The sequence below is a fragment of the Melospiza georgiana genome, chromosome 7 (genome assembly GCF_028018845.1).
Source record: "Melospiza georgiana isolate bMelGeo1 chromosome 7, bMelGeo1.pri, whole genome shotgun sequence".
Taxonomy (NCBI): Eukaryota; Metazoa; Chordata; class Aves; order Passeriformes; family Passerellidae; genus Melospiza; species Melospiza georgiana.
In genome coordinates, this window is record NC_080436.1 from 32,478,629 (window position 1) to 32,622,807 (window position 144,179).

General features: G+C 40.5%; 3 protein-coding genes and 1 long non-coding RNA gene across 4 annotated transcripts; 1 reads left to right on the forward strand and 3 right to left on the reverse strand.

The window, feature by feature from the left end:
- Nucleotides 1–27,151: 27,151 nt before the first annotated feature.
- On the forward strand, nucleotides 27,152–59,199 carry CCDC93 (coiled-coil domain containing 93). The gene is made up of 23 exons (XM_058028543.1): nucleotides 27,152–27,236; nucleotides 28,246–28,359; nucleotides 30,034–30,128; nucleotides 32,625–32,736; nucleotides 35,166–35,264; nucleotides 36,297–36,353; nucleotides 37,953–38,053; nucleotides 38,934–38,973; nucleotides 40,347–40,439; nucleotides 40,927–40,977; nucleotides 41,944–42,030; nucleotides 45,109–45,225; nucleotides 46,642–46,704; nucleotides 46,886–46,959; nucleotides 47,514–47,595; nucleotides 47,960–48,031; nucleotides 49,164–49,235; nucleotides 49,509–49,617; nucleotides 52,117–52,199; nucleotides 55,182–55,219; nucleotides 56,030–56,114; nucleotides 56,772–56,885; nucleotides 58,053–59,199. The coding sequence occupies exons 1-23, from the start codon at nucleotides 27,195–27,197 to the stop codon at nucleotides 58,104–58,106; spliced, it is 1,854 nt and encodes a 617-aa protein (XP_057884526.1). The 5' UTR covers nucleotides 27,152–27,194; the 3' UTR covers nucleotides 58,107–59,199.
- On the reverse strand, nucleotides 57,747–62,507 carry LOC131085952 (uncharacterized). The gene is made up of 2 exons (XR_009114695.1): nucleotides 58,670–62,507; nucleotides 57,747–58,116 (listed from the first exon to the last, which is right to left on the reverse strand). It is a non-coding gene; the product is annotated as an uncharacterized LOC131085952 (long non-coding RNA).
- A 735-nt stretch (nucleotides 62,508–63,242) lies between these two features.
- LOC131085951 (5-hydroxytryptamine receptor 5B-like) lies at nucleotides 63,243–71,466 on the reverse strand. Its single transcript, XM_058028544.1, has 2 exons — nucleotides 70,555–71,466; nucleotides 63,243–63,695 (listed from the first exon to the last, which is right to left on the reverse strand). Exons 1-2 carry the CDS (start codon nucleotides 71,326–71,328, stop codon nucleotides 63,363–63,365), a joined length of 1,107 nt encoding a protein of 368 aa, XP_057884527.1. The 5' UTR covers nucleotides 71,329–71,466; the 3' UTR covers nucleotides 63,243–63,362.
- A 5,555-nt stretch (nucleotides 71,467–77,021) lies between these two features.
- On the reverse strand, nucleotides 77,022–86,375 carry DDX18 (DEAD-box helicase 18). The gene is made up of 14 exons (XM_058027851.1): nucleotides 86,201–86,375; nucleotides 85,894–86,085; nucleotides 84,783–84,917; nucleotides 84,148–84,283; nucleotides 83,738–83,838; nucleotides 83,441–83,640; nucleotides 83,239–83,353; nucleotides 82,251–82,390; nucleotides 81,894–82,055; nucleotides 80,831–80,983; nucleotides 80,062–80,175; nucleotides 79,520–79,576; nucleotides 78,337–78,514; nucleotides 77,022–77,721 (listed from the first exon to the last, which is right to left on the reverse strand). Exons 1-14 carry the CDS (start codon nucleotides 86,316–86,318, stop codon nucleotides 77,579–77,581), a joined length of 1,944 nt encoding a protein of 647 aa, XP_057883834.1. The 5' UTR covers nucleotides 86,319–86,375; the 3' UTR covers nucleotides 77,022–77,578.
- Nucleotides 86,376–144,179: the final 57,804 nt, after the last annotated feature.

A 144,179-nucleotide genomic window follows, 5' to 3' on the forward strand; every position in this document is an offset into this window, starting at 1 on the left:
TGGATTGTTCTTAGTGGGGTTTTTTTGGTAAGTTGTTTTCTTCTTTTTGCTCGAGTGATTCATTTATGAAACAAGATGATGAGATTCAGGTTTCTGATGGTCTTTCCATTACCCAGGAATTGAAGTACTCTGAGCAGGCCAGGACTTGCATAAAGATAAACACACATGCTCAAAGGGAACACAAACACTTTAAATACAGCTTGTGCCCTGTGCTATTTACCCTGCTGATCTTCTGCTGGGGATTTATGGCTGTTGTCACAGTACTTTCTTTTCTGGCCTTTCTTGGAAAAAAGCTTTCTCAAGAACTAAATTAATTAAACTCACAGAGTGGTAAACTAAAAATATTGTCCATGCAGATGCACATATATACATGCATATACCTACAATTAGAAACCAGTTCTTCTGGAGATTTGATCTAAACCTGGCAGATTAGAATATCTGATAATTTTAGTTTATTTTGAGTTTAGATTTGTAGGGCAGATGCTGGACTCCAGATAACATAATTACTTTGGGAAAGAGCACCAGCTTCTCCAATATGCATCCTTAGAGTCTTATGAAGATCCATTCCAAATAAATTCAAAGCCATGTGTCAGTTGCCAAATGTATTATTTTTAAAAGGGGAATTTCATGCACCAGTCTTTTTGAGAGTAAGCTGCTTATACAATTTCTGGACTCTTACCTCATTTTCCAGCATTTCTGGTGCAGCAGAATAAAGATCATGTTTTATTCCAGTTATGAGATTTTAGCTATATATTATTAGAGGCTTTAAAAGTAGTTTTACGTGCTTGTAACCAGAACATGGGCCAAAATAAGTAATGTTTTGCCATTTCTGCTGCTTCAGAAAAAGTGGTCTTAACTTCAGAACCAGCAGTGCTGTTACATCTTATATCTTCAAATGGAACTTGGTCTCATGTGGCTGTGCTGGAAAACTGATACATTTTCTGTTTGCTCTGTAGGCAGCATTTCAGTCATCCTGGCTTTCTCTTTTTCTGCATAATAAATAATGCCTGTCATTCAAGGTTTTTTTTCCTTATTCATAAATAAGAAATCTCATCTTCATTTGAGCCACTTCAGATGCTTTACTAACATTTTATTGTCTGCCTCACTAACAAATGCATTGTCTGCCCAGAAACATTGTGGCTTCCTTTAGATTGTTCTATTTATTTGGTTCAGGTGGACAATAAAACATGCTGAATGACAGAGTGTCACTGATGACTAGAGAGCTTTAAAGGAAAACCATTCTGCCTCCTGCCTTTTCATCAGTTTTCATGTATCTGAATGTACCTTGCACACACACATTGTATTTTAATGACCTTGTGAAAAAATTTCTGTGCATTTTTAGTGATTAAAAAAAGGTACCCAGATGTTGAAGATTATAAACAACCTGCTACTGAGAAATGTTGGTTACATGTATTTTTGGTAAATTATTCTGCAGTAATTGGAGAAATTGGAAAACTGAGGGAGGCCCTTTAAAAGCACAAAAGGATATATATATGTCCATCTGCTCTGGGCATATGAAAGAGATAACTGAGAAATTCCAGTCTGTGACTTGTGTCAGGGGTGTGAGTTGGTGGAATACCTGGATTGGTAACAAAAGACATTTCTTCCTCTCAGGCTGGAGTTTGCCACGTTGCAGAGCCTGGTACAAAGCCAGCACCTCTCGTGTTCCCTTTTGGCTCACACAGTGCACAGGTCTCATGTGCTGCACAGGGATAAGGTGTTATTCACATTTCTTTTTCTTTTTTCACTCTTCCTAGTCAAGCAGAGGTGTAAGTGACTGTAATCCCTCTCTCCATTAACTAGATGTGACACTTCAGCAACTTTTGCCTGACATACATCTGGTTTTCTGGAGCCCCTTATCCTGGGGGATCTCTTGGACCTTCAGATGCCCTTCAGGTGTTAGATACCCACTGTGTGTGATTTTCAAGGTAACCAGGAGATATTTCTTTATTTCTGAAATGCAGGTAGGGGTTTTTTTCCTGTTTATCACATATTCAGGCACTATGAGATGGATATGGTGTAAAATAGAGATGCATTGGGAAGCAGCAATGATGGCAGCACAGGCGAGGTAATTAAATGAACCATCTTGGACAGAGCTGATACTGGATGCTCAGGATGTTACAGCTTTTAAAATTGCATACACTCTTCACAAGACCTCTTGGTTGAGTTATGTATTTATTTAGATTTTATTTAGTTATTTATTTATTTAGAGTTTATTTATGTGGCTGCATGTGCAGCTGAATGTGAACTCTGACATCCTGCAGTGCTGCTCTGTCTCTGGGTGAAGGTGTGAGTGCAGAGATGAACAGAACTTCCTTCTGTGACATTCCCATCTGCAGATGCACATGAGCTGATAGAAATAACCTCTCGTAATGCCCACAATTTTCTGTGCTTCTAATTTTTATTGTGCCTGCTGCCTGAAAGATGGTAAGACTTATTCATAAATTCACACTCCAGTGGTTTGATAAATATATAACAGTCTGAAAAGGAGTTTCTTGGTGCAGTGCATGTTATTTATCAGGTCTCAGTTTTCCTTGGGTTTGGCCCTAAGGTTTGTTGTTGGTTTTTTGTGTGGTTTCTTTTTTTTTGTTTTATTTTGACATTTTTGGCTGACTTCTCTGATCCTCTTCCTGTAAGAGCCACAAGGAAAAATAGCACTTGGGACAACTAAAACTAAATTCATCGTGACAAAAAATATGTTTATATACCTTTATTATATTATCTCTTCCTCTCTATCTGATAAATGAGGAGGCCAGAATATTGTAAAGTGATATTCTATAGCAGGCACAACGCTTATCAGTTACTTTCCTTTGACCTTCTGCCTTAGAAAATTAATTCACTTGAGCTGTTCCTACACTAGAACATTAGGAAAAAAATAATGTTAGCACTGGTGAATATAATCTCTGCAGGAAAGCTGGGCAATTATTCAATGGTCTAATCTTATCTCTTGTTTCATTTTTATATGGCAAGCCTACATTTAAAGTATTAGATATACTGTGCTTCTGCTCAGTGCCATCAAACCCCAGTAAATAAACGCTGCTAAGTGCCACCATGAGTGAAGGAGCTTATAATGAGAAGTGTGAGCAGCCCTGTGCACCATTCATCATCCTGTTCAGGCCCATATTGGGGCTCTTTTTATCAGCACTATTCGAGCAGTGTCATCACCTCTGGAATAAATCTTCTGTCAGTGTCTGTCGTCCCCGTGCCCTATTAAACTCATGCTCTCACATAATCACCAAATGTCCTTTGGATGTCTTTCATTAACCTCTGACCTGAACCCTGCTGCCTTCCTGTTGGTAGGTAAATCTATAACATGACATTTGCTTATGACTCAACCTTTATCCTTGCTTAATAGTTGTGCCTTTCAATTTTTATTTATTTAATTTTTTTTTTGTTCTGGAGCAAAAAGATAGTTACAATCTTAAGGCACAGCTTGGATTTTAAAGGTTGGAAAACAATATTCACCTAAGTGTCTCCTAATAGATTTTCTAATATTTTTCCACAACTGCATATTGAATCTTATCAGTTGTAAACTGTGGCATTCACATTCTCTGAAAAATCCCTTTGCCCATGTTTTTTCTCTGAGGCTTCTCAGCTTCCCAGGAGAAAAATCCTGGGCAAAGGGATTTTTCAGATAATGTGAATGCCACAGTAAACTGATGCAGGATGTTGGCCTCTCAAGTAATGATTTCATTCCTGATAGAAATTTTCTTTCCCTCAGATATATTCTTGCTGTGTTTACCCAATCAGAGATTAAAGATTAATTAATCCAAATTTGATTGTGTAGCTGTGTCACAGCTTAGCCGAAAATTTCTGATCCTGGCTACTACACAGGAATAATGATAATAAAAATAAAGCAAGATTTTGTTCCCATGAGGACCAAGTGGGCTGGAAAGTAGTTCCTGCAGTGCTCTCCCTGTGTTGCCAATATCTTACTGCAAGGCCTTGGTCAAGCTACTTGCTTTTTCTATGACTCATTTACCTCACTTGTAAAAGGGGCCATGGTGAAACTGTGCCTGCAGAATAAAACATGAAAAATGGCTTCTATTTACCTCTTGTGTGCTCAGGAACCAGGCTGATGCTCTTATTAACCCTGCTCAGCTAAGTGTGTGTACAGAGTTGAAAGCATACTGAATTATATTTCTCTCCCTTCAGCCCTCCCTCCCCCCTGTGAATGAGCCTCTAGTTACTCTTAACTGTAATTAGTACCAATTAACTAAAATCCTTAGCAATTGTAGTGCTGCAAACCCATTGATGGGAGGGATTCCTGGCAGTGAAGAGGAAAGGAAGCAATGGGCTTTGTGCAGGCACTGGAATGAGGGGTTTGTGGAAAAGGCAGGAGTGGCTGCTGTTCCTGGAGAGGCTTGGAGGATTGGGCTCAGCCTCTGATGGGAAATGGGAGACAGGGAATGGCTGTGGCACCAGAGCAGCTCAGGGACACAAAATTCAGTTTGAAGGGTGAGTGAGGCTGTGGGGAGAGAGGTGGTGGGGGTCTGTCTGCAAGGTGCTGTGGTGCTGGTTCAGTCTTTGGAGTGACCACAGAAAAGAGCATGCGGGAAAATCAGGGTAAAAATATGACTGAATGTACATGGATGGTTTTTGTAATTCTCTGCTAAACTGCTGTAAATCACCCTGAAGCCGTGGTTAAGTAAGAAGAGATTAGATGCCTTTACATTCTCCTGAATTTTACATGCACCTTTAATAAGAATATTTTAGCAGAATAGTGTTCATATAAAAAATTCAGCTAATTTATGTAATGGTGACAGTGCTTCCTGCTCCATATAATGCACACACACTCATTAAATCTGTCTTGATTTTGCTGTGCAGGAAGCTAAAGCAAAATGCCAGCAGTTTGTTCCTGAAATTGTCTTTTACTGTATTCAGGAATGGCAAGTAGGTTATGCTTCTCTTTCCTGTTCTGGTGTGAGGCTGTCTCCTCACAGCTGGAAGGCCCGTCTCCTCTCAGCTTGTGATCAAGCACCATCAAAATGGAGACAATTTCAGGGAATTGGGAATGAACAGATAAGCCATTTGTCTCTTTTTTAACCTACAGTGTTTCGATCTAGCATTTCTCCCTGGTTTTATCAGTGTTGCCCTCATTTCTCCTTTTTCTCTCTCATTTTCTTCTATGCTTGGGTTTGTGTTTTTTGATATCAAAGGCAAAAAACCCCAGTGTTGATATTTTTCACTTCATAAAATACCTGGGAGAGGTTACAGGGGTGGCAAAGGAAGCTGTAACAAAGCCCAGCTGTCAGCAGATGCCCATCCCTGGTGTTGGCTGACAGCTGTAAATCCTCTGCCTCTCTGGAGAGGTTGTTGGCAAATAAAACCAAGAGCTGGTGAGATGGCAGCTCCAAAACAGGGGCACACAAATGTCTGACAAGAGGCTGTTGCCAGGTCAATCTGCTCTCAAAGGGAAAAAAACCTGGGCAACATATTGTGTGACACCATCCCTGGGCCATCAGGGCCTATTAATTTGGACACTCACCCAGAGCCCTGCAGTGGCAGGGAGGCAGGGACAGGAGCAGGGAGCTACAGAAAATGTGATGGGAAGGTCATTTCCCTCATATGAGCCTAGTGCCAGCCTTCAGTTGGGCCCAGCATCCCTGGTGGTGCCCAAGATGTGACCTGGTACCTGGGCACAGGTTCCCTGGACAGGGATCTGTTGTGTCAGGTGTCATTGGAGCTGTTATAATTCCAAATAATGGCAACACTAGTGACAATAGTCATAAGGTACAACAGTGGTCTGGAGCTCTAGCTCTGGATCAGAATTATATTGTGCCAGGCCCAGCAAAGCCCTTTCCATCACCACTGGAGAGTGGGATTGATAAAATCACAAAAGCATGGGAATAGAATTAGAAAATGAAGGACTGTCTCTCTCTACTTTTTATTTGGATTTACAAATACATTTGGAAATGGTTGTCAGGGTTGAATTTGGCAAAATGCAGTTGAGAACCTCTGGGAAAAAATGTATTTTGAGGAGAAATGTATAAAGCAAGTCTCTTAGATGGCTCCAGTCCCACAAACCTGAGTGTGCTTTTGATCTGGCCATGGCAAAGCAGAAGATTTTCAACGGATGACAACAACTAAGAGGATTTTGGATGATGGCAGCAAAGAAACACAAAGGGGTGGTTAATTGTGTGACCCACAGGGAGCACTGGAAGACATTAATGGGTATAAAGAGGCCATATTTCCATAAGTGACCATTAGTCTTCTGCAAATGTTCCTTGAAATATAAAGGGATGATTTTCTCTCTCCAATTAATCATCCTAGAAATCCTCCTTCGTGTAATCTTGAAAACACGGGAGAGGACTTAGTATCAGTAAATGTTGCCAGATGTACAAAATGGCAGAGTAATGTGTTGTATAAAATGATTTTGGGTGGCAGAAACTGGATAGAAAGCCAAGAATACTGCACCAACATTTGAGCTTTTCAGCGAGAGGCGTTGCCAGCCTCGGGAGGGAGCACTGGATAATTTATAGGTTAACATTTTCTTTTTATGTGAATAGCATTTTTTCTCATTTATAGTTAATTAGGTTAAGCATGCATGGGGAGTGAGGGAGGAAAGACTTTCAGAGAGAATCTAAAAGATTAGTAATTTGACTGAAGTAAAAGAATCTGCTAAAGGATGTAGCTCTGGAATTAAATATGTTGCTATAACAAGTGTAAGTATCAGATAGGAATTTTAAAGGTTCTTACATTAATTATAGCTGCAGCATAAAAAGAGGTAGAGCATATTTACAGATTTGGCACATGGATTCTTTTCCCAAGTAGCTGGTGTTTCATTTTAGTAGAGGAGGAGAAACTATTTGTCCCACCATTTCACAGGTTTATATCTTTTGCACACATTTCTTGTCTCAGGAGTTTTGGTTCACATACAGGATCAGTTAAGGTGAATTACAAAGTAAAATGAACATTTCCTTAACCACTGAATTTCTTCAAATCTTCTTTCCTGTATAAAATCCTCTTGACACTTTCTGGTTGGATGAATATTTTTTTGGCAGATTCTGTGTGTCCGTCTCTGCTCAGGGACTGGAACAGTTTCATGTAGGTCCCTCTAAAAACTTGGCACCGTATCTAGTCTGGGACAGACTTAAGCAGACGCTCAAAGGCTCAGGGTACTGAAATCACCTGGGCTGCAGGTTGTTTACTGGTGCACAGACCTGTCAAACCCAGCGTGGCGATGGTGAGGGTCACACTGTGGGCTGGCATCTCCCACCACGAGGGTGGTGCAGTTCTCCTTTGCAGGGCTGCATCACAGGCTCTGTCCCATCCTGATCTCCCATTTCCCTGGAACAACTGGCTGGTGTCAACCTCAAGCCTGGCTTTTTCACTCTCTGCCTCTGCTGAGTGATCCAGAGCATAGGTGCTATGGCCAGAGACAGGATTTTGTGTCCAGGATATCTGTGATGAGCATTTTTACCTGCAACGCCTTCCACTGTGTAATTTTTGGAAATGGTCAAAACAGCTTTTAACTAATTTTCAGTACTCTTAAATGTTGGCTGGAGTTTTTAAATGTAAGCATGTAAGTTCAAATTTAAGCACTTTTATCCAAAGGATGTGATGTACAGATTCTCCCTGCTGAAGAGTGTGCAGCACTTCAGACGACCTGGCAGGACTTTGAGTTAGATACTAAATATAGATTTAACAGTTTATCCCTTGACACCCAAATGATTCTAAAGGTGAATGATTTATGATTTCAAGATATGAGTGATTATTTGTACTGGAAAACACTGCCATTTTTATTGCATATGAGCAGTTCCACATGGAGAGTTATTCAAAGTAGTTTAATATTTGTGCTGTGCCCATAAATGCCAGTTTCTTTTTCTAGACAAGGATCTTTAAAATATCCTAAAGGAATTGAATGCTGAGCCCAGTGAAAGTCAGGGAGAGATAAGCACTGAATTCCCTAATTTTAAAAGATCCCAGTGTTTATTGGCTTAGCCCCAGCTGAGACAACAACATTTTAGGATAAATTTGGGGGTTTTCTAACATGACAAATGTGGTGCCATGAGTTTAAATGCCCTGCCTTGGGTCACCCAGGGAAGCAGAAGCAGACACAGTAGAACAGAGGCACCTGACTCAGAGCCCATTCACCTCCTCAGCCACAGGCCTTCTCTCAAAGCCAAGGGGATTCTTTCACAGTGGTAAAAATGGCAATATCCAAGGAGAGGGATCAAGGAGGGATAAAAGAAGGACTGGTGTGGCATCTCTTCAAGACCTGGATCACACCACTGGCAGGTGAAATGCTTCTCCTTGGACCAGTTGGTTTTCCCATCTTTGGGAATGGCTCCTTCCCTTGCACCTGGGCTTTGCCTCTTCTCCACTTCCACACTTGATCATCAGGGCAGTGGGAGGTGCTGGATGCACTAACAGTGCCTGGAGAGCTCATAGCTCTGAATGGCTCTTGCTGTTTCCTTGTGGAATCTATCCTGGAGCCTGTGCCAGTGGATGTTCCAAGGCCTGGCTCATAGTAACATTCCTCTGAGAAATAATGGTTTCACTGGGAGAAGTTGCCAGGACATTAAAAATGTAAGAGGGACAGCATTTTTCACACAAACCCTTGCTGTCAATATAGATAATGAGGTATGTGCTGCTGGTTTCCTTCTTGGGGTGGGAGACAAAGGAGAACTGGACTGTGTGCTGAATGGATGCTTGTGAGAAGCTGGTGCTGTTCAGTGATTCATGAGCAGCTTGCAGACATCAGGAGTAAAGGTTCGTTACATCTCTAATTTTTTTCTTCCTTTGGGCAGGTGGCCTAACAGCCCAACAGCTGATCCTACGTTTTAAATTTAATTTTAATTGAATGCACTGTTAGAGATGCCTTAAATTGACTCTTTTTGTTTGAATTTCCTAAGGGAATTTGCCCCAAGACCTCTATCCTAGTGATAACTTATTCTGGCCAATGGAGCCAGTGTGTATTTATTGTACAGCTCTCTGTCCCCTCTCTGGCTCCTGCTCCCATGAACACTGCAGTTGCTGATGACTAGAAAATTACTCAAGTGTGAACTGTTTCACTGTCTGTCACTTTGCTCATTAGGCTAGTGAGAAAATGTATCTATGGCTCTGTCACACACAGCCCTCATTAGGTTAGCAGCACATTGAGATCATTGCCTGTTTTAAAGATGGCTGCAGGAAAATGGCTGGGTACTTTGATGCTCCTCAGTAATCAGTGGAAGTAGGAAAACCAGGGCTTGCCCCATTCCCTTCTGAGATAATTGCATTGTTTGCAGAGCCTGATCAATGGAATGAAGGGATACTGGGCAAGGCAGCATAATCCCACTTCTTACTCTGAGTGGAAAGGGCAGAAGGTGCTCAAGATAATTCAGTGTTGAGGACAAGGACACTCCATTTTTTGCATGGGCTTCTCCTCCTTGTGCCTGTTAAACTGGAGCCCCACGGAGGGTGGTGTGCTATTGTTTGTGTCAGCATGAGCAGAGTTTAGGTCTGTCACCTGTGGCTCTAACTGGCAATGAGAACCACCAGGGGTTTCTAGTTCCTACCTCCAGCAGCTGGCCAAAGTTGCACTAGTCAATACAGAACCCTTTTAGCCATCCTAGAAGGCTGCATTTACACACTCTCACTGGCAAATGTCTGTGCTGTGCTTCTGCTAGAAAAGATGTGCTAAATGACCACATGCCTTCTCTCTAATTAGTGCTGTCTTTCTAGTTTTCTTCTTTTCCTAGGCAAAGAGTGCCACTGCCTTCCACACTGGCATTTCCCCTGAAGTGGATCCATTAACTGTTATGTGGTCTGGAAAGACAGGTTGTTGTTTATTCCAACCACCAGAGCAGTGGGGCTTGCAGTAGGACCAGAGTGTAGGATGGGACCACTGCATTGATGGGAAGTGCTGCTTGCTTTGCTGCCAAGGGTGATTCTGGGAGCTGCAGCACAGCCCTTTCTGCCAGGGCTTTGGTGTGGACAAAGTCTAGCTCAGCATCTCTCTAGATGCTGTTAGCTTTGGTAGGTGATGGTTTGCACGTCACTACAATTGCTCAGAAAAGTAATTTTACATGAGGAATTTCTTCCGTGCTTTCATTGTAAAGTATTTCTACTGGTGATTTGTTTATGTGTGGTGATCCCCAAGACCTGAAAACAGTTTGCACACAAACTTTTGCACCAAGTGAATCTTTGTAGAAGTGTGTGGGGCAGTGTCTGGTTGCCCCACTGAACCTGCAGTGCTGATGATCCATCTCTATTCCACCACAGGATGTTCATTAGAGGATCTGTGGTGTTCTGTAGCTGATTAGGTTCATAGCAGATATGTATCCCCAAGGGATAAGATGATGAAAAAAACTTAAGGCCTTTTTGCTTATTTAAACTTGATATCTAACTCCAAGTTAAATTGGATATCAAGTACTTGACTTGCTCTGCATATATTCTTTTCAATTCCATATACATAGGATTCTTCTCATTATCTGCATTTACAAATTCAAAGGCAATTAGCCCTGAAATAGCTAGAAATGTAGAGAAAGAAATGTTTGAATTTTTATTTCTCATAAAGTTCACATTTTATTTTTTATTTAAGTGGAACTTTAATTTCTTTTGAAGCACATAAGACAAGTGTAAAAAAAAAAAAAGAAAGTCCCTCATGGGACAGGAGGCTGAAAAGGACAATTATCATGAAATAGAATATTTGCTTCCTGGGCTGGTGATTCAAACACTCTTTGAGAGGCTGAGTCTATATCCACATGTTGAGAGTTCTGGGAGCAATGCTGGGTGTTTCTAGGGTGTGTGTGCTCAGTCCCAGCCTACAAGGTCACCACAAAGCACAGCCAAAGCTGCAGCACCACACCATCTGCTGTGTCCAGCCTGTCCCTGCCATGGGCTGGTGCTCAGCTGGCTCCACAGTCCCCAGCAGGAACTCAAATTTTTATCCAGGCCAAGCTTTGGAGATACCTGTGCAGGAATAGCTGTGTCCAGCCAGAGGCTGGGTGGGTGCTAAGGAATGTGGAGCAGAAGAAAGGGCTCAAACTCTCATTTGAGACATAATCCTGGTGTATCCTGTGTGAAATAGCCACCCCAGTTCCAAAGGAATTGGTGTCTCCATATGAGCAGACAGAGAGAGCTTGGCTCTCATGAACTCAGGCCCTGAGCAGCCACAGGACAGGAGCAAATTTCTTGGATTTTCCCTCTGTGTCAGAATGGAAGCAGTCTGGAACAGGAAAGCTGAGCTGTGGCTGCAGTGGGGGCAGGTCAGGGACCTGTCCCCAGCTCTGTGCCATCACTACATCCCTGCAGAGCAGGCTCTCCATCCCTGGGCTTGTCCCACCTGGCCACTGGGAATGACAGGTTCATGCCCTGTGTGGATTTGGCACTTGGCTGCAGTTTTATATTAGTATTTAAGTTTCCTTCTCATACATAACTTGTCTTCAGACACAGCAGCTTTTCATGGAAGTAATTAATTTACAGCAATATCACTTAGTTCATCCAGCTGGCTGGTTGTGCCTTATTAGTGCTTAGGAACAAGACTGGGTTTTTTCTTCTTTCTGACAGGGATTCTTGGAGCCTCAATGAGCAATTAGTTTAAAAAAGCTGTCCTGGGGAGACAGAATTAGTACTAAAAAGGCCCAAGACCTAACTTGAAAATCTTTGAGATGTCTGCAATTTTGTTATTATTTTATTTATCAAAGGATCCATTATTAACTAACAATCTTCCTCAAGGACATATCACCTATTTAAAAAACAGCTTTTTTAGGGTGTACAAGTTAATTTTAATAATTTTAATTTTAATAAAAAATACAACATCATATTCCAAGAGATGAATGAGTGTCCTTCTGAAGAGGTGATGCATCAAGTGTTGTTTGGGGTTTTTTTAAGAATTACATTTTTATAAAGAAACTTCTCAAAGCAGAATTACTTCAAGAGTTGACTTTCAACGGACAGTTGGTGGCATCAACTTCTTCTTTTTATTGGAGCTGGTGGGACCCAAGACTAGACCATAGACTTTTTAACTTCCGTAAACTCTGCAATATCTGCTGCAGTAGGAGAACAAATAACCAACAGCAATACATAAAGACATTACAGGTAACATGGCCTGAACTAGTACCTCACTAATGTGTACATAACCTGCTTTATAAAACCATATCTTATCCAGGCTAAGCACTTAATTATTATTGATTAGTTCTGCCCACTCTTCCAATATCAGTCATTATTGAAATAATCTCCGTATCCCTCATTAAACATGCATCTGTTTCCATGGGAATGCATTTTTAAATAAGAAGTGCTATTTGAATATTATTGGTTTCACTGGTTGTTCAGGCACTTGGTACTGTGGTTGCCCAATCTGTCATAGTTAATCAACTTTCATCTCTTAACACTGGCTGCAGTTATCAATGAGTTGAGGATTAATATTCTGGGCGAAGCAGATGATAAATCATTTGTATATAATTAGTGTACAGCAAGGTTACAGCTGACATGAATTTTTATCTTAATTATGAGAGAAATTTGTTCCATTAATTTAATTTAGTTTGCATGAGTGGCTAGACACCTAACAAAGTTAATCTTACACCTGTCATTACAGCAGTAAGGAGAGGCTCATTTTCAAGCTGTAGACACAGAAACTCTGGTATATAAGGATAATGTTGCTCATTCTGATGTGAAAATAGATGATCGTAGACAGAAGATACAGAACCTGCTCTCTTTAAAGGCTTCCCAAAGGATTTATGTGTGAATATTACAGGGACTCAAATCTGGTTGCTTCTGTACCAAGCAGACTAATTTTCCTTCATTCTCCTTCTGTACTTCTTCACGAGAGAAGCATGCAGTGCCTACAAACAAAGGCAAAGATTTTCCCTTTATTTTCATTTTAATTACTTGGACTGTGTACATATAGTTAACATGTGACAATACCATAGCCCTTGTGTGACATAATATCTGCATTAATAGCTATGGGTGAGGAAATTGTGCTGCCTGCAATCCAGCCTTCATATTTATGTGAAAAAGAATTATTCATAACTTCATCTACTACACAAATGGCAATTATGCAGGCATTCCTGAGGTTTCAGCAGACTGAATAAACCTAAATTCTGTGTTAATTATCCAAGCAATTATCAAGTCTGATAAATCATACATGATTGATAGATAAGGTGGGGCTGTTTGGGTAAGAGGATATGGTGTTAGTTATTTTGCTGATAATTAACCAAGCACCGAAATGAAAGAAGACTATTTGTGGCATCTCTTATAAAAATGTTTATCTTTATAGATTTGTTGATTATAGTTATTTTATTCCAGTAGGATGACATGGAAAAAGAAAAGCCAATACCTGAGTCTTTTTACAGCTAATGAGATGAGACTGAATACAGTGGAGAGAGAAATAGAAGTGAAAATTGCATTCTGCACTAGCTCAAGTCCAAATACATATTTGTAATACAAGCCACAGTCTCCTTCACATTTGCAGCATAAAAATAGCCCTCAAACAGAAACATTAATTGAACAGTAACTCAGATTAATGTTTTGTAATATTAGTTCACAATTATTACTCTCAGCTAAGGTCAAGAAGTATATAGTTGGATATTCACAAAGAAATGACTGATTTAAAAACAAAGAGCTCTAATGGAATTCAATAGTGCTTTTCAGTCATTCCAGTTGGCATCTCTATTACCTGAAATGATTCACAGTCCATTATGGGAGCTTCCATGCTAATAGAATGTCTATCTTCTGTAATACAGACACATCAGGGCACTAACTGAGAATCTGTCACAATGAATTTCATCTAGATTTCACTTCATCTCTTCATGGACTGTAAAATTTGCTCTTGTACAATGCCTAAATTTACTGTGGGTAATTGAGAGAGATCTATAGATGCAGCACACAGTAAAAAGCAGTTTTCCAAGATCTATTGTAAATTGTGCAGATTTGGTTCAGCTGGGAAAAGATTATGAAATGCTGGACACCACTGGCTACTAATTAAATGTTTTTGGTGAGCTCTGAAAATATTTTTAATAGATCACGATGAATAGAAAAGTGAAAACAGCAGCCTGGGTAAAATATCTCTCTTGCAGCTAGAAAGGCAATGAAAAAGCTTTTGAAATCTAAGAAACCCAAAAAAAGAGATAGGCAAATGAGTAAAAGCAAGCTCCATTACCCCTTGTAAGACTTATGGATCATATCAAGTAGACCTATGATATTTTTTATCTCTCTTGTGTTTACACAGTGCAAAGTGGGATATTATCCACTTAATCTGACTTCTTCTAGTTCTTCAGAAAATCCTTCTTACATAGGCAGGCAACTCCATTTTATTTTAGCAACTGAGAATATCCATCCTATCTGAAAATGTTGATGTTAAGTTCTATGCATGGATTCTTGATAAAAAATTAAAATAACGTTTAATGCGTGGTTCATTTTTTTTCCCAGATGAATTCTTGCTCCTCTGCTCATGAAACAGATATTCTGAGCATTTTCAACCATTTTTGTCTATTTCTTTTTAATTTTACTTGTTTCCATTAATAGCTAAACAAAGTTATTGGTATCCTTACTGATCACAGGCTTTAATATTTGTTAGCCAATTGCAATTGTGATATATTCTATACCTTTTTTCCTCAGCCACAAACAGAATAATAGCATCACGCTTCACTGCAAGTGAAGTGATCTCAGCCTTTACATTAGGAGAAAATCAGAATGGTATGACTGCAGTTCATTACTGAAATAGGTAACTGATGAACTGAAAAGACAAAGGGCATTGTTAAATGAAATGTCATTATTAGAGCTGCTCATGTTTAACAAATGTACTGTAAGTTAATTCAGTGGTGTTTTCTCCAAAGTTCTCTGTAGGACATTCACCATTCATGCTTATGTCTTCACATGTTCAAAGTATTTTTATTTTCTTTATGGAAATAAGCATAAACTAAATCTTAAGTAAACACCAGTTAAACTGTTGTAAAAAATGCTACATCAATTTTTGTCCAAGGTTTGCTTCCAGAGCTATGGCTCACCCAGTGAGCTCTGAAAGATGAGCATTTTTGAATATTTTTGAATGTTTATGTATATTACGTTTGAATAAATGCCTTGTTTTCCTTGAAGGAAAACAGAAGGTAAATCCAGAATTTCATGGGAAATAGGTTTAGTCTTTAGGCTTCCATTCAGCAATTTGTGACTATGCAACAAAGCACTTTGGCACGTGTATGATGTCAGGACCTGAAGCATCTGTTTTAATATGTTGCTGAATTGGGGCCTTAAAGCATAAGCAGAATCTTGGACCTTGTATTTTAAGAGCTGTGTAAAAGTGGTGTTCTGATATCAAATAAAAAACATATCATACTTTCAGCATCTGTGGGAAGCTGTTAGCATTGCCCCAGAGGTGATAAAAATAATTTATGGACTCGGTATTTTTCACAACAAGGAAATTACCTCAGCTTTGGCAATCTGAGGTAGTTAGTGAAGCTTTTCTGCTACATTTATAGATTTACTTGAGCTACATATTCTTTGACCTGTATTTGAGATTTATTGGCAGATACAGAAGTCACAGTGAATAACCTAAAAAGAAATTGATGCTCTGTGCATTTTGTGCATGGATTGACTGACAGATTATGAAGGGCTGCTTCTTCACAAGTGATTGAGGCCTGTGCCCTTGCTTGTTATAAATATGTCTGCTGGGGTGTCATGTGGATTTTTTAACTAGAAGTTTTAATACAACAGGAAGATTAAAAGCATATTGAGACTATTGGATGTGTGAATATGAGCTTGAAAAGAGAATATATGCTATGGATGCCACAATAAGGCATCAAACCATCCAACTCCTGGGAGCAGCCCTCTCTTCTCTGAGCAGTCCCACGGGCCTGGCACCTCTTTAAGAACAGGACTGCACAATCCAAGACTGTGTGGCAGAACATTATTGGTCCAAAAGAGCAGGGCAAGAAGGGTTCCTCTGGTTCCTCTGCTCCTGCTGTCCCAGTGGTGACACTCAGGTCAGCACTGAGAACAGCCAAGGCTTCACCCAGAGCTGGCTTGGTCTTGAAGGGGTTTGGAAATGAATTCTGGGCCTTTGAGGTACATATTCATGGCTCTCCTCATGCACTGCATGATCCTACAGGATTGAGTGGTTACCTTGGTCTGTGAGGGAGGGAGAGTCCTCCTGGGTTTCCTCAGGTGGATTGAGCACTGAGCAGTAAATAAGGGAAGTAGATGCTCTATTTATTTGGTGGTCTAGCATCTGACTGGAAATCACAGACCACACAAGCACCTTTTTTCATGACACTGCCATGGAACTAAGCTATTAATGACATTATGTAGATATCCATAATATCTTTTCATCCCTTTTTCACTTTAGGCAAGGAACTTGAAGCTGCAATCAAATATCTGGACTGGCAGTTCCATCACTTGCCTGATGGAGATTGGAAAACAAACAGCCCCCTCTCCCATCCTGCCACCAGAAGTGAGAATAATTTAAGTCAAGACTAATTTAAGGCAAGACTGTAAAAGTTTACTCTCAATTTCTGTTCTTGTGGCCTTAATAACCCTTTCACACAGTTTTTCAGCAGCAAAAAATAATTGGCAATATAAAAGTTTTAAAGCAACCCATGGTGCTGTATCTTCCTTGTGTCAAAGGAAGCACAAGACATAATAAAGAGTAGAAATTCACTCACTTGAAGCTGAGCTTCATCCTCATAAGTTCAGCTATGCATAGATTTTAAATGTATGAAAGAAGGATGTAAGAAAGAAACTTTAACAGACTCTCTCTGTTCTACAGTCACCAAAGACATCACAAACAAAATAAACTACTTGGACTACAAACAGCTATGGATGAATTAATATTTTCTGCCTCCTGAATGTGTTACAGGAGATCTCTGCATTGGAAATCAGCCTTGCACTGTCTGAATATGTCCAGAGCTCTCTGAGCTATCTGCAGCAACACCAGCCACCAGGAAAAACATATTTTCTCGATTTATTTCCACTCATTTGTTTAACTTCACTGCCATCTGCTGTTGAGGAAGAGAACCTGGCCTGCAGGCCTAGGAAATAGGTGTGATGTGCCCAGGTTTGGCTTGCCAAAGCACTTCCACTTCTTACCCAATTTTACTGTGTTGTAAAGGACAGGAAGGAAATTGTTGTTCTATGGTTTGTGTCCTGTGCATCCTTACCTCATCCCAGGGAATGTTTTATCCCTGTCACACCTTGTGAATACTCCAGCAGCACCAAGCTAAGTCATGCCACCATTCTTTGGGCATGTTTTCCTTCTGCATCTTCCTACCACTTTTGCTCATGTTCTTTTTGACAGCACTATTGCCCTATGTTCCTTCTAGCAGATCCTGTAAAATCCCATCTTTTCCACCCAGCATAAAAGTACACAGAATAAGGGCTTGAAAAGTAATCAGTAATTATGCCATCTCTCATTTTGTGCAGTGGAAGAACCATCAGTTTATCAGGCAGAGAGTGCTGGAGCAGATGGATCATCAGCTTCTGTCACTCTGTATGTCTAGAAGTTCCTTCCAGAATAGTTACTTCATCCTGGCATTTTCACTGCATCTAAAAAATAACACTTAGTGTGGATAATGGGTTGCATCCAGGAAAAAAAAAAAATACACTCAACCAAGTGAACAGCATCCACTCAAAAAACCCCAGAAATATATATGTATATTTAGGCTATGAATTGAAAAAATAGTCTGCTTATGGAAAAAGATGTCAAAAGTGGAATATATTCTGCTACTGATGGGTGCAGCTAGAGACAGGAAGTCTGTAAAAGCATGACATTTTCTATTCCTTCCTATGTACATGTTTCCAGCTCTGACTCAATGACTTAATTCTTTGGCCTGATTCAATAGGAAACAACAAAACTTTCCTTTGACCACAGCAGGCTTTGGCTGAGACTGCTAGCAAAATTACAGTGATATTTGAAGATTAACATAAATGTTGTGTTCAGATAGTTAACTTAATGGCCTTGAAAGGTAAATGATATTACAGCTATACACATTTATTACAAACAGTAAGTTTTTATTCTGCAATGTCAACAATAGGCTCTTGTCAGTGGCAGTTTACTACTCTGATATTAAATCTTTCCTCATGGCAATGCTTTCAATCTCCTTGCTTTTCTGATTTTCTTTTTTTAATTATTAAAAGGGTTGATGATCAGTACAGATGTAGAAAAAGCAAGATATAGTCTATGTCCTCTTAAGTCCAAAAAATAAAATTGCATTTCAGATATTCAACAGAATATCTGTTGCTATCAAAGCTAAGTTTTGAACTGAAAAAATGTAGCTCAATTTTCAGATGCTGTGTTAAGTGCAGACCAGGCAGTTAGAAAATTTTATTCTGCTTTATAAATGGGGTGAATTTGATATGGAGTTCAGTGAAGAAGCATCAGAATGGAACACCAACGTGCTGGTTCCTTAGTAGAACAACATCCCTCAGGGCAGCAAGATGTGTGTGAAAAAGTCTTGTCCAGCATCTGGTAACTGTTAGCACAGGAGTAGGTTCTGGTGGGCAGAATGCAGTGACATACTCATGTCCAGATCTTCTGAAAAACCTCAGTATGAGACGTGGAACAAAAGACTGAAAATGAAAGGGTTATATAAAACACTGCAAAAAAAGTTGAGCTAGGGTTCACCATGGTCTAAGGCCTGAGATTTTGCTTTTTTTTTCCTTTATGCTCTATTTCTCCATAAATAATTTTAAATACTTGTTCTGAATCTAACCCTTTCCCATGCATTTCTTTGTTTCCTCAGTTTCTCCTATGAAACAAATGGATGCTGTACTAGAACATCCATTCTTCTGCACAACCACCCAGCATATGTGGAGGCAGAATTCATGAGCTAGACCTCTTCAGATCTGGCTCAACATCTGAAATTCTGTGTGTTTGCAAGTTTGTGGTACTTGGTAGTTCTGACTCACTGCATGGCACGGGAGCCACCTCTGTCCTTCTCACTTTGGAGCTCCCAGTTCACTTTGTCTCCCTGAAAGCAGCCTTGGCTGTTCTGTCTCTCACAGACCAGCACAGACCTGTTTTTCTGAGCCACTGTGAAACATGCTGCTTCACTTCATACACACTTCCAGAAATAAAGGCAGGAGAATCCTGATGTGATGTTCTGATAGAGCATATGCACTCGATTCATCCTACTTCTTAAATCAAAAAATTGCAGGATTTTTTTTTTTTTTTTTGCTATACAAAGGGAAGAGTATAGTCAAATGGATTGACTAGATGACAGCCAGTTAGGGCAGCAAAGACAGACAAAAAAGAAAATGCACTGTCAGATTTTTCTTTAAATCTGCATTAAAAAGGGAACTTTTTTAGAGGTTTCAGCAGAAGAGATGAAGACAGAGAAATGGCTTTAAGCTCAGTATAACAGTAGGCAAGGTAAAAGGTTAATTATTCCTTTGGTGGAAGTGATAGTCCTGAATTAATGGGAGTGACTTCATCTCCTCCCTAGAAGCAGTTCCTGGATTCATTTCTGCTCCCCATGGCTCCAGTTACAGCACTTCTCTGTGCTCTCTGCTCAGCTTCCCACCAGCCCCAGGCTTCCCAAAGTGGAAGGAAGTCATTTCTGCTGAGCCCATCAGTAGGAAATGAAGAGTTTGGCATGGCTTTTTAGTTTACAATAAGTCTGAGTAAGAGAAGCAACACATCTCTACAACCACAGGACGTCACAGCCTGGAGTATGGTAAGCTGTCAGAGCAAGGCCAAGGGATGGGAAGCTGGAAGAGGTTATATTCCCTCTCAGAGACAGATTTAGGAACCAGGAGGTAGCTGCATATCTATTTCTCACAGTGAGTAAAACTAACATGGATCCCAAGAAGGAAGGCAGCAGCAGTGGGCAGCAGAGCTTGCAGGAGTTTGTAACCTTTGCCTTGTGACTGAGCTGTGGCTTTAGCAGCCATTCCAAACAAACTGTGCTGGGCAGCACTTGGTGCTGTGTCCAGGTGTGCCTCAGGTGTGTGTGTACCTGTAGGAACTTTCCTCCTAATTTCAAAAAGTCATGGAAATGACAAAGCATCCTTTTCCACCTTGTTTCTAGAAGGCATAGTTCCTGATAAGAGGGCATGCTTTGGAGATAAGCAGTGTAACTCCAAATGTGTTACTCCCAGCCTTTCAAAATCATGAGGATATGAACTACTGGAGACAGTGGAGGAATTGCTAGGAGAATTCTACAACAAAAGACTTCATTAGTCTTGAATTGTAAAAAAATCCAACATAGTCACTGGAGTCAGCCATGCTGCTGCTTTTGAGGTGACTGATAAGAAAAATGCTGACAATCTTAGAGGCAAATCTTTCTCCTGAGTGGCCCTGCGTAAAGGATGTGAAGTTCCATAATAAGGCATTGACAATTCTTATTTTCATTATAAGCCTTGCAATATTTGATGTTTGTTTATAGCCCAGCTCCCAGAATCAAGGGATTAGATGAAGGTCTCTGTTTTAATTAAGAAACAAAGGTTTTCTTCAATTTTTCCACCCACAGTTGTGAGATGCTGGGAGGAAGCACAACATACCACTTTTCTTTCGTGTTAATCATGAGATGCTCTGTGCTGACTTATTCAGACATGCTATTCAGTTTTATGCTAGGTGACATTCTGAGGACAATCTTTACACTTTGGAGATGTAACTCTGTATTATCTTACTAAATAAAATATTAAATCAATATTATGTGGACCAGATTCATATGATAAATTATAAAATAATTTGGTAATTACATTACCATTTTTCATGAATTACATACTGAATTACAATCAAGAACTTCAATGGTTTCAATATTTTTTACCTTTACCTAGTTTTTGGCAAGGTTCCCTGATGTTTAGGGGCTTTGCACAGCTTTTGAAGTGTGAGAGATACAGTCTGCACAAAGTCCAGCCTTAGAAAATCAGTTCTTTGCAGACTAAAATTCCAGAAAGTGTTTCCTAAAGTTATTATAAACACTAACTGCTTTTATTAACTCCTGATGAAGCTCATATTAGCTTGCCCTTGGATTTTAATGAAATGGGTGCCATCAGCATTGAGATGAAGAATCCATTCAGAAAAATCATGTATTTTATTTGTTAGCATATTTGGCTTCTATTTGTGCTGAAATGAGCTATGATTTGCAAATAATAATTAGGTTAAGATCCATCCTTTTTCCTTCTGAATAGCTAAAACAGCAAAAGGTAATTCATTTTTCTTAATAATTGCTTCTGTGGAAAATCTTTGAAAAGACAGTTCAGCCAAGTTTCTTGAACACTGTAAGAAAACACTTGGATCACACTCTGAAAAGCCTTGAACTGTCCAGCGCAATAAAACTTGGGACTGCATTTCATGGTGCCCATAAAACCTGCTCCAAAGCCTCCTAAAAAATGTCTCAGAACAATTCAGAAAATGTTTGATTCAAATTACAAGAACTGGGTGATTTAAGAGGCAGAAGTAAGGTCACTGTCATCCCTGATGACATATACCCTATGTACTCGAATATTGAATTAAAAGCTACCAAATGAAGCCCCTCCAGGCGGCTTTCCGGAGCACGGCCCGTGCTGGGGAATGCATTCCCCGCTGGCCGCGGAGCTCAGCCCGTGCCTGCTGGCACCAGAGGGTGCTCTCCCACCATTTGTCAGTGCCTGCCCGAGTGCGAGCAAGGTTTGACTCTTAAATAAAAGACGCGTGGTTCCACTGGCAGTTCTGGATTCCGCCAGAATGCCCTGTTTAAAAGCAGTCTGAAGATGGAGGGAGTGGTAGTCAATGGCAGAAAAGTTTGCTCTTCATTTAGGGTTAAGTTGCAGTCAGGCTAAAATTCCTAAAAAACATTGCTTGGTGGGGCTGTTTCATTTCAAAATGCACACATGTAAAAATTACCGATGTTAAACTGGATGTCTATCTCTCAGAATCTCTGCTGGTCAGAGTGACTCTGAGAATACGTACAAGCTTTTTTCCCCAGCCCAGCAGTCGAAGAAGGAGTCAGAATTTTTCTGTTCTCGTTCTCAAGGTTGTTTATTATTTCTTAAATATAACATTCTTTCTCTGACCCGATGGAGGTCTGTCTGGCAGGTCGGGTTGAGGCACACTCTTGTCTTTGGGGCAGTGTTGTCTTTTTCTACTAAAAACTACACGTACACTATTTACAGTAACTTCTCAATACTTACCACCTATGTTAGACTTCTACTAAGCTTCTATTTTAAACTAATCTAAAAATGCTAACATCACTTAGAAGATGGAGGCTAGGAAGAAGAAGGAAAAAGGACAAGGCACGCTCAAATTCTTCTGTCTTGGGACTTTGAGCCTCCATGCTAAAAACTTCAAAAATCCATTTTTCACATTGTGACAAACAAACTAACTATTATTCTACTTAAACTTTCTTGACTTGCAATTCTTCATAAAAGGTTGGTAATTGTTTTTTCTAAGGGCTAAATCACAGGCACAGGGGTCTTGGGCTCTAAGGTCTCTGAGCCCCCTGGCAGGGTTTCAAGTCTTCTAGGGCAGCCAGAGGAATTTCTTGGGTTCTGACATCTATCCAGATGGTACACAGCCTTTTTTTTTCCTGCAGGCTATTTTCCTTTTTGCTTAACTCTGTCCAAGGTTACACTTCCAGTGCTCACCTCAGATCTCTACAGTTCTGTCTTTTTTATCTCTACATCACTGATATTTTTATCTTGCTTCTCTTACCACTCATCTGCCTTTTCAATTCTCTTTTGAAAAATCAACATGGAAGAAGAAAAGCTAAAAAACTCCTCCATCTTAGATCATCATTCTCTTGGGAGTGAGGTGTACCTGTGAGAAGTCTGTTACTGTTTCAGACTCTCTCACTCCATTGGGAAATTAACTGTTTATTCTTACAACTTTATTTTAAGTGAAGGATGTGTCATAGTATTATGGCATGTGGTAGGTAAAGTCTAAATCTATATATTTTGCCTAAGAATGCCACAGTGAAAATATACACCTCTGTGCCTGTTTGTAAGCATTTGTAAATCAGTAATCCAACAACCTGTAGTCTCTTATTCTTTGAACTTCAAGTAAAACTTACAAGTGATTCTGTTTGGAGAAGTTTTACCTTTCACAAATTATTATAAGTTCCTGGGCACTTGGTTTTCCAACAATTCCGTATCAGATTTGCTCAGTCTAAATATAAAACTGAAGGATAACATTTCTTCACAGAGCTGTGATCTGAAATTTAATATCCTGGCTCGAATCAAGGAGCCTGTGATGCACTTACAGTGCAAAGGTTCTCATTTTGTTTGTTCCTTCTCAGGCCGAGGCTCAGTGAATCAGATTTAATTAGTTGTTCCATGGATGATATGTGAGTTGGAAAGACCCACTTCATTCTCCTGGAGATTAATTTATTTTGAGCACAACAGCTACAGATGACTTGAGACTTTCAGAAAAGATGTGCAAAGGCACTGTCCCAAACAAACCTCTCTGTGGGTGACTGCTCTGTGTCAAGGTGTGCTCTGCCTGTCCTTGCCTGGATTTTTTTATGCACACTCACGTAGAAACTGAGAAACTCCTCAGCAGCCTGGTTTTCAAAGAGAGCACAGTAGCTCTGAAAATCCAGCCTCTCAAAAACTGAAATACCCAAAATGATTGGCTACTTGCATATGGTGACTGCAGTCTTTGAGTCATGCGATCAAAATCATGACACTAGAAAAGAAGTCTGGTAAAAACTTTATATTCATCACATACTTAGTTAGAATATTTTCATTACACTCCAGGCAAACTTCTAGATCTGGAACATGAAATTGTAGAGAGGACCGGCCACCAGTTCTGTCAAGTTCTGTCATGAGGGAGCTGTGATTTTTTTTTTTTTCTTACTAGAATCTCAATATTTCCACTATCAGATTACCTTTTCCTCTACAAATTCCACAGGCCACAAAGTCTTTCCTCTTTCAAGTAAGTGAGCTAAAAATGTTTGTGTTCATATTGCCAATCTTACAAAACAATATTAAAAATTACACCAACATAATTTTCAAGAAAAAGATGTCTGCCTGTATGTTTTAAACTATTAAGTGCTGAGAATAGGAATTGTTCAGAGACTGAAGAGGCGGGACTGGACCTTCCAAATGTCACCCACAGGTACAAGAGTGAACATGTTTAAAACTCCACTATTTCCTGTTATATGTGAGTGCTGAAAGGGCACAATACCTTGTAAAGAATATCAGCTGGTCTGATGGGATGCAATGGTCTGCTGCAGCCCCTTACACAGTGGCCACTGTAACAGCTCTGTGACTTTTTCATTTCACAGTGCACAGTCTCACTGTCACTGAGGATAATTGGGAATTTGCAGTTGCCCACTGAATGGCTCTCCATGCCTACATCTCAGGAAAGAGAAGAAGGGGAACTGAGCAACTGTAAGGAGGGGGGACACAACCAAGAAACAAATTAAAAGAGCAAATGCATGCAGAGGAAGATACTTGTGCTGTAGCCAACAGCACTGCTGATTCTAGAAACCTGGATGAAAATCTTTATCACAGGAATCATTTCATTAGGGAGCCGGATGATCTCTGTGCTGGGGCTGCCAGGCAACTAAATGGGTTGAAAAAAGAGCCCACCCAAGATATGAGCCCCAGAAAACAATGCAAAATCTGACACTGAGTTTGGAAGGCTTGGGCTTAGTTTCCTACAAGTGGCTCCAGCTTCTCCTGTAAGCAGGAATCCAACTGGGAAGATGCAGCCATGGCAGTACCAAGGTGCATGGCCTGATGCAACCACTGAGATCCTTTCCATTTACTCCAAGGTCTGTCCATGACACTTTGTTTTATGGTATCCTTAAAAAAACATTGCACCTAACAAGAAATGCTGTACAAAGGAGTATTGCACAGGAAGTTATACATACTTTATTTTATCTATCATGCAAAATGGAAATAAATCTCTTTTAGGCCTTCTCAGAATAGAGAACATTGGAAAGTTACTTAAATTACTTCATCTAACTGTGTCTGCTTGACAAACAGTGGAGCCCTTGCTGTTGCTGTTACAACTCCATCTCATGTTTTTATTTTTATTACAAGAAGAAACAAATATGTGCTGAAAGTGAGATCTGCTACATTTTCAGCGGTGACTGAGTTTAATGTTGTCACAAGTCCAGGCTGAGCAGCAAAATGAATCACATGGCTGTACAAAAAATGAGGAAGCTTTCTAGCTCAGCTTTGTGGGATCAAGATTAATGAAATAGAAAAATCAAGACAGGATTGCTGAAAGCAACTGCACCAAGAACCAGAGCTCACCTTCACAGATCAAAATAAAGTAGGGAAAGGGAAAACTAAGCCTAAATTGAAACTGCTAGAGATTTGCAAGCACAAAATCTAAAAATCTAAAGGAAAGGAGGTTTTTCTTTTTTAGATGGTACCCCTCTTGGGACTCCTTTTAAAACTAATTGATATTTAGAAGATTGATTATCCAGATGTCATAGGGGACAGCAGCTCTGTCTGGGTAACTGAGTGAATTTGCATCACAATTAGGTGTTGGGAAGCAGTGCTTTTGCAAAGTATTTTATTGAGGTTTAAGTGATCCAAGTTGCAATGACCATAGATTGTTGTATTTTCATGCCTTACTCTTTTCTTTCCTAACTACGTACCAGATGAAGGAAAATTCCAGCCTATAAAGGAGAAAAATGTTTCCAGTCTTTATTGTCTCATAGACATAAAGCAAATTAAAAGAACGTATTACATTTCTGTAAGTACATCATTTCAAGCCAGCTTTGTGATTTTGGGGGCCAGCTGCATGAGTTATAAAGTTCGTTCATAGCAGTTAATTACCCCCATCTCCCTCCTTTGCCTTACTGTGCTTTAAAAAGCCAGACAAACAGTTCCATTTCCCATGGTAGGTTAGTTCCCTCCCTTGTCTGATACTCACTTACTACTTAAGCCCCTAGTTTATAATACCTTTGGCTTTTTATTTCTCATTTTTGTTAATTTCTGCACTTGCTGCTGCATCTGAAGGTCATCCACATCCCTCCCTAACACTCTCCTGTTTCAACCCTTGTCTTTGCTTTTTGTGGGCTTCAGTCTTCCTCACCATGGCAGTCAAATTAGAGACATACAGTTCTCTGTGAGGAGAAGACAGACAAAACACAGAAAGCCCATATTGCTGTGGTGACCACATTAACCTCTGGGGCTGTGGAACAAAGTTCTGAAACTCTGTTAACAATGTGACCTGTGGTTACACCACTACATGGCTTGAGCTGGTCTGGCCTATTTTTGCTATTATTAATTATTATTAGTATGGCCTAATTTTGCTTTTTTATTATTATTATTAGTAGTAGTAGTAGTATTTATTTATTTATTTTGATCACTCTGTCAGGGAGGCAGTCATAATGGAATGGCTCATGTATGCTCTGCTGCCCTCCAAAGGATGGGAATGCTGCACTCCTGCTCCTTCACCTTATTGAGATGCTTCCAGCCACAGCTGAGTGCAAGTTGTTGTTTGTTTGGGGTTTTTTTTAAATATTCTGTCTGGAAACAAAACAAGGACACCTGTGATAGACTTGACACCCCTGTCAGGTATTTCCTAAGCCATCGCCAGCAAGAACGCTACCCAGCTTTGCTATCTGGCTGTTCAGCCCACCAAATCCCTGTGCATTGGTGTGATTTTATTCATGAATAAAGCCACCATCCCTGCAAGTGTTTAAGGAATGCCTGGAAATGTCTCTTGATGCCAAGATCCAGTTGACATGGTGGTGTTCGATATTGGACCTGCTGATCTCAGAGGTCTTTTCCAACCTAATGAATTCAGTGATTCTCTGACCTGTGTGCAGAGCAGAAAAAACAGAATGAAACCCCACTTCAGCTCTTAGGTCACCAAAGGAAACACGGCTGGCAATGAAGAAGTGTCAGCGCCCAGCGGAGCATGAGCGGCCGTGAGGCGTTTCGCAGTCACAGCACTCAGTAACTTGTCCTCCATGCTGGCGGGAGGCCGCAGGACCCCTTGCAAAAGGAAAAAAAGGAGAAGAGAGCGGCGGGCGAAGGGCAGCGCGGCGGAGGGGCAGCGCCCGGGGCCGGCGGGGAGGAGCCGCGCTCTGAGGGGCCGCGGGCACGGGGGCACCCGGGGGCGCCCCCAAGGGCGCAGCCCGCGGGCGGGGCCGCGGCCGTTGCGCTCCGCGCAGCCAGTCAGTCACATGAGCCGCCGCCCTCCTTCCCCGGCACCCCTCGGCCGCGAATGGCACGGCCCGGATGCGCTTGTACGCAAGGAGGGTGCGGGCGAACCATTGAGCGGGGGCGGGGGAACCCGGCAGCCGCCGGCCGGGAACACCCCTTCGCCGGGGCGCTGCGGCGGCGGGGAGCGGACGTGACAGCGGCGCGGCCGGCGGCGGAGCGCGATGGGGGTCCCGGGGGGACAGGAGCGCCAGGCCCCGCAGGAGGTACCGGAGCCACGTCTCTCCCAGCCCCCCGTCCCCCGGGCGCTGCCGAGGCCCCGCTGCACCGGCGTCCCCGGGATCCCCGCCCGCTCCTGCCCCGGTTCCCGGCCCTGGCCGGCAGCGCGGGGGTCGGTGTCGCTCAGCGCGCTGGGCGCGGGGGACGCGGGGAGGCCTGCGGGGCTGCCGGCAGCGCTGTGCGGTCCCCGTCGGTGCTCCATCGCCTCCCGTGTGCCCGCTGCAAGCCCGCCTGGCCGGGTTCCCGTGGCAGGCAGCGGGGAGGAGGAGGGTGCCCGGAGGGGTGGAGGCGGGCAGGGTGGGCAGGTGGGGCCGTGCAGCCCTCGGGCACACCCGGAGCCCTGTGAGCGGCTCTCCGGCCTAGGGCCGAGCTGCTGGGGAGCGCTGTGCCCCTGGGAAATCGCGTGTGTCCCCGGAGCTGGGGGGTTCCATCCTCTAAGGGGGGACAAAAGCCCTGGGACGGGCTGGCTGTGCTGGTGAGGCTTCGGAGCGCTGGGGCCGTCCGGGCTGCCCGTCGCAGTTCACTTTTGTGACTGCCGTGCTCTGAAATTGCATTGCCCAAAAAGTGGAATTCCGTGTGAGCGTCTCCTCCCGGTTTTGTAGAAGGATTAGAGAAGCGTGTCCTGGTTTCGGCTGGGACAGAGGTTAAATTGAGGTGTGTGAGTTTATGAAGCCTGAAATTAAAAGAAACGTGTGAAATGGAGAATAAGTTAAGTGGCTTATGGCAATAGGACAATCTTAGTAGTTAGGGGCAAGCAGTGGACCAGGAGTTTGAACAGCAAAAGCAGATTAAAGTATTTAACTGGGTGAAAATATTTCTAAATGGACTTAACATCACATGTGCTACCTGTTTCTTTAATGTCTTTCAAATTAACAACCAGGTTGCTAATGTAAGGTAGGTTTACCCTGATATGTGGTCTGTGCCAAGGCTCGGAAAATGCTCACTCTTCAAATGAATGAGAAAAACTGAATTAGTGTTTTGTTGTTTGTTTGTCAGGTGGAAACAAGAGAAGATGAGGAACAAAACATCAAGTTGACTGAAATCTTGGAACTGTTGGTGGCTGCTGGGTATTTTCGAGCAAGAATCAAGGGGTTATCACCCTTTGACAAGGTGAGACCATTACAATATTTTAAACCCCTCTTTTAAGTATAAGAGGCTTATATGTTTTGCTGGTTTGCTTAGCAATTCTCTATAAGACAGTTGCAATTTATGAGGCTTCTCTGTGTGAATAATTCTGCAAATGACCTAGTTTCAGACAGACAGGACCTCCTCAGTCTTGAAAGACAATTTTGTGCAGCAAGGCCTGTTTTAAAGGTGAAAATTGGATGCAAACTTACTGCTGTCTGCTTTTTTTGGGTGCTATGGCCTATGCTAGAGTTGTGTGCAGGGAATTTTCCTCTCTCCCAGCAGCAGCTGGAATAGCTAGGCTTTGGATACTTGGAGATAACATGGTAATCATTAATACAGCATTGATGAGAAATGAGGAAGTGTCTGTGTAAGAAAGGAACAGTTAGCCTGGTGAGATTATTTTTGGGCTGTTTTTACATATCTTTAGAATGTCATATTTGTTAACCTTTCATTGTTGTAGACAGGAAATGTGTGATGCTGACAGTGAGCAAAGTTCAGGTTGAAGAGAGATTTCTGAATTGCTTTAATGCTGACACTGTGAGAAATTCCTGAACCAAGGTTTGAAAACACAGAACTACAGCAGCCTTGAAATGGATTCTTCTGTTTTCTACTCTCTCTTTGATCATAGCACAGCCTCACTTTGCAATGCAATTTTATTTTATTCAAACTCCTTGGTATAGCTAACAGTCGCTGCTCGGGAGTCTGTGCTTTCAGACAGAGAAATTTCAAGGAAACTGCCTTAGGATGTAACATTGTTGCATTTGTGTGTAGAAATCACTTACAGGTACTTAAATACAATTGCAAAGTTACCATTTCATGACAGTGCCCAACCTCACCAAAATGAGCCTTGCTGCTGAAAATAATCACACTGCTAATGCAAAAGGGATATGTAGGTTATCATAGAGGGGAGTGTGAGAGGGGGAATATGGCAGAAACCTTGTTAGAAACCAAGGTTCCTAATTTGCTGTGTGATAATGGCAAGTTATTCCACATTTTAATCCCCTTTTCTTTGCCTTTGCACACATTTAGGTTATTTTTCACATGTTTATGCAAGGTTGTATTTAAATATTTATGTAAAGTTGATGAAATGGCTCAGGAGTTTAAATATGCCCATGTCAGAATAGGGCCTGAAATAGAGATTTCTGCAGAGCTGGGGATTTCCTGTGTGCTGATGCTGTGTCTAGCACTTTGTGTTGCATGTGTCAGCAAGCAAGAAATAATAATAGCAAAGATGTATATAAAAAAGTAAATATAAGACTGCAGTAATTATGATCCTTGATAAAACTTTGATATGGTCACTTTTTGGAGGTCGTGACATTTAACATACTGTTGTGTTTTATCCTTTTGATTGTTTGTTGTTTTAGTTTTCTTTTTTCAATCTGAGAGCTGTTTCAAAACTAATATCTGAAGCTAAGAGAGGAATTTAGGTTGTCAACTGCTGGGCTGGTTTTTGTCTTCTTGTACACATGCATTGTGTATAGTATTGTATGAAGTTGGGATGATTGTGTTATCTGAGTCTGTCTCAGAGCAGAGAGAATACTGAGGGTGGTGAGATTACTGAGATGCAGTTTCTAAAATAAATAAAGCCTGGAAATGTATTTGTGTTTACCTGTTCAGTTTAGAATGGTCCTGACCATGCTGTTGCTCCTTTGCCAGGTGGTGGGAGGCATGACATGGTGTATCACTACCTGCAGCTTTGACATTGACGTGGATTTGTTATTTCAGGAAAACTCTACTATTGGTCAAAAAATGTAAGTTGATTAAATGGCAAGTGGGGGATTTTTCTTCTTTTTCTTAGAAAATAAAACATGGGTGGGGAGGGGGAGGTTACCTGATGTGTTTCTAAGGAAGAGTTTTAGTTCCAATTTCCTGCTTTTGGGGACTGTCTGTTTACAAAAGGCACAGGTTTCTGGGTTTCTCAGACTGTAGTTGCACAAATTCTAAATCCAGAAAGAAGCTTATTTCAAACCAGGCAGGGCTATTCCATTTGGGCTGCCATGCTCTTATATCCCTACTAAGCACTGAAAGCATTTATGTGGCTCCACACTGAACTGAATTGGGAACTGATCCAAATTAAAACCTACCAAAAAAAACCTGAAAAACCAAAACCCAAAAGAAAAAAAAAAAAAAAAGAAAATAGTTTTAACATGAATGAATTCCTGGATCCAGTTCTCTGTGCAGCTGCACAGATGCTTGTGCTGGCACAAGGGGATGATGCAGAGGCCAAAGCAAAGGGCAGAGGGAGCCCACGCTGCTGGAAGCTGCAGTGCAACTTTAGAAGGCCTTCCCTGAGGTCCCTGTGTCTGCAGTTGTGCTGTGTCAATAACCCCTGACTCCCTTTTATGGTTCTGGGTTAGAATTGTAGCATCAGCAAACAGAATTTAAAGCATGTCACTGTTGCCAAAATAGTTACCTGCCCCATACTGAGGGGGAGGATTTCCTTCCTCAGGGTGACCCAATGAGAACATTTTGTTTTGATTCATTTCTTATGCATGGAATTTGCTCATAAGCCAGCTAATTCCTGTGCCAGGGAGCTTATAGACATTGTTTATGCTGGGAAAGGGAACACATTCTAAACTCCATTATTTCTTTATTTATGTCTGATAAAAGAGGCATAATTAAAATGTACAGGAAATAAGTTTAGCCTGATAAGTTACAGTGGTTTATTAAGAGACTTATTTACTTAGTGTAGTTATAAAGAACATCTTTCTGTGTTTTCTTGAAAATCATAGAGAATTGGCAAGGGTTTTCAAAATAAATATTTGTGGGTATTGCAATTGGAGACACTCAAAGATAACTAACTACTACTACTACTAGATAACTAACTACGTCATAGATAACTAACTACATAAAGCATTGCTGAGTGCAAAGAATTAAGTAGAGACTAGGAATGAAAATGGCAGTGGTAGTTTTTTGTCCTTGCTTTCCTTAAAAACATGGTAGGAACTGGTTAAGTCGTTCCCAAAATGTTCTGTTATTTTTCCAGCTGACTGGATGCAAAACTGGCAAAACAAAAATCAGGCTCCTCTCCCAAAACAGCAACAATGATTTATTTGTAAATCTAAAGTGTTCAGAACATAGGAGCATGGGCTGTTTTGATGTCCATGTAATGTTTGTGTTGGTAGAGGCTCACGGCTTCTGTGCTGTTTTCAAGATAAAGCAAAGTTAAACTGTGTTTTCTCAGTATTATTCCAAAGTGATGGTGTTACACCATTGTGATGGTGTCCTGTTATTTAATTGCTGGGCTCAAATAAACATGGAAGCATACATTAGGATAAATAGTTTTTTGTTTTAATTTGCTTTGATTGTGCTTCACTTCCCTTTAGGAAGTAAAATGTTTCAGGCTCTCTTTCCAGATTTTGGTCACTGTCTCATATCTCTTGATCCCCTTTTGTTCTTCCAGGACCTTAGTTGTCCATTTGGACACTGCTAAATATCAGTGAGGTCAGTACTGGAGCAGTTAATTTCTTTTCCTTTATGGAAAAATAGCTTTGGTTTTCCAAGTAAAATTCTCATCCTCAGTGGTTACACCTGCTTTAAAAATGTACTTGCCAACATTGACAGCAAAAAAAATTCTTGCCCTAAAATTAGGTATTCAGTGGAAATAGGATGAATTTCTTACAGATGGATCCCTTGTGGCAGGGTAATCCTTTCACTTAACCAGCTCTTACTGAGCTCTAGAATGAGATTGCTGCCAGCAAATTCAGTTTTAGTCACTTGAAAAGCATTTGAAGTGCACTGTGTATTTAGCTTTTAAGTGCAGTATGTATTTAAATTCAGAAAGTTTCAGGTGTAACATCAATATTTATTTTGAGAGTTCTGCTAAATAAGTTTTAAGTCCTTACATTTGTTTCTGGACTTCCTTGGAGTGTACATCTCTTAATGTAACTGCTCTTAAAGGTACTGTCATGTTGGGTGTACCCTATAACATGCAAAGGTTTGTGGTGGTATATTTTAAATGGATATTTTCTCTGTCCAGGCATGCAGATCTTGAAATTTTCTGTAGTAGTTAAATGAATTTCCAAGGTAGGAGCCTTTAAGTGGGGCTTAATCACCTCTTCACAGACTGATGATGTAAATAGTGCCTGTAAAAGCTGTTTTGGAAATGAGTTGGATTGCTTTTCATTATATATAGTGGAAGTTACTAGAGGGAATCTTTGAACTACTGTGTTTGCAAAACTAATCTGTAATTTACAAAAGAAAATTGTAGTATATATACATCTGTCTTTTTATTGTTTTTATAATAGTGCCTTAACTGAAAAAATCGTGTCAGTATTACCAAAAATGAAGTGTCCACATCGTTTGGAACCACATCAGATCCAGGGACTGGATTTCATTCATATATTTCCTGTTGTACAGGTAATAATTTTGTGGTGTATTGATACTTTGCTGAAAAAAGTCATAAAACTTGCATAAAAAATAGAACAAAGCTTTGAATTATTTGGCTCTTTATTTAACTTTGGAATAAGTAAGCACAGAGAAGTAGTTTGAATTGATGTTTTTAAAGAATGAAGTGACATTATGGAAGATGGAATTTTGAAGCATTGTTTTATCCACATTTAGAAAGTAAACAAAACAAACTCTGAATTCTTGGCAGTGGAGTCAGATTGTGCCTATTGTGGAATGCCTGCTGAAAGAAACCTGAATTTAATCTTGTTGTGGAATCTGATAGTCTGCTTTGGCAGATTAGGAAATAGAACAAATGCCTTCCAGTCTCTGTTTAACTTATGGAGTAAGTTATGCAGATAAGCCATGAATCAGAAGGATATGAATAAGGCAAAAGTCATTGGAGTCATTTCTTTAAGCATAATTTATCCTTATTTCCTATCACTTAAAACTGTGTTCTGACAAGTCATCCTCTTACTGTGTATTTGCTGAGCACCACTGACTCACCATGTGCCTCATTCTCAAGTTTATTGAGATTTAAGCTAACACTTGATGTGTTCCAGTTACATGTGGTATTTGGAGAATCCTTGGCATTTTTGATTTTGCTTTCATCTACACACAGAAAGGTATCTTTGACAGATAGGGGAAATGAAGACTGTTAAGCAAGCTTCTTTTCCAATAAATATCTCCTTACCTCATGCCTGTGAAGGAATTTAGCAAGTAAGAAGAATCTAAATTTCAATCTGTAAGAAGTGGGGAAAACTTGCTGGTGCTCTTTCCTCTTCTAGTTGCAAGCTCCTGAGGAAAACCACAGTTAACTGCGCTCCCCACAAAACATTCTGTGGTGTGCGCTGCTCTTACACAGCTTTCAGGCTCTGGAAAGTTTGTATCTTGCTAATGTGTGTTTTTGCTTCTGAACCCTTATTTCCTATACAGAAAAAAAAAATAAAATTCAGCCCAGGTGAGTTTCTTGCCCTGGTCACTGGATGGCAATGACTGGTTACATTTATCAAACACTAGGCTTCTTTCATAGGAAATAAATTCCTCCTGTAAAAACAATAGCACTAGGTGGTTTTTTCTGTCACCTGTTTTATCACAAATCCTGGTGTGGGATATTGCTTCTGGAAAGGAGAACTATTAATTCTAAACAGGGAGGAAATCTGCTTCTGTGTTTCTCTGAGGGCAGTGACTCCCAGTATTTGTAGCTGGCCAGTAGGTGGTACAGCTGACTCATACAAGTCTTTTTTGATGGGCTTAGTTTTTGGTATATAGAGGAGCTTGGTTTAAAAATTGTGGCTTTCTGTCAGCTTCCTGTGAAGTTCTGCCTGCTCCGTGTACTGCAGGTCCCTCATTTCATCCCAGCCAAGACAGACTTTCAAGAAAACTTGTTGGTGTCACCAGAATACTGTTCTGAAAAAGACCATACAAAATATGAAATGCTGACTACACCATGTAGGATTTATGTATTTGATAATGGCACTTTATTCAATGCCCTGGTAAAATCACGATTCCACTTTCTATCTGTAAATCTCAAATCAGTTTTCAAATACTACAAATGCTTGCTCTTAAGTCTGGCATTGTGTCCCATTAGCTCTTACACTGTGCAAGAATTTAGATGGATCCTTCCCTACAGGAAGAAATTAGGCTGAGTTGGCTCACTGCCATAGACTGTAGCAGAACTTTAAAAACAAATTTCAAAATCTTACAAATACTCCATTGGGCAGAAATGTCATTGTACTTCCTAATAAATTCTGCATATGATCACAGGCAAAGTATGTACACAGTCTTGTGTGGAGATGTTCTTGGTAATTAATATTCTTCATTTTCATCTCTTGTTGTCATCACGTTCCCCTCACTTTCCAGGGGTTCATCGTTATAGCACAGGAAACAGTTGTTGGTTCAAACTTGAATCCCACAACTGATCTCATCTCTTCTGTGACCTCCTGCACAGGCTGTCAACAGTCTGCAAGATTTATCTTCTCCAACATTGTTTAAAATGTACTTCAGTATTTTGTGGCTTTTTGTGTGGTCTTATAAATGTCAGAAGAAGCCTTTTTTCTTGCACGGGCATGTGGTTCTTCATGAGCACTTCATAGGCTTGAAGATCTGTCTGTTCCTGGTGGAGCTGTAGTCTTTTAAACCAGTGTGTGATCTACAGTAGGAGAATTTCATACAAGAAACATATGCACAAAAGAAAAAGAAATGTTTATAAAGTCACAAATACTGACACTTTTTGTTAGGGTTAGGCCAAAGAGTTGCCATGATTACAAATAAATCACATGCTCTTGTTTCCATGCTTAAAAATGTGCTTTTAGCTTTTATCATGTATTAAAAAATTAGGCAGCAGTTTGGTGCTTGCTGCTGTTATTGTTTTGTTTTCAGCTAATACAATTTTTTTTCAGTGGCTGGTGAAACGTGCAATAGAAACAAGGGAAGAAATGGGAGATTATGTCCGTTCTTACTCTATATCACAGTTTCAGAAAACTCACAGGCTGCCAGAGGTAAGATTGAGGCAGTTCTTGTTTCTGTTATGTCAGATGTTCAGTTGCAGTACCATCCTCACAGCTCTGAAATCTGCACACTTCACCAGAGTTGCTCTTGCCATTTTATGAATGAGTCCTAAAGAAATCCCCTACAAATTTATCTGGGAAAAAATTGAAGCATTATTGTGACAGAAATTTTGTAGATTCTGGTTAACTTTTGCCTAATGATTGCCTTAGGTTTTCTGCAGCATTTGGTATTTTTATGTCTGTGTTCAGAAGCACCCAGCATGCTATGGAGAACCTAATGTAGTTAATTGAGAATGAATATGCTGTTAATACTCTATCATTTGGGGTTTCTTCCAGAGTGCTGAAAGGCAGCTCTTGTCTTCCTGTATCCAAACCCCTAAATTTGCTTCTGAAAACTAGATTTGTAAAAAACTTCATTCAATAACTGATCTTTTCTTCAGCAATGAGATGAAGTTTCCTTCATAGAGGAGGAGAGATTGAATGAGCTTGGATATATGCCTGTAGTGCAAAGCCATCAGTTCTGTTCTCACATATAGGAAGGCAATTCCATTTTTAACATTTAGAACCTAAGTTTTGTCCCTTAGTAATAGGATTAAAGATAGATGTCTCTTGTATGGGGATAGACAGATTTAATTAACTTGGCATGCTTTTGATTTTGGTTTTTTTAAATAATTATCTTTAATGCTTAGAAACTAAACAGTAGGGGAAACTTCTCTTTTCCACATCAAGCCTATCCCAGCTTCATTTCTTAATAGTGTATTCAAGATTGGAGATCCCAGTAGTGGGCTGGGACTGCTTTTGTGTCAGGACCTGCCTGAGCAGAGAGCAGCCAGGCTGCTGATCTGGACACAGTTTTGATGACCTATCTCCCATCTGAAGGCAGAAGCAAGTGCTTTCCTTTTTACACCAAATCACTGGGCAACTCAGAAACTGTTTGACAGCTTTGTTTCACAGAATCATTAGAATGTTGGAGATTTAGTGTCCATTCCTGGTGTTTTAATTACCTCCACTAATGTCTTTCAGGATGAGGAATTCATGCAAAGAAAAGAGAAGGCACTCAAAACAGTTACTGATATCTTTGTAAGTATGTTAGATTTCTTTTTTTTTATGGCCAAGTGAGTGTTTTTAGTAATGAAATGGATGTGGTTAATTCTGGGTTAATTGGGTTTTCTCATGAGAAGATCCCAATTAAGTTACCTGTTGATCTTCATCATTGAGACAGGTCTCAAATGCCAATATATCACATTGATAGGTGAGCACTGAATGAGGAGATAAACCACATCCACTGCCTGCATGGGCTGTGTGGAATCCCACACTATCAAACAAAACTCACAGGGTAGCCTACACACTGTTAAACCCTCAGCAGATTTAAATGTGTGTTTGAAGCTATCAGCAGTTGTGCTGTTTGCCTTGAAATTGGTTAATATGGTGATGATCTCAATTATCTGCATTTCAGAACTTGACTTTTTCACTTGTAATTAGCAATGAAAGTAAACACCCTGCTTTCTTCAACTAGCAGATATTGGTTGGGAAAGGTGATCTCACCTGTGTTCTCCCTTTTCCCATGCAAATCTCCTAACTCTTGGATAAACTGTTTGTATATGTTTTTTGAAAGCTTGTTCATGAATGCACAGAGAGGTAAAATAGTAAAATACCTAAGCTCTCTCACTCTCATACCTGAATTCAGCTGTCTGGCTGCAGTTTCTGTCCTTGCTTTCTAATTTCCTCTTTCCTTGGGACCATCAATTCACCATTTCTGACTCACAGTAGTTCACTGCTGCTTTGGGTTTTTTGGACCATCTTGATAAATTCCAGGGCAGCATTTGACAAGAGAGGAGAAATCTGAGTTTTCTTTGAATGGGACATTTTCAAGGTTCTTCAACAGAAAGTGAAACCCTGCTCTCCTGAGAAAATCCCTGTTTTTTCAGACAGCTCTAGCCAGGCACCCTGAGCTCTTCATGCACAGATGGAGGTGCTCAGTGCTGGTGTAAGGAGCCACATGAGAGGTTGTGTAATGGGCCAGACAAGTCACCTTACTCTTTTGGCAGGTTTTGGAGGGAGGTAGTTGTTTTTTGTACAAATGACCTGAGTGTAATATATGTGGTTGAATTACAGATGTGTTTGTAGAATAACATTGCAATGAAAGTCTCCAGGTGATGACCAATGTATCTCCTTTGTTAATCTATTTGAATAATTGTCCTTGCTTTGGAAATTTCAATTGCAGTTTCTAAAGTGTTTTTTCCCATGTTTTGATTGAATTTTTTAATTATTAGCAGACTTACAATGAGTCTTTTACTCCAGCTAGAAGCACTTGCCTTTCCAGTGAGACATGTATTCTGTTTTACACATTAGCTTACCCTCTATCAATTTGTACTTGTTTGAAATCTCCACTTTGGGATCACATCTTTGAAAAAGATGGAAAGCCATTTCAGCAGTGTTATGGTGCAGGAATTCTTTGTTGAAAATAATAGTTTGTGTGGAATGGAAAGCCAGATTTAAAACAAAATGTTCTCCCTTCTGTTTTTAAATTGCAAGCAGCTCTATCAGTACAAAATAGTAATTGTGAATTCTGGTTTTATTTAATGGGCTGTTGTTGAACTAATGGATTACACTTGGATAGCAGGAGATTAAAGTCATTTTACTACCAAACTTCTTGAGACTTTTTTCACTGTCTTGCAGGAGGTTTACAAGCCCCAGAGAAAATACAAACGTCAGACAGGAGCTGAGGAGCTGCTGGATGAGGAATCAAAGGTTCATGCCACACTTCTGGAATATGGCAGGTGAAAGGCTTCATTTAGCTCTCTCTTGGTTTTATTGTGTTTTTTATAAAAGCAGCTTAAATACATCATCCTTCCAGATAGTGTGTCAATCAGTGTTAGGTTTTTGCAAGCAATCCACTGAAAATTTGGTGAAAAAGGACCTGCAGTTGCTGTTGCTTCTTTTTGTCATTCTGATGTGGCTGCTGCATCAGGAGGCTGAATCATGGTTGAATGTTTTGTCTTCTCACTTTGCTGCAAACTTTCATTCAGAGACAAAGCTACCCAGCCTTTCAATTTTCCATTATCTCTGAAAGTCCCTCTGGTTTACTGAGAGCTCTCCAAACACATAAAAATGAAGTTACAGAGCTTCTATTTCTAGTTTCTATTTCCAGTTTTCCTTTCACAGTTTAGTGGTAAGGACATCTTGTCTGCTGTCTGAGCTCTTAATACTTAACAAGTGCAGATTACATCTGAATTCCATTTTGTATCTTCTGGGACTTCTTTTCCCCCATAGCCATAGATTTTTTGATTTTTTTGTCTGATTGTTTTGAGTACTTTCCTTTTAACAGTAACATGAACTGTAGTGTAATAGCTCAGAATTAACTTTCAAATGGGAAGAGAGCATTGCCTTTTCCTCTCATGAGCTTTACATGATAATATTTTATGGAAAGTCAAGATTTGAAAATCTTGATGGGATATGGCATATTCAGATAATGGATCTGAAACCATTCTGTAAATATGCTCCCAGTACCTGCTTATTTGGTTTACTCAAAACATTTCAAAACTAATTTGATCCTGGCTCTTGGTGCATATCTTATGTTGAAAATTGATAAAAACTTAATGTATTTGTGGAAGTCATAAACAACAGTATTTTTCCTTCATGTTTCTATTGTTCTTTTAGGAGATATGGATTTAGCAGACAAGCAGGAAAAACAGAACAGGTAAAAATATACTAATTTAAAATCCTCAAACTGTGGGAAGAACAGCATTGTTGAAGTGTTGGTTACTGTTAAATCTTAAAATACAGCAGAATAGACAGCTATAACTTCTACTGTTAACAGATTTTAAAAATGGCTAACTGCAATTAAAAATTGTATGCCATGAAAGGTGTAATTGATTACCCTTTTTAAAGGATTTCCTTCATCTCTGCTTACAGATCACATTTTGCAAACTTATTTTTTTGTTTAAAAGAAAGAGGGTTTGGGCATTGGGTTTGTTTTGGTTTGACTTTTATTGTTAGGTAATGACATATTTTCTATTTATATTTTTCAACTGAGTGTTCCATAGTGTGATCATTAAAGAGTCTTTCTTTTTAAAGAACCATTCAGCTTGGTAAGAAATATTGTAGACATTTATTACAAAACACTTTGTTTAATGTGATCGAGAAACCTATAAATAAATAAAATTATAAATAAATCATTGTCCTTCTGGAAAATTAGCATCCTTGCTGTGCTTTTGATGGTTATGGCATCTTAAAATGTCCATAAAATGCTGGGTACCTGCAGTTTTGTGATTTCAGTGCAGATATTAATTTGGCTACAAGTCTTTATTACAGAGATAATGAAGGTAATGCATTAAACACGTCATGGACCCAGCAATACATTGAGTAGATTAAAGTTGCTCTTCTTCATTATCTCAGTATTCCACATACAAATGTCACATTTATGTTTTTATAAATGGAGATATTTCTCTATCTAGGCATGCCTTCAGAGTCACCACTAGTCATGTTTATAGAGTTCATTTTGTTTCTTCAAAAATTCTGATGCCTTTGGGATATTGTATATTAGATATTGTGGAAGCTGAGCCCCCAGTAAGGCAGAAATGGACAGTGAAATATGTTGGTGGTGTGGTAGGGTGGCCTAGAAATTGAGTCTGGCTGTCCCCAGTTCTCTTTGCTTCAGTGGTACAAATTCTTCTAACTGAACCAGGCATGTTTGCAATTTTTATGTTGTATGTTTGTTACACCAATATTAAGTTGCAAAAACGATTTATTAAAAAAAAAATCAGTCCTGTCCTGTGTAGTAGACATCATATTCTGGGTTGTCTGAGGTTGGCAGCTCTCAGAAGGCTGTGCAATAAGGAATCTTCAGGCCAGACAAGTCCATAGGAAGGCAGAGACCCAGCTGGAATACTTGTGAGAAATCAGGAAGGCTTACATTTCAGTTGGCATGATTTGGAGGGTGAGGATGTTCCAGCAGCTGAAATGTAGCTGTTCTGTTTATATGAATACATTCCAGTTTTCTCCTTGATGTCTTTCTTAACACTTTATCATACCTAGTTCCAATATTCTAACGTCTTAATTTTTCTTTAAAAGGCTGAAGATAAAAAAGCAGTGCTACCTCCAGGGCTTGCAGCAGCAGGGAAGGCTGAGCCTTCTGATGAAGATGACCTTCAGGCTGCTGAGGAGGTGAGCCCCAGACACAGCAGGCATGGGAGTTGCTAACCTGGGGGAGAGATTTCAATTTTCACTGCCCAGTCATTCTCCAAAAGAAGGAAAATCTCCATGGTTAGTTAAAGTGAAAGTTGCTTCCCACAGGAGAATACAGAGCTTGAAATTGATCCACAAAATTAATGCTTTTTGGTATTTAACACCTATAACCTCTTTATTATTTCTTGAATCTGAGCATTTTTTAAAAAGGTTGATTTTTGGTTGACAGTGGGAGTGGAATAGTCTGAATGAAAGTTTACTATTACAAGAAATTTTCCTTACATTTGGTAACTTTAGCCACCTCTTCTTTTCACAGACTTAGGGCCCTGTTGCATGTTTTAAAATTACATGATTTTATGCATGATTGCATTATATTATACTAATTTTATGTATATGTCCCTGGCAGAAAGATAACAAAATGTTAGAAGTTAAATTGTTATGTATAATTCTTCATGTTTTGCTGTAGCTTCGCATTAAAACTCTGATGACTGGCATGGCTGCAATGGCAACAGAAGAGGTCAGTAGCATTTAAAACTGATATAGTTTTCTTTAAATTATGGTTGATTGTGGTAATTATTCTTAAAATCAGGCTGCTGATTCAGGTCTGAAGTCATGGAATGACTGTGTTTAAATTTTCATAAGGAGAGTGCATAAAAATGGTTGAATTAGGAAGACAGTAAATTTTACAAGGCTAATTAGTTCATCATTTGCCTTGAAATGGTAATGACAATATAAATAAATGCCTATTCCAAATGATTTCTACAAGAATTTCAGGGGAAAGACATCACTCTGCAGCTACCCAAGATGCACTATCTTACTTCATTCATCTTGTGAAATTATTCAGAGGATTACTGGGGAGAGTGCTGGAAAACTGTGCCTTTCAAGGTTCTTTTCAAAGCACTTATAAATACAACATTAGTCTAAGACACAGAAAATACTGGATATGTATCTTCTTTTCTTAGTTTGTTGTATTTCATGACATAGTGGAACTTGTAGTATGTTCTTTGATTTCTGGGTGAAAGGACTGAAAATAATTTCAGCTGTTAAACATTGTTTCTGTTTATGGTGGAGTCATGAAAGAAAAGGTAATAATTAGTCTAGTCTCAGAGTTGACTGACCTGGTTTCTACTGAAATCCATTGTAGAATTCAGTTCTGTTTGAAAACTGGTTTTATACATGCATGCAGTTTAAAGGTGAATTCTTGCACGTGCCTGCATGCTTTAGAGGTTTGTTAAGCAAATGCAAAATTCAGTATAAAGAACAAAAGTTTGTGAAATAAGAATAATTTGCTAAAAGGATTTAAGTGGGACATTTCTGTCAGCAAGATTAGGTTTGGGGGGTGGAATTTTTCCTGGACTCTTCTTATGATAGGGATTTTTACTCATTGTGCAAATTTCTGTTTAAAATTAGAATTTATTGGAAATTATCATGTAAAAGTACAGGCACTTACAAAGCTCCAAGCATTTTCTTGATACAATTGCAGGGCAAACTGACAGCAAGCACAGTTGGCCAGATTGTTGGGCTCCAGTCAGATGAGATCAAGCAAATTGTGTCTGAATATGCTGAGAAGGTAAGTGTGTTACCTGAGTGGGTTTAACCACATGGTGTTTGATAGCATTTTAATTTAGGCTTTAAGCTGCCAACTTCATTGCCATTATTCTCTTGAAACACACTTTTTAATACATGCTGTGGGCAGCAGCACAGCCAGAGTTTAGGAAAGTACTTCAAAGAGACTTCAACATACCCAGGCTTTTGGTGTGATAGTACAAGTCCCTGAATTGCATTTGTGACTAATTTGGGTTTAAGACCTGCCTAAATCCTTTCATGGATGAAGAGGAGCCTGAGTTGTATCTATTCAAACTAGAGGCCTAAATTCTTGATATGCTTTAAAATGTTCAGTGTTAAGCACAGAAATACAGCTCTGTGGGCCTGCTCAGAGAAAAGTCTAGGCCTCCTGCACTCAGATTTCCAGATGTTTGCACTAGACTCCAGTTCTCAGTCATGCTCTGTATCTCAAGTTTTGAATCTCATCTCATCAAACCCAAAGCTTTGTTGGTTTGAGAAGTCAAAGCAATTAAATGTGTGTGTTTGCTCCAGTTGCTGTGTTCAGCTGTGATTGTTTTCTGCAGTAATGTGAAAAGAAAATCTGGCTCTTCAAGCAATTAATGCATCCAATACATCACTGCCAGATATGAGTTATAGGTCGCTCTTACTTGTCCAACAGTCTTCTCATATTTCTTCCTTTTTGTTGACACATTTGAGGTATGGAGCTTTCCCATTTTGGAGATAAACTCTATAGCTCAACAGCAAATTCTTGGCCTTTCTTTATAATAAAAGATTGGAAGAACAGAAGCCCAAGGGTCATATTTCAATGTTACATTTCTTCTGTTCTGAGAGAAGGGAGCAGGACCTTGACTATTATAGTAGAGCAATGATTAATACCCTGAAAAGTAAGAACTGATTCAAGTCAAACCAAAAATAGATCACTTTTCAAATCTATGGGATGTGATAAAAAAATAGAATTTCTGTGCATGTATGCATGCACCAGGAAAAGAATTAAGGATGTTATCAAAGAGTTTATTGAAGCATCAGCAATGTTTGGATGTAATTTTAATAGTTTGGATGTAATTTTAATAGTCTTAGATCGTGGTAACTGTACATAACATGAGAAACACAGCAGTGCTTATTAACTGTACATAACATGAGAAACACAGCAGTGCTTATTTTTTTAGCAGTTTTGTCTTACCACAAGCCCAGTAAAGATCCCTGACAAGCCAAATCCTAGGTCTGATGTTGCCATGGGCCAGGACCTTTCTTACACGAGGCATTTTTGCAGAAGGTCAATGCTTAGAATTTTCTGCATTTGCCCCTCCATTCTGCTGCCCTGTTAACCTGCTGAGTGAACTGGAGGAAGGACTGTAGTGTCATTCCTTACCCTCTGAAAATACTGGCAGAAAATTAGTAATTAATAGCAAATTGATCATCTTTAAACAGTCAGAGACATTAGTGATGGTTCTTTCCCATTTTCAAAAAGCAAGCTGTAAAGTTCACTTCTTGAAATATGATCCACTTTTTTTTAATGGCAAAGCTGTACTACATGGATTTTTACTATTTCTGCAAACATCAGTCTCAGAATAGTTTAGCTCATGTTTGTTTCTCCTGCATTTCCATTTTTCTCCATTTGTGTCTTATGCATGTGAGAGGCTAAATGTGGTGGTGAGAAGGATAAGGTTTTGGAATGCATAACATGATGAAGGAATGTGATTTGACTAAATAATGAGAGGAATAAGTAAGACTGTATATTTGTTGAGTAGTTCAGGGTCCCAGGTGTTGCTTAGAGGCATTTCTTCCTTTCCTAACAACAAAAGCAAAGAAAGCCTCTGAATTGTTGGGTTAAGCCGTCAGAATTGGGCTTTTCTTGCTGTGGATGTAGAAACATAAGATCATTAAGCTGCTGTTCAATATGAATTACATAGAAAATGTAGAGGAGGAAGACAGGCTTTGCCTCTTATTTTCATTTAAAATTAAGCTGCTTACCCATCTGCCTGGAGTGGAACCAGGAGCAGATATGAGTGAAGAATATATCACATTCCTTGTAGCATTTTAGCTGATTATGCATTGTAGCATTGGGTAATTATTCAAAAAGCACTTAGTATTGAAGTCTTTGACAGACTGTAAATTAGCACTTGAGGTACTTGAAAATGAACTGGTTTTCTAGTGAAATATTGGAAAATGGATTAAGTGAAAAAAAGTCTGAGTGCATGAAGCAAATTACAAAAACAGATGGATGTAAGTATCAAAGTGAAGACTTTCAAAAGGTACAAATAATTTTTAGGCAAATAATCCCTTAGAGATCAAGATATCACTGCTTTTTAATGATTCTTTTGTCTACTGCAAATATACAATTTCTATTCTAAATGTTATTTTTCCTAAAGAATGTTTCTGTCAGCTTTGCTTTCACAATTCAGAGAGAAGAAGAGGCTGGATCCAGATTGCTGTCTCTGTTATCATTTATGAGACACTGTTGGCAATGCATGCTGGATGGAGTAGTTCTCCAAGGCTGGTGTCAGCAGTGCACATGCACACACCAAAAAAACCAAAAAAAAAAAACCCCAAAAAAACCCCAGAGTGGTAAATGCATCTGCCACACTGAGTATGTCATTGTCATTGAGCATGGAGATGCAGCCAAGCCTCTATTTCAGAATACACTATTGTTCAAGGCTTCTGAAAATTCTGGAGCTACTTGTTGGGGTGTGGAACATCTCTGATTCAACAAGTTCAGTGAATACCATGGCTTAAGGTGTTTTTTAGTATGCTTGTATTTTTTCCATTGAAGAACTCTACTGGGTTTAACCATCATGCTGATACAAAAAAATTGTCTATCTTCTAGTACACTGTAGTATTTTCCACCTGTCCCAGGGCAACTGACTTTTTTAGCTTACTTTACTTGCAAATTTTGGAATATAATTCAGTTGTTCAGCTGCTTGCTTATTTTGATGGGAGGTAAATCAGTAAGTCATTCTTTTGAATAGACACAGTTCTTGATAAGGAATGTCACAGGTGTGTCCCACTGTGGTATTTCCTGAGTTTCTGAAGAATCAGAAAACAATGCTGTGGGGTCCAAAAGGCTGTTGTTCTTGTTTTTCAGCAATCTGAGCTTTCTGCTGAGGAGAGACCAGAAAGGCTTGGAGCTGCCCAGCAACACAGAAGGAAGGTGGCATCTCTCAACAAGCAGATCTTGCAGAAAACCAAACTCCTTGAAGAGGTAAGTATTGTGTGTGTAGTAAAGAAGAAAACATTGATAAAGAGGTTGATCACAAAGTTTTTGCCATCCAGAAAATACCTGCAAGGTATCTTCTGCACCAGCAATTTGTCATGCTGAACACTGATTCCTCTGCTTGCATTGTCCTTGGATTGTGAGAACAGGTTGTGTTCCTGGGGGCAGTTAGCTCAGCCTTAATTTTGGGAAGAGCCATGATTTACCATTTTAAATGCTGAGGGCCCTTTAATTCTGTGCAGCTTGTTTTCAGTACATAACAATCTCAGTGCTGTTTTTATATGGGGAAAAAATGTACTGACAGCTGTAAGCCAAATATAATCCTTTTATCACTTTACTAAAGTAAGAATTTCCTGGCTGAATTTCATTTACCACTTGCCAAAAGCAGCTTTTGAAATCAGTGACAGTCAAGAACCATGTCTTTTAAGAAATATTTATGGAGTTCTGGCTTCAATACTGCAGTAAGTTTTGGCAAGATTTCTCAAAACTGAAAATTCATGTCAGTTTTCATGAGATGTGGATTGGAGACTTAAAATTTTTTAGTTAGAGTAAAATTTGTTGGTGAACTATTGCTAAAAAATATGAAAAACAATTAAAAAGCTTTATGTTTATAAATTTGGAAAGGGAAGAGTAGAGCATTAAGTCACAGCTGTGTGTTGTGAACAGCACACTAAAATAGCATGAAAGGAAGTGGAACTGAGCTACATGTGCATTTTTTGTTTGCTCACTTTTGCTCCACTTTTGTAAACCATGTCCTGTTTTTGTTTTACTATTTGCAATCTTACCTTAAATCATAGGGAATTTAAAGAAGGACGTTCTTCTAAAATTAGCTTCTGTAAATTAATTGACAAGTGAAATGTCTAATATTTGTTTATAATACACATTTTGCTCACTGCCTTATTAGACTTTCCATAGTGAAACAGAAGAGAACCATAAAGCAGCTTGGTTATTTGGTGTGGCAGTGTCTGTAGTTTGGTGCCATGGTGCTTCTGTGCAAGTCTTGAATTGCCCTGACTTATTTGGAGAAGTATAAAATGGGATTCATTCTTAGCTTGGTGTGAAACTAGGCCAGTGCAGCCAGGCTAGAAAAGTTTGAGCAGTTTAGCAGAGATTCTGTCCAATTCTGTTGGCCTCTAATTTGGAAAAGCTGTTGTTTATTCTGGGACTTCATGGACCTAAAGGATCAGGTGGTAAATGTTTGCTATTAGTAATTAAATATTCAGTCAGAATTCTTGCAATCAGTTGCAAGAGTAGCTGACAAGAAAAGACAGTGTTTGTTATGCTTGGCCTGCTCTTTGACAGACAACCATTATGAACAGCTCAAATATTCTCTGTTCTCCATTACAGGTGTAATTAGTGTGAATATAGAATCCAACTCTTTTATTTTTTTCTCTTTTGTAACAGTTGCAAGCTAAATATGCTGATCTGCAGGAAAAATGTGCCAAAGCAAAAGAGGCATTAACAGAGGTAATCTTTAGTTTTTTCTGTGCTGTTTGTAGCTGAAACTTTTTTGAGAAATTCTGTTTGTGAAGGGATGTATTAAACACTGAAGGTGTTTGCAAGCTTAACTCACTGATCTCATGGTGTAGGAAAGTCAATTTATTATTAATCAATTAAGTATCAATTTATTATTAATTGTAACCCTTAGGTTAAGAGTTACAGTGAAAAGCTGGACAAGGAATTGGCAGCCTTAGAAACAATAGAATCCCAAGCAGATTCTAGGTAAGTTTCTTCCTTTGTTACCTTTGAAATTCTGAAAAATAATGGTTTTAAAATGAATCATTCAATGATTCTTGGTTTTTCAACCTTAACAAATAACTAAAATTTAAAAATTAAATTATTCTCCAGCTTGCTTTTCAGAGACAGGGAAACATTGCAATAGGATTCAGTCAGAATGAAAAGTGTCAGTCTGTAGTTCAAAATAATTGTAGGTGTTTAAAGCAGAGGAACTCTAGACACATCTGACAAGTAGATGAGGCCTTCTTGATTTATTTTGTTCATATTTGAAGCCTTCATCTCACATAAATTAAATGGAAGTCTCTCAAAACTTTCACAGTAATGAGGTTAAAACATAACAAAGCCATCAGAATATTCAATGTAACACTTCACCTTTATTTTGACCTTGGTATATCAGTGCTGATATTTGGGGTTTTAATTTACCCAGGTTTTATTGTAAATTTATTTAGAACTAAGCTTGTTTTAATGTATATTAATTCTCCATCTGTTTAAATTAGAAACTAAAAATCTAACATAGTTTACTGGATCTTCAAATTTAGCGTATTACAGAGTCTGAGAGCACTGGTGGCCATGAATGAAAACCTGAAGAGCCAGGAGCAAGAGTTCAAAGCACATTGTAGGGTAAGTTCCAGTGTCTCCTAGAAAGATTCATTTAAAACTTTGTAAATAAGCACTTTCCTGGTGTGTTGTTGTGCTGTGTGTCCTTGTCTGTGTGTCCTGTCCCACCCCCCAGGTACTGCTCACTCCAGGTTTATATTGAATATCAGCACCCCTGGAGCAGGGAGGAGTGAGGAGGAATCTGAGCTGGTGTGGCCTTCCTTGATATCCTGAAGCAGGGAATGCTGTTTATTGTTCCAAATTTAAATATTATGTGTATGGTCAGCTCTGAAATTTTGTTAGAAGTTGTGTTGTCAAGATCCTTCCCTCATCTCTCTTAAGATAAGAGGTCTCAGTTAAAAAAAATCAGCTTTTGTTTGTTTTAAAGGAAGAAATGGAGAGACTACAACAAGATATTGAGACTCTGAAAGCCGAAGCAGCGGAAGATGGGGAGGAACAGGTAAAGCAAAAGCCTAAGTTCTTATTTTCAAATTGCATTTTGGAATGTTTGTTTAAGTCTTTCTGACTTCTGGGACATTACTGTAAGCCTTACAGTATCTGCTGGAATACTTAAAAAGCTCTGTAAAGCCACTGTTCAGGCTAATAATCCTAGAATACAGGAGTGTGCAAGCAGCAACAGCATTATCTGTTCTTTTTGCAGAATCCATGGGGCTCTGCTTGTAGATGCTTTTGTGCCTTTTACTTCTTTCTCTGTAGTACCAGAGAAGAATCTCTGGGTGTTGTGCTGAAAGCTGTACATATCTCTGACAGAAACATGTCTTCCTCAGAAAGAATGTTTGGTTTGGTTGTTTTTTCTTAGAAGTGGGGTTATCTGAAGGGTGAAAGCACGAGCTTTCAGTGCCTCGGTGCACTGCATGCAGTGAGCAGCTGTCAGAAGTTAGACTTTAACACAAATGCATCCAGACTGATGGCAATGAATAATGAATGAACAGAAAAGGAAAAGCTTCAATGACTTTATTTTCAGTGGGTAAACATTTGATGCATTCATACCTCTGGAACAAGGCAGATTACAACTTCCATGATGCTGCTGTCCTCTTCAACACAGCATGAAAAAATTAAAGTGCACACTGAAATCTTAAATTTTTCAGCAAGGTAAAAAACAACTATCTAACATAGTTTACTGGATCTTCAAATTTAGAAGCCCACACTGCAGGAAGTTTAGAACACATGTCAGAGGCTTTATGTTCTGTTCAGCTGCCTTGTTTATTCTTAACCCCACCGCTGAATCAAAGTATAAACACTCAGACAAGGGGTACTGACAGTCTTTGGATTTGTATCTTCATCTAAAGTGTGACTGTTGTAAAGCAGTGCAAAAGCTATTGATAACTCTTAAAAACTGAAATATCGAAAGTTAAAAACCATTTAAATGTCCTTGTTTAGAGTAAATGATGTCAGGCTTTTAATACAGATAATGAACTGTTATTCTAAAAACCCCCAAACAATGAATGGTGGTGTTATTGTGGGAGCCTAAGATAGGCAAAACCAGAAAACAAACCAAATCTGCCCATTTTTGCACTGCAGTTCTTGTATGCTACTGTAATAGACAATTGTTTTGGGTTCTCAACTTCCAGGAGCCAAATAAGATTATAGAACAGCAATACAAAGCTGAGAAAGAGAAACTTCAAAAGATCCGCCTGCTACTGGTGAGTTACTCTTTGTGTCCTTACTTGTGTAAAATTGCTGATGTTTGTCTTATCTTGGAATTTCTAATACATTGTCTTGTTGTGCTAATTTTAACAATTGTTTCTGTCACAAATCAATTGCAAAAAGAAAAAAAAATAAATTGATCCTCAGCCAAAGCTTTTTGTTTTTAAAATCAATTATTTAATGACAAAGTATTGCTGGGGGGGCTTCATCCATTTTAAGAAGAGAACAAGAAGAGGCTTTGTTTTCTCCCCTCCTAACTTTCTATTCAGGCACGAAGAAACAGAGAAATAGCCATTTTACAGCGCAGGATTGATGAAGTACCCAGCCGAGCTGAGCTCACACAGTATCAGAAGAGATTTATTGAACTTTACAGTCAGGGTATGTATATCAAGCAGGACCATCCTGCTGAAGGCTAAAGCCCTGAAAGGAGGGCAGTTGCATTTTAAGCATATGGCATGTAACAACAGCACCTGCCAATTTGGTGGTATTTTAAAGGTTTTTGGTGTTCATGTTACACATCATATTTTTGAGGTTTTATAAGCTGGGCTTTAAGACTCCTCCTGAGGGTGAAACTTGATGCACAACATCTCTGGGCTAAATTTTGTCTGCAGCAGGTTCTGTCATTTAGGTTAATAGCCAGTATGTTCTGAAACTCCTTAATTCACCATTTACAAATGAGGTTGCTGTGAGGTTGAATTGTGTTTAATTAATTTGCCTTACCATTAGATTGCTTTTATTGTTTCCACTGACATGGCATAACTGGTTCTGAACCAAACTATGTCAAGAACTACCAAGTAAAAACAGTTTCTTGAGGGAATTGACTTCTTTCATTTTTAATTAACACAATCCTGCTATATCTTGGTAGAAGCAGAATACAAATTATCTTTAACTGTTATGATCAGAAATTATAAAATTGGAAAAGGCGCAAATGGAATAAAATTTTAAAGTTGTTCCACTAAACTGATAACAGACCAGTATGCTTACTGGTGTATATTTAACTAACTTGTGTGTTAGCATAAGAAAACCTAGCTAATGATTCAGAGATATTCAGCATTTATTAAATAAATGTGTGAAGCAAGCTCTGGAAGGGTGAGCAATTCCAAACTGGTTATCTGAGTGGGATCCAAATCCCCTGCCCTGGTGAGGCATCTCCAGTGGCACAGTTCTGTGCTGTCCTCCACAGGTATTGTGCAAATACATGGAATAGATGTGAGTACAAGTCCAGTGCTTCTTCCCCCCTTTGCTGTGCCATGCAGTTTATTTAATCCAGTCCAGCTATAAAGAGTTTTGTTGTTTTTCCTTAAATTTTCTGCCCATTCTCTGTCATGTCTGGTCAGAGCTACCTGCTCAAAAGATGGAGCTTCCTTTATATCTGAAGTACAGAGAGATTAGCATCAAAGAGACTTGGGCAGCTTTGGGGCTGGATTTAAGATGCTTTTATGGGACTTTGTTTTCTAAAGTACAAAGTGTGAGTAGTATCTCAGGATAAGACACTGCTCAGTCATGGCTGGGAACCTGGATTGCACAGGCTAAGCTTCTAGAGAAATGAGCTGGAAATCTCCAGCCAGTTTTTCTGTGCATTGTTGTATTTTTAGAGGTACTTAGAGGCTTTTCCCTTAGCCAGATTCAGGTGACCTTCAGTTGCCAAAACATGGATTTTTTGAACTTTGCTTCAAGGGGTTAGACAGGACAATCTTCAGCACTAACCTCAAACCATAGTGATTTTGTGATTTTTGCACCAGAATCCTTTTCAGCTATATTCAGTATTTTGGTTTTGACCTAACTGAGCCTCTTCCATTGAAAATGTTTAAGAGAATCAAAGAGCCAATTGGTTCCCTCTTCTTCTTCCCCTTTGTTTTACCCTGCTTGGGTTCTGGTGTGTGCCCATAAGGCTCCATAAGTTGGCACAACTTTTCAACACAGGTGAAATATTGAAAGGTTTTCTGAGTTGTTTTGTGGAATCCACTCATGAAAGACTTGTGACTACCAGAGCTGCTGCAAGAGCAGAAGGAGGTGCATGAAGGAAATAGTTTGGGAAAGGCCTCTTTCATTTGGCAGCAGTTCTGCAAATCCCAGGCTAATGAGTAAGATTTCACTGAGGTTTATCATTTTTAACCCATACATTTTTTCCAGCTTGTGCTTTCTAGCCAGAATTACTTTTGCTGCCTGTTGAACTCTTTCCTTGGGAGTCACAAATATATTGGATTTCCTCAGACATTGAAGAACTAAAGGCTAGAGTAAGACTCAGCAGATTTGAGTATCATCTTGTAGACCCAAAGGGAAGGCATGTCTGAGCCTTACCTTCCCAGCTGAGCTCTGACCAACATCTGCTGTAACCACCTAAACCAGAAAATATTATTTAATTCTATCACCACACATAGATTATGAAGAAAATAAAAAGACTTTAAAACAGCAAAAGCTTTGTTGGGCATCTTGCACATGTGTAGCTTGACATTTATAGTCTAATGCACCTTTTCCCCACACAGTCCTACCAAGATTATCTGCTCTTCCCTGCCCCTGCTGAGCCTGTGCCCCTCCAACAGCCCAGGCAAGGCCCCTGTGGGCAGCACAGCTGCCTGGTGGTGTCAGGGCACAGCACAGGCAGGCAGCTGATGGTGCCACCATGGGCTGGCAGAAAGGGCTGCCAGCACTCGGGCCTTAATTTAGACACTGAGCTGTGTTGTTCCTCTAAGAGATGAAAGCTGGAGCTCTGCTGAGCGAAACTCAGGGAGGATGTTCCCTCTGCATGTACATTAGTGACTGTGTTCCATTATTGATAGTGGAAAATATGTTATAGAAAGCCTACAGAGTATTTTTACAGATTCCATTTTACCTCATATTCTTTTATTATTCTACCCTCTTATTTTTTGTTTGCAGTCTCAGCAACTCACAAAGAAACCAAGCAGTTTTTTACTCTTTACAATACACTGGATGATAAGAAAGTATATTTGGAAAAGGAGGTAAGAAAATGTTATTACTATTTTCCAAGTATTCAGTCTGTGGGGAAGGAAAGAAAAAGTTTTTCTGTCAGAGCAGACTTACTGGTCTTTGTAAACAAAAATGGAACAACAGAATCATAAGAATATTTGTAGTCTTGGAGGGGCAATGGTCTGTGTTGTAAAAGAATTGCTGTTAGTACAGCATGTTTAAACACTCACTGTGCTCTTGAAACATGAATAACATTTCATCAGCAAATATCTCTGTAATCATAGCACCAATTTACCCTTTTCTCACTTTTTAGTCACTACCTTTTAGTATGAACCCAGACCACAGTCAGTAACTTTGGAGAGCAAATTCCAGCTGCTGTCAGCAGCATCAGATTTAGTTCTCAGGGTCTGAGCTGCCTACACTTTATTTGCTGGTGATTTCACTGGGTCAGAAGAGTAGTTTTCATGAAAGAATGGTTTTTTTCCCCTCCTCTCTCCCATCTATGTAGTGTTCATTTCTTTCTTGGGCATAACTGAGCAATTTCAGTCTTCTTTTTTGTAATGACACGTGTCTGATTTCAGTAAAGATGGAGAAATAGGAGGAAACAAGAGGATAAATAAAAATTATTACTTTTAAAATACAAAATGCTTTGATAGCTCAGGTTTCTCTGTTTATTCTAATAAAATAAGAACAGACAGTGAGTTTTGCATTATTTAGATATATTTCTTTAGTTTGTGAGACAAGCAGTGGTCTAATTTCTGACTATGTAAAGACTCTTTTTCAGTGTCCTTTCACATCCTGTTTTGGAGATCATGAGCAACCATTTCCTTCCCTTAAGCAGCTGATTCTAATCCATGTTTAGGTAGTTTTCATTTTTCCATTCAGAACAGTCATATACCATATTTTTAAAAATGTATGAAGTACAAACTATATTATTTAACATTACTTTAATTTCTCCCTTACATTTGTATTTAATACAGACTTATTTGTTGGGGGTTTTGTTTTATTTTTGGGCTGGTTTTTTGAGGGTAAACCTGAAAATTTAAAAATTATAGAAAGACTAGTTTTGGAATGGGGCATAAAAAGTAGATTATAGAGAACAGAGAAACAGAATATAGAACAGATTTACTTCACTGTTGTATAAACTGGGACTACTCTTGCCAAAATAATTCAATGTCTTTGGGGTTCACAGGGGGAATGCTGAATGTCTTCTGATGCCATCATAACTTAGTTAAATGTGTAATCTCATTGAGATTTCCTTGAGATGCATTTAATACTAGACCCAAGTTTTCAGCAATTAAATATTGTCTAATAATGTATAAAACATGTCTTTGGCATCTGTGCTTCACAAAGATTTCTGGAATATGCTTTTACTTTTTCTTGTTCCTGGGTTTTGGGGAGATTTTTCCCCTTTTTCCTCCCCACACCAGCCCTTTTGTAAAACACACTGAGCATCATTGCTTTAAAACAATAGTAAGAATTGTTGTACAGTTGAATTTTGGCTATGAGGGTTTTAGTTCTGTCATGAAAGGTCTCTGTGATCATGGCTCATATTTAACCCTATTTTGAGAAAGATGCATTTTTTAAAAGGCTTTAAAAGTAACTTTTTCATAATGTCTTTCAATTTTGGGGTGTGTATGCTGATTTCACTGTAGTGTGACACATCCACACTCTTCCTGTGCCATGGTTGTGCAGCACTGCTGGGCAGGGCTACTTTTCCTGGCTTGAATGTGTATATATACAGATAGATATCTGTATAAACTGTAATTATGTTCTCAAGCACAGGCTTAGCACGAGTATCTTGAGGCAGGGCTGTGAACATGGCAAATATTAATGAGTAATGCAATATTTTCACTGCTGTAAATTACAGGAATTCTTAAGCACCTTGGCTGCTTGGGAGTCTGTTCAGAATTTGTTTGAATTTATCCAAGGGAAGGTCAGGAACACCTGCAGATTCTGCCATGCCTGCTTATTTCTGTCTTTCAGGTGGAGGATTTTAGATTTAGGAGATGAGTTCAGCTTTCTGTGGCAGTGGGGCAGGTGATTCTGTTTGCAGCCCTTGGCTTTGCTTAGTGCAGAACTCTTCAAGTACTTATCAAAAGGAGAAACTGCTGGCAAGGCTTAACCACAGGAGACTTGCAAGATGCATTCAAAGCTGAGAGAAAGGATCACATTAATTTCCAGTTGTTGAATTTTAATGCTCTAGGCAATATGTAAAAAACAGGAAAAAAAATCAAAGGTGGTTACATAGGATGTATTCCATATAGTTTTATTAGTTGGGGGAATTTATACAAGCAGCAAAATATTCCTGGGAATAAATGTTATAAATGTCTATTTTTGTCTTCATTGGGTGCAATGCTACTGGCTTGTCAGAGAAGCCACACCTCTGAAATGCCATTCTGTACTTTTTATGAATTCACCTTTTAGCACCCAGTAAAATACACATAACAAAGTGAGTAATGGTGCCTGGCTGGTAGGGAATCTGTAAACCTCATCTGCACAATGAAAGCAGTGCAGGAATTCACTGCACTGCTTGGAGAGTCTTCTGAGGCCTGTGTGGAAATAGATTGTGTTGAGTTGTTCCCACCTCAAAGGCAAAAGTGTTTTTTCCTGTTTATTTGTGATGTGCTTGTGCACATGTCAGCAGTCACTGCTGAACACTGGACCAGCATCTGCTTTTATATCAAATTCCAACACATGCTGAACACATGTTCAGTCCATTTTACTTTATTGCTTTAGTTTGGGAAGGCATCATGCTGGAAAACTCTTGGTGCTATAATTGAGTGCCAGTAAAATTAAAAATATCAATTGTGGTCCAGCACTTCTACTTCTGTCATTCAACCAGTGGGATAGATGTTACTAAATCAAAAGGATTGTGGTTTATCTTCTGAAAGAAAACTCATGGTGATTTTTGTGGATCTGTCTGCTATATAGTAATTTTTTAAAAAATAAAATTCATCTTACTGTCTGTGCAGAAAAGACACATGTATTTTCTTTTTTTTTCCAACTCACAGGTTAACTTACTGAATTCTATTCATGACAACTTCCACCAGTAAGTTATGGTTCTTTATCTCCTAATAGTTGCAAAGAGTGGTAGAGTTGGTTGGACAAATGGGAGTGGGCAACCGTTATGGAGACTAAAAAATTTCTTAGAAGATTTTATAGTCATAAATTGATTTATAGAATAGTTTATTAACTCTGTTTAAGCCAGTTTGGGGAATCAAGGACTTGGAATTACGTAACTTTTATAGCAAACATATGTTTTCAATATCTGACTCTTTAGATGTGGAAATTCAGTCATAATTTTCCTGGAGTTAATTTAAATCTTTTCCTCCTTTTAGTGGAGTTGTGGTTATTACATTATGTACAAAACATGAGACTGGACATATTTCAGACATGTTTATTATAAACTACCTCTGTATTTGGAGATTTTGGTATATTGTGGAGTCTGTGTAAAATTATTGCTTTGGAAGTTCATGGTCAAAGATCAGTGTGTGAATCAGCCAGTGTTTATTTTTCTCTAATGATTTCAAGGTCTAAAATGACTTCTAGGTTTTCCCTATTACAATGTGAAATTGTGCATTTGCTGTTCTCCTAGACCTCTAGTCACCTTTTTACTATTCACAACAGAGGCTTTGCTTAAAAAACTATGGTTTTATTGGTTATTAGCAGTTGATCTCTGTGCCCATCTCTTTGGTAGCTGAACAGCTTTAGTGTCAGTGGCACCAGTGATTAAAAGGATGAATTTTTACACAGAACACTAAGCAATGAGAACTTTGGACATGGGTGGATGTGCAAGACAGCAGCAGCTGAGACCCAGTGTCCCACATCCCTGTCAGGTGTTCCATTTTCTCCTTTCCAGAGCCATGGCGTCGTCGGGATCTCGGGAGCAGTTTTTGCGGCAGATGGAGCAGATTGTAGAAGGCATCAAACAGAATCGAATGAAGGTCTGACTCCCCTCACTTTCTTTGCTAAAACCTGGGAATTATCTCAGCAAAGCCTCTTGGATCTTTCTATGCACAATTATTATCCATTGCATGAGGTGCAAATTAGGCAAGCAACTAAAAAGGATTATTTCTTTTCACATGCATCAGAAACTTCTCACCACTAAATGTCAATGAATAGAGTATGACAAAGGTGTTGTAACACCTCTATCCTGACAGGAATCTTATATCCCTCAACTTCATTACTGGCACTGGAGTGATTTAAATGCCTGAGACAACCGAATGTCACTGCAATCAGTGAGAACTCTTCCATTTGGACCGTGTGGGTGCAGTCAGACCTGCACCTCAGGCACGGTTTCTGACTGTGGGAGCTGATTGAAACTTTCTGCTGCTGAAAAGGGTCAGCAGCACCTCAGAATCCCAACCATCATGTGCCCTTTTCCCAGCTGCACCTACAATGCCACTGGTACTGAGACTTCAGCATTAGGCTCCTAGTTTTTAAGAGCTGACCTAAATGTTCGTTGCATTTCAAGCACAAGCCAGGGCTATCACTTATGAAGTATCTGTCTCCCCTAGTGTGTTACAGATAGCTGTTCCTTATGCACTGTGTCCATGTGTATCCCATACATCTGATCTCTTACCCTTCCTGCATACCAACAGATGGAAAAGAAAAAGCAGGAAAACAAAATGAGAAGAGACCAGTTGAATGATGAATACTTAGAGCTTCTAGAGAAACAGAGGCTTTACTTCAAAACAGTGAAAGAATTTAAAGAGGTAAGAACACTTTTGCTATGTTCAGCTGTCATGTTCTGTGACCCATTTTGATGTATTTGTGCATTAACATATCCACAAGATTTCCTGATGTGATGCTTATCACACCATGTTCATGATGTACCCTTGGTCATTTTCACCTTGTGAATCTTGGACTCTGAATTTGATTCTGGGAGTTCTTTCACTGCTAGATTGGCACCTCTCCATGTTACAGGGAGAGGTTATCAAGCAAGTGGTGTATTTAGGTTTTCAAGTGGAATCTCCTGAAGGTCTGTGAGCAGTTAGTTATTGGAGCAAAGAGGAGTGTGGAAATGTGTGTGAATGAGGAGGAAATGCAGGATCTTGGCCATTAATCTTCAGGAACCAGCCTTGTTGCCTAATGATTGTGAAAGCACTGTATAACACTTCATTGATTTAGCCTTTCCCAAGCTTTTAATCATGATGAGCTTCTGTTACTTACTGTCTCCATGAGAATGAATGAGTGAAAAGGAATGCTGCAGGCAAAATTGTCATTTGGCTTCATATGTTTGAGGAAAAACATCTTTGTGTAATTATTCCTGCTTTGTTCTGAGACAGTTCCTTCCTGCTTCAGACAGAATGACAGGGGCTGTTCAGCTACTCTGACATGCAGAATTTTACGTCCTACTTGCAGAATTTAGGTAGATTTATTGTTAGGTTTTTTTACCTATTTTTCTTCCGTTGCCATGTGAAGGAATTCCTGCTCAACTCTGCTACCCTTAAAAATAAAAAAGTCATGGTTGTGGTACTGAACACAGGTGTACTTGTGTGAATGTATTTTCTGACTGAGAGTTGTTCCCTGACTCTTTTGCAAACTGTCCTGAGAAGTTCCAGATCACCTACAAGTAATGCCCATTTCAGATTTATTTTACTTATAAGTAAAAAGCAGAATTTGCTTTAGCTACATGCAGAAACTTCAGGTGGGTGGTCAAGCAGTGTTCCTTCTGGCTTGCAGGTCATAAATTCAATATATTGCCATTGGAATAACATTATGGATGAATCAATATTATCTTCACCTCATCACTCACTCCAAGCTGCTTTGGATTGTGGAGTTGTTTCAAAATGGAAGAAAGGGTTTGGTTCTGTTGATGTGGAGATACAGATGGCAGAGTCTGAGCAATTCCTCCTCACTTGTTTGCTCTCTGTTAACAGGAGTGCCGTAAGAATGAGATGCTGCTGTCCAAGCTGAAAGCCAGTTCTTCCTGAAGAGCTCCAGCTGGGGAAATTTAGAGAAGATTGTTCAGTCCATTGAATCTCTTTTGTGAGGTGACAGTTATAACTGCAATGTAGATGTATATATATAGATATATATAAAAAATATATATACACACAGCTGTAAAAGTCTGGTTTTTCCAGTATGTGTTCAGTTTACATTCCCTCATCACATGGCTGTATTATTCTTTATTGCCTCCACTATACAGTAAAGAGTTAACACAGTACAGCAAAATAGAAATGTCTAATTTTATTTATTTGGGTTTGGGGCTTTTTTTTCCTACAGTAAGGACAGTGGGAGTTTTTTTTATTTGGGTTTTAACACTGAATTAAGTGAAAATTCTGGAATAAGTTTACATGTACTGTGTAGTATGTCCACCACCCCACAGGAGGAGCACTGCAGAATGCAGTACTTTGTCAATTTTGGCCCAAAAAACCCTTCAAACTCACTTTTCCAGCTAATAACTTCACATTATTTTAGTTTATACTCTAGCCGTATATATAGGATTCCAGAGGATAACAATTAATTTCTAATGGCTAAGAAAATGAAAACTTACCTTGGATAATTCCTGGTGTAAAATTATAGATCTATATTTTTATAAAGTCTAGCAGTTGTATAAATTTCTTTAAAATTTCATTTTTATATATAGAGAGTGTGCTTGTTAAATTAATAGCTCCAGGAAAAAACACCTTCATACTAGGATCACCACGTTATCCCTGGCTGGGATGAAAATCAGAGTCTGTCACCTGTAATATAGGAAGATAAAGATTGAGACATTCTGCTCTAATGAACTGATGCTCACCTTTGAAGACAACAACCTACTTACCCTGCTGAAGACTTGCTCTTGAAAGTTCAGAAACTTTGTGGGACACTTTCTGAGACATTTTTATATCTGTATATACAGTATTTTATAATTCAAACAGTTGCTTTTTGTACTTAACTCCAGGATTTTGGACTGGCTTCTTAATGTACATGACATCTTCAGGAGAAGAAGACCCATGTTCCTTTTCCCACTGACACTGATGACAGCACTGTTCAATTACTGTCTATGGCAGCAGATATAAAATAAAGGATGTTTGGAATCCAGTGACATTCTGATATTGTGTTTTTAAGGTGGAACTTGCCTCAGAAGCTTTCCCAGGCTCCTGAATCACAAGTGCATTAAAAGATGAAGTGTGTCCATAGTTAAATGAGTCACTGTGTTTGTCATGTCCTGCTCCTTCAGCACAAACAGAAAGGAAAGCTTCCCACTGAGCCAGCTGGGACCTTTCTCCCCCACACTGGTCACTGAGGGAATGGATCTGGGCTGCTCCTCTTGGATCTGTTCAAAAAGTCAGTCTGCTCAGGACTGGCAAAATCAGATTCCAAGTCCCTTCAAAGAAGGAAAAATTTACACTCAGCCTTCCTTCAAAGAAGGAAACCTGCACTGAGTGCTGCTTGCAGATTTTCTGTAGTCAGCTTTGATATAGGAGGCATTATATCTGTCTACAAACTTTGCCCTCTATAAAAACAATAGAAAGCTCATTCCAGTTTGTAAATTGAATAACTCAGCTTTGGCACCAAGGAGACCTGCTTGGGAATTCAAGTTGTGCTGTGTTTGTGTACTATGCAACTCTAAAAAAATAACTTGAATGGGCATTTCAATTTGGGATTTATCATTTTAATCAGAATTGCTTTTTAGCATCAAGCAAAATTTCCTAGGTATGGTAAATAGTAGGGTAAATAATGAACTTGCATGTAGAATAAATTATGTGCTTATTTGTTCAGTATAATGTTGAAATTTATGCTTACCTGCTACAAACACAGTAACCTGGAAACTTCCACAAGGAATATTAAAATGTGAGATCTGTTGTTCTGACTAGGGTTTGTGTGATTTTGACTATGATATAAATCTGAGGTTTGTAGAATGCAGTTATTGCTCACAAAGGATAAATCAGAGGCCAGATCATAACTCACTGTGGGGTGTAGATGGAGCCCAGGGCAGATGGCCACAACCTTTGGTGTGAGGCCCATGTGAAAAGGAGAAGAAAGGAGCAGGTGAGGGTGTGAAAACACTTCCATCAGCTGTTTTTGCTTTCTGGCACAGGCTCTGTGTGTTGGGTGCCATTTCTCCTCAGACCTGGGGAGGAACTGACAGCAAGGAGAATCTGCCTTAATTCTCCATCTCAGCTGGTTGCAGGCAAGGAATTCTCAGAATTTTCCTTCAGTATTGCTGGATTTCCTTGTTGAAAGAGAAATGTCTTGCCCTGAACTCATTTGCTGTTACCTTGTAAGGCTTGTAAAGTAACATTTACAGGACTTGCAGCAAAACCTAATTTCTTTGTTAGGGTTATTAGCATGGTCTGCTCACACTCATCTTCCAAAGCCCTTTCATTTCTGCAGATTCTGGGCTCCCACACTGCACCTGATGCAGGATGCAACTCTGCCCTTCTGCTGAACAATAGGCTCCAGTAAATTTTTCTGAGAGCAAATTCAGTGTCAGGGAATAAAGTTTAAAACTAATAGTCCACTGCTTACAAGCAGAGATGATTGGTGTACTCAAATTGGCAGCTTGTATTGAGGAAATAAATACACAGCATCTAAGCTGTGCCAAATGATGTCCCTTTAGAATATTTGGGGTTTTTTTTTTTTCTGTTTGGATAGTCAAGATACTGTGTCATTAATCTTAGTTCACATGGGAGCATGCAGCAGGTTAGGCAGCAGCCACTGATAAATATTTTCTTTGCCCCACAGCAAGCTGTGAATAAAAACCAGAATTTTAAACCCCGAATCTGTGCTGCCACTCTTCTAAATGCAGTCTGCATTTAGAGCCAGTGTGGGAAGCTGATTTTGTTGAGAGCTTTCTAAAGGCACTGCAGTGAAACGAAAGCTCTGCTTGCCTCTCGTTGCCTCTGGCTGTGTGGGGAGGCAGGCTGTGCGAGCCCACACTGTAACACTGCTGCCACAGATGCTCGGGTGGGCACAGCACTGCCGGCTGAGCTTCCTTAGAGCTCCTCACAGCACAACCCAGAGGCCCAGCCTCCTAAGGGAGCTAAATCCATCCTTGAGGAGGAGGAGAGCTGGGCCAGTGCCCTGCTCTGCTCTGCTGCTTGGGCTGCAGGTCAGTGTCTGCAGCAGTGCCCTGCGTGTGTGGCTGCAGGAACTGCACAGGGGCCTTGCAGCTCTGTGGTGTCCTCCAAGCTCCAGAGCCATGGCAGAAGTGCCTGCACAGCCTGTGCTGCCCCTGGAACTGGAGCTTGGAATGTGCAGCTGGAGATCACTGCAGCCAGACTGGGATGGGCCAGGGCACCAGCCCTGGCACTGGATTTGTGTCACAGTGATGGCTTGGCTTACCAGCCTCAGGGACTACAGGCACTAAAATTTGTCCAAAACATGATTATTAGAAACTTCAGGAGTTACACATGCAGAAGATTTGTATGCTTTTCAACACCAGCTCAGATGACCTCTGCATTTCCTCCTTCCATTTCATCTGTTTGGATTTTAAAAGTTTTAGGGCAGTGACTCTTACATGAAAAAAATCAATTGATGTGAAAAATTTGTCAGTGGCTCTGAATGAGGCTGCAGGTTTTAGTAACATTCAGTCTCTTACATATGTGCCTTCCTTCTGGTTTAATTAAGCCTCCAAACACTGGTTTGAATGGTAGCTACTCCATATGCAGGCAAGCTGAGAGTCACAAGGGGAAGTTATTTAAATCAGCATTTAAGTCTGAGTCACTGTCTAACAACTCTTTGAAATTCTAGGTAATTAAAACTCCTGAATTCCCACTGAAATGGAGAGAAGCATCCTCTGCAGGAATGCAAGACACACAGGTGGCTGTGGGCACAGCAGGTCACACTGGACTGTCACAGCACTGCAGGTGTGAGGTACAGCACTGCCTGTGCTCCTGACATGCAGCCAAGCTCCCTTCAGCTTCCTGGTACTCTGTGCTAGAAATACTCAGAGATGTGTCAGCTCTCCCACTCAGAGCAGGGGAGGAAGTAAAACCCACCAGAGAGACAAATATGGAGCACGATGGACTTGGCAGTATGCAAGGAAATAGATTATTTTTGTATATATTTTTGGGTCAGGGATGTTTGTCAGATCTTGGGAAAATGATTTAAGGCTTAGGTTTGAGTCTCTGGGTTTTGGGGAGTCACTTACACCTGATGGCATCAAGCCTTTGTTACAGTAGGAGGAAGTTGATGCCAGCTGACAAATTGTGGCCTTCACCCAGGGTGCTGAGCACATGGATGGTGCCAGGGCCCCAGGCTCTCACCCACACATTGCTGCAGCACACCTGGTGTGACTGAGCACCCTGTGTGGTGTTTGTAACACAGATGCCTGCTCGGTTTTATGGCAGCATGAAATAACCATGCACACGGCCCCCATTCACTTGGAGGTGTTGGTGTCTACCTTGAGCTCACCTGGGTTCCATAAAACAGGGAGAGTCTGAGCCTGGCAGAGTGAGAGAGGACAGCACAAGTGAAAAATCCTCACTAGATCCTCCTGTGAGAACACATTCTCAGGGGCTCTGAATAATTCTAGGCTTGCCTCTTAAGTTTCACTTAAGCCCAGGGGACACAGCTGACCCCTGTCTGCCCATCAAGCCCTGCTGCTTGCAGAGCACACAGCCCCTCAGGCCTGCCAGGCTGTGTTTCTGAGCTGGTCATCCTCTTTAATTTCACATCAACTCAAGGACTGATTGACCGCAGCATGTTTATTCCCTCCCAAATAACTCTCAAACCCGAATCCAGCATCCTGTTCATATCACCAATATGTCAGTACTGCTCAATTAGCAGCGCCCACGGGTGCCTTTGCTAATGAGGAGAGCTCCGGCAGGGCCCCGGGGCTGGCTGGGCGGGATCAGCCGTGTGGGGTGTGACAGCCGCTCTGGGTGTGACATCCGCGGTGGGTGTGACAGCCGTGCGGGGTGTGCCAGGCGTGCTGGGTGTGACAGCCACGCTGGGCGGGATCAGCCGTGCTGGGTGTGACAGCCGTGCTGGGTGTGACAGCCCCGGCACCCGCACACACCTCGCTCAGCCTGTGCTGATTGAAGAGCAGACGGGAGGCGTTCCCTGCTTCCACCCTCCTTGCCAAACACTGGCATAGCACATCTGTATTTCTAAGGGGAGACTGTAAACTCTCCATCTTCTTTTTCATTGCTCCTAAATCCCCTCAATAGCTCTTGTGCATGGCAACTGTTCATATCACAGGCATGTTTCCCTCAAGAAATCTCTCTATTATGCAATAATCTCCTCTGCGTCCCCTTTTATCTTTGCTTTACAAAAAGGTTCTTGAAGGCATTGTTGTAATTTTTGTTAAATGCTGTATAAATGAGAGGATTAAAGAAAGAATTTGAGTAGCCAAGCCAAAGAAAGATGCTTTTCCAGATGGGCGGGATGTTACAGGAACAGAGGGGACTTATTAATTCTGTGATGAAGAAAGGGATCCAGCACAGTACAAAAACTCCAATTAAGATGCCAACCATCAGAGCTGCTTTTTTCTCTTTCTGTTCTCTCCATGTTTCTCCATCTGTCTGGAAAGTGATAGCTGCACGACGAGCTGTAAACACCATCTGTGGTTCCAGCGAAGCTTCCTTCACCTCAAACAAAAGCAAACACAGTTTCTTACCAAGATTGTTTGTTTGAGTGAAGTATTTCTTTTAAATGACAGCACAACATCTGTGCACCCACCACAAAAGGCCTGGACTTCATTCCTTCCACGCTAAAAGAAAGAAAGTGCCCCAGAGTGCCAAACTCATTACAATGGAAAAGCTGCCAAGTGTAGCTGACAAACAGAGCTAAATAAAGAATACCTGGTACCATGTGTGTTGTGGGACTCTTTTTCAATTTATTGTCTTGGATGCCTTCAAACCTAGGGGAAATGAGGTTGTTAAGGCAGGCAAACAAAGGCCTGTGTCTGCTGCCTATCCCTGCACCAGACTCATGCTGCCACATGGCCTTCAGACCTGCTCTAGCGAACTGCTTCGACAGAGCTTGCACCAGATCATCTCCAGAGCTCCCTCCCAAGTCCAACCATTCTGTGATTCTGCACTTTCTCAAAAAGTACACTATTGCCAGAAAAATACCATTTCAATAGACCTTCAGTTCAAACTCTGGCTTCAGTAGAGGTTATACAAGAGAGGAAAAAATTTCAGCTACTTCAGGCTGAAATTCTGTGCTTCTTGCCTCCTCTCACTGAGGGCAAACAGCTTCTGGGCAGAATTTATTTGTGTGCTTTGAGTCTGACCAGATGAAGAGACACTCCTTAGAGATTTTAATCTGAAGATGGAAGTGTCTATTAAAGTTCTTCTAGGCACTACAGTTATGAAGAGAGTGCAATAAAAGCAACAGCTTTAGGCTGTAAAATTTGCCTGAGTGGTAATTCACAGGCACTTCCAGATATGGGCCATTGTTAAATTAGCTACATATTGCACATGCATGAGCTACCTCTGCAATAGGAGAGCCTGTAGTGAGTATGAGCACAGCAATTCAGACAGTGAAGCACTGCAGTGGCTGAGCAATCACTCTTCAGGATGGATGTCCCTGTCTGCACCCTCAGACACGAGCCAGGGCTGCAGAACATAAGGGCAGTAGATTATGGGCGCAGGCAAATAATGGAGGGAAATGAAAATCACATCTGTTCTGACAATTAAAATGGGACACCCCTCATGTAGCAAGGATCACACCATTTGTCTGCAGAAGGACTTGCTCTACACGCCCTTAATCACAGTCTGCAAAAAGGGATGGATGTATGACACGAGGACAAATCTGTGACAGCAACCCTGAAAGATGATGTCTCAGCCCTGAGGAGCAGTTACCTCAGTGCCTCTTGGGACAGCCATACAAAGGACTTCTCAGGCACAGTTTGGTACCTTCAACTCTTGCTCAGAAGATGGAGCTTGCTGTGCCATCATCAAATAACAAAATCAAATCAGAGATTCTTCTCACGACTTCTGACTGCAGAATTTCCTAGCAGTGACCCCTTTATCACTTAATTGCATATTGTAAGAAAAGGTTATTTCGTTTCCTCTGCTAGAAGATACCTCAGTCCTCAGGTGTTTTCCACAATGAAGCCTGCATTTTCAGCCTGGTCAAGCCCCTACTGAAGTAAGAGGAGTTTTTATAAACTTCCCTGGTTGTTAGGTCATGCCTCTGAAAACAAAACAGCAAGTGAAACTAGATCATGGTACATTTTGTAAATTATTAGATCATGGTATGTTTTGTAAATTACTTGCTAGAACTAAATGCAGCTCTAACTGTATCAAATCTGCAGTTGCCAATCCCAGCCCCAGAGGCTTCTCATGACTCCAGTTTCCAATGTAAGTCCCAACAGCTGCCCTTTATCCCCATAGCACACAGAACAAAGGACAAGTACAGAACCTGTGCCCCCATTTTGGGTGCACTGATGAGCACTAGCAGGCAGGCTGTGACAGCAGAAGAGGTGGTCACAGAGTGTAAATCAGAGCAGTCCATGGAGATGCCTTGGGTAGTGCTGGAGCCATCTCTGCAGTGCTGCACACTGCTCTCAGTGTCTAGCAGCACACTCTGCCTCGGGCACAGATTTCCTTCCATCTGCCTGGGCACTGCTCCAGGAGCACTGGGGAAATATCTGGCATGAAAGGACTGCTCCTCTGAGGCCAGAATTTGGTTCAGAACTCGTGAAATCAGCTATTTCCAGGACAATGGGCTGTGAGAACTGCAGAGATAACTGCTGTTCTGTGAGACTAATAAAAAGTAAATGAAGGAAATGAGCTCAAGTACAAATCCTTCTATAGTCACAAAGGAGTTTGGTTGTAGTTCCAGAATTTATTCTTCTGTACACTGATCAGCAATTACAGTTCAATGCCTCTTGTTTGTCTGTCCCCAGCAAATTACTATTCCTAAATGGATACATGTTCCTAGAGCTGTATGTTCCCATTTCCTGTGTTCCTAGAATGTCACAGAAAACAGGCCACCAAGGAGCTTCTGCCAAAATCCCTTGATTTAAAAATGTTCCTTACAGCTTTAATGATTGTTATTATTGATCCTTTGTGGCAGATGCTCTGTGTGTGTCTGTCCTGCACCTGCAGGGCCTGCAATAACAAAACAACAGTAATGACAAACATCAATCAAATCTGCCTTAGCACCACAAATGCAGAGCTTTGCCTATCACAGTGTGGTGCAGCAAAGGTCCTTACTGCCTCAGTGCAGCCCTGGCACACTTACTGCTCTTTGAACGAGAGCACAAGAAGATAAATGCACAACAAATGATCAAAACAAAGAAAGGTCTACACTGTCTTGGATGTTCCACTAACATGACAAACAGCTCGTTTGACAGGGAGAAGAACACCAGCTTTCTCTCAGGATTCTCTTCTGCTGTAAGCAGGACTAACTGTATTTCTCCTGGGAAATCACTACACACCCCACTTTGCTTCCTCCCTCACTCTTTTCTGGACATTTTTTGCACCTGTTCTGGACAGCTGAACTTCGTTTCCTGACCCATCTCTTCTACTTGTGCAGAGGCACAAATAAGAAATAAAAGGTCTGAGATCCCTTCCGAAAAGGAGAATCTGTTTGTTTTTTTTTTTTCTCCCACATTGTCCTGACTGGTTAAGTGAGTTAGAGAAGCTGAATGGGCCAAGGTGCAGAACAACACAGCACCTCTGGAGCTGTGGGGCCTGATGTTATCCAAAGGGGGAAGGACTCTCACAAAACTCTAAGGTTTGGATCATGCCTAATGTTTTCATATACTATATAAGTACTTTGAGAGGGCAGAAATTAAAAAAAAACAAAGACAAAATAAAAAAGACCCAACAAAACCTTCACCAATCATCAACAGAACTTGATTTTTAACTCTTCACATGAAAATTTAAGACTGATTTTGCAATTGTTACATGTAAGTAATGCAGACATTCAGATCCCATCATCCTCGATTTGCCGGGCTATCCCGATGCCACAAGTGATTTCACTGATTTAAAAGGGAACCATCCAGCAGTATCTGCTGCTTTTCAAGCAGTCTCATTTATTTCAATTGCACTGTTTAGAGAGAGAATTATTGCCTGCTGTCAACCAGGTGTGACAGAGCATAGCTCTCTGTCACTGATGATATGTCACTAGGTTTTTAATGAGGGTCACCCACATCAGTGTTGCCTGCAGAATTCACTTTTCAGGGAGTTTCATAATCGGCAAACAAAAAATTATAAAAGCACCAGCTTAATTTAGGATCCCAATTTGGCAATTATTTTATTTCAAAGGAAACCAAAAACCAAGTTGTCACTAAAACCAGAAGCATCTCAGATGTTTCACATCCATCTCCCTCACCTGAACTTTTTCAAAGGTTTTGAAAAGTATTTTTCAAAAACACAAGTAAAATTTTAACCAAAGAATGACTCAGAAGAGTTATTTTGTACCTATTCTATTCTGCAGCTCTGTAAGAACATAAGGTATGTATGCCAACTCCCAGTTTGAAAGGAATGCCCTTTCTCTATGAAAAAGCCCCAAACCATTAAATATATACACACACACACATATATATATATATATATATATATATATATATATATATATATATATATATATGTATAGGGATATATATATATATATACACAAGGAACCTGTAAAGCACTTTGGTGCCTGACTCTGCTGGCTGACAAACATCAAGGTATCACCCTCACTGCTCCACTTGGTGCACTGGTTTTTCCAAGATTCCCCTACTGGCACCTGAGTGCTATGAGCTCAGACCTTTTCTGTCCTTAGACTTACCAGAATTAACCAGTTGGTTGTAGGTCAGGCCACCAAGTGCAGCCCTGCTGTGCAGTTCCAGCACCACCTGACAGCTCATTCCTGAGTGCAACTCAGACATCTCTCCCAGCAGGGATCACTGCTGTTAGTGCTCACCTCCAGACTGGGAAGCACTGCCAGCCTTGGGCATCGTCTGCCAAAAACTCCCTGCTAATATTCCTCAGATCAGCAGGTGCAGGGTAACCTGGAGTGAGGACTGACATAGATGCAGAGGGGATTCACATCCAGAGTCACAGTGACAGAAGGAAAACGCTGCCAGGGTGAGCATGACAGGTGAGCATTCTCTGAGAATGGAGATGGAAGAAAGTAGAGGGAGGAGAGACATCAAGGAAGAAAGAATGGGAAAATCAGAATGAGCTGATGGGCAAAGCATGAGAAGCAGAGCAGAATTTGCCCCATCAGAGAGGACAAAGCTGATGCTGACAGCCTGATCACCCCTGCAAAGTTTGGCAATGTTATCTTTGTGTTTGCATGTTAAAAAACAACAGGGTTTTGCCAAAGAGCAGTAGTGATGTGTGTGAAGATTCCCCTCCAGAATTCACTGGGGAACTGCTACTCTTCCTGTGAAAGTGATGGATCCTACTACCACAAGCTTAAAAAAGATCAGGATAACACTCAGTGAGTAAATCTCAGCATCTTAATTTAGAAAGAAAACAAGAAATGCATCCTGAATGCCAGCTTGCTTGATCCACAAGTTCATTACACGTGTGCCCCATGAGCTCTTCCTTCAGGAGAGGAGTAAAGTTTGCATCTGAATCACAGAAGTCTTTTAAGTCAGCAAATGGAGCTGCTGGGACAACAGAGGAAGTTGCCACTACACACCAATTGCAGATTCAATAATCCTTGTCAGGAGAAGTCAATCACAGTTAATTTGTCAATCACACCAATGAGAAAGAAGACCTACTGGCTTGAGCATCTGCTGGCATTGCAATAACTCCCCCAAAATGGGTGTGTAGCTCACTGTGACAGAGCCCTTTTGCCAGTGCAGCCTAAACCAGCCCCCAGCCCTTGCATCACAAAAAGCACTCACCTGGCAGCCAAGCTCAGGGCCTCCTGCAGACAGAACCATGACATTGTGCAGCCAGAATCTGTCTTGCTGAAACTGTCATGTGATGTTGTCTCTCCACTGGCTCCAGCAGCAATGCCTCAGCTCATTTCACTTCCCAGAATTTTAGATTCCAGACATCTACTACTGTATGGGTATGTGTGCATGTAAAAGACAGAGCATGCAAACACACTACAAACAATCAGCTGGCTCTTGTGCTTTAAGAGATTATACATTAACTCCAAGCAATACTTGCATTGTACTTAAAACAATTTGGAAGAAATTTGGTGCGAACTAGGGGCTGAAGATTGTAGGGAAAAAAATGCCACAAGAGAAGACATTCTCTACTTTTCTAACAAAATTTTTGCTTTTTCATAGAAGATACCTTCATAAATCAATATATATTAGAAGCAGCTTCAAGACATAATGATCCAAATCTGCAAGTCTAATCACACATAATTACCAGTGCATTATGCAATTATTGCCACTGCAATTATGCAATTAACTGGGGACACAACCCACAGACTCTTACTTGTGACCATCATAATGAGCTTCCTTGCCTCCAAATGAAAGACAGGATTTTGCAGGGGATGAGGCTCTGCAGGATTAACCCCAATGGAACAAAATGTTCTCTGTAGGTATCTCTAAGATCCACACAGCTCATCTTTGGCTACCGGGAAGGGACTGGGCTTAGGAAGTGCAACATGTAATCACAAAAACATAAAGACTGGCAGGATTAAGAGCAAGAGTAGGTGACAGAAAACAGGGAAAGTTTACAGAGAACACAGCCAAGCACTGTGGAGGCATGGAATGGGTGACAGCAGCATCATGCAGAGAGCCTGACTTATGGAGCACAAGGAGCCAACCCCAACCCTTCTGAAGGGACACAGCTTTCCTGTTAGCAAGGTGTATCCCCAAAATGAATGAGACCTCCCAAACAGCTAGGGCACTGCAGGGTTATAGGCAATCTTTGGGATAAGAACATGGTTATGAAGCAAGTAATTTTAAACCAGAAACGATTGCTGATTGTTTCAACACCATGCAGTGAGCAGCATTCAAGGAAAAATAGCCCAAGCACATCAATATATAAGTTTATATTGTGAATAGTGCTTAATTTGCTTACCAGAATGCATTCAGACACACAAAGTCTGTGCTGGTAGATAAATGTGCATTTATCTTGGTACAAGACCTGGGGATCTGTTTATCTTTTTTTAGACAAACCAATGCTTTTTTGGTTTTGCTAGAACTTTGGTTTCCCCCACCACATAAAGAGGAAAAAAAACCAAACGCAAGGAATGGCAAATTCAGGACAAAGAGACAATTTTCAAACATCTCTCCCGACTAGCAGTGAGTGCACCTGTCCCTTACTCTTATAACCCACAAGGAAAGAATAAGAACAAAGCTCTTCTCCAGGAGCTGCACTTTTTGACTGGGTAATTGATGCTCGCGTCCAGTCCGTGACAAACTCAAACACACAGGGAGCCCCAGGGCACCTCGCAGCCTTCTCGCTGTGCCGAACCCGCCATTGGGGATGGAAAAAAACCCTGACCAGGGGTGAGGCCCGGTGCTGAGGAGAAGCAGGAGCGCAGAGCCCGAGGGAGCAGCGAGGGCTCACTCCCCTTGCCCGGCCTTACCTGGGCAGCCTCGGGCAGGGGCAGCACGGCGTTCCTCCTGCGGGCCCCCATGTGCAACTTGGACGCCTTGTAGATCTTCCAGTAGACGAAGAGCACCACGCAGAGGGGCAGGTAGAAGGCGCCGCCCGTGGAGACGATGGTGTAGGACGGCTCCTGGCGGAGCTGGCAGCGCTCCTGCTCGGGGCTGTAGGTCTCGGCCCAGCCCAGCAGCGGGGCGAGGGAGATGGCGGCGGACAGCAGCCAGGTGAGAGCGATCATCACGTTGGAGATGCGGCGGCGGGCGAGCAGCGTGTACTGCAGCTGCCGGGTGACGGACCAGTAGCGGTCCAGGGCGATGGCCGTCACGTTCCAGATGCTGGCCGTGCAGCACAGCATGTCGAAGCACACCCACACGAGGCACAGCTCCCGGCCCAGCCGCCACCGCCGCCCGGCCGACAGCTCCTTCACCAGGCTCAGCGGCATCACCAGGGCCGCCACCAGCACGTCCGACACCGCCGTGGAGGCCACCAGGTTGTGGGGCACCCGGTGGAAGGCCTTCACTCGCAGGATGGTCGCCAGCACCAGCAGGTTCCAGAGGAAGGTGGCCACGGTCAGGAGCACCAGCAGGGTGAGGATGAGGACGGTGAAGACGGAGAAGGGCTCCCGGCCCCTCCACGCGCTGCCGCCCACCACCGAGGAGGAGGCGTTGGCGTCCACGTTGGCAGACGAGGTATTGGCGCCCATGCTGGGCTGGCACTGGCCCCGTGGGGAGCAGGGGCTCAGGGACTCCGCCATGCCCGGGATCAGGGCTCGACCCCTCACCGCTGCCCCTTCCCAAGCCGCCGGCACCGTCCCCAGCCCCGCTGCCGGCGAGCGGGAGCCCCACACCGGGACGCGGCTCCGCTCAGCGGCCGCCCCACATGTGCCGCCGCCCCAGCGCTGCCCGCGGCTCCCGCCCGCGCCCGCCGCTCCGCACGCCCAACCCGGGCGGCTGGAGAAGAGAGGCAGGCTGGAGAAGGGAGGGAAGCACGGCGAGGCTCCGGCATGGGCAGCGCGGGCGGGCGTGCGGGCGGCACCACCGCTGCCGCCCCGCCCCAGCGGCCGCCTCAGGGGCGGCGGCGCGGCCGGGCCGTGTGGGGCGGGAGGCGGCGCCTCCCCGGCTGCTGCCCGCGGCCGTGAGGTGCGAGACGCTCGCTGCTCCCGGGGTATCCGAGCTGCTGGGGTGGAAGGGACCTCTGGGGATCACCCCGTCCCACCGCCTTGCCCAGGCAGGGCCGCCTCGGGCAGGAACGCGTCCAGGTAGGTTGAGAATGTCTCCGGAGAGGGAGACTCCACGCTATCTCTGGGCAGCTTTTAGTGCGCTGCCGCCCTCCGTGTAAAGAAGTTCTTCCTCATGTTGAGGTTCAGCTTCTTGTGTTTTAGTTTTTCAGTGGTGTCGCTGGGCACCACTGAAAAGAGTCTGGCACCATGCTCTTTGCACCTGCCCTTGTGATCCTAATGTGCATTAATGAGATCCCCTCTCTGTCCTGTCTTCTCACAGTCTCTCCTCTTAAAAGAGATTCTCCAGACCCCCCATGACCTTTGTGGCCTCTGCTGGACCCTCTCCAGTAGCTCCTTGCCTTTCTTGTACAGCGGAGCCCTGATTTGGACACAGTGTTCAGATGTGGCCTCACCAGGACCAAGTAGACAGTAATAGTCTGTGTCCCCACAGCCCCAGGTGGTGACAGGACATCCCCTTCTCCCCATGGACCCCATGAGGCTACAGGACACCCTCTTCTCTTCACAGCCCTTTCCTGCCATGTTCTCTCAGTGCTCCCACCCACCATTTCATTGCTCTTAAAATAAACAATCAAATATGTGACCAAGGGCTTGGAGATGGACAATAGAATCAACAGTGAATAGATGGGAATGTCATCTTTCCATCTGGATGTTTGGTGCTTTGTGATGCTCTTGAGAAGTCTGAGGGATGCAAAACACAAAAGGATGGAAAATAGCAATCTCTTGTAAGTCTAAATACTTCACATCTTCCTTTGCATCTGTTCTCACTTTTCCCTGTTGACCCAAGAACTGATGAGAAAAGGGCTGGTGACAGAGGGGAGGAATTGCAAAATACATTTCCTAGTCCTCATCACAAAACATCCCTTCAGGACTCAATCTTTAACTGAATCTTTTTGGAGCCAGTCTTGTCATAATATTTCTTTGTGTCAGTCTGAAAGTTCTTACTTGGCTTAACCCTGCCTGCATCCTGGTAATTCGTGTCCAAGCTCTCCTGTGCTGAGCTGTGTGAGGAGGTGTCTGTGCTCCCCAGGGAGCAGCTGCCCAGGCCAGCACTGTCCCAGCACCATTTCCAAGCACTGCCAAGGACAGCACTGAGCTTAGTAACAGCTCTGGAGGGTGATGATTCATCCAGAGATAACAGAATTCCAGCCCATTTTGTGAAGTGATGCTGTATATTTATGGCAAATATATAAAATTTAATAGTACATTTTCCAGGAGTTTGTTTTAATCCATTACAGGCAGATTATTTTTAGACCATTATAAAGGGATTGCGCTGAACTTGACTCTTTACATATTTTCAATTTTTTGTTTTAGATTCAGAAGTGCTAAAAAAGGTTCTAGCAGATGCAGTTTTATTCCATCCTCTTTAGTAGAAAATCAGCCCCCTTTCTAAAGCATTTTAAAGAAAAGTCAGTTATATAAATCCTGCAATTGATTTGAGAAATATACAGAAAATTTCAGCTCAAGACAAAAAACAAACCTTCCAAAGTCCTTTACAGCTGGTTCCATACTTTCACGATTGAAAATGTGATGGAGAATCTAGATGTCACATAGATGCCAGGCAGTATTGATTATATTTATAATGAAAATATTCAGAGATGATTGCAGCCACTCATAGAGGAGCCCACAAAGCCCTGGGTGTCTCAACACCTTTAACTGACAGCCACAATAGAGAGGAGAATTTGCAAGTTTTGTAACTGTTATACAAGATTTTGCAGAGCCTACAATTTTCCTTTTTTTCGTTTTTTCTTTAAATTCTGACCAACTGGGAAAAAATAGTAGATGGTTATGTTTTCAGTGTTGCACAGTCTGGGAAGATGGACTGCTATTGAGGAGTATGCTAAGGTTTTGGGGGTTTTTTTGAAAAGTGGATGCAGTTCTTAAGCTGGATGACACCCATATAGCAAAGTGAGTGTGTTTCCAGACAGGACCCTGAATTTCCATTTGTCTTCCCTTCTCCTAATGGCATCTTTCCTCCACCTCTCCTCACAACTCCATATCAAAAGTTTATCATGGTGGCTAAGAGGAAAAGCCAAAAGCAATCTCTTCCCCACATGGCTGTGCAATAAAGAGATTTGACAGAAGCAACATCATGCTATTTATGACTTCAATGTAAGCCAGCAGATTTTTTAGCAGCTAAGAGCATTCCAGCTGAAGAGGCTGGATTCTCATTTTCAGGGCTTAACATCTTCTATAAATCTGAAAGCATCAGACAAACAAAAGTCTCAGTAAGCATTGCATGAATTCTAAAATCCTGAGAAAATCAAGACAATAGAGCAAAAGGCAGGAGCAGTGAGAGACTTTATTCTGTATGCTTAGCCCCTTGATTACAGGCTTCTTTCAGCATTACTTTAAATTTGAAAAAAATTTAAAAACCCAAACCCAACAACCAACCCACCTTTCAAGGACTAATAACTGAATGTTTTCTGGCTGTTTTCAGGGCTCTGTAAAATCCCTTCTAAGTTTTGGGCCCTTGAAGTGACTGGACAATGATCTCCCAAGCAGGGCAGTGGTAGAACTAAAACCAAACATCACAGACCTGTGCAGTATCCTGTCAGCACCATGTCTTCCTTCACAGTGGGACTTCCACTAGAATATTATTTTTTAAAATCACACAGCCCTTTTCACCCTTCCTGTGAGTTGCTTTCCCTAGCTTGAAAGCAAATCATCAGAGCTTTGGTAGCTTACTTAAATTGAGTTGTCAAGTCATACATCACTCAGAAAGGCTGATTACTGCCAAAATATAAACACACTTCTTATTTACAGCAGACCTCAGTAGGTATCTTAGTCAATTCTCAACTACTCTTGCTCTGCAGTGTCAATAAAGGTGCCTTCTACCTGTGACATTCACCCTGACAAATTTGATGGCAACCCTTTCTGACCAGCATTGTGCTTGTCTGTCACTCTGCAGCTTTATGGCACAGGAAACTCAGATCATGACAAGATTTTTCACAATTATGAGCAGTAACTCGGTGGCAGAGTGCTCCTTTATGGGCCTGTTCCAGGAACTGTCAGAAACATCTTCCAGTTCAAGCAGGAGAGTTTTGATCACCCCCTAGAGTGGTTTAAAGAGCCCAATTTCTTTGTCAAGGTTCTCAGAGGAAGAAAGCAATTTCTCAGTCCCTGAGCCATTGGTCACTGCTATGAGCCAAGCCTTGAGAGCCTGAGGGCTGAGGTCTGAGGTCTATTAACTGCTCACAACACTGATAACAGGGGAAGCTGCAAAGGAAACTTTAGAATGCCAGTTTGACAATCTTTTGCACTTCTTGCAATACCATAGTGGAAGAGATGCTGCCCAATACACAGATATTTCATCAGAAACTGTTTGTCATTTATGATTTCATAAACAAACCAAAAGGTAATTGCACCTGCACTGGACAGGAAGCTTTTGATTCCCACTTAGTCTCAGCTCATGAATTTCTGTTATCAGGAAAACAGAGCTGACTTTGTAGCTACTACAGGCAGGGTGGAACATTACACCTCTGTGTTCAATAACAGTGTTAACTTTTTTTTCCTTCAGTGTAAGCTACTATTACTCTAGAGCAATAACATCCAGCCCTTCCATCTCCTACAGAAGCTTGTTTCAAAGATTTCTTTGTATTAGAAAATTAGGGAAATACAACCCAAGTATCACAGGGAGGAGTTGTGCAAGCTCTTTATCAGGTTTCCATGTATCTGACTCTTTAGAAGTGGCAGAATTTTGATGCACTTTTAGGCCCAACCAGTTCTGGCCATGAGCACGTGGTCAGAGGTGGTCACTGACTCCATATCCCAAGTTTTTCCTGCTCCAAAGCAATACTCCACTACTGCAGCCACTGCTCACCCCCACATAACCACACTCTGATCTCCACACTGGCTTACTGCAGCTCTGCTTACATCTCTTTCCCAGTAATTAATTTTGCAGTTCATCTAATGAGTCCCTCAGCGTTTCTTTTGATTTAATGAAAGGCAATTCCCACACAGTAACTGCACAGCTGGCAGGTATAAACAGAAGCCTTAAACTGTATCATGATGTAGGTCTCAGAGAGAACTCCTAGGATGTGCAAATAATGAAAATAAAATTAAATTAATGACATGGAAATTAGTTGGACATCTATTATTTATAAATTTTTAAGGAAACCCAGAATCAAAGATTCAAACTCAATGAGACAGGCATTGTAATTAGCACTGCTTACACTTCAGAGATTTTGCTATTTCATTGCAAGTTTAGAAGACATTCAAATTCTAGTAACAAAATTATTTTGACATTAAAAATCTTAAAAGCCCATTAGGGTCAAAAGTCAGCCATTTCATAAGAGAGAAAACCAGACAATGCTCAGTTCTGAATGGCGGAAGCACTAGAAACAGAATGATGCTAATATTTCTCCCCATCTGCTTTCCCCAAGGATGAAAAGAAAATCCACTGATTTTTTAAAAAATACCTCAATGCATGTATCAGTTTTAAATCTGACATGCTACCTCTGAAGACCTAAGAAATAACAGTCCAATTTATATTGCAATAACTACTTATGCTTTGTATTTGTAACTGCTCCTGGGTTACATTTTAAATGTAAATTAAAAGCTGTTTTACTGTAATCACAGATGGCCCACATTTCTGGATTTTGTGACATTTTAGTCCTTCCTTGACACATGAACACTTTTTAAACACTTCTCACCACCACTGTGGCCTTGTAGGAGCAGTTACCACTGCTAAAATGGCAGAGATGGAAATAATTTGTGAAATACAATTACTTTTTTACCCAACTTACGTATTCTTCTTGTACTGAAGCCTCCACATTTTTTACTCTCTGCAGTGTGTATTCCACTCTCTTCCATTTCATTTTTTTATATTCCTCCCTCAAAATAATCTTCTAGTATATTTATAAGCCATTTCACTTTTTTACTTGAGTCCCTCCACCCCCCAGTCCTGTGGCATTGTCTATGACTTTGCTCATTGCTGATCTGATACTAAGACTTGAAAGCAATTCACTTTTGTAATTTACAAGACACAACTGCAGAACTTCTCACCTCATCAAGGTTATGAAGCATCTTTAAAAAATACCTGGGTTGAGTGCTTTAATTTATGTAATCTGCTTTCCTTAATTCTTTGCAGAGTACACTAGACATCCCCAGATTAATAAATTCAGATGAAAACATGAAGGAAAACAAAGTATTTCAGTATAGTGTTACCATTATAACACATTAAACCAGTATTAATCATGTACCAGAACTGATGTATGATATTTGTTTTATTTTGGACACTGTAGTTGTTATACAGATACCATGTCTGAAATTATTCACAAGCTCATACAGCCTTAATTATTCATCCATGGTTCAGTAATCCATATTCTTCAGCATATTTGATGGCCAAAGCAGAGTCCTGTAGCATTAAAATCCCTTGCAATGATTCATGTGAGCAAAACCTTTTTATCTCACAATGTCCTTATGTTGTCCACTCTTAACAATTTTCAGAGGTATGCATACAAAGAAGGGTAAATGTAAAGCAAATTCTTCTATAAAACCTAAAGGTATTCTCTCTTTCTTTAATAAAAATCTCTGTAGTATTGACTTCAGGTAATTTAAATGATCTTCTTCCTTACAACCAGTATGGCAAAATTCCCTGGCCATATTCTCCTTTATCCTCAGTTCTGAAGAGTCCTCCTGAAGTGAAAAATAAAAGATGTTCCAAAAAAAGAAAAAAATCCTTAAAGAGACCTAAAACTGGGAAAGGAGCTGTTTAAATTAGAAGTAACTGCCAGATGGTTTTGATCAAGGTAGGCTACCAGAATTAACGAGAAAACTGTCGATTGTCAGATTTCTTGCTGATGTGTTTGAAGATTTTTGCTTTGTGGACACTCTTTGATTTCTGGTAGCCAAATCCCCCACCTCCACCTCTCTTCTGTAGTCTTCTGCCATGGTTGCTGTTCACATCTGAAATTTCATTGGTTAAAGAATTTAGAAAGGAGTAATTTGAAATATTGCATTTTGGGTTTACTAAGAGTTATTGATGTGAGAAAAGACAGAGAAAAAGTAGAGCTACCTAATTATAGAGAAAGCCAGAACTTTGTGCCTGTGGTTCTAAATACTCCTCCAGCTGTCCAGTTAAGCTGTCCAATGTACTACTGCTTCAAATTCCATCCAGTCAGCTTTGACAGTAATTTAGGTACAGTCTTCTAGTTCCTGCTCTTGCCCCTCTATGCCAATATTCCATGACTAAGAAACATTACAATACATTACAATAAAAATAATTTTGGATGGAGGAGAACAATACTTTGGAACATGGATGCATTCCAGTCTGCCCAATTAAAGCCTGTACAGCATGAACATGTGCTAAAAGAGATGTTTGTAGGCATTTTTGCAGTTTATATTTGTATTTTCTTTGAGAAAGTGCTGTTGGAGCATGATGCATTTTTATGGTTATTAGCAGAAAAACTCCAACCCCAACAACAAAACAGCAGAACTTGAGGTACCACAGGAATTCAGCAAGTTGCACTGAACATTTATAACCCAGAAACTCAGCTTTGAAACACTGCAGTAAAAGGATACTGAGGTCAACAAATGGAGGAACTTTAAAACCAAAGGAAAGGCAGACTTTGGGAAGATCCAAGTTATTGACATCGTAGATCTGCTTCAGAGAATGGGAGTCATAAGCTCTGATGTAAGCTTTGTAAGCCTCCTGGGCTGACTTGTGAAGGAAGTAGTTCTTCTCTATCAGTTTTTCCAGCTGGTGAGGGGAAAATAAAAACATAAGAGACATAAACAATTGTAGCTGTTAAAAGTCTATACATTATATTAAACATTATACATTATATTCAGACATTTTTACAGTATTAGTGCCAATGACATTCACTCCTCACTTCAGCAAAACTGCCCTGTGACATCAAAGTGCATATTCAGGAGTAAAAATGCTTTTATAAACAAATAGAGGGACAAAAAAATCCTGAAGCAGAGTGCAAACAAAGCCTCAGCAATACGAAAATTTACAGAAATATTAAACTGGGTTGTCCCAAACAAGTGAATCAAGGACAATACACCTGCAGCCACACCACAAAACCCTGTGTATGAGAACTGCCAGCCTGACATCTCAACTGTGTCATTCCATGCAATTCCATGCACAGTCTGATCTATCATGGTGCCAATGTATTGTCAAATAGCAGTATTAATTCTAAACCAAATACAGATACAGATACACCAGGGTAAATTATCATTTTATTTGCTGTGGGCCAAGTTCCCAATACTCACTAGATCCCAGTGTTTCATTTGATGTTTAATGTACATTAATTCAGCATTCTAAAAATAAGTTACATTAGGCACCACTTCTTCCTGATTATGCTTAATTAGGAACCTCTCTCTGTAAGGACTGTCTTCACTGCCTCCTGTACTTGCTATTTTAAATTCAAGTTACTGCAAAGAAATTTTACAGGACTCTTATCAAAAGAATGATTCACAGAAGTAATCAACAATAGAAACTCACTTCTTCAGAATTATCTATGCTATTCCCCTCAATTCTGTGTTCTTGGCTATTTTTGTAGCTCAGAGCACAAAATAATTTTAGCTAATGTTGGGCTTTATTAACACCAGATAATTAAAAATACACATAGGCTTATATACTAACATTCCTAAAGAAGCACACATATTTTTGATTTGTAGTCATTATAGACTGCAACATTCTCCATGCAAATTATAACAAAGATATTCAAAGTAGCTGAAGTATAAAAACATGTCGTACCTGAGACTGGATGTCTGAGATTTTTGACCAAGAAAATTCAAATTCACTTAGTGGTACCTTAAAAACAGAAGAAATGAAGTATCAACATTATTTACACTGTGTAAATACAGTGAATGTGTTTTCTATTTGTCCTTGGTCTTAAAACAATCTGCTAGATAACAGATTTTTTTTAACACAACAGCTGTGTCTGGAAAGTGCCTTTACATCAATATGACAGTATTATCACTTCCTTTAAGCCAGAGTAATAGAGACACTCAGTATGACACCATTCTTTACCACTTTTGCTTTAGAAGTTAAATCACTTTAATTAAAGTCACAAAACAAGTCCAAAAGGAGAGCAATGAAGCAGCTCTGTGCAGTTCTGGTAAAATGATTACCTTTAAAAGAAGACTGTTCTTCTTTTGGAATTAAACACAATGAAACTGATTGTTGAAAAATCAAAGCAAGGCAAAGCAAACCAAACCAAAACCAAACCAAACTCAACCCAAACCAAAACCAGCAAGTTCAGCAAGTTTTGCCTTTAAAAATTGTCAGAAGTTTACCCTGGCCTGTTTCAGGTAGCGAAGGAAGCCCAGTTCTTCTGGTCTCAAGATGAGCAGAGCGTGTCCTCTCCCGTTTATCCCTCTGGCAGTCCTGCCAACACGATGGATATATTCCTTTGGGAAACAGTGACACACAACAAGGTCAGGCAGTCCTAATCATCAACAAAAAAACCACCAGAGTTAACCTCAATATAATGTAATGCAGCATTCACTATTTGGTAAGACTTTTTCTTGGCACTGACACATGGATATGGGAAAATAAATGCTGAAGGTGCAAAGCAACACCAGGATGAGGCAGAGCCCCTGACTAAAGCATTTTGTCTTTTACTGAAGGAAAAAAATCTTAGTCCACAGTAACTGAAAATTAATCCTTGATTTTAGAGATTTTTGAATTTCCATTGTTTACAGTAGACTTTTATTCAAGTAACAATATTGTCTTTAAACAACAAGCAAATTTCAACTGGAAAAGCTCAAGGATGCATATGTAAACTCATCCTCCTATTGAGAAGTGTTTGGCTGTTCAGCTGACTAGATTTTAATTTCACAGCACAAATATTTTAAAATGCAATTCTTAAGAATGCAACCAAGGTCTTGGCTAGGAGCAGCATTTCCTAGGAGCTGGTGCAGGGCAGTGAAAGAAACCAGCAGCTGGATATGGCCATGGCTGAATCCTGCCCTCTGTCAAGCAGCAGGTTCAGCTCTTCTCTGACTGAATTTGTAGTCAGGATTTGATTTCTTGCTCTGCCACTTGCCTATTGCCCTAACCCACCTTTGGATCATCTGGAGGGTCATACTGGACAATCCAGTCAACCTCAGGAATGTCCAATCCTCTGGCAGCCACATCAGTGCACAGCAATATCCCAGACTCTGCATTACAGAACTGGAAAAACGTTGTAGTACGTTTGGTCTGTTTCTGCTTGCCCTGAAAGGAAACGAACGCACTGGAGATGAAATATTAATTCAAAAAGTAATTTGAGGCATCTTTGCAAATCATGGTTTTGTACAGATCAAGCAGGAGCATTTGCAGTGAAGAAAGAAAGAAAAAAATAAACCGCACAGGTTACAAGAAATGGCATCCTTGAGAGGTTACAATGTATCTCCCAAAACATCAAAAATTGTATAAACATTATTCTCATGAGCACAACATGCATGTTTCAAGTTCAGAAAAAGGACATTTGCAAGTCTAGCACTATGTTAGACAGATTACAGGTTATAAAAGCAAACAACCAAACAAAAGTGACACTTGTCACAGTTCTATCAAAGAATAGCAAGACATTTCCCCCTAAAACAAAGAAGGACATTTGTAATCACAAATTAGTTGAAATAGTTGCAACTGTTTCATAGACTTTCAGTCAATTCTTGGTTCTAAACTGTGCATTCTGTGGTTTTGACAAAAAATTTACAATGCTCATCCAAATGGTAAGAATTGGCATATTAAATCCAAACATCTCCCAGGCCTTAGAAAAAGCATCAAACACTTCAGGCATCAGAATCTGGATTGCTCTGACAAGGAATTCACTCCACATACTGAATTTTAGTGCTTGTGAAAGGTAACTTCTCAGAAGCAAACAAAAATGTTGCTACACAGAGAGCATAAATTAGTATCCATGTTCAGCACTGATTCAAAAAATAGCAAGTCTGATTACTGAAGTGTTATTACATAATCTTTGCTTTATCTCCTTCCTCTACAGACTAATCAACACTATCATCAGTTTTATGAGCAGGCTGTTTATTAGAAACTGGACTGAAATAAACCAGCAAATGTAAAGCCAGTAACAGCTTACAGATGTTATCAGAATACTTCAAAATAAATCAATGAATAAGACACTTACATGAATGGCCAAAACAGGCAGATCAATGTAGTTGAGTAATTCATAGTGGTACTTCACTGACATACATGAAGAAAAAAACACCATCAGTTTCTTCTTCCGGTTCTTCTTGAGGAATGTGAAGAGCAAAAGGAATCTTTTTTCAGATGGACAGACCACATAACCCTGCAAAAATTGTAAACATTGTTAAATAAAAGTAGTAAGGAGCAAACTTGTGTTTTAGGAACACAATTACATCAGGGAAGGGCTACTTTGTGAAAAAAACCTCACCAAATAATTGTACATCTGAAGCATCCCAAGTAAAAAAACCACAGGGGTTGGGTGTGTTCAGAGATCTCAAGCCTCCCATGTTTGTCTCACCTGCTCCAGACCATCTACAGTTGCTGTCTCCTTGTTATCATCAACCCCAACATACAGGGGCTCTTTCTTCAGAGAGATCTTGGCCAGATCTTCCACCTTTCTGGTTTGTGTGGCAGAGAAAAGCATCGTCTGTCTGCGCTCTGGAAAACATTTCAAAGACAGCCTCACTTTGTAAAGAAGATTTCAAACAGTGATTCCATAAAATCTAACCACAAACTTCCCTGGGCAAATCTTCCAACTAAATTCTAATTCAAACATACTGCTACTGACAAAGAAAGAGGTGTGGTTGTATTATGGGGTGCACCATGCTTATTTCAGCAGTCCCCACCCCCAAAATCCTAACTGCTATCAAAACACAGTATTCTTTCTCTGTAAAAATGTTAATAATCATTTGCAATCTAATTCAGACACAAAAAACAGCCCGAGATCAAACTTCTAATTCTAAATTAAATTCCATGAACACGACAATATTTTTGTTTGAAAAAACAATTCAAATTGTGTTTAATACATCAATTACAAGGAATAGTTGAATGAAAAATTAGGAAATGAAAAATTAGGAAAAGAAAAATTTAAGGTAAATACTTAAAACTTCTTCCAGATACTGGTCTTGGAGGTTTCAAAAAAGACTGAACTGTGAGTCAGAAGCCCTTTTTCCTTGAATTTAAACCTTATTAGGAAATAATGAATTGCAGGAAATAAACAGGCAGAAGAAGATGAATGAGAAAATGGAAACATTAAACTAAAAGGATTTTATATGAACAGAAATATATCTCTGAGGAGCATTTGAAAACTCTGTTATTCAGATAAATGATGTTGAATAAGTAATATACACTGGCTAGCAGAAAAAAAGGATAGAGTAAGAAAACCACTATGAAGTTCATTTACAGAACCATAAAAATTAATAACTTCTCCTATAATAATAGAGTCAGAAAGAAGACATAATGTTAGTCAAGTGATTTCCAGGAAAGAGAGATTTTTTTTTTCTTACTTGGTAAAAGTTTTATGATCTGTTTCATTTCTTCTTCAAATCCAACCTCCAAGATTCGATCTGCCTCATCAATTACCAAACACTGCAAGTTCTTGTACATGAAACCTGGAGTGTTCTAGAAGATTAACAAACTCACAGTCAGACAGGGAAAGGACTTTTATTCTGTTTTAACAACCAGATTAGACATCAATATTGTATCTACCTGCATATGATCCAGCAGTCTTCCTGGTGTGGCTACAATGATGTTGATTCCATTTCCAAGCTTCTGTGCTTCTGCTGATCTGTTACTGCCGCCCATTATCAGACCATAGGTGTGAACATGATGATTCATAAGTTCCTTAAGAACTCCATAGGTCTGCATAGCCAGCTCTCGGGTAGGAGAAAGAATAATAACACCTGTTCCTAAAAAACACATCAACCAGAGAGTCACTCACAACTCATCCAACCCCCTAAATGGCTGCTCTGCAGTAAAATTCAGCTGTGAAACAAAGAGCCTTACCATTCCTAGGCATGAATTTCAGCTTGTAGATGAGCTCTACTGCAGGAATGAGAAATGCAAGTGTTTTTCCACTGCCTGTTTTTGCAGCTGCTAAAATATCCCTGTAAGCAGCAATAGAGAAAGAAGTGTTTAGTTGACCATACTAAGAGAAGAGCAATTTCACTCTGATCCATGCTGACAATGTAAAAAACTAACATGGCTTAAAGAAGACCAGTGCAGCTGGTAGTAGGAGCTTGCTGGCAGAGGCAGGTCACAGCAATCAGCCAGTGAAAGGCCCTCAATGACCATGGAGGTCTTTTCCGTCCTTAATGATACCATGATTTGATTTTATGATTCATGTCTGTAGCTTGCCAGAAAAATTTACAAAACATCTGGGGTCATCAGAGTGACTAAAAAGCCCTATTTCTTACCTGCCTTCCAGAAGGGGCTTAATACTTTTATGTTGAATTTCAGTCATGTGTGTAAACCCCATGTCGTTTATGCCTTTCAGTGTATTCTCACTGACACAGCCAGCCAGAGAAGCAAAGGAATTGTCTTCAAAAGCACCTGAAGTGAGGGGAAAAATGAAAAATATTTCAACTTATTTCTTCTGCCATCTGAGATTAACCAGCTCAAACTGACCAAAGGACTTCTTCTTATTGCATTCTATCACAAAATCCAAAGACACTGGCAAAAGACTCTCTAATAATTAGTTTATAAGAAAACTACACAGAGTTAATAAAAATGAAGATGCACTGCTTCTTCTGTCAGATTTACTAGTTCCACACCTCCAGCTTGCTCTTCATGAACTCCTTCCTTTACAGATATGCATATGTGTATACAGGTTTAAAAAACACTTTTACTAATAATTGTAGGACCAACAGGTGTGTATATAATGCAAATTTCCAAGAACAGCAGGAGGGTGAGAGCTGTACAGCTGCCAGTGTCACATCAGGTATCCAAACACCTGACTCACAAAGCTCACTTGAAAACTGCAACTTGCTCTGAAAGGAAAGGGTTAAACCATGGGATTTTGCCTGTGCATGAAAAAGAGAATACAACATACCTGTTACACCTAGTGGCAAACTGGGCACTTCATCCTCCTCCTCCTCCTCTTCCTTCTCTCCAGAGTCCTGCTTATCTCCATCTTCTGCCTGTGCAGATTCATCTTCTTCAGTTTTTGCTTTTTTGGTTTCTATATCTGGAGTGTTATTTTTACAGAAAACAAGTCAGTTAAAAATACAAAGGTCATGGTTATCATGAAAAGCTGGTCCACAGACTGAATTTCCTTTAGTCTGTAAGCCATGTGCAAAGATCACGATTTTCCATGGAATGGAAGGGGGCTAGAGGAGAGACAAGGTTCCTGTGGAATTTTCTGAGGCACAGAGCAAAAATTCCCCAAGTTCCTTCCACACAGCCCACTTTGCACAGTGAAACAATGTAGCTTGACGTATATCATATGACATCTTTTGTGAAAGCAAGATAAATTGTCCTTAAACAGATTACAAAATTCTTTCCCACTGGCAATGCAGACACCAAATTTCCCACACAATTTGTGCTCAGCTTATGTGAGAAGTTGCATTTTAGGTACCTGAATCTTTAGAGATGAAAGCACCTCTTCATTGCCATAACCATGACGCATGTCCCAAAAACCAAATACATTTTGAAAGCTTCTATTCCTCATACATGTCTAGATATTTATCTATAAATCTAAGCATATAAAAATATATGCAAACCTAGCAATATTTGTGTGGTGCTTTTCAGGTTTTTTTGGTAGTTTTCCAGTATACTTCAGTTTCATTATACATAAACGTTGCCAAAGGCTGGACATATTGCTAAAAATCTGTATTGGCTGCACACCCAAGTACAGACAGCACCCATCTACCAGTGCCCTGAAACACAGAGCGTGTATCTGAATAATAAACAAACAAAACATCCAGTCAACGTTACAAAGCACACAAATAAAGTGGCAATTAATATGAATTAAGGATTCAAATATAGCAGCTGGAATGAAACGGGCAAATCTTTAGACCCCAGGGTCTTTAAAGCGCACATCTGACCGGCACATGGCATTTCTAACTTTCCCCGACGCGGCGGGAACCGTGAGGAGGCGCTTGTGGGGTATCCCAGACTAACTGAGCCCTGGGGGACACGCTGTCTTTGCTAAGAACACGCACCATCGCCTCCATTGGCCACCGCTTTTCTCTTTTTCTTCTTCTTTTTCTTCTTTTCCCCGCTGCGGGGTCCGGCTCCGTCCGCAGGCTCCGCGCCCTCCTCGGCCGCTGCATCCTCCTCTGGCACCGCCGCCTCCTCCACCTCCTCCTCCTCCTCCGGGGGTGCCTGAGAAGCCGCCTCGCTCGGCGAGGGCACTGCACGCCGGAGACAGAGACAGAAGGAGGGGAGAGAGGGGAGAGAACACTAAGTTAGCCACGGCTCCGCCGGCGCTCAGCCCGGGAGAGGCTCCGCGGCGCCGCCCGCCCGTACCTGCCCCCTGCGCCGCCTGCAGCTTCAGGTTGCGCTGCCGCAGCTTCAGGTTGCGCTTGTGGATCTTCCTGCGGAGCAGCCGCATGGGCAGGTTGCTGGCAGTAGCCGGCACCGACATCGCGGCAGCGGCAGCGGGAACCGAGCGCTCCGGCACACGTGGGGAGGCCGCGACCGGAGCCGCCGGAACCGCCGCCCGCGGGGCCTGACGGGCACCGGGCAGCGCCCTCTGGGGGCCCGGCGGAGGCAGCGCCGCACGGGGCCCGGCCCCCATCCCTGCCCCGGTCGCGGTACCGATCGCCGCTCCTGCTTCCGGCCTCGATTCCCGCCCCATTCCCGGCCCCCATCCCTGCTCCGCTCCCGGCCCCGCTCCCGGTCCCGCTCTCAGCCGCCGAGGGGGAACGCGCCCCGGGTTTCCCTGAGCAGGGGGCTCGCCGAGTCCCACACAGATCCTCCCAGCCTCACAACGCCCATCTGCCCGGTGGTGCTGTCTCCACGCATGGTTACATGTGTTCAGCGGGAGAAAGAGAGTGAATTAAAGAATCAGGTTGAAAAAGAACTCTGAGATCATCGAGTCCAACCTACGACCAAAATCACCCCGTGTCACCGAGAACCATGTCCAGGGATGGCGACTCCACCACCTCTCTGGGCAGTTTATTCCAATGTTTAATCACAATTTGTGAAGAAATTCTTTCTAATGTCCAATCTAAGCCTCCCCTGGGGCAGCTTGAAGCCGTGTGCTCTTGTCCTGTAGCCTGGGAGCGCAGCTCACCCCCCGGGTGCCCCCTCCTGTCAGGGACTGTGGAGGGCAGAAGGGCCCCCGAAATTCCTTTTTTCCAGGCTAGTAAACCTAGGCACATCCATATAAATCACTACAGACTACGAAGAGAAAACCCATGTCTACTTAAAAATACATTCTGCAAATGCAACGTAAGGTACCCGGCTCCCTCAGCGCTGCTCATCAGCCCTTGCCCAGCCTCACTGCTTTACTCTGCACCCAGTGCAGCCCCTCTGTGCCCTGGAACTGAGGGCACAGCGCTCCAGGTGTGGCATCACCAGTGCCAAATCCAGGGAGAGTCACTTCCCTCCTCCTCCAAAGAGGATTCCCCAAGGCTGGTTCCTGACAGCAGAGGGCACAGACAGCGCAGGGATGTGGTTTGTCACCTGAAACCAGAAACCAGCGCCTTCTGAGAGACCCGAGACTGCAGACTGAGCGAGGTTCAGCCCTTGATATCTTGCTGTAACCCAGAATAAACTGCGGAACTAATTCTATATTAAGTAACAAAAGTAATTTTTCACCATCTGTAATTATTGGCTTCCATAGGTCATTTGGATCACCAGGATGAGAATTTATTTTACTTCAGACTTCAGACTATGAACCGTCCAGACTGTCACAGACTGGATGCCACTGCTTTAATAAATTGAACAGATTATTGCTATTTCCATCAGCTGCATTTGAAACGAAACTGATCCATCCTCATCAAGAAAGACTTTTGGTACACACTCCAAAGGAACTCAGTTTCACCTACTTAATTTTAAGCAGGCAAAAGTTCCTTACTGCAGCTCAGTGTAATTTAGGTTCTGTGTCTATTTTCTCCCTGGCTACCTTATATTGCATTCGCAGAATGTATTTTTAAATAGACATGGGTTTGCTCTTCCTAGTCTATAGTGATTTATATGGATGTGACTAGGTTTACTATTTGGATCCAGATTTAACCTGGGCAGTGCTTCTTTCTGGAATATGGTCATTGTGCAGATAAAATAGATAAAGATCTGGACAGCAGGGAGCTGACACTAATGCACTGAGGGAGGACAAAGTTATGTCCTTTGGGCTTGGCATGGACTTCGTGTTCCCATTTAAACCAGTAGTGCCAGGATCATCAGTATTTTTGCTTTCACCCACGTTATCACACCCCCAGCTCTGCCAAGAATTAGGACCTGGTAAAGGTAATCCTGGTAAAGGATTCTGGTCAGGTAAAAGCCTTTTATATAAAGAGCTCACCTCAGTGTCCATGCTGGGCTCTGGCTGACTTGGCAAGTCTTTGTGAAATTGCATTAGTGTGGCACAAGTCCCATATTGATAAACTGTCCTGAACAGTTATGTCAGGTCACACTGACCTGCTCTGTTGGCTACAATCAGCATGGCACACAAGGAAAACTTTACAGACAAAAGATGGTCCTGCATCTGTGTACACAGATGTCAGGGCATTCTGTATCAGAATTCAGGAAGTACACATTTTTTTTTAGGTGGCAAATTATCATGAGCTCCAAAATTGCTTTATCTCAATATCTTGTAAAACATGTTACTTAGACTTAACAAACAAATGTGCTTCTCTGGAAATTTCAAAATGTGTTTTCGAGCTTCCTTCTTTTAGCATCTATTTGTTTTTCTTCAAGCTGTTATTGCGGAAAGTCACAAGAAAAAAAAGAAGACTCAGAAGATAATAATGATAATATTATTGTGACAAGTCTAGACAGTAATTTAAACCACTAACTCATACTAATGGTTTTTCTCTGAATTTTGTCATTTCTTAGATAGCATATGAATCTCCTCTAGTACAAGTGTCATTTTTGTCCAATACATTCATTCCTAATTGCTTGAGTTATCAGGCAACCATTATTAACAATAGGATTTTCTTAAATCGTTATTGAAATGTTGTCAAAATGTCCCAAATTTTCTACTCATGATCTTGCAGGAAGGTTTGTACGGAAACATGTTTTGTGTGAGTAAAACCTTTATAGAGCTGAATAAGTCCATATGAGATAAAGGTGAATATTTTTAATGGGCTGCCAATGTCAGTATTTTATCTCCCAGAGTTAATTCATCCTTATAGCCAAATTCAGAATATTTGTGCCTACTTACCATAAACTAACTTAAATTAAAATGTAACACAGAAGTAGTCATTGATTTCAGTTGCATCATTTCAAGTAGAAGGTGTAATTTATACAAAAGGTACCAAAACCCCATCTAGAAAAGGTTGTGAAATGAAAGTGTGTAGTCATTATTTAATACAGGATTTTGGGTACAGAGTTGAATTAAAGAAGACAAGTTTTATTTTCAGAACTCAGAATTTTTGAAGAAATGCTTTTTTTGATGTCTTAGGTTGGACATGAAAAAAATCAACACTGATGTAATTTATGAATATCTGTACCATTCAGCTAAAAGTTCTGAACCAGAAAACTAAAGCTTTTATTGTTTGCAGTCACAAACTGGAAAACTCTTCAGAGCTGTCTTTTAGTTTTTAGCAGATTATTATTTTCCATGCTATGCAAATGCAAATTTATCTGTCAGACAGTAATACAAAAGGACTTGGTTTAAAATAAGATTTTTTTTTTTTTAATGTGTCTACCTTACCAGTCTGTGTTCATATGCCAATGATGGATACAAAGGTGTCTGCAGAAATAATAAATTTTCTAATTTAGTGGAGATATATAATTCTGAAATGTGAACTTTGACAGAGAAAAGTAACCCAAACCTGAACTGATATAAATGTCAGAGATACAGATACATTCAGATACATCACATGGAGAATAGATAACTTGATTTATAGAACATGTCAATGTTAGTATGAGTTAGAAACTGGCGGTACAAATCATGTCTTTACAGAGTATCACTGCATATCTCTGAACCTGTGAGGGAATTCAAAGTATGGCTGACCAGGAGAGTAAGGTATCCATGTTTGGAAAAAACAAGGCAGGCAATCACAATCACATATTTTTAGGGGTTTGGTTAATGCTGCTGTCAGCTACTGTCTCCCTTGGGCCATGTGGCAGTCTGGTCTCAGTTAAAACTGACAGCAGCAGCCCTTGGTGGACATGGCAATTGAGCTGGATTCAAATCACATCAGTGAATTTTTTATTTCTCATTCAGCCCATATTTTACAGCTGGAACTGAAACCATTGCAGATTAGGGCTCCTGATCTCCTTTTTGACACACAGAGGACCAAACTCCAGGAAATGTCACTTTGTAGGAAATGTTGGAATTCTTCCTTGCAATAAGAGATTATTTTATGTTTATCACCCACACACTGCAAACAAAAAGTCTCCAGGAAAACAAGGTGCTATACACATTTTTATCCTCACAGAGGCAATGAGAGAACAAAAAATACATAATGTAAGAGCAGTGCACAGTTTGTAATGTACCACTGGCAGGCAGGAGGGTACCATGAGGATAACTGAAGTGCAAATATTATGCATGGCACACAGCTGAAGAGGTTAGATTCTATTTTATTTAATTTTATTTAAAGTCTGTTTCTGATGTTTGCAATTTAAGCTTACAAAATATTTTTGGGGTCCTCAGAAGCTGCTTTTCTGAGTCAGATAAAATAATATTCAAACATTTTCTATTTTAGGAGGCTGTTTACAGGTTTGCTTCTCCTACTCTACAAACCCTAGCAGGTGTTGATAAATAGCTTGTTTTGCACATGACAATAAGCTACAGCCACTTTTATTAAGAGAGAATGTAAATTCACAATTTTTTTTTTTACCAACAAAGATCCAATTGTTAACATTTTCCTGTTTTTAGAAAACTTAGTGAAGGTCTCAAAATGCTGCAAAGACTACAAGTAGGATCAAGTGATTTATTAGCAGATTAATCAAACTGCAGGTCTAGCAACTAGTTTATAACTTACAGACTGACAGGTTCATAACCCTTAAAATAATAATTTTCTCAGCCATAAAAGGCATTCCTTTTACAGTGCCCTCATTAATTTAAAGAATCCTAGTAAGTATATTACTGTCTCCTATTCAGAAGGAGTGTGTCTTTTATATTGCTTTATCATTTACAGATCTTCATTTAAAGTAGCTCTGTTCAAACTATATAAAGTCATGATTAAACTCAAAGAGAATACGAAATCTGACATAGTAAGGGAAATAAATGGGGTCAGCTAAAACTCTTTGCAGCTCTGTTGAAGATAAAATTGGAAGGGGAGGGATATTCGGGTGCATAGCAGCTGGATGGAGGCTGATTAGTGGCAGTCTGTGGCTGGAATGAACACAAGATGTCACCCTCACTGTGAGAGAGCTCCAACACACCAATGCCTTTAGCTGAAGAGGAAAGAGAAACAAGGATTGAGGATTTTTTTCTTTTTTTAAAGTGTCCATCACATGTGCTCCTTCATTTACCTATCCTGGAACACTGTTTCACTGCAAAATTTTTTCAGCCTTGCTGAGTATTTATAAGAAAATTCTCTCATGCCATTTATCATTTTTTAATTGCTTTTTAAAAGTAGGTTCTGAAATTTGCAATTGGGTTTTACTTCCTTGAGTGGACAGAGAAAGCCCATGTGTTTCAGGGAGCTCTGGGAGTTATTGTAATATTGATTAAACAAAAGTGTGTTATTTTTAGTCACCAAAATGTAAATATACAAGTGATGGTAAAATACTATTTTATTACAAAGTATATATCTAGTGGAAGCAAATTCTCATCAACTTGGAGAGAGGAGAAGACAGACCGTGTCAAATAATCTCCAGCTGGCTGTCATTTTAGCCCATTCTTGACCAACTTCAAGAAAATATCAAAAGGGTTCATTCTCACATTTTCCTTGGAGTGGCTCACCCCCCCTTGTCCAATATCATTATTATGCTTGTACATCCATAGTTTTACAGTAGTCTTCTGCTCTGCATAATTCTGCATGTCCTTAAACAGGGTTTAAGTCCCTTTTACTCCTAAAACCCTTTTAGATTAGCATTTAGAGGAGATTTAATATCCCTGAGAATGGGAATGATTGGCTCCTGTCAACCTTTGTGTAATTTTGTTTTTCCTGATTGAAAGTCAGCAGAAGATTGGAGAGTCAGCACTCCAGAAGAGAATGTTTAAGCAGCTTGTATTGCTGGGCTCTGAGCTTTTATGGTCCAGCCCTTTATAAACTGTGTCAAGCTGTGATAGTTATAATTATTGCACACGTTGGCTTAACCTAGATCGTGCAGTCATAATGCATTAGCCTTTCCAGCTTTCACTTGCTGTCCTTTATTAACTGTGACATTTTCCCTTAAAGGTTCAGAGCAAGCATGACTTTATGATCAACCATAAGCTTTAACTAAACCGACTCTTTTTTCCCAAGGAAGGCTGTTGTGGAACAAACCAGGAGATGGCAGTCTTTCTTAATGGATCACGGTTTAATCTGTTGGTGACTGCAACTTCTGTTCTTGTAACCCAGGATAGGCAAAAAATTTAAAATGAGGTGAAGGAAGGGCCACGTTTCTTGTCTTGTTGGCACAGGAAACCATTTCATGCCCTGGTATCTTCCAGAGGCTTTTCTTTCAGTTGTCAGATCTTGAACTGTCAAATAAATCCAGGGGGAACTGTGGTTCACATTGGCCTTAGTGCAGTTTTCTCCCCTGGCTCTTTCAACATACCTGAAGTACAGTTCTCTGCTCCCTGATAACACAGAGGAGAAGCCAGTGAGTAGCCAACCTTGCTGAGACTGTGCTCTTGATCTGAAGGCAGGCCATTAAACAGAAAACCAGCTTAGAAACAAAATTCATTCATTCATCTATGTTTAATCAGCAAAAACATAGTAACCCAGAGACTGCATGACCTACTCTGTCCCTCAGTTTATGTGTCATCATTCTTGGACAACTCAGTGCCTCCTCAGGGGATCAAGATGGTTTCAAGTGGCTAGGGTGCTTTTGATCTCTGTTTTGTTATGTGACAAAAGGCAGTGCCACATCTGTTTATAGCCCAGTGGGATAACACTGTCCTAGTGTTTGATTGTCTGTTCTTACTGGAGAAATAATTACTTCATGGCAGTATTAGATACCAGCTTATTTTGAGCTGTTGGCTGCAAGCATGAGCAGAAACTTCTTACCTTTGCATATATTTTTCTGCAGAGTAAGCGCCAGAAAATGGCACAGGAGAGCACAGATGTGGCTTAAATTAAGTCTTTGTCTTTATTGACACAGTGCAACTCAAACAGAGCTTAGGAAAACCATGATCTGCCTTCAATTATTTATTAGAACCTGTGATAGATTTAATTCTAACAAACTAATAATCTTGTATCTCCCCAGTCATCATGGCCTTTGGATTCCCAAAGCTGCCTCTCAGCATTACCACCCTTAAGCTGCAGTAAGGTGCATGGGAATGGCAGGTGGGCAAAGACCAAGAGCAGTTATTATTCATGACAACATCAGGCTCATACATTGTTTGGACCAACACTTCATCTTTCACTGGGGAAAATTCTTGCTTTGCACTTTAAAAGTAGTCCAAATTCTCTTAAATAACACATAACTGACTAATAGAAATATTAGAATAATAAAATGAATACATTTTTTTGGACAGTGTGAAATAAGGGGAGCAGATATAGAGCTTAGTTAATGTTTATTAAGAATTCTAATTGCTACATGAGCTTGTTGCAGAACCAACAAAGGGAAAACAATACATTGCTCCAAATGTCCAGCTCCATTCTTCCTCATCATATTTGTCAGTAGTGTAAGGGAAAGCTTTTGGTTTTTGAAGTTAGTGATAACAGACCTCCAGGTCATGTTTTTGTGTAAAGGTCCTTAACCTTTCTCCTGCAGCTCACCTTGTTCAGTTTGGTGCATGTTACTCAATGTCTTGGCACTGTTTTCTTGGGCATCCATGCCTGTAAACATCCAGCAGAGCCCTATTTTTAACTTGGTGTGCAGGAAGATGATCTGTTCACATCTAGAATGCAAATGTCTGGAGTTGCCAGGATTCTGCAGGTGAGAATTGTGTACATGGTGAAGAGTATCTGGGTACAGGTTTGGAATATTGAAAGTTTGGAGACACTGAAAATATAAAACTCTTTAGTATGACAAAACTCCTTGACATATGAATGGCACTGAGTGTATTTACCAAAGTTTGTTATTTTATCTGCGTCACAAAATATCAGAAAATAGTGTATGACATTTCAGTTGCTAGGCAGCATCATGCTCCAGGCCCTTAAAAGCCATGTCAAACATTTAGCTTAATCATTTGCCAGAAATGTTTAAAAGCATAATGTCTCATTAATAATTATTAAATCATCAAGTCATTCAAAGAGAGATGTTCCATCTCTACTTATACAGTGGTAAAACACAGGTCATTTACTGGGCATGCAAGAGCAACCAGGTATTAGAATTACAGAGCCTTATTGGAGGATATGCATGAAGAAGAAAGCCATGCTAGATTCTATACTACTCCATTCTCTGACAGCTCAAAACATTCTTGTCACAGACATCTTTTGTGAAAAATCCTTTCTTCAGGATTTTTCCCCCTTCTGAGAAGCTGTGGCCTCAGCAACGACATGTAAACAATGGTTATCTGCTGCTGTGGAATGCAACAGGTGGATCTGTGATTGGTGTCCTGTGGATGTTTGGATTTACTGACTGCTCACGGCAGAGCTGTTCTTGCTTTCTGCCTGGACACAGACCTTTGTTATTCATTTTCTATTCTTAGCTTAGCTAGCCTTCTGAGAACTTTCCTTCTATTCTTTGTAGTATAGTCATAATGTAATATATAGATATCATAAAATAATAAATCAAGCCTTCTGAACATGAGGTCAACATTCTCGCCTCTCTCTTCACCCTGAAGACCCTTGCAAGCCCTGTAACACATTCTCATATTAATTGCTAGGTGTAAAGAAACAACATGAATAATATAACCAAATTTCTGTGTTGACTGTAGGACTGGAACTCAGAAAATACATGTGGCTCTTCTACCTTTACCACAGACACCCTGCATGATGGGAATAAATCATTCATGGTCTCATTCCTGCTGTGTAACCGTGGTCAGTGTCATGGACCCTGTGTTGAAGCCCTCACTCCAGGCAGTGCCAGTGTCACATGAGCTCCACAGTGGTGCCAGTCTCTGTTCATTGGCTGTTGGCAGTAAGGAGTGAACTGGCTCTGAGCAATCCTTCTGAGCAGTTTGGGAAACCATGTTGGTGCTCCTCTGGGTTTGTAGGTTGTGAGATTCACCTGGATCAATTGAAATGCTGTACTGCCCTAGAGTGTCACTCATACCGTTTGGATAGAGTTCAGTAACCATTATGCTTGCTTATGCATGAAATGATCAATCCTTGACCAGGGTCCAGGGCATGAAATGATCAATCCTTGTCTGGCATGTCCAGGGAATCCTGGACACTGTTAGGGACACTGTCTGTAGGGCTTTCCTGCGTCCTTCTGCTAAGCCCTTGGCCTCTCAGGATGTGTTCTGGCAGTTCAGACTCAGGGCACACACAGATCTTGGCTTCCTCAGAGTAGACACCTCCTTTGAAAGCACCATTTTCAGTTGTATTCTATGTACATGATTTTGCAGTACTCTGACTCTGGCTGATGTTGCACAGCTATTTGTTGGTCACTATGAGGCCTTCTGCAGAGTCTGATTACTTGGGATAGGAATTTATCTGCTAAAGTGAAGACATTTTGTTTGTGCCACAGAAATGTTCCTACTTTGTTGGTCTGACAGAAGATAAGGCATTGAATAAGTCTGGCACGGGAGGTGATGCTGAGAGACACTGGGAGATAGATGAAAATGAATTCCCTAAGCAGCCCCTGTCTGACTTTAGTGCAGATATTTACTTCTTTCAGGGAGTTAAACCTCACCTCCACTGTGCAGTTCTACACATTTACACCTTCTACAACTTTACACCCTCTAGATAGTTAATTATCTTTAAGAAGAATAAACAAACTAATTGTAAACTACTTTTAATTACATAATTTCCAACGTCATATTTTCTTTCCTTTAAACTGCACAGCTTTAACAGAGATACAGACCTGTGAGACAGCAGGTGTGGATCTGTTAATCTTTCCATCCTTATTATTGTGTTTTTTTCATTGATTTTAAGGCAGATTCTGTGAGTTTCATACTCAAATCACCTAGCAGATTAACATACATGATTTTAAGTGTGATTTGAAAGCTCCCAGTGTCTTCATCTGACTCCTCTGATTTTGCCTTTCTATGTAAGAGCCAAAGTGCAGAATGAAGAACTGATTCTGCTTCAAAATTCTGCTTCCCTCTTGTTATATTGCACTTAATGGGAAAATGTTTATAATTTCAGCATGTAATTTTCTGCTATTCTCAGACAGCTTTAGTGATAGAAGCAGTACTCAGGGTGTGTTTGAGTGATACACTTTCATCAGTAAAGAACAGTCTAGTGAACTAATGTAGAAAGAAAAAGAACTGTAGAAAGATTAAGATTTTCCTATGCTATTGGAATGGAAATAGACCCTTGAGTAAAATATTTCAGGAAACGAATCCAGTAGGGTCCAATTTAAAGAGAAAGTCCACTTACATGGATAAGTACAGGTTTCTGACTTTTCCTATCTTTCAGAATTTCCCCCTAAGTTATAAAATAAGAATAATTACTTCAAGCAAATTTTTCTGATCATTTATTCTACTAGGATTTTCTGGAGTACATTTTCAGATCATGGATTATAGGTGCATTTCTCATTATCACTAATGAGAATTTCAATGCATGAAATAATTTCACAGTGCTATTTTGTCTGATTTGCAATACACCTGTCACTCTGCTTTCTCCTGCTATTTCATTAATATTTAAATATTAATATTTAAAGGTCAAACTTAGCCTTCAGTGCTATTAAAATATATTATTCTGTTTCATCTGGCTTTAAGAGAACATTTCTGGGACAGTTCTCAGTAGACAGGGAAAAAGGCAAATCACCATACACTTTGCTGCCTTTTTAATCCAGGCTTTTTCTTCTCTTTCCAGCAGAGATTTTCCATCTCAGAGGGGGAAGAGAGAGGCTTGTAAGGGAATGAAGTGTAATTCACAGTGCAGTCAATGGCATGAGGTACCACTCTTCTTTGTGCCTGGAGAGCCTTGCAGTAAAGCAGTTGCAGAACTGAAAGGCTTCATGGGATGTTTGTCCAGCAGAGTTTCTCAGAGCACATCTCAACAATATGGCAAATGTTCTGCAGTGAAAGGAAATGTTATGTTTTTAGTGCATTGGTGTGATAAATTGAGCAGCAGTGCTCCAAATTGAGCAGCACTTTTCACACAGATGTATAGACAGCTGAACTGTGTTTCAAATGTGGGATTTTGCATTTTGAGCAAAACTCAATTATCCCAAAAACTCCTTATCTGTGTAAATATTTGTGGCATCAGAACTGAAGGTTATAGGGCCAGGTTTGCAAAGAATTATGAATACAGGGTGTGAAGTCCATATAACAATGTTCTTTGACTCAAGACCACGCTAATGCTAATTTTTTCATGTGACTCAATCCCCCTGAAAACAACAAAGATATTACAAGGCATTCATTTACTTGTTCTGTTCCAGATGTTAGTCTGGTGCTGCTGAGAAGGTGGAAGAGGTCCTGCAAAGCATGGGTGAATATGCATAGATAATATTCACTGCATCAAAGCTGCTTCTCCTGTGAATTTCAGGGATTCTGCCATGAGAGGAAGGTAAATATTGAGCTGTACATAAGGAGTATGTGTAGATTGTTGCCTATAGCCTCCACTTGCAGGAGTCCTTGCAATATTTGTTTCTGTGCACACAAAAGGGTCTCAGAAAAGACCTTGTAGATGAGAAGTCTTCTTCAGCTCAGCCACTGCTCCAGGAGCAAGTGGAATATGTGTACAGCAGACAGCTTAAATGTAGCATATCTGTCCTATCAACACTGGATATTGATGCAGTTGGACTTGTGCTAAGGGACACCTGGGATCCAGCTTTTCCCACTGTCTTCTTTCACTACACATGAAGGGATTATGCAGATTTAAACCCAAATTGTGTCCCCACAATGTGGACACAGTAGTGGTTTGGACTGAGCACAAGTCTGAGCAGATGTTGGTTATAAATAGACACACCTCTGGTGCTGGGAAGCTGTGCAGCTTGATGCATTTTATTGTAAAAGACTGTCATACAACAGCGAAACTATTTAGTCAAAGTGTCAAATCTCTACCATGGACGTGAAGAGAAACATAATTGTTCACTCTAGTGGAAATAAAATCAATCTCCAAGTGCCTAACAGTGAATAATCCTGAGATGCTCTCCTAAACCTGCCCTTGTAGTACTTCACCAGCTGATTGCCAGGCTGTATTTCTTTCCTACCATGGATCTACATATTGTGCCATGAGAGAATATATTGGTCTTCTAATGTAAAGAGATCACAGTCTCTGAGCCTTTGGACTTGCCCACTAATGCCTGGCTGTAAGGTGGAAAATTAAAGTAGACTCTATTTCTTTTGTCTGCAACTTTTTACCTAATCTGAACATGTTAGAATGTAACTTTCCTTATCTGCAACATAAATTGGTGATTACAGCTCTTGCTAGCAGACACAAAAGTAGAAATTGTAAATGCATATAGCTTTAACTGGAGAAATTATCTTCAGCTATATAGCTGATTATCCAAACCCTAATGTCATTCTTATCAACCTAGAGCTACCTGCTTCTGAAGGTCTGATGTAAATTATAATTAATTTTGTGACTCTCCTCAGCTTAGTATCATTATTCAGTGTGATTTTCTGACCTAGGCTGGTGCTGGATAATCAAATGCCCTTGCTGTATTTCCAAACACCTCTTTTGAAACATGGAACAGCAATAAGAAAGTACAGTTGCAGGCACATTGAAGGAAATGATAAAAGTGAGATATGAAAACAAGTAGCTATCTTTTATCACTTTTTGCATATTATCAAATAATAAAAATATTTTTATAAGCTAAATAATTCTTCCTAAATTCAATAGTTGAATAATTCCTCTGAGAGGGTGTGTATGGGAAAAAAACCAAACCCCTTCCTTTCTGCTGCCATAGAAACCAGTCTTAACCAGAATATTGTAAATAAAAAGAGCCCCCTTTGGCTTCATCTTTATGTTGAATATGCTTTGTTTTTTAAATAAGAAAAAAAGACAATTTCTCAAGCAGGTAGTCTGTTGATCCCCCCTTAGATTTGTCTGTATTTGCAGAAACAAGCTGAAGAAGAGATTTTTGACTTAGACCCTAAAGAGTTTGCAGAGGCAGCCTGAGCACCCCTACAGATTTTTCCTGTACAGTCAGAAGGCACAGGGCACAGCAGAGTGCATCTCTGCCCTTGCTGTGCCTTCATCCTTCATCTGCCTGTCATGGACAGTGGGTTCTCATCATTTCAAGTATTTTTGGTAATAAATCAAACATTTTCTTGGAGTGGGGCAGCTGACACAGCCACTTTCCTGCAGCTCAGTTCTGATATAAAAAGGAGTGACTCAGGCTCTCCACAGAAAGGAGCTAGTTGGTGCTTTGATTGATGAGTGTCCATCTGACAGCAGTATTTGCATTGTAAAGGACTATGTTTCATTGAAGTGCCACAAGCTAAAATCCCCACAATGAAGGCACTGAAATGACAAATTAAATACTGCCTCTATTGGCATGGAAATTTTGGCACATATCAATTGCTTCGTGTCAAAAAAAAAATAAAATTACCTAGTACATTTTTGCAAAAATCATATAAACAGTTGCAAAGATTTTTAGTTCATTTTAGTGTTGAATCTACTTTTTAAACTGAAAACTTTTTTTTTTTAATGGCTGAAATTACCTTTTTATTCTCAGTGTTATTCTGTTCTACCTCTATATTTCTTGAGAAAATTTCAAAATATGCTAGGATTTTGGAGGCAAAACTCTGCAAACTACTAATGCTTCTGTGAACTGAATTAGGAGCTGGTAGGATCTTTCCACACATTGTGTGTGTTGTCTGTGTATCTGCTTTTGGTGCACTGCAAAATTACATGTTACAGATGGAAATTCCAGTGCTCTGTCCTTGACACTGGGAAGATGAGACTGGGCTGGACTGGGAACACAACTGTGGGAAGTGAAGATCCATCTGTTCTGCTCAGTGCAGTTGTACTTTTCCAGTCATTTCTTTGGTTTCTACATTTTATTCCAGAAAGAATATATATATATAGTGCCAACAGAGGTTAAAAAGGCTTTATGCCACTCACTCCTGCTGCTTCAGGAGGGACACCTGTCTGATTGCTGCAACTCTCCAGAATAAGTTGAAGTGCTTGTTTTTACATCTAAGGGTGAATCCGAAGACAAGGCTGGGTGCAGCCCATTCTGGAGAGCTGTGGGGACATTGATATATACATTTTTGTGGGCCATGTGTAGTCCAGCTGCACCATTGCAATGAGGAGACCTGGCAAAAAGTACACTTAGGAAGGATCCTACACTGTTTTTTGGTCTGTTGTCAATCATGCAGCACTTCCACAAGAATTAGCTAGTAGGTGAAATCAGCCAGATCACAGCTTAGTTAGTTCTAGGTATTTTGCCTATATAATGGAAGGCAGTCAGCCTCCCACAGGCTGGGCAATGACAGTGGCTGATTGTCAGTAGGTAAAAAATACTGTGTCTGTTGTAAGAAATGGATAAATACATCCTGCAGTCACAGCAGGATGAAAGCAGGAACATTCTGTATGGAAATCTGCTCTTCATTTCTGTAGGGGCTGGGTCAGCCATCAAGGCTTTGTGAAGGACATGTGCTGAAGCTGGTTGCTCATGCAGCAAAAGAAAGAATTTCATGATAGTCTTGTCTTTTTTTCTATTGCTGGTTTCATTCCAGATGAAGCAGCATTTCTTCTCTGACTGGTCTTTGTGTTCTCACTTTCAAATACATCCTTCTACCCTAAAATACAGTGTAGATCAAAAAGTAACTATGTAATGATTGTCTTTTCCTTCTCAACCAGGCTGCGCTCAGAGAGTATATATATATATATATAATACTCACTGGCTAGCATGACAAGAGACACCTCAGAACGATTTTTCACTGTTAGCACAGTGCCTGTGAGATTTGCTCAGCCAATACCACAAAGAAAAACACTCCTTTCCTTGTCTCTCTTTAGCATCAGGCCCATTTGCTAAGTCACAGCTGTGCAAACACACTGACAGCCAGGGTGTTACACCAGGGAAACCTCCTGCCACCTCCATGAGAGGGTGGTACAGGAAAGAGCAAGGCAGTGGGAGCTTTAGATCTCTCTGCTTTTCTACCTAGCAAGACTGTTCTTTCACTCATAGAAAGGCATGGTTCAGGTCAAGGAAGAATTAAATGCAGCCTCTGGGATTTTTCCAGGTGCTAATGGCTGGGGTGTGCCATAGGATGTGGATGCCAGCATTGGTGTTTCTCAGGGGGAAGCAAAGTCAGGGATGACTCAAAGGCAGAATTTGGGGGACGTAAGGAGGTGTTATATCCATTTTATCTCTTTGGTAAATGCTTGTTTGACTCATGGGTCGGGAGTCTTTCAGGGCTCAGTGATACCTTGTACATTCAGAGGTAACTTCAGGCAAACACAGGCAGACCCCCATGGGGCTGTGGGGTTGGCAGCCGTGTCCACAGAATGACTAACAAATGACTTTGGGGATGTCAGCTTGGCACAGGTAAAAATAAATATAAGTTGTATTATTTAAATTTATTCCCATTTCAAAATGATGCTTGTCTGTACTAACAGTCTACTTTTATTTGGAGCAATGAAGTTCATTAGGACAGTTGCTTAGGCTGCAAAATCAATTATTTTGAGGCTGAAAATTGCCAGATTTATGCTTGTCCATGCAACATTAACTATATGTCCAGTGTCTTCAATTATAGCATCCTATTTTATTTCTCTACAGGATACCTGCCTTATTCAGTGTTCAAGAAGTGAAAGGAATCAGAACAACTGAACTGGCCTTTACTATTTGCCTTTTGTCCAACTTTGTTCTTATATTTCCCATTTCACTTGTTTTATATTCAACTGATCAGCCCCCTGCTGTTAGTCTGGTGACACCAGACTGCCCTTCCACCTGAAGACTTCAGGACCTTTATAAATGATAACATTTCCAAGCCTTCTGCAAATTAAATTCTTCATTTTACAAAGGCAGCTAGGTACAAAAAAATGAAATTATATACTTGGACCCACAGGCACCTAGACTCAACCTAGGAGTATAACCTAGATTTGTGGGTTCCTGACCTTCCATTTTAAGAACAAATCTCTTGTCTTATGCCTAGTTACTGATTTTCATTACAAATGGGAATCAGAAATCTATGGTCCCTTTTAATTGATCTGCAGTAAACTGCTGACATCATATTTTATAAAATTTCAGGTAGGGTGTTTGAAACAGGTAGAAGTAATCAATTAGAACCAGCTCTAGATGTGTCTATAAATTACTAAGTGACAAAATCTGAAAGTGAAATATCTTGATATATCCAGCAATATTAGTGAGAGAGGAGGCTTACATGGAAATGATTTTTCTTTTCACAGTAACACCTTGTGAAACTACAAGTTGGAACTTTAAACTCCTATCTTCATCACAGTTCCATCTCTCTGCTTTCTTCTGCAGTGAATGCACTTCCCATAAATCCTTAAGAAGAAATTGTACTGTTAATCCCACCTACCAAATTTTGTGTGACTCTGTGGAGGTGAAACTGGGATTGTGACTGCATTCCACCCCAGCAGCCAGCACAGCTGGTTAGGGTGGGACTGGGAAGGATTTAGATAATAGGACTGCCAGGAGAGCAGGAGGACATAGGTTGACAGCTCTACATGGGATTGTTCATGGTGACAGCCCAGGCTCTGTGCTAAACCAGGTGGATTTCTGCTTGAAAAGTTTAGTGTTTCATTAAAGGCATAAAGTACCAAATTTTTGGCCCAGTTGAAAAAGCTTTAAGGGTGAAAATAAAAACATATAATCCTCAAAAAGAACATAATACAATTATATATTAAAAAAATCTGATAGCACCAAAAAGAAAGGTCTGGCTCTGAGGTGTTGTTAAGACCTTGGATTGTGTTCTTTGCTCTAGAAAAGCTGGTGTAGTCTGAGGAGCAGAGAGAAAAGAGAACAATAGTAGAAGTTGTTCTGGCTCTAATGGAGGCTTGTTTACAGAGTGAAGGATATGTTTACATGTCAGTGTGGAATAAGGCTGCCAAAATTCCTGCCAAAGCATAACCAGCAAAAATAATCCTGCTTGTGTCTTTGGTATTTTCTAAGCCAATTTCTTTACTTAGCATGAAGTCTGCAAGGGGATATCCATTAACATGAAAACCTACTGTGTAATTTAAGAAATAATATTTGTCCTAATCCTTTTTTCCTTCTCTCCCTCCCCCTTCCTGTCTCATCCCTGCTGCAGAATGCTGTAGTTCTACTGAATGCTGATGAGACCACACCAAGCCCAAGTCCAGCCACTCACTATTGACCAGCTAAGCTGGCACCATATCAGCATTTAATACTTCTGACAGGGAGGAGATCGATGGAGAAGGCTAGTCATGATATTGAATTTTCTAGAGAAAATGGAACTTTGTTTCCTTTTAGCTTGTTTTTTAATATATTTATTCAAGTCCTACCTGATTATATTCCCTCCTCACCATAGCAAAGTCTTCCTGTGTTCAGTCTTCTCAATCTGTTTTCTGAAGGTGCACATGCAGAGAGAAGCCAAGACCTTCTTTCAGCATGCAGTGAGAGAGATTTATTGTTCATATTTCCTACTATTTCTGTCCACCTGCATGCTTTAGTTGAAATGCTTCTTGATCCAAAAAAGTTTACATATGAGACTAGTGGATTCAGAAAGGAAACCAAGCTAGAGAAATACCTGAATGGTGGGTGGCATTTTGTAATTCAATATTTGTGCTCTTTGAGACATGTATACACTACATTTAAGTAAGATCAATCAGTACAGAATTGCTGTTGAGATCATACTAAAGCTAAGAGAAAAAACAGAGAGGCAGTGGTTGCTGTGAAGCAGCAACTGAATACAAGTGTTTGCCTGTGGGTGAAGCAGCTCTTCAATGAAAAATATGGATGTATTAGAGGGAAAAAAAGGCTCTGAGAAATGAGTCCCAGAACTTAGAAGCTGTAAGTATAATCAATAACAGGTAAGTGCTGGTATCTTTGAATTATGGAAGCTCTAAAATATATAAAATATGAGTTACAGTTTCTTTGTGCATTAACAAAGAGGCTGAACTCTTCCTTAGACACATTACTTTGGAAAGAGCAATGGCATCCATTTTTTCAGGTACTTCTGTCTAATAACAGTCCCCAGACAGTAGGAGCAGTCACACTACTGCACTGCAATATAAAGTATACTTTAAAACCATTTCCCTGACTGCAGCTGTCAAACACATCATCAATGTGTTCTGCCTGGTGGCATAAACACATTTCTTAAATTAAATAATAGACATCACACAATTTCGTTGAACTGCCTCACTGAAAGATGTGTAGACAATTAACCAAAATGTTAAATTCCATAATCCCAGAATAGTTGATGGTGGAAGGCAAGTCAGGGAGTAATCCAATCCTGCTGCCCTTCTGAAAGCAGAGGCAGCTAAAGCAGATTGCTCAGGATCCTGTCCAGTCAGGTTTGGAATAGCTGCAAGGATGGACACTTTACAGCCTCTCTGTAAGCCTGTTCCAGAGTATGAGAACCCTCTAAGTGAAAAAGCTTTCTCTTATTTATACAGATATTTGTATTTCATTTTGTGTCCGTTGCCTCTTGTCTGATCACTGGGCACTGCTGAAAAGAGTCTGAGTCCATTTTCTTTACTCTCTCATAAGATGTTATTATGCTTTGCTGAGACCACCCTGAGCATTCCTTTCTCCAGCCTGAACAGCCTCAGTTCTCTCAGCTTCATCTTGTATCTAAAAACCCTTTTTAGTCCTTGTTGATTGTCTGGATCACCTTATCACAGATTCAGAGCATCACATGTGTGTGTCTGGAGAATCCAGAGCTGGACATAGGACTCCAGATGTGTCTCATCAGGCCTGAGTAGAAGGGAGCCATCACAAGTATGCTCTGCCCAAAATATGGAGTATTGCAATCCAGCCTGTCAAAATAACCCAAAATATAATCCCCTGGTCTGGAAGTGCAGGAGTGTGGCTTGTATCATTCCATGCTTTTCCTTACTGGTGACTCTGCAGCTGTAAGCATCTCTGAGCATAGTGCAACATTTCATTATCAGAAATGTAGTTTTAGAATGAAATCCAAATAATTTATTACAGAAAGTTCCCATTAGAGCAGATCTATGTGTGCTGCCTAATGGTGGTGTGCTGCACTGGTCTGTTCAAGGCAGCTGAATTATGCTGAATCAATTCTTATCAGAATGAGATGAGAGTATCCACTCCTTTCCTAGGTTTTATGATAATTTGTGTCGAGGTCCTCTAAATTAGAAAACAAACAGATAGTTGCTTAAGCAACCTGAATTTCTACCTTAGAGGCAAACACTATAAACCAGATCATCTGTATCTGTTTATATTTTCCTCTTTCCCTGGGTTTTCCCAGGTTTTCCCTTTTCAAGGAAAGCTTAAATGGTGTGCATGACACTGTGGTGCAAAATGCTTCAGTTGCTGCTGAATCAAAGGTACATTTAGCTCTGGCTGAGGCTTATGAAAAACAGTGTTTACCTTGATCTTTATGCACTACTCACTCTCTGTGGCTATGGCTGTTTTGCTTCCTGACAGATTTCTTGCTAGTCGTGTGAGAAATCTATGGCAAATGATTTGCAGGGCTTTCCTTCTAGGTCAGCAGTTTGCAAACACTCTTTCAAAAGTCAATTAAAATGTTCCATTTTCTCATTGGCATGAGGATAGTAAATGGAAGAATTTCAAGGCTTAATATGTCTCCCTCTCAGAAACACGTTAGCTTGCACAGCTGTGAGCAGAGGCACTTTATCAGAGATTAGTTTGTTCAGATTTCCTCCTGAAAATTGTTAACAAGGATTCGATTACTGTTGTGGGGAAGGAAGCTGGAAAATAAAGGCAATTGCTGGCTATTTGCTGAAGGAATCAGTTAAAGTAATAGTATCAGTTAAGGGGAGTTGGTGCTGCTTTGGAAGTTCCTATTTGCTTAATTGCAGTCTTTTCCAATGTAGCATCAGGTAAAAATAGAATTCCAATATGTCCTGCACTTCAAGTTGCTTGTGTCTTATCTGTAGTGTATACAGGGGAGATCCAAAACAGGAGAGGAGTGTCTGTGGGGCACTATTGCAATGCTGTGATGGCCCCAGCAAGGGGAGAGAATGATACATCTGACTCCATTGATATCAGAAGGCTAATTAATTACTTTATTACACTATATTATTCTACACATCTAAAACTGAATCTGCCAAGCGCTCAACCCTGCACATAACACTCACACTGCCCAGAATCTTGTGACTGTCAGCTGGCAGTCCTGACACACAGACACACTTGGCCCTGATAGGCCAAGGGAACAAAACACCATCACTTTGGGTCAACAGTCTCCATACTGCATTCTACTTTGGCACAACACAGGTGCAGCAAATGATAAGAATTGTGTTTTCTTTCTCTGAGGTTCTGAGAATGTGAATCCCAGAAATTTTCTTGGGAAGAAGTGTGCCTTGCTTTTCTCTGTGAGGAGAAATGTGGGGTACGGGACACGTTTCATCTTGCAGCCACCCCGTGTCCCTGGCAGCCTCCAGAGCTGAACTGCACATGTTTTCATCCACTCACAGCATTGCTGTCAGAGCAATGGCTTCACCCAAAAGTAGTTATTGCTCTGTGCAGCTCTGTGCAGTTTTATTGCTCTGTGCAGCTAATTCAGGCTCAGTTAGTCATGCTGCCCTTTGGTGCACAAACTGTGCTGTTGCTGAAGAAAAGTTTTCATTGAATAGAAAAATGAAGCAACTTGCTGCCTTTGTTTGCCCCTCACTTCAAAGTATGGGACTGCCTCCTGCTTAGCCCAGCTCTTTTCACCCAGATATCAGCGATTTTCACACAGCATTCACAGTCTTTCTATGTTTCACCTCAGGTTGATTATGTTCAGCCTTGCATGGGTATCCCCTGGATTGTTTTCTTCATCAGAGGAATCGTCAAGGTCATCACTTCTTGCTGCTCTGTCTGAACTTGATAATTAGCTCTGCCCTAAGGGCTTGTGAGCCTGAGGAGCTCTGCATTGACCAAAGTGGGTTTGCTCGATAGGCTAAGTGCAAATTTTCTGAGTCTTTCCTGGTACCTACCCAACCTAGCTTATCTTTGCATTGAGCTCCCTCATCTATAATTAACACATGTCAGAGAGGAATCTCTGCTATGAAATTTTCTTATGAGGATAAGTTCCTCCCTGAAAATATTTATCAAGTTCTGCTCACCTTGACCATAGTAGTGAATTCCTTTGTTCAATAATTCACAGTCCTGTGAAAGACTCAAAAGTTCAAATAGCATTTTAATCACAGATTGGGTGGGATATGCCATAGGCTTTGTACTTTGAGTCTGTCTTCAGAACAATTAAAGAATTTTTTTCATGGATATTTTTTGATTTTAATTACTCAAAGAAAGTCAGTACTGCCTCAGAATTACTTCTAAATATGTGACATTTTAGTACAGGGATATTAATAACCTGACTTTTCCCACTGTGCTTAGTCTCTGCAGCTTTCATTAACTTCAGAGAGACTTGCAGTCACCTTCACTTCCAACCATAATTTTTCAAGCTTTCTTGACTCATCAGTGACAGAGATGGGAGAATGAGTCATGTTTTTTCATTAATGACTGCTGATTTTGAATATATCAAGGCTTTCATTTCCAGAAATCTCACAATATCCCTTTTCTTTTGCCTGTCTTCCAGCCTCCCACCTAAAAAACATGGTCAAAGATCTTGTTTTGAAAAGTCAGGCTTCTATATTTCCAGGTTTCAGATTAAAACTGAAAATGCAAAGTTCTGAAAAGCACCTGTCACTCACAAAGGTCCTGGCAATGACCCCTTTCATTAAATTTCATCTCCAGTGTTCCTCAGAATTCACTCTGCCAGGTCTGTGAAGCTGAGTTTAGTGTTTTCATCCCATCCTGCTAAATTGAGAAGAATATTTCTATTGATTCTGAAAGCAGGAGGATTAAGCTCTAGTGCCTGCTTTGCTCCATTGTGCCAGGGAGTGCCTTATAACCAATTTATAGCATTTGCAGCTGTGGTTTTCTGAGTGAAGATACAATATCTAACTGTTTACATCAGGGGTGACTTTCTGACACAGAGGGTTTTATTTTATTTTGTTATAAGTGATGCAGTCTTTATGGAAATTAAAATTAATATTTTTTTTTTAATATGTGCTGCAGCTGCCTTAGTAAAAGCCAATCAGTTTAAGAGCATCTCTGACTCACCTGAGCTGGGTGCAGCTGACAGACACCTGCTTTTGGCACAGAGATAGAGCCATAAGGTCATCTGGGTGATCCTCTTCTTCAGTGGCCTGTGCTTGGAGAGCTTGTGCTTACAGTTTTCAATATTCTTCCCATTGAAATAATGTGATATTTGAAGAGCTGCTCTCAAACCAATAGGATTAGGAGCAGTGCTTGCTGTTGTATATTTTCTATTAGATTGAGACTGCTCACTGTGCTGTTTCTCCATTCTGAGTTTCTACAGGCCAAATAATTGAATAGGCGAGAAATTAGTCACTCTAATGGTTATTTTTTGAAGGCTGTGAAAAAGGACCTTTTCTCACTTTGATTATACATAGCGGTATATATTTTATCCAAACAAAAATTCGACTACAATAATTCCTTGAGGCGAAGGTGAAATCAGACTAAATCCATTTAAACACATAAAACATAAAAATTTACAGTAACACAAAAAGATGTTACTCTGTTTGCAAATATTTGGGAAAAAGAGATCTACAAGTGTGAGTCAGCAGCTGTTATTCTCTACCTTGGGCATGGATTGTCCATCCATGTAGAGGATGTAGAGAGGACTTGGAAGGTGCTGTTCATCCCTGTTCCTTATGTTGTGTGTTCTCCCCAGTGCCATAGGTATAAAATCCTGGGGAGCTGATGGTCCAGGTCATGGCAATGGGGTTTGGTGGACAGAACACTGGGCTGGAGGCCTGGGCACCGTCTCCTTGTAGCCAACAGGAACATTCCTCTGCTTCTTGGGAAAATGAGGCTATGTGAGGCATGCAGCCTTAAAAATGTAAATGTACAATTCTCTCAGCTCAGCACTTGTTGGAATATTCTATGTCCAAGCAAGGGCTGTCGATTTTCCCTGGCTTGGCACAGGGCTGCTGCATCACTGTTTTCCTCAAACCAGTGCCTTTGGAGGCTCCTTCCTCCCAGGTATGTTCCTGTGCGCATAATGCATGGAAACACAGAGATCCCAAGGCTCCTCCTTGCTCCTGGGAGTGCCTTAGGCTGCCAGCTTGGTGAATATCAGTGGAAATGAGCACTCCTGGCTTTACACAGCATCCCACGTGCCAGGGCGTGCAGGTGCTGAGCATGCCAAGACCTGGAGTGGGCTGTACCTGCAGGCTCATTGCACCTGCATCATGAGAAGGATGTCACCTTTTATTGAAAGCTGTGCTTGAGAAACAACTGATTAACACCTAAAGACATGGGATAAAATGGCAGAGATTGGTGCTTTGCTGTGCTGTAAACTCTCTTTGGGAAAGACAGATTTATCTCGGTTTTGAAATGTTTAGTTCTTCGTTTCTCTTTTTTACATTACATGAGGAGGAAAAAATGGGAAAATGATCAGAAAAGTTGCCTGAATATATTTTAATAATAATTTTAACATAAAAAGGGAAAAGTCATAATTTTGTTCAAGTAGTTCATCTCCATTCAGACAATACAGAGGTTATTGCAGAGCTCATGCCTTTGATTTCTTACTTTACTTTGGTTTGTGTACCAACCAATTCTTGTTAAATATTTATGGACAAGATTAAAGACTTTATAAAACTTAGCAGCTGGCAGCTGTCCTCGCCTAAAGGATAATGCAGAGTTTTCATTTTAATTGGATAACTGTGTGACTGAAATATGCAAACCCCAAGGGGAACATGAGAATTGAAATATGTAAAGTATTTTTTTAAAGAAAATGCTCTTTTACATTCTGTACTTTCTTTTTCTCTTGGTAGCTTTTATCTGAAGGTGAAGTTGTGATTTCTTTTCTACTTCTTCCTTTTTAAACTTTTAATTTGAATTGCTTGGTTTTGGTTGTTTTTCCCACTGAAGTTGAACTGTTTTGATGGGGTTCCTTCTGTTTGTTACAGGCCAGGCATGGATTAATATGCCTTGTATTCTTTCTTTTGAATTTTTTTTTCTTTCCCTACACTATTTCCCTTTTTTTCTGTTCTTAATTAACTACTCCTTTTATATTAGTGGGAATTTTTGTGTTCCACCCCTTGAAGATTATCTATCAACACAATCCTACAGGCCAAGGTCTTCCACATTAGCTGCCTATGCACACACACTCTCCTTGTGTTTGTCAATATTTCACATACACCTTGCAGCTCAGCTAAAAGAAAGGGCAGCTGTAGCTGAGCAAAAACTGAGGATTGTATTTTAACCCTTTTTCCCTCTGGACCTATTGCTTCTGCCTTCCTAAAACTATTTTCTTCAGTATCTTAAGCTGTCCTGTGGCTACTGAAGTCAACAAGGCAGTGTTTATCTCTGCATGAATGTCATCTGCAGAGTGTGGCAATAAAACAGCAACAGTTTCTTTCTTTACCCCTTCATTATTTCTCAAAGATTATGGAGAATGGCCTCACGACCCCAACAATCACTCTCTCAACACTCTCAGTGGATGTTGTCAGGGTCCATCAATTTCTAGAGGTCACATTCCTGTAGTAGTTCAGTTTCCAGCTCTTCCTTCTCTGATGATGGGGTTGTGTTTGCATCAATGTGGAATTTCGTTCCTAAAGTCTGGGTCCCAACAGTGCTGGCCCAACAGTTCAGCTCAGCTTTGCCACTGAGTTGTGCTGGCTTTAAAATTGCTGCTCATCACTTAATCCAGGATATTGTGACCTAAGCTAAACCAGGCATCTACTGTCCCCCTCGAAGGTGTGGGGGAAGCCAGACACTTCCTTGCAGAGCTGGTGCAGAAGAGAGCACACAGGACAGGGAAAGAAGGTAAAGGGTCTGTGGAGTGACACCTGCATGATTCTGCTCAGAACTGTAACTTGGATTTGCATTGCTCAATTGGAAATTAGGCAGGACTGTGGAACCAAAGCCTTTCTTAAAATGACTCACCAAAGTTGGTAGCTGAAGTCCTTATCAGAGAATAAACCCCCAAATTTGCTTTGTAAATAATAACTTGCCATGTCCCTATGAACCCTGGTTTTTTTTTACTTTCAGTATTACTTCTCTTTCCCTCCTGGCACTTCCAAGCATTGACAGTTTACATTTGACACATAAATGTGTCATTAACGTGACCTGCACAAAGCAGGAGTCTTTGGGGCTGCACTGGAGCAGTTGTACCTTTGTGCATTTTTTATGTGTTTTTTTGCCTTCCAGCAACAAGAAAGGATAAGGCATTTTTGAATTTTATTTAAGGATGTAATTATTTCCCAGGCTTGTTTCCTAAAATGACATGGTTGCCTTGCATTTGTTAAGAAATGAGTACTGATAGGAATATTATCATGAAGAAACATCTAATTAAAATACCTTTTTTTAAATTTGTTCCTTCATCTCTGTAACAGATAACAAGAATCAACATATGATATTATTCTAATTATGATTTATTTTAATAAATTACATAAAAATTGTATAAAATCTCTTTAGTTCAATTTGTATTCTTTGAATACATAGGGGACTCTTGTTAGAAGTGCCAACAAGTTTAACTGATCTTTTGGAAATATAATACTCTTATTCATTGCTGTATTATTAATATATCTTTTTCCTCTTAAATGTTGGGTTTGGCATCTGTAATGCCAAAATTCTTAGTTGGATTTGAGGCTCTTCAAAAGCTGTTAAGACAGCTCAGCCAGGGTTTGCATAGAACAGATCAGAGTGGTCAGAGTGCACCAGGGAGCACTTCTCTGCCTTTTGTGCTTCTGGAGGAACACTGACCTCAGGGTTTAGAGGTACACTGGGATTATGTCCTTCCCTTCTGCAGAAGAACTTTAAAATTTTAAGTGTGGTGCTTAAGTCCCCTCTCTGTCATCCTGTCTGGTGTGTGGGCCAGTAATTTCCATTTTCACCCATCTTTGTTTTAACTGGGATCAAATTCCACTCTGTGTGGAGATTCAGGCACAGAAACTTCTGGGTTAACTCTTGAAAGGATTTAATGTCAGCCATTTCAAATAGGGACTGTTGGCATATACATTAAATGGACATTATACATGCAGATTAGATGCAATTGTATGTGTCTTGTACACTTAATGTCTTGTACACTTTATATAAACTCTGTGATGGCATCTCTAATATTTTATTTTTTAAAAAAGGCCTGTCATCATCATTTTCTCATCTTTTTTCTGCCACCCAAGCATTGCTGAGATGCATCCTCACCCCAGTTTTCTTCTTTTCTAATAGAATTTCTGTGACTGAACAAACATATTGAAAGAAGAAGAAGGTAGGTTATACCCCCAATTTTTTATTCTCATTATCTCATTAGTGCTTCAAGTAATGTCACCCAGCAAGAGTCCCATTCTTACTCTGCTAATTCACTTTCTGTGTCAGGTCTGTGAGGAAGATAAAGGAGTTATGTTTACTGAAGTGAGTTTTCTATTAACTCTTCTGCTTGGTGTTTTGGATATATAATATTTGGCAGTTTTACTGCTATCTCTTGTCATATGATAAAAAAATGTTTGTTGTATGTAGCTTCTGCAATCTCTTACATACTGGACATCTAATCTAGATGTGACAAAGTGATGAGGAAAGGATATCAGAAGTAATATCTGCCCTTATGATGTTCCATTCTGGTTTTGTTCTGTTTGTCAGAGTTCTTGGGTTTCCCCTCTATGTGAGAATGCAGGAATAGAGGGCAGAAATCCTTTCTATTGCATTTTGGGAGACTTTCACTGGGGTGCAATGACTAGAGAAGTGTGCATCTCAACAATATCTAAGCTTGGTTTTGGATCATGCTTGTGACATCACCACCCCCAACACCCTTTTTTAAACTCTTTTCTTTTGGAAGTTTTAAACAGAAAAAAAATTAAGGAAAATGTTGAGAAACACTGCTAAAAAGTTTAAAACATTGGTGATTTTTTTACCCTCAGTTGTGTCTAGTTTAGTCTTCACAATTCACATAAAGAGGAGGAACTCTGCAAGACCAAGAGAAGCAGGGAAAAGCAGAATATTTGGTTTCTTGGAAATGTTATAAAAACCCATTGGCTCTGCATAAGCCTTACATGAATTTAAAAGGAGATTTAGTGTTTACTTTGTTGCTGCAAGCAAAATCTCTGTATTACTTTGACTCACATGAGTTACACCAAGGACTGTAATACACTGGTGAGCTGAAAATTGTAGTTAAGCGTTCTGTGGAGGAATCTGCTTTGCTTCAGGATGCTTGAGGAAGGTGTATTACAAAGGTCTCTGAGGTACAGAGTGGTAACTCACAGTGAAAGGGATTTGTGGGTGCTTTGCAGAAAGAAGAGGTGGTACTGATTAACTGCAATTGCTCTTGACCCAGCCTCTCTCCAAGGCCTCTGGTTCAGCCCCTGAAGGACATCACTTTTATCCTGAGGGACATCTTTGTTCCAGTCCTGTTCTCAAGACTCATTAACCCAGCAGCTTGCAGGACTTGGTGCCAGCTTGTCAAGATCTAACAACAGAGCATCTTCTGCCCTGCCATTGCCTTCCAGCTGCCATCTGTATCTGCACTTCCCATCTTGGCTGCTCCCCACCTTTGCAAACTGACCTGTGGTTTCAGAGCCACTGAGCAATATTCAAACCAGGAAAGAATCCCTGATACACAGCTTTCCCCCCTGCTTTCACCAGTTCCTTTCTTCCAGGTGAGTACAGAAAGCTTTTCAGAGAGGAGCTGTGTGCGTGTGAATTGTCATCTCTGAGGACAGCTCTCTGCAGTTCAGCAGGAATTGGGAATTTTGTGAGAAAAACAGATCCAGGGCTGTTGCAAACAGCTCTGGTTTTGAGCTGTGCAGTGGAATGTACTTTGAGAAGAGAAATTCCAGCACTGCACGGATGGGTTACATGCAACAGGGAATGACAGCATCCCCTCACTCAGGGAGTCGAGGAAGGGAGATGTGACCAAAGGAGAAATAATGAAATATTAGGGAGATTTCTCATAAAAGAAAAGAAAAAGGAAAGAAAAATGGGAAACAAAAAACAAAACAAAACAAACCACAAGCAACCCCAAAAAACAAAACAAAATAAATAAAAAACCCACCAAAAAACAACCCCAAAGTGGAGGGATAAGAATTCCAGAGTTGGCCGAAATATAACAAAGCCTCATAAGAAAATGCAGAATAGGGAGACAAAAGTGGATCAGTGATATTGAAAAGCCCCCACATCTTGGGGAGCCTGTTTATCTGCCATACAACCTTCAGCCTACAAGAAACCTCCCTACTGCTGAAAGGAGAGGCATTGGAGCTTACATGGCCCACAGCAAGATTTCAATGGAATTGATATTAAGTGGGTCAAAGGAAAGAAAAGAAGGTGGATTTGCTTTTGTCATTAAAATTCTTACAAATGTACTTTAGTTTTCTCTCAACTCTCAGCTTTTGCTTTTGTTTTTTTTTTTTTTTTGTTTTTTACATTTAGGATTTAATTATCAGGCAAATTTAGCATATTTCTTTTTTTCTGATCACTTGTATGGAAAAGCAGGACCTACTTTTTGACTTTCAAGCCTTCACAGTGAATCTTCCTCAGGGCTCAAGGAAACTTGAAAAAGTGATTACTTTTCTCTTCTCACCCTTCTTTCCCTAGCCTGAAATTTCAGTAGGCTTTTGTCACTGTACATTCAGATTGAAAATGAAAAAAGCAATTAGAAGAAATACAGCACATTCCCTTGGGTCCCCACAACCCTATTTATCTGCAGCCTTTGGCCTTAATAGCAGAAGCCCAATATCTGCTTTCTGCCACAGCTTCCAAGGATGTTTATGCATAATAGCACTGGCATGGGGAAACTTCTGAGATGAGGAGGGAACTATGACTAAAGACCCTCCTAAGGCATTGCCTTGAAAAGCAAGCTCAGTTTGAAGTATCTAGTTGCTCACAGTTGGAATAGCTACACTTAAGCTGCATAGCATGAATTTAATGAAACTTTTTTTTTTTTTTTGTCAGAATACATGGCTGTAGGACAGCTCAATTTTTGCTACTCCCAAGTGATGTTTTATGAGTATCTCATATTTCTTAAGTGGGCAGTAGAAAGTGTTCCAAGTGCTTTGAAGATTGAAACGAAGACACACTGTTAATATCAAAGGCAATATCAGAAAAAATAAACACAAGCAAACAGAAGAATACATCCATTTTGGACTTTGCTCTACTGGACAGTTGATTTACATCAGGGAATTTTTTTGTCCTGAAAGCTGAAGTAAAACAAAAGAGTAAGTAGCAGATTGATGATGAGACATTCCTTCTATGGACAGTAAAAGGCAGAAGCAGAAAACCAGAACATGGAGTTAGAAGTGTCTTTATCATCCCCCAAAGGGTCTGTGGGGAAGAGTGTGGGATTTAGAGAACATTGTTTTTATCTGTTATCTCTCTCTTCCTGGGAGCCATATGCCCAGTTCATGAATATTTCCAATTGTATTTCTCAGGTGTGCAATCCAGTGGGAGTACAGAGACTGAGAATGTGCTTCACTTTTCCTCCCTATCCTTGTCTGATAGGATTAAGCAGAGGCTGGTGAGATTTACTTTTTCCTCTTTTATGTCTCCTGGAGAAGGCAAGGTCTGAGGAAAACCACAAGCCACAGTTTAGCTGAGCTGTGGGGGCCTTATTCCCTGTTTTAATCTTTTGGATCCACCTAGGGTTAGACAATTATCTGGCATAACCAAAGCAGGGCTCAGGCAGTCCAGATGGAAGTTGGCTTCTTGAATGTAAACTCTCTCAATACTCCACTGGCCATTAGGTAGCTTCTTCAAAGAAAGCAGCTTTCTGTAGAAGTATCTTTGCCAGGAGCTTTTCTCCGAGTAGGATTTATCCCTCTTCTTAATCCTTGCTGGTGGCAGACTGAAAAGGCTTGCTATAGATTAAGCATTTCACTGATAACTTTGAAGTCTGCAAGATAAAATTCATCTTCCTTCATCATCCATTCCAGATGAGGAAATTAGATTTTCTTCCTAATGATTCCTTGCTTTCTAATTTCTCTCTCTGGCAGTCCAGACTCCCAGTCAAGAGACAGACCAGTTCTATGTAGATGTGGAAGAGATTCCCTGCTGCAGAAACAGGAACAAAATAATTGCAAGGTGGAGAAAGCACCTTAAAATCTTAATCTGTGGATTGGAATGCTAAAAGAGTTCTGAAAAGATCTGTCATGATTTGTTTATAAGAGAGCCTGTCTGAATTTCTATTTTGTGGCAGCTTGTCTGTTCAGTCTCACCAGGTGATTTTTCTTGCACAATGAATCATCCTAACCAGGGGTCCAAGGTGGTCTGCTATAGCCTTGAAGGTTTTTCTGCTGGACAGATTTGCTCTTGGCAGCTGCACTGGCTGTATTAAAGTTGTTTGGGTAGGTGTGTGTGTGATGTGTGCTGAGGTACTTTGCGAATCTCCAGGGGGAGCACTGTCTCAGACATCTTTTATGGAAAATCTTTTCCTTAGGATTCTTTCTCCTGAGAAGCTGAGCGGCCTCAGGAACAAAATGTAAACAATGATTATCTGCTGCTGTGGAATGCAACAGGTGGATCTGTGATTGGTCTCATGTGGTTGTTTCTAATTAATGGCCAATCAAAGTGAGCTTTCTTATTCTATTCTTAGCCAGCCTTCTGATGAAATCCTGTCTTCTATTCTTTTAGTATAGTTTTAATGTAATATATATAATAAAATAATAAATCAAGCCTTCTGAAACATGGAGTCAGATCCTTGTCTCTTCCCTCATCCTGGGACCTCTGTGAACACGGCCACAGAGCCCTGTTTGGGTGATTTTATGGGATTTCTCAGCAGACCATGTGTATAACCCTGGCAGCACTGTGGCTTGGGCACATGCCCTCACTGCTCCTCTTCCTCCCCAGCTGGGCTGCCTGCCTGCAGGGCTTGGTCCCAGCCTGACAGAGTTAGCAGGGCTGTTGAACTGACATTTATCCTCCCCCCAGGCAGTCGGGGAAGAGGCAGGGATGAGGTTATAGATTTTGTTTGCTGCTGGAGCCCTGGCAGCTTGGCAGGAGATGAGGTCGGTATCAGGATCAGAGAGCTGTAAAGCACCTGTCAGGAGGAAGAGCTCGGAGAGGGATTATGACTGTGATGAAGTGAGGATTATAACACTACCTGTTATTTGTGACTGTGCCTTATGACAGGATGCAGCTCTGTGAAGGCTAAAAAGAAAATATATAGCCAGGAATGTGTGCTGGGGTGTAGATCCTCACATTCTCTCTTCAAAATCATTGCATGGGGGTGTCAGAAGACGTCATTTTAACCCAGCAGAGAGGCAAAGTTGCAGCTGGGTGATTCCCTTCCTCCTTGAGCATCATATTTTTTGTTTTGCTGCAACAAATAAAGCAGCAGGCTGGAGCTAATGAGAGGCTACTGGAAAGCAGCATGTGAATAATGTAAATGTCTTAGCATGATAAGATGATGTATTTTCATTAGGTTGGAGCAGCATTGACAGGGCAGCTGAAGGGCCCTTTGGCAATATGAAGGCTAATTACTTGCCATGAAGAAACGAAAACTTGTCAAGTGGGAGCTCTGTCATTGCTCAGTTCAATAAATCAAGGCAATAAATCATGCTCAACAGAGTCCTTGTGCCATTTTAGGATATCTAAAACGTGTGTGGGAGTGAAGAAACCAAACACTGAAACAAAGTGTCATCTCAAAAAGTCATAAACTTTATACAGTTTATGAAAAAATTATAACCACACTTGGATTTTATTGGGAATTTTTGAGTAATGCATATGCAGTGATTGAGGTGGAGAATGGTGAGGAGGGTGCATCTGTAGATTAGTGAAAATGGACATACAGTGAAAGAAATTTATATTTTTCTTAGGTGCTCAGGATAAGAACTTTAAACATGCTCCTTGATTCTGGCTCCTTACTGTGTACCCTCCAGATTAGCTGGTCAGAAGTGCTTCCAGAGGCAGAAATAGCACCTCTGGATAAACTGGTGGTCAGGGGGCAGTGGTGCCTCTGTTTCCTGGTTGCCTTCTGGACCAGGAGATCACAGAATATCCCTGAGCTCAGCACTGAGCTGTTCCAGCTCTGCTGCTGACCTTGCCCACCTGGGTAACACTGCTGCTCTTGCGCTACAGCCTTTGGTAAAATGAAGGAAAAAACACAAACCCAATTTGTAAACTTACCCCAAACCTAAATATTAAGATACTTCATAAAAATTAGTAGCTAAACCTTCTTTGTTGTTGTTTTTATTGTAAAAGAGGTTATTAAACCAGGACACCTAAATTAGCTTCACTAGTGTCACAGAGCTGGATTAGATTCAGACTGGAAGAGGTTTCTGTTACTGCTCTGGGCTTGTTCCACGGTCTGATTTGCAATTGCAAATGTCCTCTGGGGAGAGCTGAAGAAGTCCTTTTTGATCCCTCTGAGGTGGTCAGCTTCTGCTGTGTCTGCCTGTTAGCTTCTAATTGAAACACACAATTTAGGAGTTCAAAGAGGAATGTTACTCTTGCTTGGTTTTGGCTTTTATTTTTATATTTGTTCTGAACAAATACTGTATTCGGTATTGTTTTCCCTTTCAGTGATCACAACAATTTAATTTCTTCACAAATTATGAGTATAATTAGTATGTGGCACTCTTCTACTTCTGTGGTAATTTATTTGCTTAAAAAATTTGTTACAGCTGGAGATGAGAGGATCTGGAATTAAAAGTATGTAAAAGCTGTGACTGTCAAGAATGGCTTAGATTCAAAAAAAGTTTCTTTCTCCTTTTGCATTGAGTTTAAAATATTATAAATATTATCTCTTTCCCTACTGCAAATGAAGTGACTGTGGAGATTCCCATTCTATTTTTTAAGGGCGGTGTGAGAGCTGTCAAGTAAGATCTTCGTGTAATTGTGTTGGGAAATGCCCACAGCTGTCCAATGCCACACAATCCCTTCCTCCTTCCTGGGTACAGGGGGTGCAGAGAATAAGCTGGAGAAGAGGAATGCTAGTGACACCAGTTGATATACAACTGGAAAGCAGGATCCTATGGAAAGGGCATCTGCATGGAGCAGAACAAACATCCAGAGGAGTTCATACATAAGGAAATACCCAACGTACTGATAATGGCCTGAAGGTACCACCAGAAAAATCTATATCATGAGTATTAGCTGAAATTTCTGAGATAAGACTGTTCATCCCTTTTTGTTTCTGGGACAAAAGGCTGAAGTGTTGTAACTAAATGCAATGTTAGAAATTCTACATTGAGGTTATTTTGCCAAGACTAGCAAAACATGGCCTAGGAGATACATCCAGTTGGCCAACTTTCAATGTTTGAAATAACAAGGTTTCTGCTGCTGAGACAAAAGCAAAAAGGTGTTTTGGTAACTAGCACTACAGAACTGCAACAAGAAGTATTAGGTCTAATTTAGCCCTTCTGTAAAACCAGGAAGAATGACAAATGTTTTTGTGGAGATGTGTTTAGTTTATTGTGATACAACTGTAGTTGTGGAACAGGAAAAAAAAAATCCTTGTGAAATTCCCTTATCTTTACTGGGTAGCTCATTAAAATCTCATTAATGGAATAGTTCAAGTTTTGTCAAGTTCCTTGAGGCAATTCTTTTTATGGAGATAGCAATTTTTTTGCTAGCAACTGAAAGGTGAATTACCCTTGGGCAAAGCATGGAAATGCCCTAAGATCTTTTCACAGTGAAAAGATTGTATTAGTGGTGAGGTTTCGTTCTTCTCTGCTCCTTTTCTTAAAATTAAATTGTAGGTAAGGAATTTTAAAAGCATTGGCATATATCATATTACAGAGAGTCCATCAGCAGTTCTATGATAAACTTCCATTTTTAGGTTGGGTTGTATAAAATCTCATTTTAGGCTGATAGTCAGCGGTAAAATAGGTTGGAAACCATGCTGCAGAAGAGCTGTGGCATATTTATCTCATGTTTCAAAATCACTTCTCAGAAACTGAAGGCCTGTATTTAGGTCATCAGTAAGGTCTGAGTGTAAGCCTTTTGTAACCAAAAATGACAGTTCCTAGCATAGGGAACAAAAAGAGGAAAAAAGAAAAAGAGGACTTGCAGGATCCCATTTTCAGAGTATTTAAGCTCCTGATTCAGGTGAAACCAATGGAAGGCATCCATGTAAATACCTGCAGAGTAGTGAGTTTCAGGTATGGCAAAGCCTGTGCTAATATGGATATCCTTGTACAAATCCCAGTGCCTGCAGAAGGTTCAGGAATGCTGAGTTAAACACAGTAAAAGGGGACCAGCTTCAAGTGCTCTCTGACCTAGATGGACACAGAATTTTGGTGTCTTCCAGTCTTGGACTCAGACCTAAAAATGGATCTGGGGAAGGGTTTCATAAGGCTGCTAAGCCAATGTCTTAGTTCAAAATGTGCCTCCTGAACAGCATTTATGCTTAGGGAGGTGCACTGGCTTTCTGTGGGATAAGGCCAGTGTCAGAGCAGGGTGTGTGAGAAGCACACAGCTGAAATACAGGAGGAGATGGTGGAGCTGGATTTCAACTCTGAGACAGGAATCCTGCAGTCTGGATTTATTCATGGGAGCCAGTGCAGACACAATGCTGAGTGGTAACCACATGTCCTCTGAACAGAGAGAGACATAGCTCTTCCAGGATTTTCCTGGGAAGCTGTAAGAAACTTAGAGAAAAGAATTAAAACAATTATTATCTCTCTTTCTGTAACCATTGTTTATAGATATATACACTCTCCAGAGTGTGCTATTCATAGTTCACCAATAATGTGAGAGCTTTTTACTTTGAGACCAATTAAGTCTCACCTCAGCGAGTCACATTATCAAAGGACCTGCTGCTTTCATTAAACTGCCTTTTGCCTTCTAATCCAACTGGTGTCTCTCATTCCATCCCTGACTCACCAGCTACAGTGCTGCGCTGTGTTTTGTACCCCATTACTGTGTGACCTGCCTTTCCTGCCAAGGAAGAAGAGAGGGCAGGAGCCCTATGATGTCCTGCACCAGCTGTACCCACCAGGAAATGTGGCTCAGCAGATCTCCCTTTGCATGCAGAGAAGTGTTTAATGTGTTCTCCTCTTGCCAGGAGAGCACTGTAACCACTGCATTTCAGAGGAATCCTCCCTCAGCCTCCCCTGCTGGAGCCCTGCTGGTGTTCAGTGAGAATCTGGCAGTGCTGAGGTGGTGATGAAGAGCAGCCCTCTCCATCTCTCTAACCCTGGGGTGGGCAGGGGAAGAAAGGAGCTTTCTGAGTCTGACACAATGCCCTGATCCAGCCTTTGAAAATCCCAGCCTGGGCTGCTTTTGCTCACTCAGGCTTTCACCTTCCATCTGGGACCACAAATACTGCTTGAGATGGAAGACCTTGACATGTGGGCAAAGCTGCTCACCAGGAAACTTCAGGACTTCCCATTTGTTTCACAGGGGCCATCATGCTGCTATGAAACAGTAATAAAGAAAAACCTGGATCGATTATCTAAAGAAGAAAGATCTATTATCTCTGAGATGTTATTAATCCCAGCTCATCCAGTCTAAATATATTTCAAACTGATTAATATTCTGAGCTGTAGCTGTAGGGGCATTCTGTACCCCTCTCAAGCTTTCCATTTATAAGCAGGCTAAATTTGCATCCAGAGAGCGCAGATTGAAGGTAGGTGATTTTCCAGTGCTAACAACAATTTTGTACCTGGTTTGCATGCACAGCACTGTACACAACCCAGCCAATCAATGCTGATTACTGAGAAGCAGGAAAAGAGAAATCTGATAACATTTGAAACCACTTTCAGAAATGAATCCTCAGGACTTCTTAACAAAATCTGCATAAAAGACATTATTTTCTCCTATGTAGGCTATGTATTAGCTAAATTTTTTATGTTGTGTTTTTGGTAGTCTCTGATGTACAGGCATCCATCTCCACACAATATTCCCTCTAGCTCACATCCTGGGAAGTTCAGGAGATCAGCAGGGCCCTCGTGTCTCTGATCACTCTCAGTGGATGTAAGTGCAAATGCAGCAAGGACAATGAGATATGAGCTGCTTTTTCCATTGCAGGCTTCATTGATCCCTCTGTAGCGAGAAGGTTTTAGAAGTCAAGAACCCTTTTTTAAAAATTTTATTTATTTATTTATTTTTAGCAAATAGATTTGATCAAACAGTTGAGGAGGTAAAGTAGAAAAAGCTTTAGAGAATGTCTGGAAGGGAGCTTAAGATATGGGCCTTTCATTCTTTTGAGCAAGGTAGATTTGGGGAAGAGGAATCAGTTTTTCTGGTTTTTTTCCTCATAGGTGGTTCTAAAGTCCCTCAGTCCTTTGTGCCTTGTATCAAGAGAAGTTGGGCTTTTTTCCCCCCATTCTTGGAGTCATTGAGTGGAAGGGCTTACTTGGGGAATATGAATACATATTTATCAATAATTTCCATAACACACAATTACTGATTGGAGTGTGGATGGATAAAAAAACGATTTCTCTTTATGGTAAAAAAAAATAAAAAGGCACAAATCCCAATCTTCTGCTCTTTGCAAATAAGGTTACACATGTGTCTTGGGATCCCTCTAACTGCTCTGCCATATTAATGATTAAATTATTATTTTTATACATTCTAGTAAGGGATCCCAAGGAGCTCTATAGAAATGTAAAGAAATGGTCCTTGGCTTTCTTGCTGTCTAAAGCTGGCTGTGAGGCTTAACTTCCCACACTTAAAAAAAGATTTTGCTTATGTTTGGTCCAGAGCTGCAATCCAGAAAAAATGAGAAAAAGGCTTATAAATGACACCTGACAGATTTCATTTTTTTAAATGAAATGTGTTCCCTGTGATCTCCAAGTGATTAGAACCAAAAGCCATGTAATTTGTCTCACTTTAGGTGAAACCTCACTCTCCAAAAAGCACCTGGGCTGCTGAATAATTGGATCTTATGACTACACACTTGCAAATATGGGTTTTGGTAGGGCTTGAGACTTTGGAATTTTATTTAATATCATCATCCTGGAACAGAAGGCTTGTAATTTTAAAGATCAAATATTTTGAGACAGAGAAACTAGATCTGTGAAATGCCAAGCACTGCCTTGACCCTAAATTCTTTGATTTACAGTGGGATTCATAATGCTTCTGGTTCCTTGGGAGCAATATTTTAAATGTTTCCAAGTTGAATGTACTCCAAAGTTGAAAAGTCTGACCCAGGTTTCCAGTAGAAAAGCTTTATAAAATTTGCAAATCTAAGGCTTCACCATGAAACATAACTTTTTTAGAACTAATTGTCCTTTTTCAACAGAAGTCTGTGTCATCATAAGGCTTTGACTGCTTGTAGTCATAACACTGTGAAAGGTGACAGACAGTAGTGTGGGAAATTACTTCTTTTAGAAAGAAATAGCATTTAAACTGAGCAGAAACCATTCCAGCTGCATGAAAGAGTGCTCAGAATCTCTGAAAAGAAAGCCATTTGGGTTTAGGTTCTTCATTATCTTCCTGGCTGCAGCATTAGAAAAATGACCAATGATTTCTCAAACATTGAGATTTTTATTCTGTTGTGGTCAATTATATTTCTTATTCTTTCTTTTTTTTCCTTTCCTTCTTTAATATTCAGAGTCATTTATCTCTGACTCATGTCCAAATCCCTCATTATTTCATTGCCTGGCTTACTTCCAGAACAGCATGGACTCACAAAACTTTGTGCTTCATGATGATACAGGGTAACTATTAAATTCCAGTGCCTGGTAAAATAGCAGCTCAGTGACAAAACTGAAATTTATTAAATTGCCTTTTGGTTTTATTCTTCTACAATGGTTCCCATGTTTGGAATACAGTGTAAATAGTTTTAATATAAATTATTTTTTAAAATGTATTGTGATTTTTATTATACAGAGAAAGGTCTGAAATCCTCGTTGTCTGTCTCTTCTTTACATTCCTTACTCCAAGTAAAGGTAAATGACTCCTAGGAGTCTGTCACTTGATCATGGAATATTCTGTTGTCTTAGGTATAATAAGGTGCTGCCTTCTGAAAATTCCTTTGCAAAGTATGCAGAATGCTGCATGGGGGGAATTGAATTGCAAAAAAAAAAAAAAAAAAAAAACCACCAACAACCTGTTCTGCTGAAATTCTAGGCAATACTGAGATGCCATAAAGCAGTTTGGGGAAAATATTGTACCTTGGACAGCCTTGGGTCCTTATCCTAATTAAGCTGCATTCCCTCCAGGAGGAGGCACCAAGGTGTTTAATGAGCCCTTAACTCCCCTGTGCTGAGCAGCCTGTGCTGTGCTGCCACACGACCTCCAAATCCAGATAACTCTCTGAAAAGCTAAAGGGAATTACATGTATGGAAGGTATTGCATTAGAGACACCAGAAATCACAGTTCTGTTCCTCTTCAGGTTGTCTCAAATAAGTGTGAGACCTTGCCATTGTAACCCCACAGTACCAGAGGCAATGCTGTATCACTGCCTGCTCTGGATTCTGCCACTGCTGAAGCACAGAGATAATAAGTAATTATACTAATTGAGAGGGGAGCAAGGTGCTCACCAACTCTGCACCTGAGAGAGCCAAGTTTAATGCACCTAGCAGAAGGGTGACCTTTTTAGTCTGCTTCAAGACACACTAAGCAAAGGTATTTAAATTTGTGCTCTTGGAAGACCAAAATAAGCAGGAATTTCAGAAACTAGTTACTGATGGGGGAGGATGGAAAATGTAATAGTAGACTGAAATAATTTATTCCCTGATACATATATGCAGACTAACAGGCACCCTGGCATTATAATTAGTAATGCTGAGGAAGTCTCTGACTTTTTCCAGTGGTGTTCTTCCTTTCATAATTGTCAGCTCAGGTGGGGCACTGATACATAGTGATGATAATGACATTAACTTGTTCTTGAAAGAAATTGAAAATGGCACTGCTAATAATGCCTGAACTGCTGCATCATCTCTGCAAATTATGAGTGGTTCAGCAGCATAGGAGAAAGATGTAAATTGAATGAGGTCCCATATATCTCAATATCAAAGGCATATGATATTTGTCGATTTTACTGATTGCTAAATGTTAAAACCTTGGAGTTGGAAGAAAAATTGCCCCTTGGAGAGGGCTATAACAAAACACAACTTAATCACTGAATCTGGCCCTGTAAACAGAGGGAAATTTCACTGAATTTCTACAAAAGCAACATAGGCCAATGAAAAATTATCAGTGCTAAACAGAGCAGTAGTCTGGTTATGGATGCAGAAGAATTGGAAAATATTGGTTTATAGACAGGGCAATCAGTAAATTTAATAAGTCACTCCTGTAGTTAGTCAAAGTAATTAACACAAGGGCATATAGGGCAACTTGAGCCAGCAGACTCTGGCACTGGAATAAGTGACTGTAAGAGAGCCATTAGCTCATGATTAAGTAGTTTATCACCAGAAGTCAGCTTATGTAGTCATAAGTACTTATTTATAACTATTTCTGACTGGTGCTGGGGTTACACAGGGCATTGCACTGCCTGGGGAAATGGAATACACTCTGTTTCATACGGGAATGTTTTCTGCTTTGCTTGTTTCAAGCCAACAGGAAGTTTTCACATTCCTGATGAAATGGGGTGTGTTGCTAGCAAAAAGGAAAGATTGTCTTCTGGTGATCAGGGTAGGAGGGCAGCAAAATTCACAGGCAACATTTTCATTTCTAGGTTTGTGTTTTGGAGCTGAGGTCAACAAGACAAGACAGGAGGCAGGAATGTGTTTCCAGGCTGGTGTCTGGAAAAAGGCTCTGCATATTCTGAGAAAGAAAAGTTGCTTGAATGAGCATGTTTTACCACTAGAGATACAGCTGGTATATGACTGGGATATAGCAAGTGGTGTCTCCAGAGATGATGACATCAAAACCCTTTAAATGGGTTAGAGAAGTCTGAGTTCAGTCTTTGAATGTAGGGAACCTGTTCTGAACTTCAGGAGTTTCACTGAACTGAACTGGAGTTGAGTAAGATCATACAGATTTTGCCAGATGAGTTTGTGAAGAAAAGAACACAACTAGGGTATATCAGCAGAATCCCTCTTTGTTAAGCTTCAGTCTAACCTGTCATCCATTCTGCAAAGATGAAAAAACATTCTCTGATAAAACCAAGTTCACAGTGCCAACTTGCTCCTGGAAGGTGGAAAATCTGGAAGAAAAAGAACATGTTAATGTTCCTTGTCCCAATTTCCTTTCCTTCTGAAAATGCCACCTGTAACTTGAAAGGCTATAAATTCCACTGCAAGAGCAACCTTTCCTTTAGTTTTAAATGAAAATAAACAGTATTACTCAGAATTTCCCAGACTGATGGGATTATTGTTGCACTACTTTATATTGTTATGGGGAAAGAAAGAGATTCCTGAGAGCAGAGCTCATCCACAGAAACACACCTGAGAATTTGTCCCACTTCTTGTTCCTGTCCAGTATAATATCTGTGAATTGTCATTTCCTCTGAATTTTAGTGCTCAGATATCTCTGCTCAACCAATATGAGTCCTGTCAAAATGCAGTGACTCAGTTGTACACCACAGCTGGGTGTGGATCATGGGGAGATTTGTGTGGATCTACTTAGAAACGGCCAGTCAGTTAGAAGGATTTAAAAGAGAATGAGAAAATGGGAAGAAGTGAAGGCAGCAGGTAGATCAAGATAAAATTGTAGAACAAGTGGATAAAGAAAGCTAAAAATAAGAATGGAAGTTGGCAAGAAATATCTTGACTTTACTAAGTATTTGGCTGTGGCAGTTTTAATAAAACTACATAAGAGACCACATGGGGGCAGGGCTAAATCAAAGATAATATCTCTGTGAATATTCCTAGTATTTATGTTAAAATGGACATTTTATGTGAATAGACCTCGCTGCTACTGACTCATGGTGCAGGTAAGGGGTAAGTAAAATCATATGTAAACACAGATGGATCACTGATGACATCTAAAATATCTGGCCTCTAATAATGAGCTTTGTTTGATTAGAGTTCCTCTCTGAAAGCCCTACAGGATTTTTTCATTGTGTCATGTGCTCTATTGACCAGTCTCTGTCCAGTGTAGGAGACACAGCTGGTATTTGTTGCCTAGTGTTGGCTGGCCACAAAAATGGCTGATAGATATCATCAAATTATCTTTCCATAGCCCAGTGGAAGTTCATGGCATACATGTCACCAAAAACTTTACTTTGATATGGTGTGAGAATAGAAAGGAAATATCTAAATTGATAGGACATACATTAGCAATCACAGATTTGTGAAGTCCTAGAAATTGAGTCCTCAGTACTGAAATAAGAGACATTTTCTCTCTTGGGAATTTTACTCTCTGTGATGTTTAAAGAGAAGTGACAGTCATTCAAGCTTGTAGGAAGTAAGGATTAATTCCCCAGATTTTTTGTTGGAAGCACAGTGCATGTTATCCCTTAATGAAAAGAATTCACAACATGAAACAGATAATGCTACAGGTTTTCCATAACACAACAAGCAGACTAGATCCAGCCTCCCGAGGCTGTTGGGATTTTAAGGGATTTAAAATTTTGTCTAAGCAGTGATTTTCACATTATGAGTCCTTTCTTGAGTAGCTGTGTCTATAGCTTTTTTTGGTGCTTAATGTTCATCAACCTGTAAACACTAGGAATCCATGTATTATAAGTCTGTGACAATTTAAGAAGTCCCTGCTGAAAAGTCATGGTTTAATTCATCGATGTGTGGCTAATTCCTGAATGTGTCACTCCTCCTGAGGAGTTGCAAGTAATAACTCACACTTATAGATTGAGCACGTGCACAACAAAGAGTGCTGCTGCCTCAGCCAGCTTCATGAATTGTTTTGTTTAATTGGCAATGCTAATCACAAAATTAAACTTTAATAATCAGGAATCAGTGGGTCATTAATTTGAGATTGCTATAATCACAGGATGAACATGTGTAGACTTTCATTGGTGAGGTTGAACAATTAATTTAATTTCCTAAAGACAAATGTGTCATAAGTAGGCATTGAACAAATAGTAATTAAGTGGAAAAGTGTTTCTTTGCTTTCAATCATATTTATTTACTTTTAAGACAAACATAGTTCTCACAGTTCTCAGGTGTGTCATGCTACCTGAGGACTTTTTGTTTCTAAATAATCTTATGAATTTCAGAAAATTTCTGTGGTTATTTCATCCCAGTGTAGTTTTCTCTAGGGCTGTCCCAGTCTAGCAAGTAAAAGAGGGAAGCAAAACAATCAGCACTTCCTTGAAAATAGAACAAGACAGTCTGCTGGACCCAGACAGTCAGTTTTGCATTGCCAGAAGCACCTAGGTTACAGAAACTCAGCCCTTGTCCTTTTCTTATAGAGGGATTCAATATTCCTTTTGAGTGCAAAAAACCTCTTCATCACTAGAGCTGCTCCAAGTCTCTCTGGATATCTAACACTTGTCCTTACCAGTATCATGCTCTCTTCTCTGCAGGGATTTAGCACACAGCAGCTGCTTCATACCCGGCTCTCTGTGCTGCATCCCTTGGGAGAGCAAGCAGGAATTTGGAGATACTTTGCTTCATTTCTGAAACTTTTTGTAATTTAAATCTCTTGCTTGGGTATTTGCAGCAGATCCTTATGTCATGGGGCAAGCAAAGCTTGGTGTTACCATGCCCTGTGTGCATGAGGGGCCTGCAGGGTCACTGGTTTCACTGGCTGGCTTTGCAGTGCTCCAGAGTCAGGTTCAGAGCAGCCGCCTCGGACACACCTCAGCCTCCCACGCCCTCCTTCTGATCGGTTTGTCCAAACTGAGCTTGTGCCCTGTGCTGTGACAAGGTGGGCATGGGTGTGAGCGGGTGTGCAAGAGCGTGAGCGGGTGTGCACAAGTGTGTATGGGTGTGCAAGAGTGTCAGTGAGTGTGAGTAGCGTGCAAGAGGGTGAGTGAGTGTGAGTAGTGTGGAAGAGTGTGGGTGTGAGTAGTATGAGTAGTGTGCAAGTGTGTGAGTCTGAGTAGGGTGCAAGAGTGTGAGTGAGTGTAAATAGTGTGACTAGTGTACAAGAGTGTGAGCGGGTGTGCAAGAGTGTGAGTAGTGTGAGTAGTATGCAAAAGTGTGAGTGTGAGTATTTGCAAGAGTGTGAGTGTGAGTAGAGTGCAAGAGTGTGAGTAGTGTGCAAGAGTGTGAGTGTGAGTAGAGTGCAAGAGGGTGAGGGTGAGTGTGAGTAGTGTGCAAGAGGGTGAATGAGTGACCATGTGAGAAGAGTGCAAGAGTGCAAGAGTGTCTGATCCCAGTGAGATGTCGCATGTGTAGGAGAAGCCAAAGGCAAGCAGGACCCCCATCTCCTTTTTGGCTCTTCACCATCTCCATTTGCTGTCATTTCTGACTGCACGTGGTTGCTTTGCCTTCCCACATCACAACGTGAGCAGAGTCTTACCATTGTTTCCAAAACCCTTTGGGGTTGGCACATATGCTCCAGACAGAAAAAGTATTTTAGTATTTTAAATCCACACAGTCTTTGCTGCACACAGATCTTTTGCTTCTGTGTCATTATTTTCACAACCAAGGAAGGGAGATACTGCAGGAGTTTGGTGTGGGAGTATTCAGAGTTCTCAGTGGCTGAGGTTTCTGATGGATATGAATGTTTTGTCTCTCCCTAGGAAGATACTGCAATGTTCAGCAGGCCTTGTGGACTGAGGATGTCACAATTTATGGAAGCAGACTGAGGCACACAAAGTGGCTGGGATCAAACCCATCTGCAATAGATGTTTAATTCCTTAGCCTCCTGTGGAAAACCCAGTACATGACTGGATAGACAGGTATGTCTGCACCTCTTGAGTCCTTAGGTATTGCTTTAATGTTCCTGTGGGTCATTTTCAAAGAAATAACACATTTCTGTAAGCTAGTTAAACATCTACGTGGATGTGTCCATTATTATTGCATCTCACTGCAATCCTTGCTTCTAATTTAACCAGAAAAACAGAATAAAAATATGCACAAGTGAAGTCACTCTCATTTGTTGGTCAGTCTCAATCCTCAGTGCAGGAAACTTTCCATGCACCCTGTGAAAAATTAGGCCTAGTGTCAGCTGTAAGATCTAATTCTCCCTGCAGGGCACTGGCCATGTACCCCAAAGTAATGGTTTTCACTAATTGCATACAGCACTGACCATGGAAACCTTTCACTATCCCATGGCAGAACTGTAGGATTCCTCTGGCTTTTCCATTTAATTGAAAGTGAATAGAAGGGACTGTTGCCATTGTCTTCTGAGACACAGTGGGACTTCCACAAATTGCAGAATTTTAGACAAATGGTTAACACTTTGTTTTACTGCTAACTATCCCTCACTTTCATTTGGAAAAAAAAAATGAACCCTTGACATAAAATCCAAGAACTTTCAGTAGGCAGGATTCTCTGGAGGTATGTCATGCAGCACTTCTAAATTAAATGGGAAATGGGGTTGCTTTGCTGTGGTTCAGAATTAAAGCTCAGGAACAAGAGAAAACCCAAACCACCAAATAAAACAATGAGTAATTTCCTGGAAGTTATATGGCTTTTTTCTCCAGCTTTTTAATGCAAAATTTTAAATAATACTTTTGCAATCATCCACTAGTGATTTTCTTAATGGACATAGTGCAACATTTGAGTTCTAAGTATGTTTTCACCTTCATCAGTTAGTGCTTAATCTTCATGCTACTGAATTAGCTTGGAGAAAAGTAGGATTACACTCTAATATGTACAAGTAGTCTTGATCAGACAAGAGAAATCAAGCCTTCTGTTTAACTTATACTGCATACCTGTGTGTTATATTGCACTGTGTAACATTACAAATGTGTCTTAAAGCAGTGTAAGGGCAGAACAGGCTGGAACAGGTGGAGCAGAGCAGGTTCTTTATAGGGCAGGAGCTTTATCTGTCCCTCTGTCTTTGGCACTGCAACTCGAGCTGCACCTCTTTGTGGCAGTGCATGGCTCCTGAAGTGACATTCTTTGAGTGCAGAGAAAGGAAAACAAGGTACATGGAGGTTGCTCTATTTTACAAGCTTGTGAAGATGACGGTGATCTTTATTTTCCATCTCTACTGGACCAAAAAAGAAATTTGCTAGAGAAGCCATTCAGTGACAGCAACAAGAAGGCAAAAGTCAATTCCACTGAGAAGAATCTGAAAATGAAAGTTGAGGAGGCTCCATTAAATGACAAGAGGAGCAAGAGATGGATAAGTGAGGAGAGATCAGTCCTTTTGTCAGCAGAGAAATGATGGCATTTGTTATATTTTTATGAATATTTTAAATTTTGTCGGGTGGAATTAGGGACCTTTTTTTACTTGTTTTTCCTTCACAGCTTTGGCTTGAATACCTATTTATAGTCCCAGCTATGGGAGCTGCATACAGTCCTGGTGTATGGCTTTGACTGGGATTGCTTTGAAGACTTTTAGACTTCTGCTTCTTTCATATTTGTCCCTTAAAATCAAAGGAATTAAACACTTTGCACATGTGACCCTGTGAGTTTGTTGTCAACTGGGTCTTTTTGAAACAAATTCTGCCATTTACAAGGACAAATAGAGTAACTTAAATGAAGGAATATTTGAAAAACCTTGAAGGGAATTACTTCTGCATGTGAGAGTTGTTTTCAGAAGCATTAAGATGAGTTAATTCTGACAAGAATGCCAAGGCTTTAATATGCTAGTTTGTATGCTTGAGGCAGCCAGTAATCAAATGCCCAAGTACCGTATGTACTGGCATTTACAAATCACAAACAGATTTATATATTGGGATTCCACAACTCTATCACAGGAAGATCAGACTCTGCTGTTTAAAACAGATGATGGAAGAAGAATTAAAGATTCATACTTATGAGAATACAAGCATCTGTCTGGTGTTTGTTATATGGGACAGAAAGCGAGAGGAATGCATTTTAAATATCTGAAACAGCCTTTTGAGTAAGGTGCTAACAAATGGTTACCCAGAAGATTTATTTTGGTAAACAGCTTTGCCTCTCTGTTTCCCTCCTCTCAAGGAATAATTATTCTTTCTACTATTCTCATTGGTCTTGCCCATTTAGGCTGTGTAAGGATTAGAGCTGCATCAGAATCTTTTTCTTTTGAGGTGTTTGATTTCTTAAAAATTGTCTCCTACTGCCCCTTATAACATCCCTGATTTGTTAAAAGTAAAAATATCTGGAAATGCAAGCTCTTCCTGAAACTAAAAGTTTGGGTAATTTTGTTCAGGGCAGAAGGTTTCTGAAGTTGACTGATGTCACCTAGAGCAGTCATGACATTCTGAGCTAAGGTATTTACCTGTGGGAAGTGGGAGAATGGCTCAGCAGGAGTTAATCCTGGACTTCTTACAGCCCAGGCAATTGTCCTCACACTGGATTCTCAAGGAGTCTGGGATTTCTCTTTTCTATTTTAGTATATCTGTGATGCATATGAATATTGAAGAGCTCTGTGGCTCTTGTCTAGTGCACTTGGGAGGCACAGTCACAGCTCTCAAAGTATGGTGCTGATTCCTCCTTTATCTTTTTTTTTAAATTATTTTTGCAATTCCAGTGTAAATTTAGCCAAGAATTTATTCTCCTCTGAAACAGCAAACAGAATATAAACTAATATAATCCTAAAAAGATGGATAATGTTCTAAAGTGGTTTAGTGTTGAGCAGTGTGTGGTGTAAATGTGGTAGCACAGCCTGAGAGCTTTCAGTCTTGACTTAGCTTCCTGACCTTGGATCTGCCTTGTCCCTCTGGATTTCCCCAGTGTTTGTGGGATGGAGACAGACCCTGAGCAGTGACTTGGGGCCAGATCCTGACCCACACTTCCATCTCAGTGTCCTCCTTCCATCTCAGTGTCCTCCTTCCATCTCAGCATCCTCCTTCTGCTCAGCCAGGTCCCTGCTGCCCCCCAGGTCCCTTCTGGTACCAGCCAACCAGTGCTGCTCCAAGCAAAAACCGTGGTGCAGAAAGAGAAGTTATTTCATTTTTAACTTGTAAAATTGATGGGTGTAGTATTTAAGTCAGTATTTAAGTCACTGCCACTTCTCCTGTGGCAGTGTAATTTCTGGGTGTGCAACACAGTTAATGAAGTGAACATGTGAGTGAACAATTGCAATAATAGGAATTCTTCACTCACATTCAGGCTTCACATCACAGAGTCTTGCCATAGCTCCAAATGCATGTGGCTTTAACTTTAATGATCTCATTATTTTTAAAATTGTTTCCAGCATTTCATCGTTGCCTCAGTTCTGGTTACTTTAATCCCATGTTGGTTAAGCAGCGCAGTGTTAAAGGCTGCAGACAAAGAGGAAACAAAATAGACTTGTGAGGAGGAGCTCATCGCTGCCTGGAAACAGAATTGTCGGGAGAATTAGAGTATAAATACCAATATGGGAAAAGGTGATGTACAGACAAATAAAAGCAAGGTAGAGATGACAATCAGAAAGCAACCCATAAAGGGAAATCTTCTTGCTTTGGTACAATCCCTGTGGAGATTTAGTGCCCTGGTGGAAACTCATGGTCTGTAGCTGTCAGAATCACGGTGGTGTCAAATCCCAAATGTGTCACAGCCTTCCTGAGTGGCATCAGTCATGTCAGCTTGTTGTGGGGACAAGAAGCTCACACATCCCTGCACAGAAACCCTGAATCAGCTTGTCCACCATGTTATTTAAAAGCAAGCAAAAGGTAAGCTCAAACTTCTAATTCTGCTAAAAAACAAGTCTGGTTGGTGCTGGTGCAGCCAGGTCTGCCTTGGTGATCACCTTTGCTCTGCTGGCCCCAAGGATGGGACGGGTATTTGGGACATGTCTGTGACCAGCAGCATCTTCCACTTTTGCATCCTTCCCTAAACTGGAGCAGGGTGTATACAACCCTTGGAGAGAGACAGGCTGTCCAGCAGAGGATTTCTAGTGCCTGAGCAGCAGTTGGTTTTGTTACCTTGCACTGCCATCAGTATAAATTACAGAATTGTTAATGACAATGGCCCTGAAGGGTGCTCCTCCTGGTCAGGCAGCAGCTGTTCTGCAAAGCCTGGTACTTAAAGGGCTTCTTGGTCTGTGCAGTGAGCCAGCCTTTGATGTTTGCAGCTGTAAACACAAGGCAAACAAGATGAAAGATCTCTTTAATTCCAGGGTTGTACTATCAGCTTCAGGGCCCATTGCATGAGCTGTACATGATCCAGAGTTTGCTCTTGTCTCTGTTGTTTAGAAGGAGAGGCTCAGGCTCAGGCTCTGGGGCCCTTGCAGGCTGTGAGCAGTGAGGTTTTGGGAGCTGCTTGCTGCAGGGTAAGAGCTTTTCAGCTGTCCCCTGTGTCTCCCATGTGTGCAGAACAGCCACTAAATAACCAAGAGGGAAGATGGCTGTGGACAAACTTACTGTACCAGAAAGCAGAGTCCCAAGAATCCCAGCAGCCTTCCTCAGCAAAGGCAATGTTAATGTAACTCTAATGCCTTAGTTCAGGGCTTGGATTGCACTTTTCTGGTTTAAATTGGAGCACAAGCCACATGTGAAGTCAGGAGTTATCCATTTGCAGATTTGTTTCTAGCTTTACATAATGCACATGATTTTTTTGTGCTGTTTGCACAATGTCCAACACACCAACACTCTCCAAATCCCCAGCTCACCACAACCACTGATGAGAGTCTGTATGTGTGTCCTCAGTTCTGGACATTCTGCATGCACTGTGATGGTTTACATTCCATTAGTCTGAAGAATCTGCTCCTATCTGCTTTGGAACAAATTGTGGGTGAATTGAAATAGCTGCTTCCAGCAGCACTTCCTGGAGAAGTGCTTACAATGGCAACTGAGCTAATAGCAGAGGGCTTAGCTGATTCCTGCCCCTGACATGGTGTTTTATTTGCACTAAAAGCACAGATCCTGTGATAGCAGCCTGGCACTGGGTCAGCTGTGCTGATGTCAGTGTAAGCCCTGAGATTTATGGCTCACATTTACTCAGCAGAGGAGCTTTGATTGTTTAAGGCACGGCCTTTCCCCAGCTGTTTGTTTATCCAAGTGCAGAGTCAGGCCAGGCTCCTGTGGCTGAGGCAGGTGCCTGTGCCAGCAGGGCCATCTGTGAGAGCTGCACCCAGCCCTCCACCTGCATCCCACTGCTCTGTGTTTACACTTCCAGCCCCTCTGACCCTCAGCTCTGCTGGGTCCTCATGGCAGGAAAGCTGCTCTGCTTCTTCACCCCTCTTAGTGCCACCTGCTGCCAGATCCCTCATGAGGCAACAGCCTCACAGCACTCAGGCTCCTCCTAAATATTGAGAACTCATATGCCAGTCCTTTGGGAAGTGCTGGATCTCACTCTCACAGTTGGCACATGGATTGTCTGTCAGCACTTGACCATGGTGTCTACCCAAGGGGGAAAGCACAAGAGATGCTGGTCACGCTCTCTGCCTTGGGGCACCACTGCTCTGGTGAGGCCGTACATGGTGTGTATTGCAGGTCCACCTGAAGAAATGCCAGGCTAGAAACATTCCTGCTGCTGTTTGGAAGGAAAAAAAAACAACTGCAAAAGTTTTAAGGGAAAAGAAAGAAATTCAGGAAAGCTCTTATACCTGAGTAGCCACTTCTGTCTGGCTTAAAAAACTCCAATGTTGATGTAGCGTCCAGGATAAAGCAAAATGAAGGCTTTTGTTTAATGTGGGATCATTGAGACCTGCAAGGCAAGATGTACATATTGTTTGTGAAGAGACAAGCGCTCTAATGGGCTTCAAAGGTTCCTTGATGTGCTGTGGTGTATCATATTTTTGCTGGTTTTGAGGTTATGTCTTTTTGAGAAAAAAAAGGAACAGAGGAAGCAATCTAGGAGACTGCAAAGGAAGTAATGGTGCTCGCCAGACCTATTTGATATGCATGTCAGAAAGGCTCCAGGAAATGAAGTTTTTCCTTCCCATCCAGTCCCTTATGGCTGGGAAGCCCTGACTGTGAAGTACAACTGTTGTCCTGCTGGGATAAAAATCAACCATCTCTCTTCTTTCATTGTCAGATGTAACCTCATACCAGGCAGCAGCTCTGAAGCTGGGCAATCAAAGTAGATTCCTTTTCAAATCTGAAAACTCAATCTCCAAAATGTCAGCTTTCTTTTAAGCCTACAGTGTTTTCCATCAGCTGTAATGCTGCCATTCCAATTCACACACATGCTTAGGACACATGGAAAGCGGGAGAGGGGAGGAAAAATAAAGAGCAAAATAAAGTTGAGCACATCCCTTCTGTTTTCTCTCTGGCTGTGTTCACAAGGACACAAGTAGGTCCTTATGAACCTAATTCAATTCTCAAAGGAATTTGTGAAGGTAACAGTTTTATAGTAAACATTTCTTTTCTTTAGCTCTGGCTACACAACAAATGATAACATGAAATCAAACATGACACCCTACCTGCAGGACTTGACTCTGACAGATGGAGCTGTGTTTAAATAGCACCATGTTGCCAATTCCAATAAAGCAAAATCCACAAAAGTTAAAAGCTAATGGGAGAACTAAAAATGGTAGTTGGAAGTAGACCAGAAATGGGGGAGCAAAGACCATGGAGGAGAAAACTCTTACATGGAGATCAAAGTAAAAAGCTGGTCACCAGAGTAGAAAACCAGAAGGACTGATAAATGTATTTCTGAAGTATTGAAACTTGATATAATCCAAGAAAGCTCAAATGTTTCAAGACAAGCCTGGTCAAGGTGCAGATATATTTAGATTGCTTTATAGGTAAAAATGGGACTTCCAAGGTTATTTTTAACTCTGAGCAGAAGTTTTACTGAAAATAACATCTCTTTTTGGTGAAGTTTGAGATCACCTTTTGGTGATCTCAACACAGCTCCACTGAAGTCATAATATGAATTGCCAATTATGTTCAGTGAGGATCTCAAAATCTGCAGCAAGTCTGATAACCCTGGGAGTAGCTTTGAGTCTCCTGTGTTGATGTTGAATTTCAATAATTAAGAACTTCCACAAGTTTAGTCATAAGCCTGTTTTGGAAAAATGAATTGCTCAGACTTCACAACTTCTGCCTTTGTTACAGTATTTACTGTCCTGCTTAAGGTATTGGTTTCCAGTTCTTGGCAATTAATTTCAGCTTCTGTTAAGCTCTTGGGTTTGTGAAGAAACTTGCAAGTAGGTATTGACTGAACCTTGAAAATGGGAAAAAAATAATCAGAAGGCGAAGAGTAAAAAAATTGCAATTTTTAATTGAAATCTCATGGTTCTGAAGCTTCCAACTCAGGATTGCTAATTTCTTTGGGCTAGCAACCCTGGCACATTGCTCAGGATAACTGAGTGAGTAGTGCTTGTTCAACAAGAATAGCCAAAGCTTCTCCTCTAGGCATATTAAAACCTCAAAACACAAACTGTACAGACTACTAATTGCATATTTTCTTCCCCAAATGCGTGAAATTAAGTGATATCAATTCCAAGCACACCGAGAACAGAGCAAAGAACTTCTGCCCTTCACCTGCTGTAAAAGTTAAACTTCTCTTAAGCACACTGACAAATCTTCGTGTCCTCACATGTGATTGGTATGAGGATTCATATTGTTTCGGACACGGAGCTGCTGAGTGTACAACCATGAGGCAGAGATAATAACCCTAAAGATTAAATGCATGTGAGAAGTCTCAGGTGTCCAGCCCCAGGGACAGCTGGAGCCCCTCAGGGCAAATTGCCGTGGAAAATTGGTATCACCTGCATCTCGTGGAGGGTGGGATGGAGCAGGTGGCCAAGGCTCATTGCAGGAAGGGAGGTTTGGAGGGAGGGGTGCAGGATAAAGGGTTGGGTTTAGACCAGCGGTTTTTGAGGTTTAAGTGGCTTTACAGTGCTCTCCAAGAACTGTGGGTGATTTTCTGATAATCCATGTTAATAAGGACTGTAAAGGATGCTGCTTGTTGAGTTGCCTGCCGCAAGGTAAGTGATGTGTCTTTTGCTACATTGTTCATTTGTAAAATGTCTGTTTTGGTGTTTATTTCTATTTCTGGGGCTCAGATTTGGAATAAAATTGATTGTGTGTTAGTGAGTGAGCTGTAACAGCATGCAGAACCTATCTAAGGAGAGCCAAATGCCCTCAAGCAGGGACAAGTGACACAAAGCTTAACTTGCTGGGACTAAAGGATTTAGCAGGGGTGCTAGAACAGCTGAGTACTGCATAATTCATCAATAAGTTGTGAAGGAAGGTACTTGAACAAGAGACTCAGGGGCTGAGGGGCCTCCAGGCTGTTCCATGGGGGTCTGGATTTGGTAAAAGTTATCTTTGGACCTCGCCTGAACAAGTGAGTGTGGGGAGTTTCTTTGTGAATTGTTGTGCCTTTTGAATTGATGGTCTTGAGGCAGAAGCTCAGCATGGGCTCCCCTCTCTTTTCTGGTGTCTGCTTGTTTCTGCCCTGTTGCCTTGACCAGCAGTCCAAGTGGAAGTTTACACATCAAGGGACCAAGGCAGAGCAAGGAAATCAGTGGAGAAAGGTGATTTTCTTTTTTTTTATTAGTTGACCTATAGAAGTAACACTTAAACTCTTCTGCTGACCTGTGTGTATCAGTAGCACAATAACTGTTTCATTGTATTCAGTCCAGTACCTTCCTTGTGTGAGTAGTTGTTAGCTTTGCCTTGCCTTAATCTGCATTTTTTTGGGTTTTTGTTTCTGTAATTAAAAGTATTGGAGGAGCTGGTGTTTCAGCAGGTACAATGTATTTTTTAGCACAATTAGGTAACTTTAATAAAAATCATCTTCATGTAGTGGCATGCCAGAGAGACAATGGAGAACAGTACAATTTTACTGTAATCATTTAGCAGAAATAAGTGTGAAATGCACATATAATCTTCTAGCCACATCTTGTCTGGCACAGAACTACCATCTTGAAGGCCTCTCATGTAGCAGTTCATACATTACAGCTTGTTATTAAACTTGATTTTTTTCTCTCAGAATTATTACATTGATTCCTTTGTTCCTTTCACCTCAATAGTAAAACTAATAAAACTATTTTCTTGGGCAAAAGAAAAGATATTACACCTTTTAAATTACCTATGACTTTGTGTTCTCCCACAGGAGTTCATGCTTCTATTTGTACAAACTATAAAATAATTGAGGCTAGACTTCTGCTTTCATTTTTTCTTCCAACAACTATTTCACCTTTACTTTAACTAAAGACTTTTCTTATAACTGAGTCTTCCAAGATTTATTGCAATAGAAATTGCTAATGCTGGAAGCTGCTATTACTGGTAATTGTAAGCACAGGAGCTGTGTTGTACCAAATACTAAGGTGCTAGTGAAGAAATAACAAGTAACTTGGATTTCTGTGACTTTCTGGCAACTTCAGCACTGACTTGAAGATTATATTTTCCCTAATACTCCTGTCTAGGAATGCTGTTACCACATTCTGATCTTTATGGAATTTTTATGTCCGTTTGGTTCAAGCATTATTTTCTAATTTCTTTTGCTGCTGTTTCTTGTCAGTGTGCTTGGTTAAAGGCTGTGCATATGACATATATAGTAACCTACTCAGGAGATGCAGTCTCTATTAGTAGATGAAAAGCTGCCTTTAGGTAAAGATATTTTCTTAGGGGATCCTCTATCAGCTCCTCCTATTGCTGTTTTGCCTGAGGGTCTGTTTTGCAGCTATCCTTTGAATGCACTGGAGTGCCATAAATTTATTTTTAATTCATGGGGCTCCATTTGCAGAATTGCATCCCTGTGCTGTGTTTTTCCCTTTGGTCCTCCCTGCTGTGTGGCACTGAGGGATGGCACAGAAGGGGGGTCTGTGCTGCTGGGCTGGTCTCTGACACGGCAGGGGAGCTGCTCTCCATTAGGTGCCAAATTTGGATTAAAAAGCTCAGTCCTGCAGATTTGCGTATCTTATTAAAGAAAAAAAAAATCCATCTATTTTAGTAGCTTAAAATATGGTTCAAGTCTTTCAGTTTTGCTTTCATGGAGCTTATTTAAAACCTGTCAGCTCAACCCCAGCTGAGCACCTGATTGTGAACAACTGCACTGGAAGTTGAATTCTGGAGCTGCGTGCTTTCTTTTCTTTTTTATTTTTTTTTCCCCCTTTGAGCTGTCATGGGTCTAATTACAATCTCTGTGAGCATCTCTGTGGGCAGGTTTGCTGGGCACAGATTGATGCTTGCTCTCCCTGGCAGGACAGCTGGGAAAAGGCACCTGCAGGGGTGTATTGATCTCCGGGACTTGCCTCGTGCTCAGCCGCGCTCTTGGCAGAACTTCAGCTTCCCATTGCTGCACTTCATTTTTTGTTCTTTGGGGAGGTATAGCAACCGATGGAAAGAAAACAGAGGATTTTGTGAACTAAATGGTCTTTACTCACTGACAAAGTGCTGGGGATATGGCTAAAGTGAGTTATCTGTGCTCAGTTCCCCAGCTCTGCCAGTGGGGATTCCTGCTGCTCCTTGTGGAAACCCCTCGAGGCTGTGCTGCTTCCTCTGAGCTTGCTGATATCTGCTGGCAAATTCTGCCTGTTGCTCAGTAAGCTAAGCTTACCTTCTTCCAGGCTCTTTTTGAACTTAAAACTTACTCTTTATTGAAAGTCAGCTCTGCTTGGTTGCAGCCTACCTTTCTCTGTTGCCTCAGTGCAAGGAAGCAGAGCAGATGTGATTCTTTCCCTTTATTCTAATTCACTCTCCCTAAAAGCAAGTTTGCTATGATAATGTCCATCAGTAATTTCTGGCCTGGAATATGTAGCATGTATTACGCTGTGCAGCTGATTAATGAATATTTCACTTCATAATCAATGTGAGAAATCTCCTCATTTAAAGCTTTTAACAACAGTTTGCTATTCTGATATTCCTTAAATAGTCAAGATTTGCATTTGTAAATAGCAGTTATCGAATAAATTAAAATAGGAATATTTGGTATGACTTTTTTGCCCTCAAGTGTGGAGGTTAAGTCAATACACTTGATAGTTTATTCAGACTTAATAAATCTGAAACATAAGTAACTGCAGGAACACTGCTGGAGCAGTCTGATCTGAGTAAGGGATATAAATGGAATCAAGGTAATATGGAAAAAAATTCAGATATGTAGAACAAGTTTTTAAAACTGAGTTTAGCCTGTTAAATTGGAATTGGCTAAGAGTCTGTATATTTATGATGGCACCTACAGGTACTCTCTGGCAAGGAGAACATTGTAGACCACTAAAGCAATTGCTCAGGACAAAAATCTCAGCTCAAGCAGAACATTGTTATCTAAGAGTGAAGGTTTTCTACCAGAGAGGAGTTTTCAGTCAGACCAGAACAGTGTAGGTAAAACAGAGTTTTTTATCCTCACTTTAATTAAATGGTTCTTCAAGTTGCTCAGGTTGTGTTAACTAATTAATTCTTTGCATTGTCAGTGCAATCAAACAAACCTATAGAATAACTTAATTCATGCTTGTGGGCAAGTTTTTTTCCATGCCCGTTTCCATGATGTAGCTTCTCAACTGGGTGCAGCTGCCTGTTGCATCCTTTGCTTCACAAACTTACTTTTGAGGTTATCTGTGATGGAATCTGATCCCACCTGACACTCATTAGCTTGTAGATGAAAAAATGGAAGAAATCTTCTAGAAATAGTTTATTTTGCGGCTTTGTTTTCTTCTCTGGCTTTTCTTTTCCATTGCAGTACAAGTTGATATTTGCATCTTTGTTTGCAGAACCTCATACTTGATGCTCACAATGTAAGTGGAGGAATTACCATTTATTAGGCAGATGCTTTTGGGTGAAGAGACCTTTCAGCTTTTCTAACAAGAAACTGATAGTTTGTTAAGCTTGTACCAAGTAAAAGTTGGCTCTTGTGTCCCTTGGTTACTGTAAGAACCAATCTAAGCCCTGATGCAACACATGCAATGGAGAAAACACAGCTTGTGTCAACTGAGAAACCAGTTCATAAAGGTCTCTTGCCATCAGGGTTTTGGGAGTTGCCATTTGTCAGTGTTTGCAGAATTCAGTTGGGAAGTCGTCCTCAAAAATATTAAAAAGTTAGGAAACAATATGTGCTGCTAAACATGGGCTGCAGAAAATTGATATCTTAAATGAATGATGATACATTGCAGAGATTAGTGATGGCACAGGAGAGTTCTGGGGAAATAATGAGCTGTCTAAATGGTCAGGAAGAAATTTACTTTCATTCTGTCACCTCAGATGCGTGGGAGCGAAAAGTGAAATAATTTATGACAAGGCTATGTAATACATAGCTCTTAACACTGTAATGCATCAGACTTGTGGTGATGTGGCACCAATCACCAAAAAATTCTAGGGTTGTGTCATAAATTAGATTGTGCTGTGTCTGATTGGGCTTTTTGTGCTTTACTCTCATCAAAAGGCAATTACGTTTTGTGCAAACTTAATCTTACTGGTTTAATGGCACATGTAAAATACACCTTGTAATTTGTCCTTTATTAATATTGTGTAGAGGGGGTTTCTGAAAATGAGAGACAACTAATTATTTTGTTTCTTAGGTAGTGGGGGTGCCCCTACAGGATTTAGTCTTTACTTAAATTAAATGTACATGTAAAAAATTTATTTTGACTTAAGGGCTGCATCTGTACTTACAGGGATTATTTTGACAGTCTGTATAAATGCCTAAATGATCTCAGCAAGCCAGGGCTCAGCAGATTCTTACACAAAACTGTGATGAACACCAAAACCAAGTGTGTTTGCACAGGGACAAGGGGGAATGGCTTTAAACTGCAAGAGAAGAGGTTTAGGTTAGATGTTGGAGAGAAATTCTCCCACTGAGAGTGGTGAGGCACTGGCACAGGTTGTAGAGAGAAGCTGTGGATGCTCCATTCCTGAAAGTGCTCAAGGCCAGGTTGGATGGGGCTCTGGTCTAGTGAAAGGTGTCCCTTCCCATGGGAGAGGGATTGGAATTTATTGGTCTTTAACATGCCTTCCAACCCAAACTATTCTATGATTGATCTTTCTCAATATTCCTTTTCCTTTGGTAATGAAATAAACTTGGCAACCACCAAAACTCCCCAAAATTAGGTTCATGAAACTTCTTGGCAGATCATATTTAAAAGGAGTGATTGAATACCAAGAAAGGGTCTCTACACAAGAAATGAATGGCCTTGGAGTAGAGAGCAGCAAGAACAGGATCCAGCTCAGCAGACTAGAAGGCAAAGCCAAGTCTACTGATGATCCAGGTTGGGAGCTCTAACACAAACACAGTGGACACCAGTGTGATGGTGACAAATGCAGCAGGAGGATGAGTTAGGAGAGGTTTTTCCATAGGATGGATATTAGGAAAAGGTTTTTTGCCAAGAGAGTGATGAAATACGGAAATGGGCTGCACAGGGAGGTGGTGGAGCCTCCATCCCTGGTTGTCTTTATAAAAAGACTGCATGTGGCACTGGGTGCCATGGTTTATTGAGGTGTTAGGGCTGGGTTGGACCCAGTCTTGAAGGTCTCTTCTAACCCAGTGATTCTGTGAGGGTTTGGGATGCTCTGGTGCCTGGTGAGGCCTCTGCAGGGACACAATGCAGGATGTGACTCTGGGCATCCACTGCCAAGTCAGGTGTGCAGGCTGCAAGGTTGCACCTGGACTGGGCTAGCTTTTTTTGTTTTTTGGATTTTTTTGTGCCTGACTATACATTTTCACTTCTGCCTGTAGAATGTGGTTAAAACATCATAAATGAACATGAGTGCTTAAATTAAAGAGTACTGTTGGCACTGAACAAAGTTATAAGAGGTCTGGGAATGTGTGTGGGCAGGTTTCAGGATGAGATTGGGAAAATGGTTATTGAAATACACTCAAGTAGGAGTATGGGGAGAGAAAACTGGAGGTTATAAAGGAGTGATGTGGTGCTAGTTGTAATAACAAGAACAAAGTGAGGTAGCATATAGCTTGTGCTTAATTGAGCTTGTTAATGGGCATGTCTCTGTGAAAAGAGGCTAAAGAATGTGTTGTTTCAAAAGTCTGTAATGAGGAAACTGCTTAAAAAGGCCAAAGAAAAAAAATAGCGTAGTTGACATGTCTTATATGGTTGTGGTTGATGATTACTTCAGGGATTGAATAGATATGACAGGTCTCAGTTCTACACTCCTACCTCTAATCATTTAAGCTAATTTTATCAGCTGGGAGGTGCAGCTATGCTTTTTTTTTTTTTTGTTAATGTAGAAAGCTTATTTTCTAATGAATGAACAGTTCTTTTTCCTTGAAAATGAGGTAAAACAAACAATTTCTGAAACTTTTTTAACAGGGAGGGAAATTTGTTTTGAGTTTGGTTTGGGGATTTTTAAGCAAGGGCAAGGGGGTTTATTTTCTTTTTCTTAAATAATATCTTTTTATGTTTATTAAACATAATCCTAGCTATTTTTCATTACTTACTG

Excerpts from the sequence above, each read along its gene's own strand:
- CCDC93 (XM_058028543.1), top strand. The coding sequence starts at position 27,195 with ATGGGGGTCCCGGGGGGACAGGAGCGCCAGGCCCCGCAGGAG. Across the intron at positions 38,054-38,933 it reads ACACTTCTGGAATATGGCAG|GAGATATGGATTTAGCAGAC; the intron begins GTGAAAGGCTTC and ends TTGTTCTTTTAG. Across the intron at positions 46,960-47,513 it reads GAATCCCAAGCAGATTCTAG|CGTATTACAGAGTCTGAGAG; the intron begins GTAAGTTTCTTC and ends CTTCAAATTTAG.
- DDX18 (XM_058027851.1), bottom strand. The coding sequence starts at position 86,318 with ATGTCGGTGCCGGCTACTGCCAGCAACCTGCCCATGCGGCTGCTCCGC. Across the intron at positions 80,176-80,830 it reads ACCCTCCAGATGATCCAAAG|GAATATATCCATCGTGTTGG; the intron begins GTGGGTTAGGGC and ends TGTTTCCCAAAG. Across the intron at positions 79,577-80,061 it reads GCTACCTGAAACAGGCCAGG|GTACCACTAAGTGAATTTGA; the intron begins GTAAACTTCTGA and ends TCTGTTTTTAAG.
- LOC131085951 (XM_058028544.1), bottom strand. The coding sequence starts at position 71,328 with ATGGCGGAGTCCCTGAGCCCCTGCTCCCCACGGGGCCAGTGCCAGCCC. Across the intron at positions 63,696-70,554 it reads CCCTGCCCGAGGCTGCCCAG|GTGAAGGAAGCTTCGCTGGA; the intron begins GTAAGGCCGGGC and ends CTTTTGTTTGAG.